The 130,592-nt window shown below is 44.9% G+C and overlaps 34 protein-coding genes across 47 annotated transcripts; 17 read left to right on the top strand and 17 right to left on the bottom strand.

Moving 5' to 3' along the window:
- The first annotated feature begins 11,205 nt into the window (after positions 1-11,205).
- ATG18_1 (autophagy protein) lies at positions 11,206-13,653 on the top strand. 4 transcript variants are annotated; one of them, XM_066118029.1, is made up of 3 exons: positions 11,206-11,812; positions 11,900-13,231; positions 13,348-13,653. In XM_066118029.1, the coding sequence occupies exons 2-3, from the start codon at positions 12,240-12,242 to the stop codon at positions 13,406-13,408; spliced, it is 1,053 nt and encodes a 350-aa protein (XP_065976627.1). In that variant the 5' UTR covers positions 11,206-11,812; positions 11,900-12,239; the 3' UTR covers positions 13,409-13,653. The 4 variants fall into 4 exon arrangements, with proteins under 4 accessions (XP_065976627.1, XP_007815469.2, XP_065976629.1 ...); XM_007817278.2 differs by having other exon boundaries at positions 11,206-12,054; positions 12,123-13,231; XM_066118031.1 differs by having other exon boundaries at positions 11,900-13,653.
- Positions 13,654-13,754: 101 nt separating this feature from the next.
- PPS1_1 (tyrosine/serine/threonine protein phosphatase pps1) lies at positions 13,755-17,170 on the bottom strand. Of its 2 annotated transcripts, XM_066118028.1 has the most exons (2): positions 14,627-16,856; positions 13,755-14,540 (listed from the first exon to the last, which is right to left on the bottom strand). In XM_066118028.1, the coding sequence occupies exons 1-2, from the start codon at positions 16,407-16,409 to the stop codon at positions 14,233-14,235; spliced, it is 2,091 nt and encodes a 696-aa protein (XP_065976626.1). In that variant the 5' UTR covers positions 16,410-16,856; the 3' UTR covers positions 13,755-14,232. The 2 variants fall into 2 exon arrangements, with proteins under 2 accessions (XP_065976626.1, XP_007815468.1); XM_007817277.2 differs by having other exon boundaries at positions 13,755-17,170.
- A 2,484-nt stretch (positions 17,171-19,654) lies between these two features.
- RAD3_2 (TFIIH/NER complex ATP-dependent 5'-3' DNA helicase subunit) lies at positions 19,655-19,954 on the top strand (the record flags this gene model as incomplete). Its single annotated transcript, XM_066118027.1, has 1 exon — positions 19,655-19,954. The coding sequence occupies one exon, from the start codon at positions 19,655-19,657 to the stop codon at positions 19,952-19,954; it is 300 nt and encodes a 99-aa protein (XP_065976625.1).
- Positions 19,955-20,164: 210 nt separating this feature from the next.
- Positions 20,165-22,066, top strand: RAD3_1 (TFIIH/NER complex ATP-dependent 5'-3' DNA helicase subunit; the record flags this gene model as incomplete). The annotated part of the gene is made up of 3 exons (XM_007817276.2): positions 20,165-20,504; positions 20,558-20,655; positions 20,711-22,066. 3 exons carry the CDS (start codon positions 20,165-20,167, stop codon positions 22,064-22,066), a joined length of 1,794 nt encoding a protein of 597 aa, XP_007815467.2.
- Positions 20,718-25,519, bottom strand: J3458_004134 (uncharacterized protein). Its single transcript, XM_066118026.1, has 3 exons — positions 24,394-25,519; positions 24,207-24,327; positions 20,718-24,157 (listed from the first exon to the last, which is right to left on the bottom strand). Exons 1-3 carry the CDS (start codon positions 25,322-25,324, stop codon positions 22,285-22,287), a joined length of 2,925 nt encoding a protein of 974 aa, XP_065976624.1. The 5' UTR covers positions 25,325-25,519; the 3' UTR covers positions 20,718-22,284.
- A 658-nt stretch (positions 25,520-26,177) lies between these two features.
- Positions 26,178-27,925, bottom strand: prp3_1 (U4/U5/U6 small nuclear ribonucleoprotein prp3). Its single transcript, XM_066118025.1, has 2 exons — positions 26,958-27,925; positions 26,178-26,904 (listed from the first exon to the last, which is right to left on the bottom strand). Exons 1-2 carry the CDS (start codon positions 27,820-27,822, stop codon positions 26,300-26,302), a joined length of 1,470 nt encoding a protein of 489 aa, XP_065976623.1. The 5' UTR covers positions 27,823-27,925; the 3' UTR covers positions 26,178-26,299.
- Positions 27,926-32,098: 4,173 nt separating this feature from the next.
- HHT1_1 (histone H3.1) lies at positions 32,099-33,788 on the bottom strand. The gene is made up of 3 exons (XM_066118024.1): positions 32,842-33,788; positions 32,519-32,752; positions 32,099-32,468 (listed from the first exon to the last, which is right to left on the bottom strand). Exons 2-3 carry the CDS (start codon positions 32,729-32,731, stop codon positions 32,271-32,273), a joined length of 411 nt encoding a protein of 136 aa, XP_065976622.1. The 5' UTR covers positions 32,732-32,752; positions 32,842-33,788; the 3' UTR covers positions 32,099-32,270.
- Positions 33,789-34,257: 469 nt separating this feature from the next.
- Positions 34,258-34,626, top strand: HHF1_1 (Histone H4; the record flags this gene model as incomplete). Its single annotated transcript, XM_007817272.1, has 2 exons — positions 34,258-34,267; positions 34,325-34,626. 2 exons carry the CDS (start codon positions 34,258-34,260, stop codon positions 34,624-34,626), a joined length of 312 nt encoding a protein of 103 aa, XP_007815463.1.
- A 3,620-nt stretch (positions 34,627-38,246) lies between these two features.
- J3458_004130 (uncharacterized protein) lies at positions 38,247-40,139 on the top strand (the record flags this gene model as incomplete). The annotated part of the gene is made up of 1 exon (XM_007817271.2): positions 38,247-40,139. One exon carries the CDS (start codon positions 38,247-38,249, stop codon positions 40,137-40,139), a length of 1,893 nt encoding a protein of 630 aa, XP_007815462.2.
- Positions 40,140-41,298: 1,159 nt separating this feature from the next.
- ARO1_1 (3-dehydroquinate dehydratase (3-dehydroquinase)) lies at positions 41,299-46,094 on the bottom strand (the record flags this gene model as incomplete). Its single annotated transcript, XM_007817270.2, has 2 exons — positions 41,299-41,370; positions 41,454-46,094. 2 exons carry the CDS (start codon positions 46,092-46,094, stop codon positions 41,299-41,301), a joined length of 4,713 nt encoding a protein of 1,570 aa, XP_007815461.2.
- Positions 46,095-46,291: 197 nt separating this feature from the next.
- IRA2_1 (Ras GTPase activating protein ira2) lies at positions 46,292-55,011 on the bottom strand. Its single transcript, XM_066118023.1, has 15 exons — positions 54,925-55,011; positions 53,421-54,860; positions 53,049-53,359; positions 52,857-52,971; positions 51,273-52,799; positions 51,043-51,202; positions 50,694-50,983; positions 50,349-50,636; positions 49,908-50,282; positions 49,767-49,853; positions 49,510-49,682; positions 48,778-49,451; positions 46,876-48,715; positions 46,570-46,822; positions 46,292-46,517 (listed from the first exon to the last, which is right to left on the bottom strand). Exons 1-15 carry the CDS (start codon positions 54,982-54,984, stop codon positions 46,503-46,505), a joined length of 7,608 nt encoding a protein of 2,535 aa, XP_065976621.1. The 5' UTR covers positions 54,985-55,011; the 3' UTR covers positions 46,292-46,502.
- Positions 55,012-55,840: 829 nt separating this feature from the next.
- Positions 55,841-56,845, top strand: J3458_004127 (uncharacterized protein; the record flags this gene model as incomplete). The annotated part of the gene is made up of 1 exon (XM_007817268.2): positions 55,841-56,845. One exon carries the CDS (start codon positions 55,841-55,843, stop codon positions 56,843-56,845), a length of 1,005 nt encoding a protein of 334 aa, XP_007815459.2.
- Positions 56,846-58,443: 1,598 nt separating this feature from the next.
- Positions 58,444-58,836, bottom strand: J3458_004126 (uncharacterized protein; the record flags this gene model as incomplete). Its single annotated transcript, XM_066118022.1, has 1 exon — positions 58,444-58,836. One exon carries the CDS (start codon positions 58,834-58,836, stop codon positions 58,444-58,446), a length of 393 nt encoding a protein of 130 aa, XP_065976620.1.
- Positions 58,837-59,405: 569 nt separating this feature from the next.
- Positions 59,406-60,306, top strand: J3458_004125 (uncharacterized protein; the record flags this gene model as incomplete). Its single annotated transcript, XM_066118021.1, has 2 exons — positions 59,406-59,997; positions 60,071-60,306. The coding sequence occupies 2 exons, from the start codon at positions 59,406-59,408 to the stop codon at positions 60,304-60,306; spliced, it is 828 nt and encodes a 275-aa protein (XP_065976619.1).
- Positions 60,307-61,663: 1,357 nt separating this feature from the next.
- EXO70_1 (exocyst complex component exo70) lies at positions 61,664-63,758 on the bottom strand (the record flags this gene model as incomplete). Its single annotated transcript, XM_007817266.2, has 2 exons — positions 63,410-63,758; positions 61,664-63,357 (listed from the first exon to the last, which is right to left on the bottom strand). The coding sequence occupies exons 1-2, from the start codon at positions 63,621-63,623 to the stop codon at positions 61,664-61,666; spliced, it is 1,908 nt and encodes a 635-aa protein (XP_007815457.2). The 5' UTR covers positions 63,624-63,758.
- A 237-nt stretch (positions 63,759-63,995) lies between these two features.
- Positions 63,996-66,762, top strand: ARG2_1 (Amino-acid acetyltransferase, mitochondrial). Its single transcript, XM_066118020.1, has 2 exons — positions 63,996-64,562; positions 64,623-66,762. Exons 1-2 carry the CDS (start codon positions 64,326-64,328, stop codon positions 66,369-66,371), a joined length of 1,986 nt encoding a protein of 661 aa, XP_065976618.1. The 5' UTR covers positions 63,996-64,325; the 3' UTR covers positions 66,372-66,762.
- Positions 66,763-67,205: 443 nt separating this feature from the next.
- Positions 67,206-70,374, top strand: MCM3_1 (MCM DNA helicase complex subunit). 2 transcript variants are annotated; one of them, XM_066118018.1, is made up of 3 exons: positions 67,206-67,376; positions 67,450-70,030; positions 70,171-70,374. In XM_066118018.1, the coding sequence occupies exons 1-3, from the start codon at positions 67,301-67,303 to the stop codon at positions 70,202-70,204; spliced, it is 2,691 nt and encodes an 896-aa protein (XP_065976616.1). In that variant the 5' UTR covers positions 67,206-67,300; the 3' UTR covers positions 70,205-70,374. The 2 variants fall into 2 exon arrangements, with proteins under 2 accessions (XP_065976616.1, XP_065976617.1); XM_066118019.1 differs by having other exon boundaries at positions 67,206-70,030.
- J3458_004121 (uncharacterized protein) lies at positions 70,042-72,658 on the bottom strand. Its single transcript, XM_066118017.1, has 2 exons — positions 71,709-72,658; positions 70,042-71,561 (listed from the first exon to the last, which is right to left on the bottom strand). Exons 1-2 carry the CDS (start codon positions 71,833-71,835, stop codon positions 70,423-70,425), a joined length of 1,266 nt encoding a protein of 421 aa, XP_065976615.1. The 5' UTR covers positions 71,836-72,658; the 3' UTR covers positions 70,042-70,422.
- Positions 72,659-72,829: 171 nt separating this feature from the next.
- Positions 72,830-75,234, top strand: SRV2_1 (suppressor of rasval19). 2 transcript variants are annotated; one of them, XM_007816038.2, is made up of 6 exons: positions 72,830-72,932; positions 73,034-73,248; positions 73,317-73,590; positions 73,665-73,972; positions 74,026-74,539; positions 74,590-75,234. In XM_007816038.2, the coding sequence occupies exons 2-6, from the start codon at positions 73,193-73,195 to the stop codon at positions 75,031-75,033; spliced, it is 1,596 nt and encodes a 531-aa protein (XP_007814229.2). In that variant the 5' UTR covers positions 72,830-72,932; positions 73,034-73,192; the 3' UTR covers positions 75,034-75,234. The 2 variants fall into 2 exon arrangements, with proteins under 2 accessions (XP_007814229.2, XP_065976614.1); XM_066118016.1 differs by having other exon boundaries at positions 73,317-73,972.
- Positions 75,235-77,833, bottom strand: CAT2_1 (Carnitine O-acetyltransferase mitochondrial). Its single transcript, XM_007816039.2, has 4 exons — positions 77,540-77,833; positions 77,424-77,472; positions 75,659-77,321; positions 75,235-75,608 (listed from the first exon to the last, which is right to left on the bottom strand). The coding sequence occupies exons 1-4, from the start codon at positions 77,609-77,611 to the stop codon at positions 75,482-75,484; spliced, it is 1,911 nt and encodes a 636-aa protein (XP_007814230.2). The 5' UTR covers positions 77,612-77,833; the 3' UTR covers positions 75,235-75,481.
- A 290-nt stretch (positions 77,834-78,123) lies between these two features.
- Positions 78,124-81,080, bottom strand: ssr2_1 (SWI/SNF and RSC complex subunit Ssr2). The gene is made up of 3 exons (XM_066118015.1): positions 80,753-81,080; positions 80,159-80,697; positions 78,124-80,093 (listed from the first exon to the last, which is right to left on the bottom strand). The coding sequence occupies exons 1-3, from the start codon at positions 80,862-80,864 to the stop codon at positions 78,651-78,653; spliced, it is 2,094 nt and encodes a 697-aa protein (XP_065976613.1). The 5' UTR covers positions 80,865-81,080; the 3' UTR covers positions 78,124-78,650.
- Positions 81,081-81,236: 156 nt separating this feature from the next.
- On the bottom strand, positions 81,237-84,413 carry ARH1_1 (NADPH-adrenodoxin reductase). The gene is made up of 3 exons (XM_066118013.1): positions 83,973-84,413; positions 83,452-83,910; positions 81,237-83,387 (listed from the first exon to the last, which is right to left on the bottom strand). The coding sequence occupies exons 1-3, from the start codon at positions 84,228-84,230 to the stop codon at positions 82,569-82,571; spliced, it is 1,536 nt and encodes a 511-aa protein (XP_065976611.1). The 5' UTR covers positions 84,231-84,413; the 3' UTR covers positions 81,237-82,568.
- ETF1_1 (Electron transfer flavoprotein alpha-subunit) lies at positions 81,402-82,505 on the top strand (the record flags this gene model as incomplete). Its single annotated transcript, XM_066118014.1, has 2 exons — positions 81,402-81,698; positions 81,759-82,505. 2 exons carry the CDS (start codon positions 81,402-81,404, stop codon positions 82,503-82,505), a joined length of 1,044 nt encoding a protein of 347 aa, XP_065976612.1.
- A 140-nt stretch (positions 84,414-84,553) lies between the features above and the next one.
- Positions 84,554-86,777, top strand: J3458_004115 (uncharacterized protein). Of its 2 annotated transcripts, XM_066118012.1 has the most exons (3): positions 84,554-84,836; positions 84,913-85,108; positions 85,165-86,777. In XM_066118012.1, the coding sequence occupies exons 1-3, from the start codon at positions 84,673-84,675 to the stop codon at positions 86,539-86,541; spliced, it is 1,737 nt and encodes a 578-aa protein (XP_065976610.1). In that variant the 5' UTR covers positions 84,554-84,672; the 3' UTR covers positions 86,542-86,777. The 2 variants fall into 2 exon arrangements, with proteins under 2 accessions (XP_065976610.1, XP_065976609.1); XM_066118011.1 differs by lacking the exon at positions 84,554-84,836 and having other exon boundaries at positions 84,873-85,108.
- PMS1_1 (ATP-binding mismatch repair protein) lies at positions 86,749-90,134 on the bottom strand (the record flags this gene model as incomplete). Its single annotated transcript, XM_007816043.2, has 3 exons — positions 86,749-89,706; positions 89,832-89,928; positions 90,099-90,134. The coding sequence occupies 3 exons, from the start codon at positions 90,132-90,134 to the stop codon at positions 86,786-86,788; spliced, it is 3,054 nt and encodes a 1,017-aa protein (XP_007814234.2). The 3' UTR covers positions 86,749-86,785.
- Positions 90,135-90,910: 776 nt separating this feature from the next.
- BST1_1 (GPI inositol deacylase) lies at positions 90,911-95,454 on the top strand. Its single transcript, XM_007816044.2, has 2 exons — positions 90,911-91,799; positions 91,887-95,454. Exons 1-2 carry the CDS (start codon positions 91,272-91,274, stop codon positions 94,704-94,706), a joined length of 3,348 nt encoding a protein of 1,115 aa, XP_007814235.2. The 5' UTR covers positions 90,911-91,271; the 3' UTR covers positions 94,707-95,454.
- J3458_004112 (uncharacterized protein) lies at positions 95,455-97,574 on the bottom strand. Of its 2 annotated transcripts, XM_007816045.2 has the most exons (3): positions 97,359-97,574; positions 96,270-97,189; positions 95,455-96,170 (listed from the first exon to the last, which is right to left on the bottom strand). In XM_007816045.2, exons 1-3 carry the CDS (start codon positions 97,443-97,445, stop codon positions 96,017-96,019), a joined length of 1,161 nt encoding a protein of 386 aa, XP_007814236.2. In that variant the 5' UTR covers positions 97,446-97,574; the 3' UTR covers positions 95,455-96,016. The 2 variants fall into 2 exon arrangements, with proteins under 2 accessions (XP_007814236.2, XP_065976608.1); XM_066118010.1 differs by having other exon boundaries at positions 96,270-97,574.
- Positions 97,575-97,988: 414 nt separating this feature from the next.
- On the top strand, positions 97,989-99,866 carry TMS1_1 (Membrane protein tms1). The gene is made up of 3 exons (XM_007816046.2): positions 97,989-98,052; positions 98,121-98,200; positions 98,303-99,866. Exons 1-3 carry the CDS (start codon positions 98,002-98,004, stop codon positions 99,603-99,605), a joined length of 1,434 nt encoding a protein of 477 aa, XP_007814237.2. The 5' UTR covers positions 97,989-98,001; the 3' UTR covers positions 99,606-99,866.
- On the bottom strand, positions 99,867-102,189 carry STR3_1 (cystathionine beta-lyase). 2 transcript variants are annotated; one of them, XM_007816047.2, is made up of 2 exons: positions 100,506-101,943; positions 99,867-100,438 (listed from the first exon to the last, which is right to left on the bottom strand). In XM_007816047.2, exons 1-2 carry the CDS (start codon positions 101,754-101,756, stop codon positions 100,343-100,345), a joined length of 1,347 nt encoding a protein of 448 aa, XP_007814238.2. In that variant the 5' UTR covers positions 101,757-101,943; the 3' UTR covers positions 99,867-100,342. The 2 variants fall into 2 exon arrangements, with proteins under 2 accessions (XP_007814238.2, XP_065976607.1); XM_066118009.1 differs by having other exon boundaries at positions 100,311-102,189.
- A 134-nt stretch (positions 102,190-102,323) lies between these two features.
- MSP1_1 (mitochondrial dynamin GTPase Msp1) lies at positions 102,324-104,509 on the bottom strand. 3 transcript variants are annotated; one of them, XM_066118007.1, is made up of 5 exons: positions 104,338-104,509; positions 104,186-104,271; positions 103,825-104,098; positions 103,366-103,738; positions 102,324-103,306 (listed from the first exon to the last, which is right to left on the bottom strand). In XM_066118007.1, exons 2-5 carry the CDS (start codon positions 104,243-104,245, stop codon positions 102,772-102,774), a joined length of 1,242 nt encoding a protein of 413 aa, XP_065976605.1. In that variant the 5' UTR covers positions 104,246-104,271; positions 104,338-104,509; the 3' UTR covers positions 102,324-102,771. The 3 variants fall into 3 exon arrangements, with proteins under 3 accessions (XP_065976605.1, XP_065976604.1, XP_065976606.1); XM_066118006.1 differs by having other exon boundaries at positions 104,186-104,509; XM_066118008.1 differs by having other exon boundaries at positions 103,825-104,091; positions 104,186-104,509.
- Positions 104,510-104,982: 473 nt separating this feature from the next.
- J3458_004108 (uncharacterized protein) lies at positions 104,983-106,430 on the top strand (the record flags this gene model as incomplete). Its single annotated transcript, XM_066118005.1, has 3 exons — positions 104,983-105,667; positions 105,752-106,159; positions 106,216-106,430. 3 exons carry the CDS (start codon positions 104,983-104,985, stop codon positions 106,428-106,430), a joined length of 1,308 nt encoding a protein of 435 aa, XP_065976603.1.
- A 220-nt stretch (positions 106,431-106,650) lies between these two features.
- J3458_004107 (uncharacterized protein) lies at positions 106,651-107,004 on the top strand (the record flags this gene model as incomplete). Its single annotated transcript, XM_066118004.1, has 1 exon — positions 106,651-107,004. One exon carries the CDS (start codon positions 106,651-106,653, stop codon positions 107,002-107,004), a length of 354 nt encoding a protein of 117 aa, XP_065976602.1.
- A 386-nt stretch (positions 107,005-107,390) lies between these two features.
- Positions 107,391-109,305, bottom strand: J3458_004106 (uncharacterized protein). Its single transcript, XM_007816050.2, has 2 exons — positions 108,987-109,305; positions 107,391-108,909 (listed from the first exon to the last, which is right to left on the bottom strand). The coding sequence occupies exons 1-2, from the start codon at positions 109,187-109,189 to the stop codon at positions 107,571-107,573; spliced, it is 1,542 nt and encodes a 513-aa protein (XP_007814241.2). The 5' UTR covers positions 109,190-109,305; the 3' UTR covers positions 107,391-107,570.
- Positions 109,306-109,879: 574 nt separating this feature from the next.
- On the top strand, positions 109,880-113,757 carry MCD4_1 (Glycosyl phosphatidyl inositol anchor synthesis). 3 transcript variants are annotated; one of them, XM_066118001.1, is made up of 6 exons: positions 109,922-110,319; positions 110,393-111,945; positions 112,035-112,222; positions 112,283-112,433; positions 112,527-112,635; positions 112,702-113,757. In XM_066118001.1, exons 1-6 carry the CDS (start codon positions 110,142-110,144, stop codon positions 113,511-113,513), a joined length of 2,991 nt encoding a protein of 996 aa, XP_065976599.1. In that variant the 5' UTR covers positions 109,922-110,141; the 3' UTR covers positions 113,514-113,757. The 3 variants fall into 3 exon arrangements, with proteins under 3 accessions (XP_065976601.1, XP_065976599.1, XP_065976600.1); XM_066118002.1 differs by having other exon boundaries at positions 109,922-111,945; XM_066118003.1 differs by having other exon boundaries at positions 109,880-111,945; positions 112,283-112,635.
- Positions 113,758-130,592: the final 16,835 nt, after the last annotated feature.

The following is a 130,592-nucleotide window of genomic DNA, read 5'->3' as shown; positions in this document are numbered from 1 at the left end:
AGTATAACTCTTAATAGTAAGACTATTACTTAGATTAATTAATAGAGAACTAGACTATCTACTATAGCGGAATACCCCCTCCTTAAGTACTTGTCTATCTCTCTATTGTAGACAGACCTCTAAATGTATTGTATTTTTTGTAGTTTTTACTATACTGTATTGTATTGTATTGTATTGTAATATATTACAATACATTACAGGATACGAATACCTATAAATGTATTATAAGGCTATAAAATATCTAATATTATAAATAAATGCTTATATAAGCATATTATATATTAAAATAAAGCTAAAAATCACGTGATTTTAGATCTTTAAAAATTAACCTTAAAATGTGGATATTAAGCGAGATATTAAGCTTTAAAGTTATGTCTTAAAATAAAAAGTAAGTAAAGCGGGGCGAATTTTCAATTGCTTATAACTTTTTGAGATAATAACTTATAGTAATAAAAAGTGGAGCATTTTAAAGAGCTAATTTAGCTCTTTTTAATGATATAAAATTTTCCCTTATAACCCTTATAATTAGCCTTATAATCTTTAGTTTAAGAAAACAGGGGTTTTTTTTACTTATAATACATTTATAGGTATTTTAGTTATGTAATGTAATGTATTTAAATACAATACACGAAAATACAATACAATACAAAATACAATACATAATACACTTGTATTTACTATATTTGTAAGAGCTCTGATTGTAGACTTATAATCACCCTAATCATTTATCTATCTATTAATCCCCAACTTATAGCGATCGATAAGTGATCCAACAATCACTTGGCTTATAGTGATCAATAGGTGATCCATCGATCACTTCATGATCACGTGACCTGGCACGTGACGTCTTGGTTCTCCCCTGTCATGGCTTTGCCTTCCCTGGTGCGGCCCAGTCCTTCCCGCGTTTGGTGACGTTCGTAACAACTATAAGAGAGACTAGAAGTTAGGTAGTTAAAGTAGGGGTAGCTATATTATAATAATTAAAGCTTATTCTATTTTCTAGTTATGTGAGATATAAGAGATATAATCCTAAAGCCCCCGTTTCACGTAACGTTATTAATCGCGTTACAGGTAGGCGGGGTTCCCTAACCACCTTACATTAACAGCTGATAATGCGTTATTTATTTACCTTAAATACTGCTAAATTAAGTAGCTTATACCGTTAATAATAGCGAATTATAACGATTTTATAGGTGCTATTAATATCAGTGATTAATTACGGGCCTTTAAGGGATTTAATCACTAGATTTATAAGGGAAGTTAGTGGGTAATTACGTGGACCTTTCTCCTTAAGGTGTAACGACTGTTGCACGGAAGGTCCAATAGGAGTCTTCGACGTGTAACGCTAGGTTCCCAAGGGATAAACTAGGTCGTAGTTTATGTTGGCAGAGCCACTAGGGCAGTCAATCTGAGCAGTTGGGTGTTACGTTGGTAATAGGTCGTAGACCGTAACCAAGTGATCAGAGTCAAAGAGTTGTAAGCGAAGCTTAGTCAATGTAATGATCTGTGTGTTGAAAGCTAAGGAGCTAGAGTCTATCTATGAAGCGAATTTGGGGGTCCCTATATACTACGGTGTTCACCCATTGTTCACTGAAGTCCTGGTGAACTATGGTTACATGCGTGCTACTGGTTCGTCTAGAGTTCACTGAACAGTCAGTGAACTCTTCCTCATTGGCGGCCCGTCCCGACCATTAATCCGTCACCCGCTGTGCCCTGAGCCACTGGGTGGCTCATGCAACCGGCCCATCCTGCGGCCTACGCTGCAGCCTGTGACTGGGTCGTAACACGATGTCCCCTCTCCCATGGTCTTGTCCTCAAGACCCAAGCCTGGTTTCATAAATAGTCCTGTCGCCCTTTCTTCCGTTGGTCGTAAGTTCTCTGCTTCCCGTAATGTCCTTCTTTCATCATGTCTAACCGTGTGGAAAAACCTAAGAAATCCCGTTCTACCACTAACCGCGCTGCCACCGCCGCCTTCATTCGTGAGCAGGGTTTTGAAGTGTCGCCCTGTAGTCGTTGCTTCGAAAAGAAGGGTCCTTGTTGGGTTGTGGGAAGCATCGGTCGTTGTGCGCTTTGTTATTCCCTGGGTCGTTCTTGTGACAGTTCTCGCGCTCCCATGGCGAATTGTACGTGCGGGGTTTGTCTGTCGTGACGTGTCTTTGGCTGACGTATTCCTAGTAAACCGTATCACCGAGGAGCTTCGTCGGCTTGAGAAGGAGGAGGAGTTAACGGAGGAGCTTTTAATCGAAAGGCGTCGTAAGGCTCAGTTGGAGATAGATGAGGCCTTGAATCGTCTGATGCGCCTTCGGCGTATGCGTCGTCATTTGCGTGAAAAGGGTCTGGAGATGGCCCGTCGTGATTTCGCTTCTCTGGAGGAAATGGAGGATGCGGATCGGAAGAAGGAGGAGGAGGAGGCTCGAAAGCGTGAGCTGGAGCAGGTTCAACAGCAAGAGTCTGAGGCTGTTCGTGATGCTCAAAACTGGGGTGCCTTTGATGTTGTAGACTGGGGCGCGTTGCTTAGCGCTGAGTCGCAAGCTGCTGGTGGTACTGTCTCAACAGTGCCTGGCAATTCTTCAAATTAGTCATAGGCTCCCATGTGTTTTCCTCGTTTCCGTAATTCTTCCATTTAATGAGATATTGGCGCGTTTTGTTCTTTGTTCTCATGTCTAGGATCCGTTCCACTTCGTACTCTGTTTCGTCCATGACTTCGATGTCTTCTTCTGCTGGTGCATTGTTTGGTGCTTCTTCAAGGAGTGAAATGTGTACTATAGGATGATTCCTCATAGTCTTTGGTAATGAAAGTTCGTAGTTGTTCGTCGATATTCGTTTTTTGATAGCGAATGGTCCTAGTTTCTTGTAATCCAATTTGTCGCTTGGTCGCGTTGTTTTGATGTTTCGTCGGAGTAGGTAGACCATGTCTCCCCCCCCAAAGATTGGTCCCTTCAATCTTTTCCGATTATGATATTGTGCCATTCTTTTTCGTACGAATTCCAATTCGCGTCGCATTTCTTCATGCAATTTTTTCAGTTCATCTGCTTGCAACATTGCTCGTTCTGCTTGCGGTCCTTCGCGCTGTGTTCGGAATACTTCGGGATTAAATCCGTAATTGGCGTAGGCTGGTGTCTGCTTTGTCGATTCCGATATCGAGCTATTGTAAGCCAATTGCGCTGTAGGTAACCATTTTACCCAATCATCCTGCTGATAATTGATGTAGCATCGCAGATACTGTTCAAGCGTCTGGTTCAACCTTTCTGTTTGTCCATCTGTCTGTGGATGATATGCAGTGCTTAACTTGTGGTTTGTCCCAAGTTGTGCCATAAGTGCTTGCCAAAACTTAGAGGTAAATGTACTTCCTCTATCCGATATGATTTCCTCTGGCAGCCCATGATTGCTTGCTATTGTTCGTAAGAACACATATGCAAGTTCTTCTGCATTGCTTGCTTCTCTGTACGGTAGAAAGTATCCGTACTTTGTGAGTCTGTCCGTGACCACGAATATGCTGTCATATTCCACATTGGTCATTGGTTCTCTTGACATTGGTAGCTTCGTGATATGATCGAAAGCTATCGATTCCCATGGTCGTGTTGGTACTGGTAATGGTTGTAATTCTCCGTATGGCTTATGTCGAGAAGCCTTACTCTTTCCGCATTGTATGCATTCGTTGACAACCTTTTCGACCATTTTCTTGATTCCTGAGAAATCGTATTGTCGTCGTATCTTGTCCAGTGTTTTGCGGATTCCTTGGTGTCCGTAAACTGGGTGTTCATGCATTTCTTTGATGCATTCTTCTTGTAGTTCTGGAGGTATCCAGGTCTTTCCATGGTACTTTGGGATAGTTCCGGGTTCTGTGAGACATTCTTCTGGCGTGTCTGCAAACCTGACCTTTCTCCTTGCCCATTGTTGGATTTTCTTGTATACTGGGTCTCCGTCTTGTACCTTTAGTATGGCATTCAGTTGTCTCTGCTGAAAATTGCCATTTTTATTGATCTCAAGGAGTTGTCCTGTTGCTGTAGGTACTCCTGTATCGTAGTCGCTTCTTCGACTTAGAGCGTCTGCTCGTCCGTTTTCGGATCCTTTTCGATGGATGATTTCATAGTCGAATTCTGAAAGATATTCGGCCCATCGGATTTGTCGTCCGTTCAACTGTTGCGTCGTCGCAAAATGAGAGATATTTTTATGATCGGTATACACCTTGACTTTGTGTTTGCTTCCCATAAGGTAGTGCCTAAATTCCTTAAAAGCATTGATGATTGCTAGGAATTCCTTGTCGTAGATGGGGTAGTTTAGTTCTGCTCCGTGAAGTTTCTTTGAGTAGAACGCAATAGGGTGCAGTTTTCCGTCATCGTCTCTTTGTCCAACTTGTGCTCCTAGAGCAAAGTCTGATGAATCGGTTTCTAATTCCGTTTCTCTTTCTGGGTCAAAGGTTTTCAAAACAGGTTCGGATGTGATGAGTTCTTTGATCTTGTCAAAGGCACATTGCGCCTCATCGTTCCAATTCCACTGCTTATCCTTCTTGGTGAGTTCATCCAAGGGTGCTGCGATTTCGCCGTAGCTTTTGATGAATCTTCTGTAATAATTCGCAAAGCCTCTAAAGCTTTGTATGTCCTTGACATTCTTCGGTGTTGGCCAGTTTCTTACTGCCTCGATTTTTGTTTTTTCCATTCGTATCTCGTTTGGTCGTATTGTGTGTCCTAGGAAGTCTACTTCCTGTGTATGGAACTTGCTTTTTGCTGGTTCAACTAATAGTTTTGCGTCTTGTAGCGCTTGCAGTACCTTGTGTACGTGCGTCTTGTGGTCTTCTAGGGTTTTCGAGAAGATGAGTATATCATCCAGATATACTACCACAAAGTTGTCCAAATATTCTCGTAGTACGCTGTTAATCATTCGTTGGAATGTTGCTGGTGCGTTGGTAAGCCCAAATGGCATTACCAAGTATTCGAATAGTCCAAACTTCGTTCTGAAGGCTGTTTTCCATTCATGGCCTTTCTTTATTCGAATCAAATTGTATGCTCCTTTTAGATCTAGAGCGGTGAACCAATTCATTCCGTGCAGTCGATCTCGTAATTCGGAGATAAGCGGCAACGGTGTTCGATCCTTCATGGTAATCGCGTTCAATCGTCGATAGTCCACTACTAACCGCAATTTCCCGTTTTTCTTTGGAACAAACATGACTGGGTATCCAGCTTCTGATGTGGATGCTCTGATGTAGCCTTTCGCTAACATCTCGTCGATGTATTCTCGTAGCGTTTCGAGTTCTTTTGCGTTCAAGTTGTAAATCTTATGAAATGTTGTCGACTTTCCATCTATCAATTCGATTTGATGGTCCCATTGACTGTGTTCTGGTAATCCGGTTTCCAATTCTTCTGCGAATAGCTTTTCGTATTTCCGGTATTCCTTAGGGATATTTTTGAGTCTTTCTTCTTTCGTTATTGAGCTTTTGTCGTTTTTATCGTTTTTGTTCTTTTCTCCTTCGAGCTTCTTATTTGTGTTTGCGAGGTCTTTCCGTAAGGCGGCAATAACCTTTCGGATCTTGGCTCTTGTCTTCTTATTATTTATTGTTGTTCGTATTCCGGTTTGTAGCGCCGTCGGGGTCGTTACGGTGGATCCAATCGTTCGTTTCTTTGTATTCGTTGTTTCTGTATTGTTCTTTTGTTGTCGTTGGTCCTTGGATAACTTGCTTGAAGGTTCTTTTTCTTCAGAACTCTGTTCGTGAGCTAAGTTATGACGAAATTTCGTTCTTTCTTCCGAAATCTGCTGATTCTGTTGGCCTGAAGTCTCGTTCCACTTCAGTTGGCCTGTCCTCCAGTTGATCAGTGGGTTACTCTCCCATAACCATGGGTACCCTAACACTAGGTCGTGTTCCGATACGTCCATAACATCGAGTTGAATCACTTCTGAATGATCTTGAATCTGTACTTTGAGATGATCAGTCTCTCTGTTAATGATCCCGTCATTATAATCAAAAGGTTTTCCTTCGATATCAGTTAACTCGTATGGTGCCTCTTTGTGTTTCCACGGTAGTTGGTAACGATTCACAACTCTGGGTGAGATATAGTTGCCCATCGCGCCACTGTCCACAAGTATGCGAACGCGATGTCCCATGACTTCGGCGTCTAATACCATCTTATCGCTTCGTCCGTTCTGGGTTGCGTTGAGGGTCATTAGCGTCTTTCTTTTCATGCCAGCCTGTAGCCCTTTTACAGATGGCGTGCCTCGTTTTTTGAGTTTTCCGGAATAGATTCTTCTGCAATCTGTCGTTTCATTTCCTGGTACCATTCCGTAGGTCCAGTTCCATTCTGTGGGTGTTTAAAGCAAAACCCATCGTTAAACATTTGACATAGGCGGTTGTAAATTTGATCTTTCATTTCTCCATGCTTCTCGCATCTTGGGTTGTCGCAGTTTACCGCATATTTCTTGTTGCATCTGGGGTTGAACTTCTGTTCGTTGTACCACTTATCCAGCCTTTGCTCATTGTGGTATGTTGATTCTGTGATTCCCCTGGGGTCTTTGTGTTCGAGTATGTCTAATGCTCGTTGTGCCCGTTTGTATGCTGCTGGTGTGCCACATTGCCACTTGTGCCATTCCCTGGCCTTATCTACCATATGTTCTGAACAATTGGGTAGTGGGCATACCATGTGGTCTTTCGTTTCACATCGAGGTGACTTGAGTAACAACTCTCTTCTGTGTGTTGGGATTTTTCCCTCATACACATACTGATGCCATTGTTTGTTCTTCGTATACACGTGCAGTTGGCATGTGTCTGATTCACATACATCCGTAGGGTCTGTATGAGCTCGGCATTTGATGGGTGTGTTTGAATCGGGTTCCAAGATCATAGTTTGGTCATCGTTGATTATCTTCACTCTCCATTCTAGGAGTTCCCATCGGAAGTATGGTGCTTTGATCGGATATCCTCTCATTCGGATCGGGAATGCATCCAGTCGTGCCTTGGTTGTAAAATGTGCCTGACACATCATAAATGTGCATGATGCCCATGCTAATCGTGTATGGTCCTTATGTCTTGGTGAGAGTCTGGGGTCGTCCCCTTCTGGGTACCATAGTGTCGGGTTTCTTAACATTGTGGTGGTGTCTACCGCAATGATAGGGATTGCGAAATGTTTTCCTGTTGGTGCGGGAAAATATCGTTGTACAGCTTGTTCTTGTGTGGCTGTTAGCCTTGCAGGCGTTTCTTCCTCGCTTTGTTCGTCTTCGGACGCTTCTGGAGTATCTAGGATTGCGCAGTTGTCGTCGACGCTCATTTCCTTTACTCTATCTTCTGGTTCATCGAGGGTGGTGAGGATTTGTGCGTCCTGTTCCTCCCTATATTGTTGTTCCCTTCGAATCTTCCTTGCTTCTGCTTGTTGTCGCACCCAATCGAGGATTTCTTGGTGCGAGTCTTCGTTCAAATATTCTGGCGATTTTGGTTCGAAAATCTCCTTTCGTCCTGTCATCGCAAGGGTTCTTTTTTCCACTGATTGTTCGTCCAGGTCTTCTTGTACCGCTTGTCGCGCTGCTTGAATTCCTGCGCGTATTTCCTCAAGCTCCGGCGTTGGTATCCTTTGTAGCTTTTCGTGTCCTGGTTTTCGTGGTGGTGGTGTCGTGATTCCCAATGCCCGGTTTATCTGTCTTTGCGTTTTCTTCGGCTTCTTGGGTTCTTTCGGAAACCATCCGGTTCCTTGTTTGCTACTGAGGTGGGTATAGCAGTTGTTATCGTAGCAGAAGGTCCAGCTTAGGTTTTTGTGCTCTACCTCTGGTTCGTAGATTTCGATCTTCTGTTGGTTAGTAGCATTGAGCTGTTTCTTACCTCCTTCTGGTACTGGCTTCCATTCTTTCTTGGGTTTCTTGCATTTGTTGGCGAAATGTCCTGGTTTTCCGCAATTATAACACTTCTTTTCCTTTTTGTCATCTTTTTTGGTAGCGTCAAGCTCCATTCGTCCAGGATTAAGAGTGTGACCATAGGCAATAGGTTCGTCCCGCTTCCTGCGTTGATTGGCTTGGTAACTCTTTCCTTTAGTAGGGTTCCAGGTTCCTTTACCCTGTTTTTTCTGTATGCGTCGCTGATACTGTCTGTCGTCGATCCGTACCGTCATAGCGATGTAGTCCGATAAATTGTCTGGCCTGTTCTCTCTATAGAGTTCATCTTTAACTTCTTCCTTGAGTCCCTTATAGAATGCTGACATAAGAGGTTCGTCCTCCCAGTCAAGCTGAGATGCGAGTTGTCTGAAGCGAGCGGCATAATCGGATGCCGATCCTTTCTGCTTGAGTCCGTCGATATGGTACTCGGCAGCTCTAGCTTCATCAACTGTTCCAAAGGCTTTCTTGATGGCTTTTTCGAACTCATCGTAACTTTCGAAAATGGTGTTGGTTTCGTTTTCGCGGTCGTCTTTTTCCTTGTTAAGGTAGTCCCTCATGATGGGTTCAAACCATGCTAGTGCTATTCCCGTCATACATCCTCCTGCGTGAAGTACCTTGGCAGAGGATTCTTCCATTTTGTTTGGGAATTGTCGGTGGTAAGCCCTGAGTTGAGTGAGGAATCCTTGAAGTGCACCCGGGGATCCGTCGTACGGTCCCGGCGCCCTGGGTCTGAGGATTTCTCCCAAGTCCTTTTTAATTGTGGCAGCAGCCGTGGCTTGTTCCTGTCGTTCTTCTTCCATCTGTTGAACCCGTTCGCGGAGGCGTATGATCTCAGCGAGCATCTCGTGAGCAGAGATGGTTGGTGGCCCCTCCCGAGTTTCGTTCGATCCAGATGCGGTAGTAGCCTCGCGTGGTGCCATGTTTGACAGTTATCAGATATTGCTCAGAGTGACGCAGTAGTAGTCTGAACAAGAGCTTTCAACGTGTAACGACTGTTGCACGGAAGGTCCAATAGGAGTCTTCGACGTGTAACGCTAGGTTCCCAAGGGATAAACTAGGTCGTAGTTTATGTTGGCAGAGCCACTAGGGCAGTCAATCTGAGCAGTTGGGTGTTACGTTGGTAATAGGTCGTAGACCGTAACCAAGTGATCAGAGTCAAAGAGTTGTAAGCGAAGCTTAGTCAATGTAATGATCTGTGTGTTGAAAGCTAAGGAGCTAGAGTCTATCTATGAAGCGAATTTGGGGGTCCCTATATACTACGGTGTTCACCCATTGTTCACTGAAGTCCTGGTGAACTATGGTTACATGCGTGCTACTGGTTCGTCTAGAGTTCACTGAACAGTCAGTGAACTCTTCCTCATTGGCGGCCCGTCCCGACCATTAATCCGTCACCCGCTGTGCCCTGAGCCACTGGGTGGCTCATGCAACCGGCCCATCCTGCGGCCTACGCTGCAGCCTGTGACTGGGTCGTAACAAGTAGCTTAGGTTTTAAGGTATAATAGGTTTATTTCTTAGAAAGTAAGTTAGGTTAAATGCTATAAAGTAGCTTTTTAAGTAGTATTATAATAAGGCTATTAAGAGTATAACTCTTAATAATAAGACTATTACTTAAATTAATTAATAGAGATCTAAACTATTTAATTATAGGAATACCTTCTTCTTAAGTATTCGTTTATCTCTCTATTATAAACCTAAATTATTTAGATTACCTAATAATCCTAATAATCCCGTCTCGTTAGATCATTTATATGATCTAATAAGCTATCACGTGACTTGATGTCCTTATTAGTTAGTAGCTGTGCCTACCCTTACTAGTACGGCCTAGCTTCCCGCGTCTCGTTGTTACGAACGACACTGCACAAGACACGGGACGGGACCGCACCGGCTAGGACAGGCACGACCCGTGGGCACAAGAAGAAGGCAGGGGCACGTGACCAGCCACGTGACCCAAGAGGCGATCGAAGAGGTCGATGTTCAAACACATCGACCAGGGAGGATCGAACCGACCGAACCTCGAGCCAGTCGATCAAGGCTCGAAGGGATCGATGGTCGAGCCAATCGATCCAGGACTACAATAGAGAGATAGACGAATACTTAAGGAGGAGGTATTCCCATAGTCAGATAGTCTAGATCTCTATTGATCAATCTAAGCAATAGTTTTACTATTGAGAGTTATACTCTTAACGGCCTTATTGTGATACTGCTCAAAAGCTACTCTGTAGCATTCAACCTGACTTACTTCCTAAGAAACAGACCTACTGTGCCTTAGAACCTAAGCCACCGTTACACTCGTGCAGTGACGTTCGTAACACTCTTATAAACAGCTACATTTTACAGGCTCGTAGCAGCTCGGCTTAAAAGCCCTATAAAAGTTAGTATAATTAGCGGCTTTAGCTTATAAAGAACCTTTTTAGGGCCTTTAAGGACGGCTCTAGCTAGGAGAGATTTTAGGCTAGTAATATTTTTACGCTTATATTATTATAAGATTATAAGAGGGACTGGAAGTCAGGTAGCCAAAGTAGAGGTAGCTGTATTGTAATAACTAAAGCTTATCCTATTTTCTAGTTGTGCGAGATGTAGGGGATATAGTCCTAAAGCCCCCGTTCCACGTGACGTTGTCAATCGCGTTGCAGGTGGGCGGGGTTCCCCAACCACCTTACAATTATAGTATGATCTTATTCGTTAAGGGAAATAGGCTAAATGCCTTACTTATTAAGGCTTTTAATATAGTTAAATTCGGTTATAAGGCTTAAAAAAGCCGCTTATAAAGGTCTCTAGGAATAGCCTTAAAAGGCGAGTCTCTTACTCGCGTTAGAGCTATAATAAATGTAATGTAGCTCTTTATAAACTTAAAAACTATTAATACTTATATTATTATATTAATTCTTAATAGGAAAATATACCTTTTAATTTAAGACTTTTTATTAGTTCACACTCTTATTCGGTACGCAAGTGGCACCTTAGCGCACTCAAAGGGATGCGACGTCCCAAGGGCCATTGCACCCGTTGACCTCACTCGGAGTCACACACCACGATGCCTACGGGTAGAGGTAGTACTAGAGTGAGCTCATATCCCTTTGAATGTGTTAAGGTCCATTTTTCGTACCGGGCAGGGGTTCTAGCCAATGAGAAAACCCGTGTTAAACGGTACAAATTCTCACTTAAGAAGTAATATAATAGTACAAGTACCAGTAATAATTAAATTTATAAAGAGCTACATCTTCCTATCGTAGCTGATACTGTCACTAAAGACGTACCTGTTAGGTATCGCAGAAAAGTGGGTCAGATACCTCACTTGGACCTTAACACCAAGTACCAGGGTAACTTACCCATTGCACGCAGAAACTGGCCGTCGTTGAACTTACAGGGTAGGCATGTGACAGCTTTCGACGATGACATTTGAAGATGCACTTGACTACGGAGTACTAGTTCCTCTAGACAGCCCCCCTGGCCACCGAGGAAACCCCACGCGTCCCAGCCCCAAATCAGACCTGCACCGCTCCTCATACCGGCCAGTCCTCGTTTCACAGGGCATCGAATTTACCTCCAATCTACATAAGTCCTGAAAGAGCCAGCATCGCGGCCAACCTAAGCCTTCCCCGCTTGCGAACGCAGCAGATCGGTTGTCCATCACCTGATCAGGTCTAACGAGCACATATGTGTTTGCTGGCCTGGCCTTGTCGAGACGGCCTTTTCTGACTTGACTATCGCTGCCGAGCTGTCTTGAACCCAGACTGTTTGTCCGTAAGCTCGACACAGTCGAAGCTCGTCTCCCCGACGTCCTTGATCACTCCACGCTGCCACAACCCAACTTATTAATCTCGACTCCACCGAGACACCGTCACAACAGCTGGGACGCAGTGGGCGCGTTTCCGTGCTTCTGCTGCCAGGACAGTAACAATGGCTAGCCCATCGCTCAATTTTATTACCTTCAACCAGGACCACAGCTGTCTTGCTGTTGGTGAGTATTGACGGGACAGGGATAGCCATGTTTACTCTACCGAAATCATATACTAACATCACATCTTCAACTCGTTTGTTTCACCAGGTACCTCCAAAGGGTTTCGTATATACCATACTGATCCCTTCTCCCGAATCTTCAGTAGCGACGATGGAAACATTGCTATTATCGAGATGCTATTTTCGACCTCACTTGTAGCACTCATACTATCTCCACGACACCTCATAATTCAGAATACAAAAGTAGGCTGCCTCGGATCGTACTCAAGGTTGTTATATTTTCGCTTACACTCGCAATTACACTGATACAGAGAGCATCTGTTATATGCGAGCTTACGTTTCCATCTGCTGTTCTCGCCGTCCGACTAAATCGAAAGCGTCTTGCCGTCATATTGGAGGAGGAGATATATCTGTACGACATTAGCAACATGAGCCTCCTCTATACCATAACAACGTCGCCGAACCCCTCTGCAATATGCGCACTGTCTCCCTCGTCGGAAAACTGCTTCATTGCGTATCCCCTCCCCAAACCCAGGGAAGATTCAGACAGTCGCCGCCCGGCTCATGCACCACCCCAATCTACATATGTCTCGCCAACGTCGGGCGAAGTGCTCGTATTTGACACATTAACACTCAAAGCAGTAAATGTTATCGAAGCCCATCGCTCACCCTTGTCCTGTATATGCTTGAACAGCGACGGCACACTCTTGGCCACGGCAAGTGAGACCGGGACAATCATTCGGGTCTTTTCCATCCCCAGAGGCCAGAAACTGTATCAATTTCGACGCGGAACCTATCCTTCAACCATTTACAGCATGTCTTTCAATCTCAGCTCAACCCTTCTATGCGTGTCTTCTACTTCTGATACTGTCCATATCTTTCGGTTAGGAACACCACCTGGACATACGACGCCTGGAGGCGCGCCAATCGAAACGCCAAGTCCTCCAAGACAGGATCGTTGGTCGCGAGCTAGGAGCTACGATGATGGCGACTCGCCAGGGAATAGCGCCACAGAGTCCCCGAGGAGCGACGCAGCAGAATCGGCAGCGGGAAACGCAATTCCCAGTGGAGGTAAACAGGGCCATCGAAGGCAGAGCGGGTCATTTAGTAACATGTTGCGTCGATCATCGCAAATCATGGGTCGTGGTGTTGCTGGCGTTGTTGGATCTTACCTGCCCCAGACTGTCACCGAAATGTGGGAGCCGCTACGAGATTTTGCGTACATCAAAATACCGAAATCCGGGGTCTCGGGACTGACTCCGCGCGCAACCGGCAGCTCCACTGTTGGACCGTTGCGAAGTGTAGTAGCGATGAGTAGTAGCAGCCCCCAAGTTATGGTTGTAACCAGCGATGGCGGCTTCTACGTTTATAATATCGACATGGAAAACGGTGGAGAAGGATATCTTGTGAAGCAATTTTCGTAAGACTTCCCCTGCTCCGCAAAAGCCTTGTTTGTTTTGGTGTTGAGAAACGTTTGTCTTTTGAATCTTGGGCCACAAATCTGAACTTACGATTGAGACTCACACTATCCCACAGGGTTCTTGAAGGTGACGAAAAAAATGATGTCCCAGCATACGGGACGTATCCTCCTTCTTAGCTCCTTGCTATTTTTATTTTGCACACGATGTTCTCTATGAGTCGACCTTCACCCTTGAAGGCAGTGAATACCATACACGCAACAGTCCCGGGTTGATACTCAAAGACATTGTTGCATCAAGCCGATAAGCAATTTTTTCAACGGGATCCGTGACCTGCAGACAAACAAATTATAACTAAATACCGGAGTTGGGCGAAGTCGGAATACGCTTCATCTTGCCATATCTTGAAGATTCAGGAAAGCCACATAGTATGCATTTCACATACACCTCAGAATAGGCGTTTATACCAGGTCGCAAACGTGTAAATAAGAGACCAACTCTATTCCAGAGATAAATTTTTGGTGACTTGTTTAAGACATTACGGTACCCAAAACGAGAAAGTCCATTTCATCATAAGTCGTCATATCCACGGATGCGAGAATCCAACGCTCCAAAAAGTTTGAATAACCAAATGGCCAATGATGTGCCTTGGATTAACCTACTTTAACAGCCCGCAAACAACAATAAAAGGGCAGAGTATATCTCCTGGAACAAATAAGGCTATGTTCGGCAGGTTGAAGTTCAATGTGGCGTAGGGACGACGCTCGTCAAGAAATAATAACAAACAAGCCAACAAAAGGATAACAAAACATGCAACAATGAAGGTCATTTTGTGTGCTAGAACAGTCTTGAGCTTACCCCTGGCGTGATGGTATGGCAATCGAGCTGCATTTGCGAGAGCTAGGTGTGGACCTTAAATATGTTGCCTCCCAGAGACGGGTGCATGTTTTCTAGTATGAATAGCGAACCATGGGCTTTCGTGTCACTCATGGTATTGGTATTATCACCTTGAGTAAGGGCGATTCATGAGGGCGATTTCTCGCGCGATGTCTTGCCACTCCAACTCACGCTTCAATGGCGCGGAGTCGTTGCCCCGTTGTTGCAACCATTCTTCCCAACGTAATAACTCATACGCAAATCGTAAATGAGGCTGAATGATAACGTTGAGACGCCTTGCCCGAACAAAACAATATGCGCGAGGAAATGACATCCCCATGGCTCTCATTACTTCAGCGATACAGATGGTGGCGCTACGCGATACCCCAACCCGACAATGCACCAGAGTTGCCGTCCCTCGTCGTCTTTCTTTGTCTATGAATTCACAGTGTTAGGAAACTCGGGGAAAGTAGTCTGATTAAGAAATAGGACTAGACCTTGGAAGATCAAAATTTTCTCACCTATAAACTCAAGACATCCCGGGAACTCATCGGTAAGTGGATCGATGCCATTATCTTGAACGCCTTGGACAACGTAAACGTTGTCTGAACCCCATTTCTCCAGATCACCATCTCTCCAAGATGCTGTCTCGCCGACACTTAAAATTTGGCCTATACCCAGTTCTGCCAGAAGATCCGGATTGTTTGCGTGACCAAGATTGCCCAAATACAGATAGTCCAGAATTCGGCTCGGGAAGGAGCCGTCGAGACCAGGCAGCCACTTAGGCTCATCTCGCAATAGGTTGGTAATTTGCTCAAGGCTATATCCAACACAAGCGGGGGATTCTTTTAACAATCGAGGAGCAATTGCCGTCAGCAGAGCGACGTCAGTAGGATAAGCAAAGAAGTTTCGGCCCTTGGAGGTGTGGAGCTGTAACCAGGCATTTGGAACCGGTTGTCCCGTGCTGTAGCTCAGGTATGCAATTCCCAGCATGGTAGATTCCGTGTATCCATCAGCGCAATGAATGAGAACTTTCCGTGGTTCGAAGGTCCCGGAGCTAAAGCCGGTTGTGCCACGAGGTGTATTCTCATCGTGAACACCACTGTTTGGTCGAATGCCATGCGATAGGTAGTAAATGAATTTGCACGTTTCGATAATCCCGTCGGCCTCATCGTGTGACCATGTTGGTGGCAGTATACTCCCCGACGACGGGAAGTCAAAATGCGAACGTCCAGCTGGTCCATCCGTTGATTCGACAAGGCGTTGCAAGGCACCAGGATTCAGGTGGCCTAGGTCGCTGCATTCAATCAATACATCAAAGATCTGCTCCTCTGGACTGCCTGCTTCAGGGGTGGGACCCATGAAAACGTTGAGAGATATCTCGGACGCCTGAGTCATGTCCCACATTTCGGTTCGCTCCTGCTGAACAAAATCAAGAACCTTCCCAGTGGCGCAACCGTCAGAGTCGATCGCAACAATGTCGCTATTAGCGTCTTCAAAATCTGAGAAGGGACTGGTGCAAACGAAGGTGTTGTATTCGGTAAAGTTTCCCGCTTGTGCCGTTTGCGATTGCCTTTGAAGTAACTGGGCCGCAGCAACTTCCCAGGCTACCTTCTTGCTTTCCTCAAGGTTTTCTCCATATACAATCACATCAGACACAAGAGCCGCCTTTGCCGTTTGAATTTGAAAGTTTCTCACTGAGAATCCTTCCTCGGGATCCGCCTCGATAAATCTGGGACGAGGGCCAGGCTGCAGGAATTCGTCAGGCGCAACAGCTCCTTTAAGTCGTGCCGTCGAAAGATCGCCATTTGCCTTTACCAACAAGATGCCTCTATTAGACGTAGGTGGATTTCTTGTAGACCTTTTTCGGCCCATGAAGAATGCCTGCTGAAGATGATTCTTTGGATGTAAGCCGTGAAGCCAAGGGAACACCACCTCTGGTGAAGGTAGTGGTTGTCTGGAACCGAAATCAATTGCCCTGCTGACCTGGGAGGCATCGAGTTCAAAAATACAAATGCTATCAATTTCCAATCTGACATAGCTATCAGGCGGAAAGAGTAAAGATTGCTGGCACAAAACTTCAACAGCACCTTTGGGAGATGCTGGCGGCGTGTCTGTATCGTCGACTTTTGGTGGCCCAGTGGGACAAGCCGGGATATGCTTATTTGGCAGTGGAGCAGGACAACGCTGACTTTGGACTTGGCGGTTTACATCTTCGAGCGAATGAGGTGGTGTGATCGGGCCGTCGATGTCGGAGCTGGCGCCGTGCGGAGGTATCGGCCTCGGTAAAGCAATGGTTGCCATGCTGGAGAACGGTGATGACCGAGACGTGCCAAGCGCTGTCGCTCGAGAGCGTACTGTGCATGTATGCAGAGAGTTGAGATATATGATGCAGAAGAACTGCAATCAACAGGAAGTGGTTTTTGGCCGTGTCCGCTCCAGCGTTGCTGACTACAAGATGACGAGCAAGATCGATTCGGCTCTGGTCTGAAGATCGTGAGTGTGTCAGTCAACCCCCGATTCATTAAGGGTCTAACCGCGACCGTTGAAGTGAATAGCATCCAACTCTCGCGTGGTGGGATTCAGGACCTCGCTGGCAGAAAAAAATTGGGGTTTGTAGAGATATGATAGATATGCCAGGGGCTCGCTGCTCAGATATCATGCCCTTCTAAGGCCGCCACGCAGCAGCAGCGCTGGTCAACAAGTCCAATGAGACAAGGGTTGACGACATAGGAAGTGTAAATCGACCAGCCTAAGACAGGTCAATCCCGAGGTAAGGGTATTGAGCAAAGGATTTTGAAATAGAACTTGGTCATGCGAGCGTACCTCTCCGAGGGACAATGGAAATACACACAGACAGTGCACGGTGCAAGTTTCTTCGTACAAAGGTTGATCAGGTGCTGAAACAGGTCTGATAGTTTGAATCAATGACTACTTAAGTAGATTACAAGGGAAGAAAGATTAGGCGTAAACAAGACTGCATCAAGAGAAGAGGGGGAGGAGGAGGATGCACCGAATGCACCGAGTAGCAGTCGGCGGTCGGTGGTGTTTCGACAATGCATTGCTGGACCGTGAGTGAGTGGGTGGGTGACGACTGGCAGTCACATCATGTGGTGTGAGCAACCAGTTGACATTTACCCAACACTGGCCAGTGTCGGTTAGACTACCTGCTTAGTAGGTACTTTAGGTAGCTACGTCTCAATATTTAGCTTTAGCTCACTAGCAGTATCTACTAAGCTGCTCACCTCTCTTCCTCACACTTCAATCCTACCAATAAAATAAGGCCTTATAGCAGGCAATGGTGCAATCAATGACAGTCTCGTCGCTTCTCAGGCAACGGCACGGGCTTGGCCAGACATTTAGGCACACATAATTTCACTGCCGAGTGGCAAAGACGCCCGGAATGCACTTTTGTTAGGCTTCCCACGAACTCGTCGCATTCTACTTTGTTCTTTCACTGAACTCTCTTCATGACGACGTTTGCAGCACAAGGGTCTTGATGCGAGGGTTACTAACTATTAAGTGCTGTAACAGGCCAGCAAGATGGCTGGTGACCAGGCTTCACTAGCGTGTCACCTATTGGATGATAAGAGCGTCATCCCCGTCTACCGGTCTGTTGAGGGCGGCAACATGGGTTCGACGGACCAATTGCAGCCGGATGGGCCTCACCAGGCCCAGTAGGGTGGAGAGACTGCTCCCATCCCCCGTCTCTAAAATGAACTAGTGAGCACCGTACAAGCTCTTCGACAGTATGCGGCGTGCAGAGGGCGGGGAAGGAACGATCGTCGAAAAGACTCCTGAGCCACCGCCACAAGATCATCGTTATGTTCATGTAAAACAGCAAGAGAAATAGAGAAGAATCTACTACTCTTCAATGAGGACGGAGAAGCAAGGATGGGGAAATAACCCCATCGTTCCCCAGGACACTTCAGCGATACAATGGGAGCAATTGTGGTTGCCATGGACAGCAACGTTTGGGCTTGTCGATTTACGTGCATACGGAGTACAAGGCGGTCGTTGGCAGGCAGCACGCTTTAAAAACCTCCTTCCCGAACAGTGCACATATGTGTTTTGGGTGTCTCATTCTTTTAAATCAGAGTCTAGTATCACGAGGTATCTTTGCTAGAATATTCTGAGCATGAAAGATCACCTTGGAGACACTTTAAGGCCAACAGAGTTTCTGAAGGCTTGTAGGATGTTTGTTAACCGCGTGGAGAGACCAAACTTGCTCATTTCCCCAGATTCCGCATTTCGGCCCACTACGCGTCTAGAAACGGAACCCACCTCTGTAGGTACGCATTTAGCGGATCAATTGACAACTCTTGGATTCTTCTTTTTAGCAGGCTTAAGCCTACTTCCATTCTTTCTCGTTACTGGTACCAGGAGATCAGAAAGTCACGAATCCATAGCGGGAGCCAATACATGATTCGATTCGATAGTCGAGCAGTTGTTGAGGGAACCAAACAAAATGTCTGCTTTGTTAATCGTAATGTGTCCCAAAAACCTGTGTTATTTATCGGTCCCGGCATACCATATTCTGTCATAGCCTTTCGTGAGTGACGAGTCCCAAACTAGGACCACGTCTGAGCAGTTATGAAAATCAGATGGCCTCAAATGACACAAGGCCAATGACGGTCTTCCCATAAACAAACCGACATCTATAACGCAACTACCTACCGAGGTACCCGGGCAGGTAGGTAAGCAGTGAAACAGTAAGCGGTTCAAGCAAAGCAACAATAAAGTTGAATAGGTTCAACATGGTGCCCTATGACGGGATGGATATGATTATGCGGAGGTTGTTTGCGATCACGTGATCACGCGCTTCAACAAGTTCCTTGGAGGCCCACATGACGATTCTCCTCCCTACGATCGTGAAATGTGAACCTACCAAGGTAAAGAGACAACGAATTATCAAGTTATTCCGTTTTGAGAGCTAGGCCAGCTCTCATCGAAGGGCAAGATGAAGTTCTACATTGAGTAAAATATCCCTCTTCATCACGTGTTACGTATATGGGTGCTAATTTGGCTTTAGTAAACTGCCTGTCCTTTTTCCGTATCCCAAGATATACCCAGGTATGCACCTTCAGAATGCAGAATGGAAGCGCTCAGAACTGACCAAGCAATTTTTAGAGCAATATGCGTAAGCTTCCATCTAAACTCACGGTTTTAATTTTGTCTCCATTTAACCGATATTTGAATAGGTATATGTGTGACTTGAAGAGTAACCGCGACGACCCTCAGTGTTTCTGGTAATGGTTTGGTCTTACCGACCTGGCTGACCCGTACCATCTATTCTTAGAAACACTTGATGCCGGCGGTCACTGCGTACTAGAAATGCCTTCAGGCACCGGCAAGACTGTATCCCTTCTATCGCTCATTGTAGCTTATCAGCAGTTCATGCCTGAAAAAAGAAAACTAATCTACTGCTCTCGTTTGTTGACCCCGTCAAAGTCCCTTCCCCAATATCTCCCCGTTTCTTCATCCTTTCCTCTTCTCGTTCCTCCTTGTCTCTCGGTCTAGTGGCTGATGAACTTGCGTGAAAAGGTACCATGTCAGAGATCGAGAAGGCTTTGGTGGAGCTGAAAGCTCTCATGAAGTATCGTACTGAGCAGCTCGGCTTCGAGGAAGATTTCCGCGGCTTGGGACTAACTAGTCGAAAGAACCTCTGCCTCCACCCCTCCGTCAAACGAGAAAAGAGTGGTTCTGTTGTGGACGCCCGCTGTAGGAGTCTCACTGCTGGCTTTGTGAAAGAGAAGAAGGACAGGGGTGAGAATGTAGACGTTTGCATCTACCATGATGTACGAATCCTTCAGCCCAACAGCAAAGTTCATTCGAGAAAGATTCTGTAGCATACTTGCGTAGTTTTTCTTCCTCTTGAGTCTACCTGCTAATTTAAGACTTAGAATCTCGACCTTCTCGAGCCCCACAACCTGATTCCGAATGGCGTCTGGACTTTTGATGGTATTCTGCGGCATGGAGAGGAACACAAACAGTGTCCGTATTTTACTGCAAGACGGATGGTATGCCTGTCACCACTACCCTGCTCTAGCATCGACTAAATGAATCAGATGCAATACTGCAACGTCGTCATTTTCTCTTATCACTATCTTTTGGATCCAAAAATTGCGGAGCGAGTGTCTCGAGACTTTTCTAAAGATTGCATTGTCGTGTTTGATGAAGCTCACAATATTGACAATGTATGTATTGAAGCTCTCAGCACTGACATTACCGAAGACTCGCTACGTAGGGCCAGCAGAGGTGCACAAAATCTCGAGCATAAAATCACTGAGATGCGGGATACGGATCAAGAGCAACTTCAGAATGAATACCAAAAGCTGGTCCAGGGCTTACGAGAGGCGGACGAAGCACGCCAGGAGGATGCATTCATGGCCAATCCTAGTAAGCCATTTAGGATACAGGGCCCTGTTTTGTTCTGGCCTGACATTTTATAGCATTGCCAGAAGATCTGCTCAGGGAAGCTGTCCCTGGAAACATTAGAAGAGCAGAGCATTTCGTTGCTTTCCTCAAAAGATTTATCGAATACCTCAAGGTGTGTACAAATAAAATGACCGTCTTCAGCGTTATAATTCCTAATATACTCCCAGACAAGGATGAAAGTGCGTCAGGTCATTTCAGAGACTCCCCCTTCATTCCTAGCTCATTTGAAGGAACACACTTTCATCGAAAAGAAACCCCTCAGGTTTTGCGCTGAGCGCTTGACGTCCCTTGTTCGGACACTTGAGCTTACCAATGTCGAGGATTATCAGCCGTTGCAGGAAGTGGCTACTTTTGCGACGTTGGTTGCAACCTACGAGAAAGGTTTTCTTCTTATTCTTGAGCCCTTTGAATCCGACACAGCAGAGGTGCCTAATCCTATTCTGCATTTTACGTGTCTGGACGCAGCAATAGCTATTCGTCCTGTTTTCGAGAGATTCTATTCTGTTATTATCACGTCTGGTACAATTTCTCCTTTGGAAATGTATCCCAAGATGTTGGACTTTTCGACTGTGATCCAAGAGTCATACAGCATGACACTTGCAAGACGGTCATTCTTACCTATGATTGTTACACGCGGAAGTGATCAAGCCTCCATTTCGACCAGTTTCCAAGTCCGCAACGAACCTAGTGTGGTGCGAAATTACGGGACACTTTTGATCGAGTTCGCTAAAATCACTCCTGACGGCCTAGTTGTCTTCTTTCCATCGTACCTTTACATGGAATCGATCATCAGCATGTGGCAAGGCATGGGTATTCTGGATGAAGTGTGGAAATATAAACTTATTTTGGTGGAAACTCCAGACGCTCAGGAAACGTCGTTAGCCCTCGAGACCTACCGCACCGCATGTTGCAATGGTAGAGGAGCGATTTTATTATGCGTTGCACGGGGCAAAGTCTCAGAAGGCATCGACTTTGATCACCAGTACGGCCGCACGGTACTCTGCATTGGGGTCCCTTTTCAATACACGGAGTCCCGAATTTTGAAAGCACGTCTAGAATTTTTACGCGAAACGTATCGTATCAAGGAAAATGACTTTCTTTCTTTCGACGCGATGCGCCACGCTGCTCAATGCCTCGGCCGTGTCCTGCGAGGGAAAGATGACTATGGAATCATGGTTCTTGCCGACCGCAGGTTCCAGAAAAAGAGAGCTCAACTGCCCAAATGGATTAATCAAGGCCTTCTGGATGTCGATACGAACCTTAGCACTGATATGGCAGTGAGCAGTGCAAGGAGGTTTCTGAGGACTATGGCGCAACCCTTTCACGCCAAAGATCAGGACGGTATTAGCACGTGGGGCTACGAAGATCTTCAGAAGTATAAAGAAAAAATGGACATGGAGAAGATCCGTGAACTCGAGGATGCGGCAAAGAATCTGGGTGACGAGGACACTGCTCCAAGTAATCCCTATGAATTCGATGACGAAGAGTTAGACCAAGAGATGATGAAGCTGGACGATTTCTAATAAAGCACTAGGATAGCATCAGTCAGCATGTTAATGGCGGCGTTGGTAATGGTTTCAGGAAAATTCAATTTTAAATGGCATTTGCGTTGAGAGACGAGCGTGTACATGAAAGAACCAAACCAATACAATTACGCGGTCCCAAAGGTAGTTGCTATGCAAATTGAACCAATGTAGTGTCACGAGAGATGCGGGTCGATTGCCTAACCAAACAAATGAATTCACCTCTCCAATGAAAATCGCTTGATCCCTTTCATGGCTCGCACGACTGGGATTGAAAAATTCTTCCCGGGCCGTCGCCCAATTTCCAGACACAACATACGAACGAAGTCTTGATTAACCCAATAACTTGTGTGAGCACTGAGCATATTAAGATACTGGATCTCTAATGGGCCGCCTCCAGATCTTAAAAACCAATCAATTTGGCCATTATCATTGAGTAGAAACATCCGTTTTTCGGCGATCTCTTCACGGGTGAAATCATGAACCTCCAACTCTAGTTGGGAAGGAAGCCGTATTATAGAGGGTCTCTCGGGATGCGTGACTAGTGGATCAGTTGGCAAAGATAATCCTGGCACAATATGTCGCATGACGTCGCCCACCGACTTGAAAATTGAAGTTGTTGTGCTTGGGACGTAGGCTGGTTTAAGTGCTGAGGCGTATGCAGGGTCTACTGCCCCATTTAACAAGTACGCAATGGGGTCCTCTTTAGCCAAGATGTTGTAGATGTTATCCACAGCCAGACAGCCGAATCTGCCAGCGTCACTTACGATGTTCTCATCCATTATATCTCTAGGATCTGCTCCTGGTTTTCGGCGTCCGCGCCTTGGTGTTAAAGCCCCGCGCTCAAGAAGCAAGAAGAAGCCAGCTGGACTTCCGAGAAGGAAGAGATTAGTTGTGTCAAACTCAAAGAATCGCGTTTCCGGCTCAATTCGTTTCAAATCCAAGCGTGGCACTTCCGTCGGCTGTCGAGAAAGTATGTCGACTGACATAACGCTGCCCAGGGAGTGCGCAATAAGATGAACTCTTCCTCTGTCTGCAAAACCTGGGTTATTTCGACACCAAAGCCGGTATATTCGGTTCGCTTCAAACACAAGAGCATTGATCATTTTGCTCTTGTGGTGTGACATATAAAATGGTATGTCAAACATAACATCAGAGATGATGCTTCTAATTGCAGGAATAGTGTTAGGCTCAATATCTTTCAAACCAAATGGTTCGTTCATTTGCTGTTCGCCAGTTTGATGGTTTGCTGGGCCACCGTCCTCAAATGAAAGCCCCATTCTCCAATTTAGTGGCAGTATCATAACGCCGTTCTGGTCTTGACGCATGACGTGTTGAATGATGGGATTGCGCATCTCGTCGTTAACGGCACGTCGAAAACCATTGATGGCGTGTGTGAAATGAAAACTCTCGACCCTTTCCGCAAACTTTTGACCGATGCCGTGTGCCACAAGAATCAAATCCGTCACCTGACCATTGTCTTTGTCGGCTTCACATGCGTCACAAGGTCTATCTTTGTTGTTTTCATGGGAACGCGATGTTGTTTCCGATGTCCGCCGTATTTCTTTGTTCCGGTTGGGAACATTGCATTGTCCATAAAGACGATCCCAGGCTTGCGAATCAAAGCCTCGAACAACAGGGATACCGACAGTGAAACCATTGACAATCTTTGACACTGGTCTTCTTCCGTAATAAGCAGAGGGTCGGAGGCTAGGCTTTAAGAGAAACGCACGCCTTTCATCCTTGTAAATAACATGGTAATTCGAAAACGCTCGAACTATCCCTTCTTTTTTTGAAGAACTCCCTTCAACAATAGGATCAATAGATCCTTGCGCAGCAGCATCCCCTCGATAACAGTGTGCAGAACAAAACACCTCGGCAGATATCCTGGGCTCTCCTTTTTGCATTTCACTGTTGAAATACTTTGAGTCTTGGGGCCAAAGGCAATACGAAATCTTCTCTTCACCTAGTGGACCAACCTCGACGGCGCAGTTTAATTCATCTCCCCACGTTTTAGTCCATGGCTTCAGCTCTTGATAACCAGCTTCCAGTTGATTTGCTACCAAGGGGCCCACGGGCATCATCGTATCTCTAGTACATCGTTAGTAACCAAACAGCGTCAATTAAAGAATAGCCTTACCTATAGAACCAAGTAGCTCGCATCACAACAGCCACATCATTTACAGGTGACCAATATATAGGTTTCATCAAAAGTGCTGGAAGTGACACCTGATGAAGTCTCGATATACCCACAACAACATCTAGAACAATCGCGTCACTCTCAGTCTCTTTCTTTGAGTCAGGTACATGGTGATGAAGTGCGATACGGTCATCAATCTGGTGTTTACCACTCAGCTGTTGGCGGCCATCCGAGGTTGAAATCCCTGGTTTTGTAAAAGTCGACTTGCTTCCAGCCTGAATAAAAGAGTCGCCAGCCATTCCCACGCTTGTTCCAGGTAAGCTTGGTCCAGGCACGTCCATAGCGGTTTGGCCCGATGAGCTCGGTGTGATCCTTGGTGATGATTCAGGTAGCCCCTCCCGTGCTACGAGCCTTCCAGCACTTGTGGCCGGCGCAGCTTGTACTTCGAGAGACGTGGGTTCCCTTCTCCTTGTGGACAAATCGCCGAGAACTGAATTCTGCTCAGAGTCAAGGGAGTCGACTTTTGTCTTGTTTATAGCCGTCATGGTGTCCATTATTTCCCGCTCCGTAGCTTCGATCGTGAGTTCTGGATAGGCTTTGCGGGCTAAAGCGCAAAAACGCTGTTGCAGCATTTCCGAGGCGTCGGCACGCAAGACTGGGCAACACGCTGGTAATTCACCCATTTCCGCACTTGTGCTCGCGGCTTTATTATTCGAAGGCGGGCCATACAAGGTGCCAGCGTGCAGTTCAAGGTGTTTCAAAGCGAGGGCTTCCACGAGTTTTTGTCGTAGTCGCAGAAGCCCCGGACTGGAGTTTATGCTTCCGTATCGGCCTGCTCTAATCGCTTCATGTTCAGTACGGTAGTGATCCGATGCAAGACTCATCCATGCCTTCTCCAGTGCATTGTTGTCACCACGATCAAATGGCCGAAGCTGTCGTCTCACCGACTTGTTGTCCGAAGTGCTAATATAGCGCTGGTTTGATAACAGCTCGTCTATCGGTATCAGTGACGAATAGAAAAACTGGGAGACAATTTGCGGCATCCCATTCTCACTCGGATGTTGTGGTATTGGCGCCAAGCGGCAATTAGAGCCATAGGTGTGCGGAATTGACGTCATGTTGGGCAGCCTCTGTGACTCGGAATAACGACCATATATTGTGGAAAACTCCAGATTTGTCGCCCCTGATCACCGACCAAGCTTACTGTTACAGGAATTCCACTGAAGCAATTCTTTGTGTCGGGTGTTCATCGTGACAGGAGGGAGGGACGAGGCTTTTGGACTTGCGAGCGTCATCCATGACAAGAGGCCCAGCCGAGTCTCAACTACTGAGGTATCTGGTTACACCACAACGCGAGGACGTGGAGCGTGCCGCGGTTACATGTAGTACCTCCTGTCGGACCTACAGTGGGGTCGTACCAGACCGGAAACTGAAGACGTTTGGCGCCACCTAAATTCATCGGCGCCAAGTTCGGGGGGTTTTCCTTCCATCAATCGCCTAACATGTCTGACATCAATGATGCTATTCCATTGGGTTGTTGCTAGTCAAAGGATCGTCCACCGCATGGCGCTTTTCACACTCACACATCCAAGACCAAGCAAACTGGTTGAAATCGCCAAGTGGTGAACAAGGAGTGACACATATGCCCAGAGACAGACACGACTAAACCAAAATATGTCCGTCATCATCCCGTCACGTAGTCGGCCATTTGCACAGATATTTCTTTTTGTGATGCACCACTAACTGCCGGTCAGCCAATTCGGTATTTCGGAGTTTTGTGTAGGTCTCCCTATTTTAATTTACCAATGGTACCAAAAGATCCCACTGCTCCTTATTGTGAAGAGCAAACCCTGGAAATTCCAGTATGTGAAATTCAGCTTTAGAAGCAAATCGCTGTGTAGGCTCAATTCGGGCTTTCGCCGCCACGGTTCACCACCATCTCGCCTCGGAGCACAAGATGATGGAAATACCCACTTATCAACCGATTACAAACATGGCCATATCATAAGGCAGAGCAGGTCCTTTTATGCAATGTCTACCTACCTCGTTCTACAAATATGACAGCGCTTCATCGAGATATGCCGAGCGTGGTGTTATGAGAGGCTCTTTGCCATGGACCAGAAAGTTTCTAGCTTTGCACGAGCGAGAGCCTCCCGGGCTTCAGCGTCAGTCTCGCATACTTTACTACTCCATCTTCGAAAAACCCGTGCTTTCTGTTCCCCTTCAAATACAAGCTTGCACTCGTTCAACGACATATCCTTAAGTGCCCCATCTTGATCTTCCGCTTGTAGCCAGTCCCTTCCCGAGTTGGGTCTGTCATCCCCAGTCCTTGAAGGTGAATTCTCCGTCCAGTCGATACGATTAAGCATCAATTTTTTGTACTTGTTGATGCTCCAAGCGCCTCCTTCAACAACAACCAAGTTGAACTTAGGGTGCATAATGCAAATGCCAGACAAGGCAAGCTGAGTAGCATTCATTCCAATTTTGTACCGATGCTGGCCATTTGCCAAGCTCGAAATCTTGAAAACCAAAAGATGGATTCCTTTGTCAGCATCCCTCTGCTGATTCTTAGAGAGCTTTTCCTTCTTCTGATCTTTTGATAATTTTCGATCTTCGTTGGATTGAACATGTTTCTGATGTCTTTCCGCAATTTCGCGGTTGACTCTTGCTTCTACGGCCGTGGGGTCCTTTACGGCAACTGACACAACAGGATTAGCACGACGTACAAACGGGGACAATCGGGCCACATACCATCGCCCAACACCCGCATCAAATTCCCCTTTTTCACCTTGGGAGGAGGCGCCGGTATCAACCCAAGGCGAATCTTTGCCTGCATTTCTTTCAGCTCCGCCATTCTGCGTTGGCGTCTGATTTTGGCTTGTTCTTTGGACGTTAGAAACATTGCTTTGTTTTCTAGAACGTGACGATCTTGGGGTGGTTCGAGCGCGACAGGATGCTGGATGTACTCTGTCACAATGCTATCGGGACTTATTATCTTAAGGCTGGCGGGATTTCCGATCTGCTCGTAGCTGTTGCCATCGATAAGCCCCTCATCCCACCACTCGACATCCGGTGGTTGCTCAACCACAAAGTTCTTCTCAACATCTAGGTCTTCGTTGATACCGGCTTTTCTGGTCTGTTCTGCAATACGTTTTTTCATTGCTTCAAGTGCTGCTTGTCGACGAAGTGCACTTGCTTGCTGGATATATTTCCCTTTTTGATTAAACACTAGGCGTCTTGGTTCTCGCTGTCGGGCACCGGAACTTTGGTGCGCCAAATTCTCGTCTAAATATGGGTTATCGACAGCATCGCTCTGCGTAGCCTGCCCAAACTTGCGGCTATTAGCAGCTAGTGTACGGTAAGGTGAATGGCCAGCATGCTGCTGGGCGCGAAGTTGTGCGGTTTTGATGGGCAGATCTCGAGTATTTGGGGCCGAGTTTCGTGACCTTGAGTCTTCAAGCCTAGAGGTAATGACTCCTTTTGCCTTACTAGCGCCTGTAGCTGCTGCTACTCGAGCTTTGAGAGCCGCCAGGCGATCAAGACTTGTATCTGGCTTCTGGATGCGAGCCGAAGCGTCACGGCGAGGGCCGAGGCTCGCCGTCTTGGATAGATCCATCGCGTGAGTGTTTCGAGGAGCACGACAAGAATTGCTTGACTCTCATTCGAGATATGTGTTTAGATGTAGGACGCGAAAAGGGCGTGATCAACCGATATGCGACGTTCTGTGGATGTTGATAGTAACAAGAGGACATGCATGTCGGCGGGGCCGACAGTAAGATTAGGATGGTCCCACTTTTAGCCCCCTGTGCTAAAAATTCTGCCCATCAAAACCGCCAGATTTTCTTCTTATTAAATTCGTTGAACACGTCAATTAAAAAACCATGGCATCACCGCGATATCCAAGACCTAGTCTGCCATTGACTTCGTAACCCCGACATCATTGCAGAATAGAGTTCACATTCCTTCCTGCTGAGGAAACAACCCGGCTTCATGACAATCTTCTCAAACCGATTCCTGGTGGCCTTTACGTTCCATCATCAGTGTCCTAGGACTATTCACTGTGGATACTGAAAAGTATGGCTCTCATGGCTCTTCGCTTACCACGTTCAGGTGCCCGACTTGTTTGAAACAATCTCACTGCCCAGGACATTTGCTTCCATCATGCTTTCATTCCCCGGTTGCTTTTCCTTCTTTTAAATAAGACGTGCTGCCGCCTCCGCGCAACTCATTAACTGCAAAGGCTGTCGGGCTCCTTCGAGAGATTTACACGAATATACTATGCGAGTCGCGATTACCCCGATGTGGAATTATTAACGAGGTCTGAAGGATGGCATGAAAAGAACGACTTGGACTTTCGACTAGACGGTTCGGCGGATATTGGTGGTAGCGAGGCAGAAAGAAATATCACGCACGACAATGTCACCAGAGTAGGATACGCTTTTTTTCTCACCGATGGCTTTCGTGAAAGGGAGTTAAAAGAGGGCGACATGACACTGTGAAATCATGAGAAGACCAACAAAATGCGCCGTGAAGTTACCTACGCCCCCGCCACCGAATCCTCAATAAGAGAGCATGACTTGGCTGTGATGGCATTTTCACCCTTCTATGGAAAGTGCTGTCTGTTGAAACTTTTTTCAGTCTCTATCTGGCAGAAGAAGGCCAGAATAGTGTTGAAGAATCTCAAATGAGCTGGTGCAATGGCGCGCATTTATCAAAAGCGCGCGACAAACAAGAAACATGAAGACCACAACTCTGATGAAGACATGCCAGACGTCGATGCACCTCTTGTGGGAAGGCGTCGATTCCAGTACTGATATAGGCTCGGAAGTCGAGAAACCAGGTGTTGATGGGATACCAATTTAACAGTTGTCGCAAAAGGAATAGCGGTCCAATGGAGATTTAAAGCGACTTTGATCGAACTATTCAATGAGGACGAAGTCTGGCTTTCGCTTTTGTTCAGCGCTAAGCCGCAACGCGAAGCTCCGGCGTGCTATTTAAGATTGTCCCCGCGAGTGCTCATTTCCCAAACTCCTATCAATCAGATACGAGAATATGAGTACCCGAAGTGTAGAAGCACGGTAGAATTGCTCTTTCAATCTAGACTACAATGCAACAACAAAATGCCTTACATATGTTACGAGCTGGACAGTAATGGGTCAAATATCACCCAGCTTCAACAGACTAAGAAACAGCTACACAAAGGCGTGATTTTACATGATTGGTATAAGAAGACTCTTGTTCAAGAAGCTGCTGCGAAATTCGCCCAAGATAATATGAAATAAAAACCAGAGCAAGAGCAAGAGCAAGGTGTAGGATGGGGTAGGCTGGGAAATGTATGGATTATACCACCCGCTGTGTCATTCTCTCAACTCGAATGTTGAAACTAAGCGAGTTGTCGTTCCCCTAACATGCAATTTTCCCGGAATGAGGTCGTCCAAGCAGAGGCTTTGCAAATCACTGACATGACTACTCATGTTTGTCAGAAGCCGCTACAAAATATCAGTGTGGCTTAATTCAAGATCACATGCTTGATATGCTAAAGGAGGCCTACTACCTGGTGTTCATTGCCTCACATTTAGCGGCGAACTCCCCAAGAAAGATGTACTACGCGCAGCCAATGAAGTTGGTCTAAAAGTCAAGCCTTGATATGCATGCTTGACGATAATACCGAGCGCCTCCGGACTGTCTTCTGCTAGAATGTTTCAAGGTTTTGCGAGATGATAGCAAGAAGATTGGGATCTTCTACCACTCAAGTCATTAGAGGCATGATGGATACTGTACATCGTGTGCACTTCCAAGTGGAATGAATAATGCATTACCCAAGGAATTATATACAAATCACGGCAACACCTGAAGCCGAAGAGACTGAAGTCATTTTCCGTTCATTTCTGGACACCTTGACCAGCAAGCCTTGGAAGAGCGACGAGTTCCTCGCATGGTTCGCGACAGTAGCTGATTGCACACCTGAGGCTCTTTTAAAACCCGTGTTAGGCTAGCCTGTACATTGCGAATCGATTGACTACAGGCGGTTTTATGCAATTGCTGCGTTGGCTGCGAGCGACACAAATTGTTCGCCACCAGCGTCTTACAGCTCGGCCACATTTCGGATCTCATATCGGTCAAAGAAAAAAGAAGGACATGGGGAGAATATACGGCCTTGCCATAATATACAACGTCCAGCTCGGGAACCCCCCTCCCACCGAAGGCTGTCGATGTCACGAATATTATCGAACAGGAAACTTCTGAGAACAATCCGTTCAATATGAAGGAGGAGCAACTAACAGGAGACAGGCACAGGTTACAGATGGAAGGCCTGGCATTGGGGTTCAGGAGCGGGTCGTGGAAATGGCAAGACTAGAGGATGAACCTGAGCCGCGAGACGAAGACTGTGATGACGACGACAATGCCGGAAACAATGATGCAATAACTGTCAGTAAGTGTGGCAACCGCTCTGATACCGTGTCCCCGAACCGAACGATGTTGAAAATGGCCCCAACTGAACAACGCATGGCCAAGACTGGATGACTGATGGTGAAGGAGCCGCACAGACTGCACATCAAGTTGAATTGCATCTTGACATCTCGCAACATATCATACAGTCTCGCAGGCTCAAGCAAATGCAAGCGTGTAAAACCCTTCAAGGGAAGTTTAGTACAGTATTAACAGAGCATATGCACTCTGATCTTTACTCTCTATAAGCCTTGTTACTTGGTCTCGCTTCGACATTCATGGAGTCTCTCCGTCCGTCCGTCCGACTGTGGTCACTTTGTGAAGAAACCGGCTTGCCATGCAACGGACTTATGAGAACCACATTTACTCCATTATCAATCCCTACCCTATAGGTAAGTGACATTATTAGTATCAGGGTCCGATCAGCGGCGCGGTCAAGCGTAAGCATTGGGATAGCGTCGTAGTCCAGCCTCGCAAAACTGCGCCTGTGCCGATTTCTGCGATGGTTGAGCGAAGAATTGTAGCGACGCAGCCCTCATCAGCAGCTCACTGCGAGTAAGTTGTCACGATTACTGCGTACAGAGTAAAACCCCTCGGCTCTAAGGCGGCCAAGTGCCAAAGAAACCACGACGAACAAGAATAGGTGAGTTGCCTGCAAATGACTTTTGTGGGCTGGAATCTGGAATCTCTGGTGCACAAGTAAAAAAACTCGGTGCCATATAGCCATTGCTGGCACTTGAAGGGTTTGCGTCCATGAATGAGTTCTTGCGGGGGGGCGTAGACGCCAGCATTGGCGCGTGGAGAGCGTATTGATCAACATGTCAGCTATTATTATATGGAGTACAGTATCTAAATCCTGCACAACGGACTTTGGTGACTGGTACTAAAGCAGTGCACGTTCTGCATGCCTGAAGCGCGATCGGTCCTACTAGATGGCTATTAGTGTTCAGTGTTGGGACTTATGCTGTTGTTGCTATTACCACCTACCTACTAGGTACCTTGGCACGCGGGTTGCAAAAAAGGCCGCACACCTGTGTGTGTGGTTGTGGGTGCGGGGTGTGCGGCCTTTTTTGCAACCCGCGTGCTTGGTAGACATGGTTCCCGCCAGCACCTCACGATTGTGCCAGGCTGAAAACGCAGAGTACTTGTGCGTGCGTGACAGACAATTGCGAAAAAAATTAATCTGGCATACAGGTGCTAGTGCTGCCTACTCCGGTATTCGTACCTAACTAGGAACCTCATGGTCATCACACCAGTCTGGTTGCACTTCGCCACTAATTCGTCCACACGTGAAGTTATCTGCACCCGCGTCACATGTGACTCATACGCAGCCGCGTGTCAGTCACAACAGAAGCTTTTGGGATAACGCGTGTTCAAAGTGTGTTGACATTGTCACAGGGGGGTCGTTTTGTTCATTCGATGTGTTGATGACCTTTACAGTCCTTCGCATTGAACAGCTTCTCCGAGCTGCGCTACCTGTCATAATATACATCCCAACTATAGAGCAAAGCAATTCTCATTCTAACGCCATGATTGTCCCCTAAACCATGATTTCCATCGTGTCAAAGCAAAAAAAGGTCGTAAACTTGTCCTACTCTGGAACATACCCCCGAATTAGTTGCGTTCGCCTCGAAGGCGACGGGCGAGCTGAATGTCCTTGGACTGGATGGTGACACGCTTGGCGTGGATTGCGCAGAGATTGGTGTCTTCGAACAGGGAGACGAGGTATGACTCGACGGACTCCTGCAGGGCGCCGATAGCAGAGGACTGGAAGCGGAGATCGCTCTTGAAGTCCTGTGCGATTTCACGGACCTGTGCCAGAGTTAGTTCTGATCGGTCCCGTGGCTTGCTGTTGTACTTACCAGTCGCTGGAATGGGAGCTTGCGGATCAAAAGCTCGGTGGATTTCTGGTATCGTCGAATCTCACGCAGAGCGACAGTACCAGGCTTGTAGCGGTGAGGCTTCTTGACACCACCGGTAGACGGTGCACTCTTGCGAGCGGCCTTTGAGGCAAGTTGCTTACGGGGAGCCTTGCCACCAGTGGACTTACGGGCGGTCTGCTTGGTGCGAGCCATTGTTGATGTTGTAGATGGTGACTGGGTAGGGGTGTGAGTGTGGAGATGTGGGTGTGTGATGCAGGAGGAAAAGTTCAGAGACGGAGGCGGCGGGGGGAGTGCTTTAATACCTGTGGCTTTGTCGCGTCAAGGCGGGCGGCTGATCTGGAAAAAAAGGATCCAACAGCGCGATGGGTGGGTCGTGTGCCAGCGTGTCAAGTGCACAGCCAAGGGAAAAAAAATAACACCGTTGCAGGTACCCAGAAAAAAAAATAACACAAAAATGCTACCAGTCCTATTTAGTCATGTGTGGGTTCAACAGATGCTAAAAGCTGGCCCGTGTGTGTGATTTGAATTCCCGCTGCCTAATCCGGAGTGTCACCCCACTGCCAATTGGCGCCAAGCAGACTTGCCTCGCAATGACGAGCATGGCGAGAAAGGAACGGTACCAAGTTCGAGTTACTGCCTGGTTACTGCGCAAGAGGGCTGAATATGATTGGCAAATGTGCTGCACATTTGTTGCTATATGCAGACGAGCTGGCCTTGCGACCACACTCGCGCCGTTTATTTTAAATATTTTGGAGTTGGACCCAAGTTTCAGCGACACTGTGATGTGCGGCTAAGTGGCCTCGTTCCACATGGTGGTGCTTCTACCTCGGCTCGAGCCTCACAATAGCTACCCTGTAGTATGTACGTTCTCACCCTGGCCAGATAGTTATATTGGCTACGTGTATGTTGAAGTTGTGGCAGTTTATAGTTTATGCGGTTTGTGTTTGCCAGGTGTGTGTGTCTTGCTTTTTTTTTCCCCCTCCTTAATGGGGTGGGTAGGGGGGGAAATATCCCAATGTTTTGGTCCCTCGCCTTTTTCACCCAGGTTGTGTCCTGTTGTACCACATACACTCACAATGACAATGCACGACTACATTGATCTATGCAACTCCTTGCCTGCTCGCATGGTAGCCTTCAGTACACTAGGAGAGAAGTTCGTGCTGCTTCAATGCTCAACAAGGCCCAGGATAATCGTCATGTCACACAAGAAGATGATGCCGCACACCCTGCAACAAGAACCATCTTCGTGCACACACCCAAGTATTGCTGAAAATTGTAGGGCTTACGACAATCAAATGCCTTGAATATGTTACATAGATCTTGCCCATGCAACAACCAGTGACGGGCAGCAGTAGTACGATTTCCCAGCACGGAATTCCAGGAGACCGCGCTAGACCCACAGTGGACATCAGGCACTACATATTTTCCTAGCATTTTGATTCGTTGGTAGACGTAGGTTTTGTGTTTTATTTGGGCATTATTTTGCTTGAGCACATGTCCTTACCCCTGGCTGCACCCATGTCCCAGTTCCAGAGTCGCGTCTTCCCACATCAGTTCCAACTGATCTGAGGATTGGCCCATCTGTACTTAAGCTCGCCTGCTGCCACCCTCATCCTCCTTCCACTCCAAATAACTCATAGCTACTACTCCGACACCAACTCCACATCCACCACACTACATAAGCCCTCGCTTAATTACAACACCCTTTTGCAACAGCAATGACTGGACGTATGTAAACTACACTCAACTGGCACACGCAGGCAGTCAACTGACCAAGTACAACAGGCGGCAAAGGCGGCAAGGGCCTCGGCAAGGGTGGTGCTAAGCGTCACCGCAAGATTCTCCGTGACAACATCCAGGGCATTACTAAGCCTGCTATCCGACGTCTTGCCCGCCGTGGTGGTGTCAAGCGTATCTCTGCCATGATATACGAGGAGACGCGCACTGTCCTTAAGACCTTCCTAGAAGGCGTCATCAGGGACGCCGTCACATACACCGAACACGCCAAGAGGAAGACGGTCACATCGCTGGATGTCGTGTACGCTCTGAAGAGACAGGGCCGTACTCTCTACGGTTTCGGCGGTTAAGCGAAGTTGTGTTTCATGTATGTCACGAATTGTTTTGATAGCCCTCGGTGCATAGGATCACTGCGCAGGGCCAGGCAGGATGTTTTATGATCATGGAATTCGGTGTTGTTTCTTTATGGGTGTTCTGTATCATACTAGGGATAGGGTAGCCTACACTGCGGGGTAATCGAATTTGCATATTTGGCGAATTTCCACATCAAGAACACATAGCCCGTGCCAATACCATACCGATTAACCCACTGAAGAGCGTGGCACTGTCATAAACAGTGAAGATGGAAGACGGCTATTTCGACGATGCACAGTGTTATATTGCACATTTGCGAGCAACGGGTCTCTGATCATCGCGACTGTCGCACGTTGGTGTCGTCGCAAAACGGTTGTCAACTTGGGAATTATTATGTCTGGTGCCGGTGACCATGACATTATTCACCACTTGGAGCACATAAATCTCTGGGTAGACGATTGTACAACGGTAATTGAACCTCGAATTCCCCAATGGCGAGGAATAGAGGTATGAATACCATCATGACATACTTTTCCAATTGAGTGGCTTTTCCTTTTTGACAGATTATCCCTGACTCTCACCTGGGCAGGTTATTCCAGACATTTGTCCTAGTATAACTTCACTTTCATGTTTTGGTCTAAAGCAGTCTTTTGCCAAGGAAACAACCCGCGGCGGAGGAGATGAAGTACTGTGAAGAATTTGGATCACTGGACCAATTATTCACCGGTCTGGACCTTTGCAATGTTGTCATCCTCGATTGAACCAGCGCATTACCTCAGGTGTACACATACAGTCCTCCATGCGGACTAAGCTAGAAGAGCGAGAAAACAAGTGCTGTTGTGATTACGGAGTCACAGACGAATTGATTATGATCGTACGGAGTACATGTACCGACTGGGTAGCCCGGTTGCAGCTTCAACAGACTAAATTTAGACATTAGCAATGTGGCTGAGCCGTTGGGCCGGCACTGCGTGCAGCAAGCCAGTGCTTCTAGTCGACATTGGTGGGGTAGTAGTCTAGGAGACCCCGGACCAGCACTTGAGATGAGAGTACAGTACGGAGTACAGCGCTGCTTGTGTCGCCCAGTTGTTAACTGGTCTGGTGTGTCAGTCTGATCCGACTCAGTCAGCTGTGATGCCTCGCAGGCCAACATAGCTGAGGGTCAAAGTGACCATCTCACCTGATGAAGGTGCAACGAACTTGTTGAAGGGGGTGCTGAGACCTGGTATTGGAGGACCTGGGCCCAGATCCATAGCTTTGATCTGCGACTACCAGGCGTGTGTGCTGGTGTGTTATTTCCCATAGCGTGGCCCGTTGTATGCCGATATCAACCTAGTAACACCGGCAATCCCGCGATAGCGGAAGAAGCATGCTTCTTTCATTATTAGATGCCCTCCTTGCCATGTGATATTCATGTGTCGCATCGAGCGGGAGATACGCGAAGGATGCAGGGAGTTACTGTGCTGCGACGTATAGAAAAACTTTGAAGATATTACATTTATCAGCATGAACGACATCCAGGCAATAAATCTTTTACCTGTTGAGTTCGGCGTAGGTTGTATAATTACGTTCATGACAGTGTGCAACTGTGCAGGGTGGCGCGCAGACACCTCACCGGTCTAGACTTAGCAGTAATGCGGTGTCGAGCACGAATTCAGATCATCCGGACGGCCTCCTCCGGCCGCGAACGATTGTGCCGAGGTGGTGAAGTCTTCCAGACCTTTATTGGAAGAGTAAGCCTGAAGAACTAGAAGCAGAAACGCCAAGTCCCTTGCAGCAGCTGGGGCTAGAATGCTGTAATACTGCATGAAGAGGGCTGGCTTTAGCTTTTTGGCACACGTGCAGCACCAAAAACCCGGCAGATGCCGGCACTGGGGGCAGCTGGGCGGGATTTGTGCCAAGGGGGTACAGGCAAAAACTAGCACCGACCGACACCTTCCGTCTCGGCCAGGCCGAAGCTTCGAGCACCAGTTTAGTTCAGTCGATAGTTATAGAGACATTGGGAAGCAGCAACAGCTGAGGAGAACAAAATTTCATATGCAGCAGAAAATTTCTGCCGGAGTTGTTCCTGCGTATTGTTTCTGCTAGCTCCCAACGGGGCCCCGACCACGCATTCTCGATATTTCCGTTATTCGGGCTATTCCGCTGCACTAACACTTTGCAGATGCAAAACTCGAGCAGCCGATAAGTCCGACTCACAACCACCGTGGATGGCTGCGGTGCTTGTTGACACCAATAAACGTGTTGTATGTCATTTGTCATGGAGAGAGCTTGGCATCGCTTTACGGCATGCTAGCGTGACTGATTACGAAGCGTGGAATGACCAAGCCTTTACATACCTACCTAGGTACCTAGGTTGGTCAGTGATAAAATTTGTGGCATAACGCGGATCGTGGCGGAACCAGTTAGAATCCGTGGCTGTGCAGTTAGGAAAAAATAAAAGAGCTTGGCATTGGTGAGAAGCAAAAGGTGCATGCATGTTGCGTCTTGTAAGGTTACGTCCTCTGTACGGAGTCTTCCACCCATTGCGCTGGGCAAGGATATTGTTTGGTTGATACGCTGGGCAATTCTCGGGTTCAGAAGCCCGTACTCCGTAGCGACCCTCCTTACCTAGGGATACTCCGTACCAGATCGAAGTACCTAGTGAGGTATATGTGGCTCTGGATCGACGCTGCCCAAGACCACACTGACTCTGGGGGCCTAGGAGACGTGGTTGCCAACGGTTCCCTCTTAAGGGTCAGAGAGTGTGAACTTGTCTATTACTGCCATTGTCAAAATGGTAATGTGTGGAGTATCACAGGGGGTGAATTTGTGTTTTCGGGAACCATCGTATTGTGTCAGTGAGTGGGCTGCCAAAGATCAGTTGGTCTTGTTACCTCTTCGCCCTCCGTCCGCACGGAGTACCTCGGTGTTGTTCAAGCCTCGGACGACCAGACACATCAAGCCTGTGAAATCCCAGTGATGGTTTGGAGGAAGGTTGTTGTCGTTGGCAAACGCCGAATCACGCGGAAGGCGGCCGAAGTTTCGAGGAGCATCCGGCATATTGATGGAGTGAACGCAAAGCAGGGCCACTGGAATTTTGTCTGACAAGGCAAGCTGAAGTGATAAAGATCAGTCTGTCCATAGCTTGTCGGTCGAGAAGACCCGGGACCACTGTCTCTGGGACACGAGGGAACTACTAGCCGTGATGACAGTAGGCCTCTTTTTCTTCTTCTTTCCCTTTCCGCGTTCGATTGGTAACTTCAAGGTAGGCAAGTGCCAGACCCTTCCTGCCGCTTCTTGGCCTGGTTTTAGGCTACCTCACTCCCACCATTCGCCCACTAATGACATATCCCCGATGCGCCAGCTTGTCCAGCCCACTCACCCTTGCGGTGGAGACGGCTTGTGGACATTGTGTTCCCGTCCTGCACAGTCAGTCCTCCCGGTACACTCGGGGGGCCCACACCCACACCCGCAATCAAGCCACGCACCCTGGTCGAGGGCCGCTGTGACGTTTCCGCATACTCGGTTCTCCCGGCCAGCCTGCCAGCTTATAAAGTGGCAGTCATCGCATTTTGCCACCGTCATAAGTCCATATACATAATTTTCTCTTCACCATACCCACATTGGTATCATAATGATATCTTTACCCATTTCCAGCACAGACGATTTTCACGCACAGAAACACAAGTGGCAGCAACCTTCCCACCTTCACAACTCAGACCAGTATCGAGACGAGGAAGACTCGCCCGACGATATACCAACTCTGGATTTCGATTTGGAAAGGCAACTGGTATTCAAGGGAAGCGCGGATTCTCTTCAATCCTTTCACGACTACTTGACGCATCCCATGCAGTCGGATAGTTGGGGCGGCCTCGCCCAGCTGACTCCCAAGGTAGGACGCTTTTCTCACCAAAGAGAGTCGTCTTTATCATCACTTGGGTCGACTGGCCCTGCGTCGCCGTACACTCAGAATACATCAAATCCTCAAATCGCCTTTACGGACTCGACCTTTGAGGGACTTCCTGAAATGAACTCTCAAGACTTTACAAACAACCAGCCCAGCTCTTACTACCAACTCGCCAAATCGATGGGACATACACCTTACCCAACATACCACGGTATGGATGGCACAATAGCTGAAATGGCATATCCAGTTACAGTGTCAGGACCAGGAAAGAGGCCGCGCATGGATAAGGGTCTTCTACCCGCTCCAGAGCTGGCTGGGGCATACAACAGGTCTCATCCAGCGTCCGTAGCTAGTTCAGTTGCAGGAGATTCTCCAGCAACCCCGGCCATGGGTGAACCGGACCAGAAATCATCCCGCAGAAAGAATGGTAAGACTCCGATGACCCCAGATCTGTCATATCCGGCGGCTTCTGACTTGGCCTTGAACTTTCTAGACTACGGTCACATTCCCAAGCTCGACCGAACCATGACAGATGTATACGGAGATGAACTTTACAACCCAAACTTCACAATCACGGCCACCTCTTCCCCTCAGCCACATTCTGTCACCTCAGCTGGGAGCGACGTATTCAGTCAGCGTATCAATGCAGCGAACCACCAACACTTGAGTGCTGCCCACTCGCCAGCATCTACAACTTCTCGCGCACGATCACCGTTTCGGACAGGATCGCCATTCGCGACTGCCTCTAGTCACCAATTTACCTGTTCTCAGCCTCCTTCTAGAGAACATGATCAACACATTCAGCAACCGCTTGCTCACCTGGAGAGTGCCGGCGAACCTGAGACGCCGAAGACCATTTCCCCCAAGGACGCCGTCTTGGAATTTAATGAATCAGAAGCAGATAGCTTGTTCCCCCTCTTTCCTCAAAATACTTCTGGCTTCGAAATTGATACACTGTCGAAGACAGCGCCCTCTTCAGAGCATAATGAATCATACATCGGGCAGAATATGGGAAGTCTTCATCAGAATGATCAATTTGGGTATCTACCGTTACAGATGCCTACTGGAATCCAGGTACCACAGCAATACCCATTTATAGCTCGTCCTGTAACAAGTCACGACACTCCACCTAGGCTGAGTTCATCTGGGGCCAGCTCCGTTGTGTCTGGGGGTAATACGCCTGCTCCTCGCACTAGGCCGACGAGTAGAGGGGCCGAAGGCGGAACGTATACCTGCACCTATCACGGTTGCACGCTGAGGTTTGAGACGCCAACATTACTCCAAAAACACAAACGGGAAGGCCATCGGCAGACTCAGAGTCTAGGGGCGCCTCGAGTTCAGGATATGGGTATGGCATCCGGCTTGCTCAATACACAAGCAGGACCTCACAGATGCGACCGAATCAACCCTAGCACGGGGAAGCCATGCAATACTGTGTTCTCCAGGCCCTATGATCTCACCAGACATGAAGACACCATCCATAATGCGCGCAAGCAAAAGGTGCGCTGCAATCTGTGCACTGAAGAAAAGACTTTCAGCAGGGCGGATGCATTAACAAGGCATTATCGCGTGTGTCATCCCGACATGGAATTGCCTGGAAAGAGTCGCCGTCGTGGATGAAGCTGAGCGACGCTGGGATCGCTCTAGGTTTCAAATGACGGTAATGTGCGGCCACAATGACACCGATGTTCTGCGGATGAGAAAAACCCGTAGTTGACGAATTTCTTCGGTGCCCAAGCTGGGAGGCCACTCAGACAAGCTGCAAAACAAGATACGACGTGGAATGGGAACTTGGCTATGCTATGACGTGGTAGGAGCCGATTTGGGACGTTTCGTGTGTAATCCAACAGATCGATCATGTCTACCGTTGCGCAAGTGGCCAATCCCAAAGCACCATGTGGGACTCCAGGGGTCCGAGATGGTGCTGCAGGGTCCTGTTCTTACCCTGCAATTATGTCTCACTGACGTCACTATGCAACGTCGCCACCCACCGAAGCTTGCTCGAGGTGGAACAAAGTTCAGCAACCAAGGGAAGTCGGAGATTTGAGGTTGTCCAGAAACGGTACTACAATATTTCGTGGAGCCCAGGCCGGGGCATTTTGATTTCGCCGGCGATGATGGATTAATAAAACGTCATCACGCTCACCAGATCCGGTCTCGGATGACTCACCAGCGAGATGACTGTGGCCGCCCTTGCAACTGCGGCCACGGCACTTCCTAGTTTATCGCTGTTCTATTTTGGTCGCGCCGGCATGAATGCATGACTGCTAAGCGAGACCTTTTCTTTCTTCTTAATTTTTGACAATGTGTCAATGAGATGTATTGATGATACTATTATATGGACGCAAGGCTGGTCCGAATGGAAAGCGTAATTCATTTTATTGTGCATCGTATAGCGCGTTGACTCTGGGCGTGGGAGTTCATGAGGAATATATGGGATAATCATGTACTTAGGATATTAAAAACAAAAGGCCTTTAGCCAGGTGGTCATTCATGTTCGGAGGACGGTATATACCCGGGAGCGGTGCACTCAAATTGTAATACTATCTTTCTATATACAATGCTAAAGGAGTGTATAGGTACCTAGGTATGGGACTTACACGCTACGCGAATATTTTACCAGCATCAGGTTCTATGTAACCACCACAAATCGAATATAAAGTGTATGCATCGCATTTGAAGGACCGAAACCAAATTATTACAAGTATTTTTTTCGTCTAGTTTAAATACTTGTTCTTTTCAAGGATCTTGCTAAACAAATAGCGCTCTTGCATGACATTTATAAGGTACTTGCAACAACGGCATCTCTTGCTTGACGATACAAGGGCTGAATGCCGGTCCATGCCTCAAACTATATGAGCACGTATTAGTATGAAGCCAAAAGAGCACAGCGGAATGCAAGAGTACAAGGTTGGGATATTCATATATACGTACCTGATACCAACCCTGCGATGCAAGAACTTCAAGCCCGGGGATAACGGTCCATGTGCTAGTACTCTCGGCCATTTGCACGATTTGGGTATGATGAGGCTTATAAGCCATTTCCAAAAGGACACGCTTCACTCTGGATACAGCGGAAAGTGACAGGAGGGTGAACACAGCGCCTTTGACTCCATCGTCAATTGGCTGATCAGCAGGAATGGTGCTGATAATAACTGAAGGAGAATGAGCCATATCAGCCGCCTGAGCCTGTTCTGTGATTGCATTGACGTTATAGTCCCTAGGAAATTCTGATGCCAGTGTGTTGACTTTATGTGCATCTCGCCCGACGACATAAATGGTGTCAAATCCCATAAAATGCAAAGCATAGATTGCTGCACGTGTTGTGCCTCCGGATCCTATGACAGCTGCTGACTCATTCTGTACAGGGCTGATAACACCTGCCTCCGATAATGTATAAACCATGCCCTTCCAGTCGGTGTTGTCACCCAAAAGACGACGTCTATTTGATGAGATGTCGTCATTGAGAGGAATGATAGTATTAACGGCTCCAATCGCCTGCGCTGCTGGTGTTAGTTCATCAACTAACGCCATGACGTCTCTCTTCAGGGGGATAGTGACAGAAGCGCCCCCAAAACTTTCGCTATGAAGGACTTCACCAAGGTTCTCAGCTGAACTGGTTTCATGGAGATGATATTCGTGTGGTAGTCCGGTGATGCCGAAGAGAGCATTGTGGAGTGCTGGTGACCTAGACTGAGAAATGGGACTCCCAAATAGATAGAATTCTCGCTTTCTGATCTGACCAAGAAGTGCACGGCCTTGACGAATCTCAGAGGCCGATAGTTGGCCTGGCGCTGCCTTGAAGGGCAAATTTGGGTGCGATACCGGTGTTAAGAATCCGTTGAGAATTCGACTTAATTGACCCGCAACGCCCATGTTGATGGCGATGATTGGTGTTTTGTGATCAGCCATCATTCTTGACTTAAAATTCGCTAAATCGAAATTATCCTCGATACTCTTGGCATTGCCAACTAGCTTTATCACATCCCCGTATTGCAGGGCTCGATTGTAAAACGGAACCCACGACGCATTTTTCCAGGACAAAGATCCAGAAGGGTCATGGTGAGAACTGACAATTAGAGTGTTTCTTCGGCTCTCTGTCAATTCCTGAAGAATTTCATCCGTGGATGTGACTTCAGCGTCAAGATATTCCACGCCAAGTCTCAACGCCAACCGATACAGGTCATATCGGTGATCATTGGCTGCATCTGGAAATCGTCCACCTTGTGAAACCGTTCTGACAGTAAATATGACGGGCAGTTTTGAAACAAATCGTAGCAATGAAAGCTGCTCTGTCACCGCTTCAAGAGACCAGTCGTCTAGGAGATCGACTCGAATCTCAACCGCATCTGACCCGACACTAGCACTGCTAATCGCGTGCAAGCTTTCGTTCAGTTTTGGAACAGTTAAGGAAACAAAAAAGCTTTCATCCTTCTTGGCAATATTTTTCACAGAACTATTCCCAACGGTAATAGATGTCACGAATCTTTTGAAGTCATCCGGTATGCTGTTATATCCAGTGTTGGGCGCCGAATGAGGACTGTAATAGATATGGTTGCAGCACACCTCGTACCAGGCTTTGCGGCGCTCATACACTTGACGTATTTCTGTTGTGTATGCTGGCCGAGTGGTGTCTCTCATCAGATATTCAATGACCTGATCTGTATTTCGATGAACGAGAACTACCATGCCGCCACTGTTACAATAGTTCTGTAGCAACTCTCTCGCCTTGGGCATCTCCACAATCCCGCCTCCACAGGATAAAACATGGCATTCGGGCATGTTCTCCGCTACGTCTTGTAGCAAATCTAATTCATCTTGGCGAAAGCCATCCCACCCTTTGGGACTGTTGATAATCTCAGGTATGGTCTTGCCCGAGCGACGTTCAAGCTCTTCATCCAGGTCGATAAACTTCCAGTCAAGTAATTTGGCCATCCATCGGCCGGCTGTGGTCTTCCCGGCACCCCTCATACCAATAACAAAAATGGAGCGCTTGGCGTGAAGCCTCTGAGGAGAGGCATGCTTGATATCGCTATCGCCGTCTGTAGTATCAGGGCCGTCCAACTTCACTTTGAAAGATTGTGCAAGCGTATCCCACCATCCGGGCCAGGTTTTGCCAACACATTCCCTTTCAGTGATAATAGTCGACCCAGGAGCCACGACGGAGAGCACACTAAGGCTCATGGCAACGCGATGATCGTCGTAGCAGTGAATGCCAACATTGGGGGTCCGTATATCAGATAACGACTTGCCCGAAATTTGAATCCCGTCGTCCAGTTCGGTGCACGTGACGCCGAATTTGGCCAATTGCTCCTTCATTGCCGCAATTCTGTCGCATTCTTTAACACGTTGGTTGGCAATTCCTGTGATCTGGGTTTCGCCATTTGCAACTGCAGCCAGGACTGAGGCAGTTAGGAATGCATCCGTCATTGGCTCCATATCCACATGTGGCAGTGGCTTCAGCTGTCCAGTAACCGGGCCAGTTACCGTTGTACTGTGCTCGTCTTGTTGGACGGAGCAGCCCATCGGTCGCAGGACATCTATTGCAAACCTGGCATCCCCTTGGAGGGAAGCTGATCCAATGTTTGGAATCGTACAAGTAGTTCCCGTGATGGCTGCGACAGCTAGTGGGTACGTGGCAGAACTGGCGTCACTCTCAATAACGTACTCCGAAGGGTTTTTATACGCACCCAACGGGATGTGATACGTGTCCATGTCTGTTGTAGACTTCGTAACAGATATTCCAAAACTGCTCATCATCGAGATGGTCATATCGATGTATGGCTGTGAAATAGGTTTTCCGCCAATAAGGCGAAGAGTAACAGGTGTTTTGGCATAAGGAGCTGCCATGAGGATGGATGAAACATACTGAGAGGATACTGTTGCAGCCAATTCGATCATGCCGCCTTGGAATCCTCCTGTGGAGTGAACCCGAATAGGCAAGCTTTTCTCCTGCTCTAGGTATTCGATCTGAGCGCCATTTTGGCGCAAGGCATCTACTAGCGGTCCAATTGGCCGCACCTTCATTCTGGTGTTGCCCGTTAAGACAGTCGAATTCGACTCCTGTGTTGAAGAACACAATGTCAGGACAGTCGTAAGGAATCGAGACGCGGTACCGGCATTGCCGATGTAAAGGTCCTCTCTGCTGGCACTCAGCTTGCCGCCATTTCCTGTCACCTCAAGAATTTCTCCAGCATCATACCAGGAATAAGACGCCCCGCCAAGTTGCTGAATGGCCGACAACATAAACTCGGTGTCATCAGAGTGTAGAAGATTTTTGATTTTGCAAGGACCGGAACCTAAAGCAGCAAGAATAAGCGCCCGGTTAGAAATACTCTTAGATCCAGGAGGTGTCACGGTAACCTTCAGGCCGTTAGGTATGCCAGGCGTAACGCTGATTGAAGCGGAAAGAATTGTTCTGATGTCTGAATCAGCCACAAAACTGGCTTTAGACTCAAATGTCTGTCCGATCCGTGACAGCAAGACAATCTTCTTTCGATCACCGTCGTTTTTCTTGTCTACTGACATCTTTTCCAGAAGTGTATCGATGCCGCACTTTTTCCCCGCTGTGAGTTTTATCACTCTCTTGTCCTTGAGCGATGTAGGCAGCCCATATGAAGCAATGCATTTAGATAATCTCGACACTGCGTGGGGTCGTAAGATACCAAGAAAGCGGGCTAGTTCAGCTTCTTTGACCATGCCAATTGCAACGGCCTCGCCGTGGAGAAGCTGAGGTGTCAAAATAGCTTCGATTGCGTGGCCAATGGAATGCCCAAAATTAAGCAAGTTTCTCAGGCCTCCTTCTCGCTCGTCAGCGGATACAACCTCCGCCTTCACCCGTGCAGATCCAACCACGATACGCGTGAGAGTGTCTTTGATGGGAAGCAGGCGGTCCAAGCCCTTAGACCGGACGCATGCCAGAATATCCGCAGCAGATTGTTCCAATATGGTGAAATCATCCTCGTTCCAAATGGCTGCCGTCTTGATCACCTCAGCCATTCCATTGATGAATTCACGAACGGGGAGAGTCTTCATAAAGGCCAGATCGATGTATATCCTTTTTGGCTGCCAGAATGCACCAACCAGATTCTTCCCCATTGGAGTATCGATTGCGGTTTTACCGCCAATTGACGAATCTACCATGGCCAATAGGGTCGTTGGGACTTGGACACATCGGACTCCTCTCATAAATGTAGCGGCTACGTAGCCGATCATGTCGCCTATGACGCCGCCTCCTAGAGCAATTATGACAGTGTCTCTGGTACATTTTTGGGACAACATCCAATCTTCGATCTCGGCTTTCGTCTCTCGACTTTTCGATGCTTCACCGGGCGGGATGGCGTACGTGAGCAACCTGGCGTTGTCGGCTAGTTGTTGGGATTTGAACCAGGCTTGGAAAGGCGGCACATATATGTCGTGAAGGTTTGTGTCGGTGATGAGAACATATGTAGACGATTGCACATGATTGACTAGGTCAGTGGCTACGAATTCCGGCCACAGGCCATAATCCGCGATAATGCTATCCTCGCCGAGGATAGATATCTTTTGGGGAGAGCCCATATCGACAGTCGACATGTTGATGAGACGACAAGCGCAGCTGTTTGAACAACTGCTGCCGGTCCAAGTACTGTCGTAGAGCGATGGTTAGGGGATAGGGACGAGTAGGAGAGAGTCAATGATGGATTCGAGGGTATTTCGGTGGTGATTTACGACAGCGTGGGCACAACTCAATCGGACCTATCAACTACCCAGTGGGCGGGAGCCCCATTTTTAAATTGTCAAGTGTGATTGATTGATTAAAACTGGTATGTGGGAGCCGATGTCGGCTAGCGTGATTCACTTCAAACATCCCGGCAAATCAAATGAAGATATCTGGGTTCGAAAGTCGGTGGTTAGGGCCAATACCTACTACTACCGTTCGCGGCTTCAGTAGCTAGATTCTTTGTGAAGATTTTATGACCGTCGCTAATGCATACACTTCGATCACATAACGATGAGCTACGATGAGGTTAGCTTTGCTGTAGAAGGTTGCGGCCTGTCTGCATCCTACCTCGATCAGCTTTTCCGTAAGCTCAAAACATTCTCCCTTTGCGTCCTCTGCCGTACTCTGTTTGGGTGTTTTCCACAACCCGCCAAATCCCATATCAGTAAGCTGGCTATTTAATGAGTGCATGGAGCCCATTGCTTGGGCATATTTCTGATCGGACGCAAGCGTTCGCAGTAGTACATGAGCGGCTTCCAATGCCGCCGATTCCTGGCTGTGCAGCAGCACATCGTCCAAAACGGATGTTAAAGCCCCACATCTAGATGAATGTCAGCGTAATTATGATAACAAATTCTACCGTGGTGGGCTTACAAGCTCGTGAAGACGACTGGTCTGGCTTCGGCCAGGGAGTTGAGCCAGCGAAGGCTGCGGGCTTGTGCAGCACCCTCCAGGCAATGGAAATCGACAAGCTCCATGGCTGAAATTAGAAGGAGGTCCTTATCTTTCATGTTGTCGACACCCTGCACGCCACGGCTGTCCAGAATATCAGAAATGGCTTCCGTCTTAAGGTCACACCACCACAAGCTGTCCATGAAATCTTCCTGCATGCCACGGGCTAGCAGGAGAGCCAGGTAAGGGGACCCATGCATGGCACGATTAGGACTCCCTGGGACGGGGTCCTCAGATCGAGATGTCATCTCTAAGAATGAAGATAGAACCTGAATTGCGGTTGGCCTGGTCGCTGTGTCTGTGAGACCTCGAACAAGACAAGCACAAACCGCAAAGTGGAAGGTATCTTCTTCAAACCGGATGCCGTAAGCATCGTCCAATGGCAAAGCGGCGTCCTCTAACTGGCTTCGACACTGAAGGAGGAGAGGGACCATTTTATCTCCTCTCACATTGCCAATTGTGCCAATGTTCGTCAGGATGGCCCCCAGAAATTGCGCTGCGCAGTTGAAAATGGCAGCCGGTACGAGACGCACAAGTGACATAGCCAACCAGAATAATTGAAGCCCATATCTCGAACTGGATGGTAATTTGGCCATCATCTTGGACAAGGATGTAATAATGGAAACTAGCATTTCACTATTTCCATCCTCGCCAAACTGGCTAACGCTATTTCGGAGGGCTACCAGGACTTGGTATAGCAGATCATCGTCCACTTCTTCCCTTGCCAGATATCCCATTACTGCAAATGCCCTTGGCTGAACTGCAGGGTTATTTTGAAAGGCTGTACTGGCCACGAGACTCATCCATCGAGCACGCCAGGCGTTGGCAATATCCATTGACGGAGCAGCTATCAAGCAGACCTCAAACAATACAGATGTAAGATTCTCAGTTAAGGCCAGAGCTGGGCCCGAGTCAAGTGACGTTGATACTGAGGCCCCGTCCCTTGCCAACGACGTTGGAGCAGTGAAAATGTCTCCTCTGGTGTCGCCAAAGATGTCCAAAATTGACCGCAGCCGGACCAATTTTGCGTCATCTATACTGAATGAAGCGCATATTGCATGAATCGAGTTGATTAGCAATTTGTAAACAAGCAATCGTACCTCGCTTCCCCCGGTGTTAGCCAACATTGTGACGATATGGAAAATTTCTGGAAGAAACATCTGGGATTGCACTCGACTGTCAAAAGACAAGCCCAGGCAAAACTGAAGCAGGATGCAGATTTCTTCCCAGACAGAATTGTCCTGGAGTAAGCGAGTCGGGCGTAGCGATGACCTGTTAAGAGCCTTGCGAAGGCGAGAAATGATTCTAGCCCGCAAGGTAACAGTGCCAAGTCCAACCATGACCGAAGACAGTATCTCTAAAGTGTCTGCCCTGCTTCCGTAACTAAGCGCGGCCTTGATAAGCTCATCCATAAAAATTTCAAGGAGCAGCTCATCTTGTGCAATACATGGCCAGATGTACTGTGCCAGACAGTATGTCAAGTTTTGGTCCAACACAGCTATGTCTATCAGCTTTCGTAGAAGCGATGCAACTTTGTCTCGTGCTTTGTCCCCGTCTGCCTCAACAACTAGAACTGTTGTGCGAAGGCCGGGGAGCCAAGGCGCCACGTATTCCAAGCTAAGGGGTTTCTGTTCTTCAGGAATACTATCCCAGCTTACAAAAAACTCGGTCAGAAAGTCCGCTGTGAGTTGGGGTTCGGCTTGAGCTAATTCTTGACTGATATTCACGGTAAATCGTGTCGGCTCAAGAGGAACAGCTAAATCTATCAGGCACGTAAGTATGCATATGGAAGAAGACAAGCGAAAGATGGCTAGCTCGTGTTACCTCGATTGCAAACCAGTCGTCCAGAAACACCGAAGTCGAAAGATCGGCACAATGCCCCGAGGAGGTTATAAGAGGCTAACCGAAGGACATGATATGGGCTTGACAGGTTGGTAAGTGCCAAGTTGAGCATGGTCCCTGGGACGTCTTGTGGTCGGACGAGCCTTTCAACGGGTTTTACCATTCTGCTGTCCTTGCCTTGTTTTGTCTTGGCTCCACGGATAGTCTGAAGAATGTCCGCCCCATTGGAGCTGGTAAAGAACATGACAATCTTACCCCCATCAGCTCTTAGTCCAAAGTTAGAATCGTCCTCCGCTTGTGGGGTTGAGGCTTCTTCTATGTCACTTAGACGGAAAATGTCATTGATGACACTGCTAAGGCGGAGACCAGATAATACTTCTTGCTTCTTAACGGTAGTTATTTGAAGAAATTGGCTGCCAACTTTGATCACGACCTCAACTTTCCCTTTGGACTTTGATAATCTTGTGATGGTTTGAAACACGAATCGAGTTTCTCTAACCACGCTTATAGTTTCTTTGGGAAGACGGAGTTTACCCAAATGGAAATGGACCTGCAGATCCTGTAAACTTCCAAACAAGTAGTATTCTACATTATCAGGATGAAAGACACTCGAATCGTCGCGAGTAGAGTTGCGAAGGAGTCGCCGGAGACACCTCCTACAATGGATAAGATTTGGAAACTGACTGTAAAGTGGATTGGTAAAGGCATACTTACTTGAAAGCGCTATTCATGTTGTATATATATATCCGGGAAAAGTTTCGAGACAGCTCGGAAGGTGTTAGAAGACCTAGCTTTGAAAAAAACTCATCGGAAGGCTCGCTCCGTCCATTATAACACGTTGCATCAATGAACAGCCCAAATGGTTCGTGCCAGAGCCGGCTGGCTATCTAGGATTGATATTAGCATAGTGATGCCCGTGGCGTAACATGCATGATGAGCTTCTCTGATATGAAGCAATAGAAAAGACTTACTTTTAGAAAACAGTACAAAAGTGTATCATAATCGATGCTTTCGTTTTCGATATGCCGTAGTATAACGCACACTGTGGAAAGACCGTCCTAAACCACTGATGAGCAGAAGAAGCTCTAGGAATTGGAGAGGACAGTGAATACCTTGCTTTCACCGCCGTCATACACGGCACGAGCAGTCAAAAAAGACTCCGCACTTCTAAAGGCATTTCGTAACATGAAGTTTTGAAACCTTGAGTACAAAGGCGGCGTATTGCAGGATATCTGAGGCCTGTTCCAAGAGATTGCAAGGGGCGGCGGCCCGAGATTGCTGATGAGACCCCGAAGTGGCTCAAAGACTGACGGTGGTGTCCGGGCAATCTCTTCCGGAGTTCGCAGATGTTCTTTTCTTTCTCTTGCAACAAGTGTCTGACGCAAATGATCCCAGTGATCATACAGAAATCGGTGCAGTGACACGCATGAGCCGAAGTCAAATACGTCAATCGTGGGGCGAGCTGCATCAACCTGCCTCGAGGGCACCTACAAAAATGTTAGCAAAATTGACACATAGGGTATTTATCGCAAGACAAGCTATAATTCTCTTACGGAGATGTCCCGCAGGAACCCAGTGACCAAATGTATGTTCTGGACAAGGAAGGGGTTTAAGGGGAACATGTAAGGTTCTTTAGTTCCGAAAAGAACGTTATTGGCTAGGTTTTGGATTATTTTTGCGATTAGCAACAGTCCCCGTCTCATTTCCTTCGTCGGTGCCACTGAAACGAGGCCTTCAGCTTCGGGTGCCACAATGGCAGGACAGAAAAAGCGGAGGAATACAAAAGCTCCCACGGCAGTATACTTTGCATTGGGAAAGCGAGGAAGAACAGCATCAGATATCTACAAGCCGGCATGAGTCATTGTTGTGTTACTAGCCTTCAAGAGGTCATTACTCACGATGCTGCATATCCTTCGAAATGAGCTTGGAACATTTGATGTTGAAGCGCATATGTCGTCCATAAACACCTTGGCCACGATCTGAAGTTGCGCAGCATTCTTTTGCAACTCGCCGGGAGTGCTCACCCTGGCTGGGTCTAGTTCCAAGTCTAGGTCGTTCGACGTCAGCATGAGCCTCTCGAGAACCTTTTGCAACGTCGTTCTTAAATATGATGCTCCTTTCCATTTCGCATATACAGATAGCATCTTTGTAGCGACGCAAGTTCTCCGCAAAATTTCGGTTTCGTTTTCTGTGTCGGGGTCAGCTGAAGTTGGGCCCGTTTGCTGCAACTCGAGGGGTGAAATGAACCTGTTTGCTCTACTTCTTGGCGAATCAGAGCCTCGAATAATTCGAAAGTAAGCCCGCGTTGTTCAAAGACGGTAAGGAGGCATATTGTGAGTTCGTCAACTTCCGAGGCTGGGCAAATAGCACTCATTGATACCGAAAGCGACAGATCGGTTGTTAGCAACTTATGATAAAATGTGAGCTTGCATACTGTGAAAAGGCCTGATAGGGTAACCATTGATCATTGGACCTACATTTAATAGTTCAACATATTTATCACTGACAGCTGCATCAGTCAACGAGCTGAATTCCGTTCCTTGCGTAAGAATGTTACATAGCACACGGACAAATGCAGCGCGTATATCAACGTTTTCATGATAGCCGATATTTAGAGAGTGCTTCAAGCCAACATCAATGTTCGCACTGAGCAAATTGGAAAGAATAGTGATAACCAAATCAGCATTCGAGAGGCCTTCATCGCGATTACCCATGAGGGGCAGTTCTTGTCTGCTCATTTCCTGCGTCTCGTAGTTGAGAAGCGACAAGAAACGGTTGAAATAAGTATGAAACATTTGCGACTTGAGTTCACTCATCCCAGCATCCGATTGGCTATCAGCTGGCTGCAGCGGAAGGCGAAATGTGAGATCACCGAGAGTCCTGAGGCAAGCCTTGTCGAGGTCCTTTTGTACACGCCGAAATTCATCCTGTCTAGGGCCATTGCCCAATTGTTCTTGTTTCAGAGAATGCGGCCGAGCTATCCAACCAAATATATATTCTAGCAGCTGGTTTCTAATGCGAATGTCGTCTCGCAAGTTGAGGTGTTCCTTGCGTTTTGTGACTGCTTCGCACAAATGACAAATCTTGACTTTGACACGCAGCGTTGCCACTCCATCCAATGCACCATCCAAGAATTTTGCAAAACTCAACGTAAGAACTCCGAGGTGGACTGATGAAATAGAACCCAAGTCAGATGGACTTTCGAGCTTCTCAACCATGATCTTGAGCAAAGACGCAGCTTGTTCGGCAAATATCACTTCATTCTCCTGGCCTTGATCAGGGGATGCGAGAACTCCGGCTAGCAAAACTTCCAGTTCTGATTCCAGAGCCTTAAACAGCGGCGCGTAGAGAATCGAAGAAACCTCGGTGGATAAGACCTCTCGCATTGCCTCACGCACTTTGATGTTGTTGCAACCCAGAAGCTGGATGCTGAGTCTCAGAAACCTTGACAAGAGAGGCTCTTCATGATGTTCGAAGGATACCCGATCAATCCAATTCAAGTCTCCGATTGCCTCATCCAATTTGCTGGCGTATCCATAGGTGCATATGCCGCCCAAGGATGCCAAAAAGCCCGATAGATTTCGCCACTCTGATAGCATTCTATCGTCTACACCGTCTGCCGTAGCCAGAGAAACCTCTTTGGACAGGTGAATCCAGTGGTCGAAGGCAGTTTCCCAAGCGTCCATGATGCCTTGCGTTGGCAGTCGAATTTGTCTTAGAAATCCCCGCATTCTCTTCTGAAAGGCGACAAGACCGGTAAAATGGAAAGCTGGTGAGGAAAGTTCCTGATAAACGAGTTGGTTGCGATAAGTTGAAGAAAGCAGCTTTGCAGAGTCAGTATATTCACCGACATGCGTACATTCGTCCACCAAGAGGCCGATACAGACAGTAGCCAGTTGACACACGGCAATATTTGGAGAACATATGGATATCAACAAAGTTGTTTCCAGTTTCGACGCCGCCAGATGAATGTCCGGCACGTTCATGGGAAGATGGGATAAAATCTAAGAGAAATGTCAACTTCATTCTGTTGTGGAAAGCAGGGAGGTGCGGTGACGAACTGGCATGCCTTTAAGAAGCGCCGACCTTGCGCCTAAAAACTCCCGAAGTTGCGTTATGGTGGAAAGGCTAATGTCCTTTTCGATTTCTCCGCATAGCTCAAGAAGGATTGACGAACTGCGTCACTATTCAGCATCATCGAACAATAGTTACGGCTCCCCCAGGGCTGTGGATGATTTCAGTGCTCTGCTCACCTTCGAATCCAGAGGTTTTCTCCCAGTTCTTCAGTTGCATCACGATGTCCAAGTTGAGAGGTGCCCACCGAGTCTTTGTTCATAATGAAGAGCTTATTCGCAACCTTTGTGGCTAGCTGACGAATGGATTGGTCCCGAGAAAGGACGCAAAATAAGAATGGCTTGAGGAATGCCATATCTGCAGTCTCACCAGACAAATCCCGAAGTAGAGGGCCAGGGGAGGCATAGAGATACCGAAGGATTTCCAAAACCTTACGGTTGCCATCCTGTGACAGCTCACGTCTTGCTTTGAAGGAGTTCATATACTCGGACTGCAATTCTTGATTAGTACTTTTTGTTATTCAAATATTGAACCACCTGTTTTTATCATACCTCGAACTCAGATTGGATAAGAGCAAGAACACGTGTCTGGAGTGCTGAATACTTGGTCGTTTCAGACTGTCGCGCAAAATATGAACATGCTTGAATGACGGCGATCTTGAAAGAGTCCGGCGCAGATGAAGAAATACATGCTTTCGTCAGCGTCTCAACGCTACCGTCCAATCCAAGATGAGCGAGACTAACAAAAGCTCCTGTGATCATATCTTGGTCAAACTGTGGTATTGCAATGTTGGTCTGGGAAAGGCTGAACACGGATTCTCGGATTTCATCTTGCACATCCATGGCGTAACTGACCAAGGCAGAATCGCTCTCAGCCTCAAAATGTCTAGCTGCTCGAAGAAGGCTTACTAGGCAGTACGCTGCTCGTTCATTCCCATTCCGAAGGGCCTTTCTGAGGCTGTCCAAAAAGGACACCTTCTTGATCAGGTTATTACTTTTCGCTTCCCTCAAGTTGCTTGCTACCTCAAAAACGTCAGGAAGCAACAATAGGAGGGTCATCTGCAGCGGGTATAAGACTGCTCTTCGACGACCTTGGTCTATTCCTGTCTGTGTCATGTCGAACAGAGTGTCGCCACCACCATCTAATCTCCTTTGCCGTGAGTGTAATCGAACGAATTCATCAGGGCTTCTATCAATCCAACGAGTGACGAGGAGCGGCAGAACAACAGCTATTGTACACTGACAGGATTTGCGAAAGTGCAAGTAGCTGGAGCATATTTCTTGAACGATGTGCCCCAACTTAGCGCTGTCAATCCAGAAGAAGGATAGCAGCCTCAACGTCACAAGAGCTGGAGCATCAACATCTTGAGTATGGCCCTGATTCGCTAAACTACCTTCGGGGAATACTGTTGTTCGGACATTGTATATAGTATTCCTGACATAATCAAGCGCAACAGGCCAGCTCGACGCCGACACATATTCGACGATCACTTTGATGTGAGCATCGAATTCTACCAGACATTCGGGTAGACAGTCAGCCTCTATTATCTGCTTGCTGGCGTTCTGTGCAGTGTTTCCATCAGATCGAGGCACACAAAAGTTACGCTCCGACACTTGATCCAGGAGTGTTTGAGCAGGTAATATATAATCGTCCGGGATAGGCTCCAGAAGTTGTGTCAATGCATCGAATATTCGGCTAACTAGATTCTTCTCAAGGCGACTATTCGGATCGGTCGAACTTTTCTTCCCATCCCAGTTTGCAGTACAGCTGTCAGCAGCAAGTGACAGAATATAAAGCTCTGATTGTAGAATATGTGATGGGTGAGCAGCCACACATGGAAATGGCCGCGCCAGATCTTCAAGGAGCCCTAGGAGTGATTCAATGACGACATTGATTGCATTCCTACTCAAATCTACCAAAGTGGCTCTCGATATCTTAAGTATATCATCTTCACAGATCGTATGGACGGTCGAGCCAGTATGATGTGGCAACTAGAAGCAGGTGCCACCAGGTCAGCGCTTTTCTCGGTTGCATCGTGATACTACTGTTTCTTACCCGCGACGCAATTCTGTCAACCAGGCACCCGACTAGTATATTCGTAGTCATAGTTGCCATAATACAGCGCCTGTGCACGAAGAAGACATGACGATTTGAAGAACCATGAGAGGTATGCAACTAGCTTAAGCTTCTTGGGTGGGGGGTTGACCGCCCTCACAAACCCAAACATAAAACAACAACACACGGAACGCATTTCAGCCTATCTCTGGGTTTGCAACTTCAGCGGGTTTTTATTATTATTATTATTTATTTTCTTCTTTGAGATTTTTTAAAAAGCAGGATGTTAATATGACGCATCGCGATGGTCTTCTGTGCTAGCACGATTTTTTTTTTTTTGTGTGTGTGTGTGTGTGTGTTTCTCTATTAATTTCTGAATACGTGAAAAAGCAAAAAAAAAAAATAATAAGGATAAAAAGGATAAAAAAAGTCTCTAATGAAAGATTTTAATTAATCTGAGGTTAACTAACTGAATCAACGATTAATACTATTTTTTTATTTAGCTGGGCATGTTTATATTTAATTATTCATTTTTTAGAAGACATCGTTTTTTTTTACCAGTTAAAAAAGCGGCCTGGAGGTTTTTTTTTTTTTTTTTTTTTGCACTGGTAAAAAGCATCACAACCACTAAAAAAAAAAAGATTATCGCCCTAAAAAAAAGCAATCACTTTTATTTATAAGAGATGCTAGAAAAAATGCCAAGCAGTAAAATGATTCTACGCAAGGAAAAAGCTTTTAAGGCAGACGCAAGAGGGGGGTGGAGGTCTGTACGTATTTTTGCGGATCAACGCAACATGCGCACACGTCGCCCGTCACGCAGCTTTGCTTACACCTTCGCCGAGGCTTCACGTATTGTGAAGTGTGATCGCGTCTCCAAATCCAAATCCAGATCTAACATCTCCTTTTTTAAAGGACCATGGAGAAACGCACTCCTCCAGCCGACGTTGGATCACCTGATGCGGCAAACGATGAGGCCCCTTCTCAGACACTAACGCCGCCTCCGTACTCAGGTCCGTCGTCTTCTGGAACTGTGCTCGACGACAGGATTCCGACGGAGCCTTTGAAAGGTATACCTCGATACCCAGGCCTGCCTAAACTGGACTATAAGCTTTATTCGCCTCCCTTATTTAAGCTTTCAAGTGACTCGATCACCTTGTCCTCAAAGGCGGAATATTTGTCTTCAAACGCTGCGGCACTTGTGTCATTGATTCGTGCACAATCAACGGTACCCCCCAAGCCTCAGATTCATGTTCGGGGCAGTCGTGGTCGCCGGATTGATTTTGACATTAAGCTCAACCTCATGACCCTGTTAGTACCTGATGACGAGAGGCTGCGCATGGACTATATTCGCTGCGTTGGGCAAGGCGAATTGGCACATCGTGGAGGAGTTCGACCGGATGTGCTTCCAGAAGTTGGTGAAGGTGAGCTGGAAGAATGGTGTCGACGATTTGTCCAGGACACAGCTACAGTGAAAACATTTTCTCTGGATCGTGTTATTGCAAATCTTGATGTGGGCTGGATAGAAGGTCAGCTACGGAGTCTCATTGCAACTCTCAAATACCGAGGTGCTGTTGACGTGACTTTCCTCGTCACTCACAGCCGCGTGTTGGTACAAAATCCCGACAGGGTGAACCAGTTCTTCACCAACGTCACAAGTCTGTTTTCAGGTAAGAATAAATATGAGGTGATCAAGTCAGTGTGGCCATTTGCGACGACGAAGAATGGTGAACCTGGGCGAAGGTGCATCGTTCAGAGCGAGGAAGTGTGGTGGAAAGAATGGAAAGACCCTATTCGATATGCCATCTCACAAAAGCGGCAGGGCTGGGTCACGGTTGAAGACAAGCTAGAAGCAGTCATGGAAGGCAAAGGCAACCAGACCGAGTCTGTTGATTGGGGTCCTGATCAGTACGGGACATCTTGAGAGAGAGAGAGAGATGGCAAGAGAGCTGTATGTATTGGAGGGCATACATGGCGCATGTATGGCATTACTATTCTAATGAGGTGGTGCGCAATGCAGCAGGCAGGCAATACATAGGTTTGCGTAATGTATAGAGAGAGAGTTTCTTGTTATCTTGGTTATACCTGACTCTTGCTTGGGTCGGGGGGGGACAACTGAGTCAGCGGAGAGGTCACGGTTGGTGGGGCAAGGATCATTCACACTGTTAACTCCGCCTCATTCAGGCAGGTACCTACCTACCTGGCCGGTGACTCAACAACAATCATTTTGTTAATAACTCGGCGATGGAAGCGTGCCTAGTCAGATGACTCATGTAGCGAGCAATGCGGCTTTCGTGGGCGGTAGCGAGAAGTCCTAATAATGCAGACGTTGAGTTTACGACAAAGCATATGAAACATGGCCGCCACACGTCAATTTGGGTCTATCCGTTCGTCGGGCCAGAGGTCCTTCCCGATGCCGTCGACCAGATAAATTTGGCAGCTTTGGCACCATTACTTTACACACCGAAATGACAACACACTCATACTCAGGCCAGCCCAACATGAACTATCAACTTTCGCCTATAAATTGTGAATGGCCTTCGCCAACAAATCGGGTGGTCAGTTCTAGACAACTATCAGCCGCACGTGACTGTCGGGCAGACTGAGGATGCCGAGTCTGACTCGCACAACTTCCTACTTAATAAGGCGCGCCTCTTAACTCCAGTAAATTCATCGCGGTCCATGCGTCTTTGGGGCTATATAGACATTCAAAGTCAACAACGCCAGCACTTCCCATCCCTGCCGGGCTTTCAACTCGATTCAAGCCGCCAGGACACACAAAGTCAGACGACATTTGAGTTTAGCTCGTCGACTAGAGAGCTCTCCTGGCAGACTGCTCTTCCCTCAACGCCACCGCCAGATTCGGTCAGGCAATTGATTGTTGCATCTTATAACGTTCTCGCCGAGTTCGAATGGCCACCCGTTACAAGCAGATACCAGGAGCTAATATCTACCATATTGTCCGAATATGCTGCAGCTGATGTATTAGTCCTTCAGGAGGTCACGGACCATTTCCTTCCGTATCTGCCTTCAGCATCAGGGTATATGTGCTAGATACCGATTTGCCACACATGGGCCGCCTGGTCAGCCTGGTCAGCCTGGTCAGCCTGGTCACGGGCCACTACCAAACTTGCTTAGTACTGTGGTGTTGAGCAAGTTAGCTTTCAGTTGGAGTTGCGTACCATTTGCCAGAAAACACAAAGGTGCCGCCGTTGTCGAACTTGCGGTCTCTCACGAAGACCCGCAGATAATTTCCAATCCACGGTCTATATAATACTTGCAGCCTGCCACCTTACTCAAGGGTTGGCAGACGGCGCGGTAGTTGCCAAGAAGAATGAACTGTACAAATTGATACTCCGTACATCATTTATCTACGGAGTTTCCCTGTCACACCCGTGGATTATTGCCGGGGATTTTAACCTAACGACAACGGTTTTTACCATTGATCAGGCACGGAAGAAGGGGCAATTTGTCCTCTCGCGGATACCAATCTCTTTGTGAGATAGATGGCATGTTCGCCAATTACGGCCTGCAAGACGCATGGCTTCTCACAAGGCTGCGCTCCGGGGTTTCACGAGACACGGTCGGAAGCTCGCAATCTCTGGAAGAACTATTCGAAGGCGACCAGGGAGCTACCTTTGGCCCTAAAAGAAACCCCTTGGCGGCAAAGGCAGTGGCAGGAGGTCTCAACAACGGGCCGCACAATATGACAGGATTTTGTTCAACGGTGCCCTTTCTTTGACAGCCTGCGGGTTCAACACATTCGGGTGGCCAGTATGCGATACTGGGGCTGGACAATTCGTAGCCAGCGACCACTGGGGCATCCGGTGTCTCTTCAAGTACTTGGAAAGGAATGAGAATTTTGCCTCCCAAAATGCTAGGAATTTGGTACCGACAAGCTTCGCAAAGCTCCATCGTCCCTAGGCAATATCGGAAGCTTGAAAGACTCTTTGATAAGTCTTGGCTGCTTGCCAACTCAAGCAAACGAGGAGGATCGAAGCAGAGCGTTCCAGCTCGTACAAAGTGTCTTGTGCGAGACTGACAAAAATCATACCAGCCATCAGCTGCGAAATGGCCCTGATATGTCTCCAGAGTCTGATGTGGACTGTTTGTGTGTAGGGAACGTAAGCTCAAAGATATTTTTCGCCCTTGCTATATCAAGACTCAGAAAATCTAGAAGCAGGGTAATCAGCATCCTCCGAATAGTCCGTGCCAAGAGAGGCACTATGCTTGAACTTAGTGTCTTGGCGATAAATTTGATCTTCAGTATTGTGCTGCCGTTCTGGTTGCTGAAAAGTGAGCATAGTTTGCTTGCAGAAACTCCCACTCATAGCCCGGGCACGATCTGCTAACATGTGATAGGTATCCTGATATCATGAACCACCCATCCGCTGAGCCGGCGTTCAACTTACCTACTCAAACATTATCTAAGCTGAAACCAGCGAGGGGATCTCGCCTATTTGAAGAGAACCACCATTCCTGACATGGCAAAATATGGCATTGCTCACCTACTTCTCAAGGCATGGGCCGAGTCCCGAGGGTTATATTCCTCAAAACTTGGTCTTCTTGGGGGTCTTAACATATCTGTGATGCTCGTGCCCATCTGCAAACTACTGGCATATGATGGGCCAAGCGCAGGAACCACCGACATCTTGACCACATTTTTCCATCACTACCGAAATTTTGACTGGAAGACGAACATGGTCTTCGATCCGTTGTTCCACGGTACTGTCAAATACCACCGCACACAGCGAGAATCCATGTGTCTACTGGGCTGGCACACGCCCTCTCGAAATACAGCGCTCAATGCTACAGCTTCTACTATTCACATACTTTCTGCAGAAATAATGCGAGCCAGTGATCTCTTGTCGCAGGAAGGGGTCAACTGGGATACGTTCCTGCGCGGAACGCAATCGCTGTTGCCATTCCCTGAGCTTACAGCTTGTAATGCAGCGGGCTTTTTGGACTCACACAAGTGCTATATCAAGATGAATGCGAGCTATTGGGGCTGCTCTCCTAGCAAAGGCAAGAGGTTTGTTGGCTGGTTAGAATCTCGGTGTCTCATGGTCCTAGTTGGTGAGTTGTTCTGCCTAGGCTGCTGCCAGCTACTCTATCCTCTTCAGATGCTAACTATTCCATCACGGAACAGACATGAGCAGGAAGCTTCCAGATCTCTTGGCTCGCATTTGGCCCGCAAGATTCACTCTGAAGGCCTCACATAGCACTGCTGATATTAGAAATGAAGAGTTCAACTATAGCTATCTGATCGGCTTGTCATGGCAGCATGGCGACACTGAGAACAAAACCAAGGAGGACAATCAACACGCAGAGCAGTCACTCAGTTATATTCTCAGGTGCTTTGAGAATCGCCTACGTTGCGATTAGAAATACTTCGATCCTTGCTCTTGCTGGATAATGACATCTTTGGTTGATGCCCACGGCGTACGGCAGTTCCAGCTAGACCTCCAACCGTGGAAGGACGACAATGCGGGATACGCAGACTCTGGAGAGGATTCGGAACTTGACGATAACGAGTCTGATGATGGTAAAGAAGAGCCGGAGGCTGGAACTACAATATCCCTAGCACCGCCGAGTTCGGACCCCGCATGGCGCAACGTATCACCGTCGGTTCTCAAAGCAGGTGGATCAGGCAAGCTTCGGACTGCAGCAGATGTTATGAATCGCCTACGCTAGGACCCTGCAATGGACGCCAGTAACTATTTGGTTGGCTATGAGGGCAGATTCACGGGAGCTAAGGAGAAGGCCTTGGAACAATGGAAAAGCGAGCAAACCGACGAGGAATTCATCCCTCAGATCGCATTCTATATTCTAAAAGAAAGACGGACGGCTTTCTTATCTGGGAAAGAAGGACGAGGATTGATCACATATTTGGCAGTGGTGTGTAATGTAAGAGGCTGTCTTTAGCTCAGTTGGAGCCAGTAGAGATACTGATATCCGGTGCCAAGTTTAGTGGCATTTGACGAACTGAAGAAGACATCACCTTTGTCAGTCTTTGGGAGGCTGACCAAATGAAACGCCACATGAACCCTTATGATTGTGTAAAACATTCATACAGATACTGATGTTAGGCAGGAAGGGACAGAGCGTTATCAAGGTCCCACCAATGTGTCAAATCGCGTTCCCTTATCGACCAGTTTATACACTTGTGCAGATGTGAGGCTTTAGGGTTTGGGTATCTACTAAGACCAGTCAGCCTATTGTTTGATCGCTTTCTATTTATTGTCCTGCAGTCACGCACAAAGAACACACGCCTTGCTTACCCTGCGTATCAGAGACAGCTCGAAAGTTCTGTCATTGATTGTAAAGTCTTCCCAGCGGATTTGTCCGACGAATAAGCACGACACTATTTTTTGTCCAAGAGATATTATAGGAATTCAAGTCCGCGACTATGCCTGCTACCGAAGGAATAGAACTTGACTTATCCGAGACTCATGCACTTGAGCAGATAACAGTAAATGCTGCAAAACTACAACTACAGAATCGCAACGCGAAATGGGTGAGAGAAGGTACCGCTACAAGAAATACGCAATGTGATTCCAAGATGACCGTTTTCCCTGTCAGCCAAGAGAGTCGCCTTCACCGCCCTTGGGAATCTATTCGTCACCTTGACAAGGGTTGTGCTGTCTGGGCATACAAGCGAGCATGCACACTTTCCCCTTTTCAAGCCGTACAACCAAGAGATGAGAACCAAAATTAATTTCCATATCTCATCAGGCACTTGTCAAGAGGCAAGACTAAGAAAAACGGATGCAATGGATGACTTGTCGTACTTTACATACTTCCCTTTGCCCTTGTCAATATCATGATATCGGTCCCAAAACCTGTCATACAGTGGTTGCAGCTTCTGACGGATATCCTTGCCGAACATGGACCGCACGTCAGGATCCATGTTGTAAGATTTGTGCTTGGCAACCATTTCGTCGAATGCAGCATTAAACTGAGAGAACTTCTCCTTGATTTTGTCCTTATCTTTGCTACTGAGGCTTTTGATAACCGAGGCTGAATCTGCTGCCTGGCCAGACGTGGGTCGCTGGGTGCGATTGGTGTGAATTGTGTCGAAGAGATAGACAGACAAATCTCTGCAAACATCCGTATATGCCGCCGTTGCCTTTTTGCGCCACTGGTCCAGCACTTCGAGCCGTGACTGTAAAAGAGGCCCGAGATCTGAATCTCGTATCATCCGCTCAACTGTTACAACGCTGTTGGCCAGGAACACCCCCGCGACAGATTTACCACGAAGCAAAATTTTTGCTTTCTGGTCTAACGTAGACAAAAGCGTATCGATTGTGTCCAGACAATAATGCCCAAAAATCTCCCTTCCATCCGCACCGATATCAAAGGATGCGAGGCTCGGGATGACATCTGCGGATCGGCCAGCAGACACAGAACTCGACTTCCAGCCCCCATCGCCAATAGAGATCATGATACTAGAGATTGGACGAAGAAACTCCACCATGGCCTGCAGCCGCTGCATCGTATCTGCCACGAGGGGTATGGAAGAGCCATCAGAAGGCAGTGTCTGCAAGCCGCCAGCCTTTCTTTTGGTATCCTCCAACAGCTCGGAAAGCGACGCCTTGGCGGTTTCCCGTACGGGTTTTAGCGCAGCAGCCAGAGAAGCCTTGAGTTCCCCCGTCCTTGTCTCTAAATTCCCTAGAAGGCCCGAGAGAATTTCAGTTATTTCGTATGCCAAATAGCAGTCAGTGCCGAGGTGGCCTTTGATGTGAGCATTGAGTTCTCGGACAGTACGCGCAAGCTCGGACAATGCTGCCTGGCAAGTGCCTTGGAATACCGGTCCCCAGTCTTCGCGCTTGAATATACTACAAATATTGTCATACTCCGATAGGAAAATGGCTTCCATAGCCTGGGCATACGTCCCAATGCCATTGGTTCCCACCCTATATATTGCGCCGGGATTCTTTTTCTTGGCGGTATTCACACTCGCAGCGGCCAGGTTGGCAAGAGATGACGATAAATACGGGCCACGAACCTCGGCATATATCTTCGACGCTGGAGAGTCGTGACCGACAGGCCTCTGGCCGCCAGCCAAGTAGGCATAGATGAGGCCCAGTCGAGCAATCTTGTCTTGGGGTAAAACTGGGAATGGTTTATCTTTTGTAATGTAATGTAGAGGTTCGATGGATCTAGGCGTTTCACCTCGTAGAAGCTTGTCAAAGTAGCTCTCCAGTTGTGAGTTGCCTGACTTTATGAGCCGCGTAAGATCAGTCATTGTGTGCTGGTTCGCTCTTAAGTTGGATGCTTGCATATCTCTGTGCGACTTATTGAGCCTCTTCAACGAGGCAAGGTAACTTGATAACCCGGCCTTATCTGGCCCGGCGCGGATAATCTGCTCTTCGTTGTCTTTACTATCGGCAGGTTGGCGCAGTCGATCGATGGCGGAGAGAACAGAGTCAACATCTGCTTCAACTTAGTGCATGATGCAACAGAATATCAATAAGTCGGACCATACTGTTTCCAAGTAGCTGTAAACGTCTGGTTTCGTTACTAAGCGGACCAGCAACATCGCGGACACTCTGGCCAGATACCTCCAGGCGGCTGAGGCTGGCTTGAATCTTCTTGGTGAGCTGCGTGGTCTTTTCCAGGCGAGAGTTTAGGACATCGACCTCAGCTCTCGCCTCTTCATCGAGTGTGTGATGGGCCATGGTCAAGAGACCCACCGCCATAGTCAGTGTTGATAACGCACAACTGAAGAAAAAGGTAGAACAAGGCCGGAGTAAGAATCGAGAGCTTCTGCGATATACGATGCAAGGGAAGGGGACCGGCCACGCGCGCTAGTTCACTAACGCCGGCCGTGCTTGCTTGTTGGTGCTGGTTGACCAAATTGATCATTAGTGCTAGTTACGTACGGAGTGAAAATGGCGGGAGCTTAACAGTTGACGAGTGACACGATGACGGGTCAGTGTACCCCGCCCCACAGACGCTCTGGTCAAATGTACCTAGGTAGGTACCTGGGGCTCCTCATTCCGCACGTCCCACCAGATCCCTAGCAACCGGCCAACCCTCCTGAAGTCAGCTCAAACACCTTCAAATGTTGAGTCACTTACACTCAGCCACTGCCCACAGTCTACAGCTATTCGTGTACTCCGTTCTCTGTACACCACGTACTGCCCACTCGCTGGTATTATTGGCTTCTCCCAACTATGGGCCATGACGGCGGTGTGAAAAGCTGAGGGAATAAAGAGACCTCGCCGCTTCTGCAAAGAGTGCAACACACCTTAGACGTGACTAGTTGACCTTCTCCGCCCGCCTCTTGCGGACCTCCCCCAAATCCTCCTTAGCAGACCCTGCCAGACAACAACTACCCACGAGACTCTGTGTCCTGCTAGTGCTCTATCTTGCGATGCGAGTAACTCTTTTTTCGCGTCATGACTTGGGGTTGTCTTGGAAACAGCATCTCTACCAGTAGCCGTGGGGTCCCTACGGTACTGAAGATGTATTCATTTAATCAACTCCGCGTCTGGCAGCATCAACGATGCCGATGCGGTGCTGCGACTCTTCTAAGCATGATGCCAAGCACCACTTATAGATGCCGGCAAAGTGACTCTATTCGTCAGCTATCAAGTCCGTCTGCGTCCCGAGCAAAGAAACAAACTCTAGACAGAGTGAGGGCTCCTCCCTTTGTGATAGAGACATCTGGTCCCGTGCTAACAAGTTCGTATCAGGATGTTATTGTCTCCGTGCTCGAGGCTTCAGCAACGCGGCGAGATGCAAAAGGCTACCTTCAGAAATATGCCTCAAAGCAGCCTATTTCTTCAGAACTTTACAGGGCCAGTGCGAAGGACAGTGAGGCGGTCACGGCGAAAGGAGATGGCCTTGAGCCTGTCAATGTTGCTATTGTCAAACTGCGATTACCCCAAGAACTATCATCAGCCGCTCTCTATGGCATTGCAAGAACTTTGTCACAACTTCGAGTGCTTGGCTTGCTGGCTCTTGTGGTTGTGGACTGTGGCATTGCAGCTGATCGCAAAACATTTGACGACGAAGCTTTACGGCTTTGTGAGGCGATTGACTCGTTTGGCAGTCCAGGTGCTAAATTAGCCGACCATGTGTTTTTGAGACGACAAACAAACGACAACCCATCCGTAGTGACTAAATTCTGCTGTGGGATGCGTGTTGAGGACCTGGGTTTGCTTAATCGAGCGCTACAACGCGGCATGATTGTTGTGGTTCCATCTTTAAGTAGACAAGATGAGATATCTTCACCGACACCTGCAGAGGCGAACGAAACAACGATTGCTTTAGCCAAATTTCTAACGGGGCTACAGCTAGATGGTATGAACGGCGAGTCAATAGACGAAGCAACAGAGTATTTACGGCCAAAAAGGATTGCGTCTGTTGAGCGAATAATTCTCCTGGACCCTGTCGGTGGAACTCCCATGGCTCTCCGGCCCGACGTTTCACATAGGTTCATAAACCTTGAGCAAGAGTATGGAGACTTGATTGGTAGTCTGAAGACCGGCGAACGCACAACGCGCATTGCGAATGTTCAAAGTCACATCGCAAATTTGAGCCTGGCAAAAGACGCTCTTTCATTGCTACCGCCGACTTCATCAGCCCTTATTACTTCGCCTCATGCGGCTGCCAATACTAGGGCCGGTATCACATTAAAACTGCCCATCCGCGCGCTGGGGCACCCACCTTTTGGTTTTGATAATATGGTCACAACCCGAAACCAAAAGAACCCATTACTGCACAACTTGCTGACAGACCGTCCCGCTTTCTCTCCGTCGCTTCCTCTACAGCGAATTCAAGATGAGACGCGTAGATATCTACAAAATACGGAATCAGGGTCTGCAACATTGGTCAAGCGGGGAATGCCAGTAACAGTATATCCGGACCCAAAGGTTCATCAATGGCAACCCCCAAACCCCGGGTTGCCTCGTCTCCGCCTCACGGACAACTGCATAGACCTCCCTAGACTTTTTCACCTGATCGAAGACTCCTTTAACCGAAAACTTGACGCACAACACTACTTGAAACGCGTGAATGAGAACCTGGCCGGCATTATCATTGCGGGCGAGTATGAGGGCTGCGCCATTCTGACTTGGGAATACCCCGAGACTCTTGACGAGCAAACTGCGTATGATTCTGGTCGATTTGTCCCATACTTGGACAAGTTTGCGGTTTTGAAAAACCGGCAAGGTAGCAGTGGAGTTGCTGACATTGTCTTCAATTCCATGGTGCAGGATTGCTTTCCGAGTGGTGTTTGTTGGAGAAGTCGAAAAAATAACCCTGTCAATAAATGGTATTTTGAACGGTCTACAGGGACATGTAAGCTTTCGGATTCGCACTGGACAATGTTCTGGACGACAATTGGCCTTGGAAACCGGCACCCAGCCCTGCAGGACTACGAGTCTGTATGTCGAGGAGTTCGGCCATCTTGGGCCGAAAATACGCATAGCCCGGATTGATAGAAGGTTGTCTTCACGAAACAGAAGGATAGCATGATTGGCATTGAATGTTGCCTGCTTAAATAATAAAGTGTCCCAGTCAACGGCACAACAACTTGCTTCTCGCTCTGATATCCTGCAATGCGAATAATCCTTGAAATTGACTCCACAGCTAGATACCATGCCTCCCCATGAGTACCAGTTGACCTGTAATGGATATCTGCTACGAGAGTGTGCAGCGGGAGGTTGTGGAGGGTATTCTTCAAAATCGACTCAATTCACCGTATCACGATCGCTTGATGTCGTGTTGGTACCATCCGGCGAGTATACAGAGTAATATAACAAGGTGTACTCAACTGAGTCTCGTGTTTCGTCTGATCCTCCACCAAAGAATCCAATCCAAACTATGATTGCCACGATGTTAGTGCCACAGCTTCATCCCACCTGTTAGCCAACGGCAAGACCTGGAGGTACGCACGTTCTCATATTAGTCACGTGCTAAATGTCACCTACCAGTACCTACCTATACGCGCGCGGCCCCTAGTTCTAGTAGCAGTACAGCTATAAATAAGACAGGTCCTAAATTATCACAAGCTGCTAAAAGTCTGCAAAATATAAAAATTCTAATAGTATCCTAATAAGCTGTCTTGTCATACCTAGTAGATAACGAGGTTGGTGATAGTCACTAAACACCCCTATGCGCCTCCTAGTAGTTAGTAGGACCTAGTACTAAGTACCCAGGGTAGGTTAGTTTGGCAAGCACCCATTTATTTGGGTTAGTGTCGTCCTAACACGCGACCACTTAACGCCCTTGGCGCGCGTCACGCGTCGACGTCTGTCCCACTTCCTGTCAGCCTCATCTATGTACACCTCTCTATTCCAGTGTTTCAAATGACCCCTAAACTCATATATCGACGTCCTATATTTGTTACTGGAACTGGTAACATTTCATGATGGACTCCTTTATGCTCGACGACGAAGGTGTTCGCGATCGCATTCGCCAGGCGGAGGACTTTCTAGATCCCAGTATGTCCTGATTTGACAGTCCTGCCCTAATTCCAGAAGCCTTCTTCTACGCCGCTGACCTGATGCCGCCCAGGTGATCCTCATGCACGGAGCTACAGATCGGACATCATTTTGATGCTCCAGAAGAACCAGCGTCGCCTAACTGTGAACCTCGATCATGTTCGCGACCACAACAACAAGCTTGCTCAAAGCATACTCGATCAACCTTTCGACTACCTCTTGGCCTTCAACTATGCCCTGAAGAAGATCGTAGAGACCATACCTCAAGCGCGCCCAGACCAGTCCGCTAGAGATACAGTGTACTACTGCGCCTGGGCTGGGAGCTTTGGTCTCAACTCGTGCAATCCCCGAACCCTCTCCTCGCAGCATCTTAATCACATGGTATCCCTGGAAGGCATTGTCACTAGGTGCTCCTTAATCCGGCCAAAGGTTGTCCGCAGTGTCCACTACAACGAGAAAGCGCGCAAATTTCATTTTAGGGAGTACCAGGATCAAACAATGACGAACGGAGTGACTACCTCAAGTGTATACCCTCGAGAGGATGATGAAGGCAACCCGCTCGTAACTGAGTACGGTTTTTGCACGTACCGGGACCATCAGACAATTTCCGTTCAGGAGATGCCAGAGCGTGCCCCGGCTGGACAGCTGCCCCGTGGAGTTGATGTCATTCTAGATGACGATTTAGTCGATCGAGTTAAGCCAGGTGACCGGGTTCAAATTGTTGGCATCTTTCGCACTCTAGGCAATCGAAATACCAACCACAATAGTGCGCTTTTCAAGACAATGATTCTTGCCAACAACGTTGTGCTCTTGTCCTCCAAATCAGGTGGCGGCATTGCGACAGCCGCCATAACGGACACTGACATTCGAAACATCAATAAGGTGGCTAAGAAGAGAAATCTCTTGGAACTCCTCTCTCAGTCTCTCGCTCCAAGTATATATGGACATGACCATATAAAAAAAGCAATCCTTCTCATGCTTTTGGGTGGCATGGAAAAGAATCTTGAAAACGGCACCCATCTTCGAGGTGACATCAACATTCTTATGATAGGCGACCCTTCAACAGCCAAATCTCAACTACTGCGGTTTGTCCTTAATACTGCCCCGCTCGCAATTGCTACTACTGGCCGAGGGTCTTCTGGCGTCGGTCTCACTGCAGCCGTCACAACAGACAAGGAAACAGGGGAACGAAGACTCGAAGCCGGCGCGATGGTCATGGCTGACCGCGGCGTTGTTTGTATTGACGAATTTGACAAGATGTCTGATGTTGATCGAGTCGCCATTCATGAGGTCATGGAACAGCAAACGGTGACTATTGCGAAGGCAGGAATTCACACTTCACTAAACGCTCGTTGCTCGGTTGTCGCTGCTGCAAATCCCATATTCGGTCAGTATGATCCCCATAAGGATCCACACAAGAATATAGCACTCCCTGACTCGTTGTTATCGCGATTTGATCTTCTTTTTGTGGTAACAGATGACATTGAGGATACAAGAGACCGTCAAGTGTCGGAACATGTGCTACGGATGCATAGGTATCGACAAGCAGGCACTGAGGAAGGAGCTCCCGTTCGGGAGCAAACGTCACAAAACCTGGGAGTCTCGGCCGATGGCCAGGCAGGACCGCAGCAGCCGACAGAGGTGTATGAAAAATATGACGCCATGCTTCACGCTGGAGTGACCCGCACGTCTGGTCGCGGTTCAGCCAAAAAGCCGGAAATCCTGAGCATCTCGTTCATGAAGAAGTATATACAATATGCGAAGACTCGAATCAAGCCTATCTTAACGCAGGACGCTTCAGACCGTATAACGGAAATATACGTTGGTCTACGAAACGACGAGATGGAGGGAAACCAGAGGAGAACAAGTCCGCTGACAGTTCGAACTCTGGAAACAATTATCCGCCTTGCCACTGCCCATGCTAAAGCCCGATTGTCAAGCAGGGTCGAAGACCAAGATGCTGCGGCTGCGGATGCTATTCTCAGATTCGCCCTCTTCAAAGAGGTTGTCGTAGATGAATCGAGGAAGAAAAGGAGACGGACGCAAGCTGTTGAATTTGCATCTTCAAGTGAAGACAGCTCCGATGATGGGGATGAGAGCGAGGGTGAAGCAGCCAACTCTAGGGGAGCTCGCGCAACAAGGAGCGCAACAAGGGCTATACATCCAACAACTCGATCCAGGACAGAAGTTTCCAGAGCTGTTGATGGTGATGGTCACAGATCTGTGTCAAATAATGGTAAGGCCGCAGTCGCAGACAGTCTATCAACACAGCACACAACTCCGCGCCGCTCTGGACGCAATGGTGGGTCAGCGCTTGATACATCCCAGTCACAGACATCATTTGCATCGTCGGCGTCGGCGTCGGCATTGCTGTCACGGACGCAGGAAGACAGTCAGATTGAGCAAGATCTCGCCACTGAGGCTGCAGGGCTAGCGATCGATGATGCCGCACCAATCGATGCCCGCCGTGTGGCAGTTTTCAGAACGGCGCTGGGTCAGCTTCTGAATTCCGATTTGTTCGAGGACGATTCTGCGGCTCTGGATGCTGTTGTTTCCGCTGTAAATCGTAAGGTTTCGAACGGCGATGGTGGTGCGTTTGAACGGGCTGAAGCCGTAAAAGCTCTCAAGAAATTGGAGGAGGCGAATCATATCATGTTTGTGGTCCCATTTCTAGAATTTGTGTTCTTTCACCAAACACCTTCTTTGGGCGACAGCCGTGGCTCTCTTGCCTTGCAGATTTCTGGACATTGTACGTCATATATTTTGATCTGGACTAACGAATTCTTTCGCTTAGGTTTGCGGATGGTGAACTGGTTTACAAGATTTAAATTTCAGGATATGGTGGGAACATGGAAGATTGGCACGCTGGTTCACGTGGGCGTCAGGGTGTTTCACCCTTGGCTGGATCTTGCAATAAGAGGTTTACAAAACGGGCAGCCTTAGACAAGAATGCTAGCTAGTACACACTGGGTCACCATTTTTCTGGTGTAATAAGCATGTAGTCCCCAAGTGAGGAGTCGGTACATCTATTTTCTGTACGAATATTTTAGAGTCGTCGGTGGAATTCCCGGAGTCGTTGCTGTACCTCCTCCCCGTTCCATGTCTCTACACCATCATCATTCCTAACTAGTGATGGCATACCAACCTGCTCAATTGCGAAACTCGCGCTGACTGAACCCCAGGCCACTGCGTTTTCCAGCTTTTCTCCGCGAGCCAGAGCCACTGATAATCCCCCAAGGAAGGCATTGCCGCCTCCCGTGGGGTCAACAACCTTGCGGCCATCTTGGTGGTAGGCGGGAATCCATCTTTCCAATCCTGGGTCAACTTCAATCTCTTCACGTGCGATAAATCCATCGTCATCTTGCAAGAGTCCAGCAAACAATGCTTCCATGTCTGTGTCGGGCTGCAATGCACCGTGTATCAGTGCCTTTTGTGATTTAAAGGTCTTGCCAGGCCCTGATCTCCGCTTTCTGCCACCATTTTTGGCGATGTAGCAGCCTTTGTCTCCGGCTCGGACAACAAGGGCATATGACTGCAGCGGCATACTGGCTAGTAACTGTTCACAGGCACGTTCCACGCTTAGCGTCGACACTTCACCAGTCTCGGGGTCAAGTCCGTCATCACCCATAAAGCCTGCCAACTCAGCATGGTTGGGGCTACATATATCTACAAGACGTAGTGTATTTGTGCAGTTGAGTAGTTCGTCTGGCGTACAGAGATCAGGGACAGGTTCCCAGACAAATATGGGTTTGGTGTACGAGTCTTCCGGCGCGGCAAGCGCTTTGCGACATGACATGATGTCGGTTATGAGCTCCTGGCAGCGAGTTGGGGAGCAAATCAGATGAAATGACTTGGAAAATAAAAGATTGGGTGTGAGATCTTTCGAAGTAATGCGCTTCTTGGGTGTGGTATACTTAAAGGCTCGCCTGTCCGCTGGGCCGACATAGCCATTCCATCCTCTGGTTGTGAGACGGTCGTAATCCTCGCGTATGACTGCACCAGTGTCCCAGTTATCAATCAATGTTGAGAGTTTGTTGGGAAAGTCAGAGCCTTTGTCTACAACCCAGCCAACAGAGCGGGACAACGGCGGAGGGGAAAACAGACGTGCTCCCAGCGCTGAGTATGTACCTGCTCCGCCAAGTACATCACGGACGGGGGGAGTTGGGGGTTGAAAATCTATGTCGTCTGGTCCAGCTGGTCAGTTGCTGCATTACATTTTGCGTCCAGTTTCGGTGTCTGCTGCTTGATTCACAAGTCATATAGCTCGACATTGCAACGCGAAGCTTTCGTGATAGCGTTCACGACATGGTCAGGAAGCTTTGTGTGACTCACCGATTATGAACATTCCAAGAGTGACAAAGTCTATTTGAGTTATGGTGTTGTTTTCATCGGTCTTTTGCGGGCAGCAGTAGGTATCTTCATCTCGGGTTGCCATCTCTCCGCGCCACGCTCTATACATGAACTTTGAAGTAATCAGCCCTTTCCCTCGACCAGCTCACACGCAGGAGACGTCTGCTCTGTGTGGTCTGTCTGTTGGATGAAGATATGGTACGTCGCTGCTTCGCACCGTTTCGTTCCTGCGGCCTGGCGAGGAACAAGTTGCACCTGTGCTTGCTGCCAATGAATTTGTCCTCGAGCCTTCGCCTCACACCGCCCGTTGTTCACACGGCTCTCCTGGGCGGCAGGGGAATGCACGTGTATTGGTGTGCGCTGCGAGGGCTTGGTATAAGTCTGGCGTCTATACACAACTGTCCTTGTTATCGCGCCGAGACTCCACTCGCTCAGTGTTATTATTGCTTTCTTCTTTTTTGTCGCTTCCTTTTCTTTCTTTCTCTTTTTTTTTTTTTTCGCCCGGCAAATGTCTGGTAAGCCCAAGACTGTGGGGACAAGGAAACAGGTCCCCTATGAGTGGTATTTTAGGGTAGTGCCACCCTGTCAATTAATACGATGAGACTGTTTACCACAGATGGTGGGAAAAACGACCTAGGTAGCCAACCACCTTTTTTGTATGATAAACGATGCAAGTGAACAGGCTCAGGTGAGGAACTGCTTAAAAGTTGGAGGCAGAGACGGTGGCTGCCTGAACCGTATTTGATGTCTACCCGCCATTCATGTACGTTGCTAAAGCCCACACTACTGTGCTTGATCCTGTGCGTGCATTTTGTTCCCCCATATAAAATGAACGGTAGAGCTGGACTCCATCGAATGTGCTCATGATGGAATAGAATATTCACCAAACCCATCGGAAACAATGAACTTCTGCTATACAACGGGCTTCTGAAAGGCCAATGAGGTTAGTCACATACCTGGGTACGCTGGTCTTCAACTTAGGCACCTAATGTAGCGGGCCAATGAAACACGTGGTGTGGCAGCTGAGCCGGGAGCCCTGGACGGTTGCCTGACGAGGCCAGGTCCATCCGACCGGACTGTCTGTCAGTCACCTCCTGGATAATCCAAAGTTCTACATACGACAGGTCGTCCCTAACCACAATATACGGATGAGCACGGCTCTGCACGATCAATTGTGCCCCCATCCCCTTTTCTACACACAAAAAGGTAATATTCCCGTATGCCTGCGGATTTTTCGGTTCTATAAACCCCACCAGTTTTTGTGCATTCCTTTCGCAGCTACTAACAGCCCAACCTTCCATGAACAGGCAAGGACACGACACCGTTCCCGGAGTATCAGAAGCAAATCGAGCATTATTCGTACTGGACGCTCCTTTCGTAGCTCAAACCACACCCACGCTGTTATTTTCCAAGTTACAGTTCAAGCACTACTCGACTAGAGTATTGATGAACGTGCTGGAGAATACATGACGAAGATGGCGGCCGCAAATAACATGCACAATCTCACTACACTCATTAAGAGGTAAAACTAGCCCATGTGTAGTCTTGCATCCACGGTAGCATCATGTTGGATTGCTGAAACATTGGCAGACTCGAAGCTGCGACCTCGCGCCTCGAAGACATTGCGACTTCAACCGAACTTCCCAAAGATGTTCCCGCCCTGAAGCAGGCCATTGCCTCCCCGGCAGTCGAGTCGCAGGCGCCTACACCCCCCCAGACGGCTGCAGCTTCCGCCAAGACTACCTCAAAACAATCTGAGGACCCTGTCCCGGAATCAATAGAAGAGTTCGAACAATTCATAAGCTCGTCCGTGGGCAAATATGTCAAGATCAGCAATGAACTGGGTGGTGTAGTTGCTAAGCAGGTCCGAGCCATTATTGAATGGGCAAAGCTAACGGCTGTTGTTGATCAGATGCTAATGTCAATACCTTTGTACAGGCTGTCGAGGTGCTTAAGGGATTCCAAGAACAGAGAAAGTTTTTGCTGATTACGACCAAAGCCACAAAACCCGACGCATCGACATACCAGGTCATTCTCAAACCAATAAATGATGCGTTAATGGCCGTAACCGAGCTGAAAGAGTCGAACCGACCCGATCCCATGTATACTAACCTGAGTGCTGTCGCTGATGGCATCATGATGCTTGCTTGGATTACACTGGATAGCCGCCCCCACAAGCATGTGGAGGAGAGTTTGAGCTCAGCCCAGTTTTTTGGAAATCGGGTGCTTAAAGAACAGAAAGACAAGTAAGCGAAGACCTTCGTATCCTTGTTATTTGCACTGGCTGAGCAGAATCCAGAGATCCAAAACAGGTCGAATGGGTACAGTCATTTTACCAAATCTTCAGCGACCTCGCCGAATATGTTAAGCAAAATTTCCCGTCGGGAGTCACTTGGAATGCCAAAGGCGAACCAGCCGGGGACGTAGCCAAGTCGTTCCTGCAGACGGCCACGGCACTAGGCACATCAGATGCTGGAGGCGCATCGGCGCCGCCTCCTCCGCCACCGCCTCCTGGACCAGCTCCTGTGCTTGATATCAAAGCTGAACCCGTCCCTGCGGCGCCTGCATCTTCTGGTGGGTTCGACGCTGTATTCTCTGAGCTGAACAAAGGCTCGGATGTTACAAAGGGACTCCGGAAGGTAGACAAATCGGAAATGACACACAAAAATCCTTCCCTGCGCGCCAGCAGTGCTGCAGACCGAAATGGCTCGTCTCGAGGCAAGAGTCCAGCCCCCGGCAAAAAGCCAAAGCCAGAAAGCATGCGCGTGAAGAAGCCTGCTAGGAAGGACTTGGAAGGAAATAAATGGACAATCGTAAGCGCTGTTCGATCCTTACGGAATATGCTTTATCTGACAATTACTAGGAAAACTACGACAAAGAGACCCAACCAATTGAAATTGAAACTAGCTTGACCCAGTCTGTATTGATCAGCAGGTGTAATAACACAACTGTAATGCTGAAGGGTAAAGCTAACCAAGTTACTGTGGAGAACTCAACCCGCCTTTCCCTCGTTGTTGACACCCTAGTTTCTACGGTGGATGTAGTAAAAGCTCAAAATTTTGCATTGCAGGTTGTTGGGACTCTCCCAACCGTTATGCTGGATCAAGTCGATGGCGGCCAGGTTTACTTGAGTAAAGAGAGTATTGGCACCAAGGTATTTACCAGCAAGTCGTCCGGAATTAATCTCAACATCCTGTCTGGCCCAGATGACGAATACAAAGAGGTGCCTCTCCCGTCTCAAATTTGTTCTTACTACAACGAAAATAAAGGTGACCTCATGAACGAGATTGTGGCCCATGCTGGTTAGACACACTTCACAGCCTATGAGTCATCAATGTCGGGGTTTATTTTAGACTATGTACTTGGGGAGAAGGCGCAAATTTTGCTGTGGTTGACAAAACTACTCACAAACGGGGAAACACTGGCAGGAGATGCAGAATCATTTGTATGTAAGCTTCATACCTAACAAGCCGCGCTAGTAGCCTCCTAGGTTTAAATTCACAAGTTTGCTACTCGTTCCCTAATGCCGATGCTCTTTACCAATTCTAGTGCAAATAGACAATGTATAGATGGGAACTACAATTCAAAACTCAGCAAATATTTCGGGGATCACCTTTGGCGGTCAGAGATGGGACCCCAGTTTTCTCCGTGATTGATTTTGACAGTGAGCCATTCCTACCTGCCTCTCCGTGTCTCAACCCAAGCAGCAAGCGTGATCATATCGCGAAAAGCCCCTCGTTGATATCGCTCATATCTTACAATTTGGCCTTCGGCGAGGCTACCGTTGGCATCAATAGGTCACGCATTTCCCCAGCGGCCTCGTTTAGATAGTAACTCATGCGGTCGCTTCCAAGGCTCTTTGATACGACATTGAAATTAATGCTAGACAGGGATCAGCAAGAGACACTCTCATAGATGAAAATCACACTCACCTGTTCTCATTGATCATGTAGGCAATGCCAAATCCTTCGTCGATGACTTGACTCCAACCATAGCCGTTGAAGAATTCTGAGCTGAGTTGGGATGTTGACAGGTACCAAGAACTGGAGTAGCTGAAGGCGGGGTCTTTGTAGATGGCGGGAACCTCCTCATCCGGTGCCAAAAGTTTCTTTAGACCAAACAGATGTCTGTCCACGCCTTTGCCATCAGATGCGGCCGTGATATACTCAATGTGAGCGTCGATAGCCCTGCGAAACAAGTTTATTCGTGTTTGCTCATCTTGTGACGGGTCAGACATAGACTTGCACCACGCCACGGATTCATCTGAAACTGTCCGACAGGTTTCTGTTCGGCCAAGTTGGAAGCGACGGGTTGCTGCAGATTCATACGTTGGACGATTCTTGCCATACATCTTGAAGTAGGCCAATTGAATAATCATTTGGACATACGCATCAGGGGAGCATTTGAACTTCTTGATTAGACCTTTGCCGTAACCCTGGTATGCTTGTACGGCTAGTTGATGCTGATTGATGACGGTGTGGAAATCAGTGACGGCACGGTCAATTTCGGCTTGGATTGGTGCGGTAATGTCAAATTGGATAAGCTGCGGTTCAGGAAGATCGGAGCGGATAGAAGGGTCTGAGAAATCGATCTTGTTGCCGAAGATGAGATCATTGATGTAGTCATTAAGGCGGTGCGTTGGCGTGCCATCCATCATGGAGTGCTCACCCATGAACCCTGACGTTCCATTGTCGTTGACAATGAACTGCAAAGGCTTGTCATACCAGCGGTTTTCTCCATCACCATGCCAGTATTGATGGGCTCGCTCTTCCAGGGTAACGGGAGAAGCATCGTCCAGGCAAACAACGAATGAAGCCGAGTCAATGGAGCGGAGAGCTTCCTTGTTCTTGGCGCTTGTTTGCACCAGTAGGTCGCGAGCGTCGGCCCAAACGTCTCGATTCTCGGAGGTCAAGGCGCCAACAGCAGGTACTCGCTGCGCTGCTTGGTAGACTTTATGGAATTGCCTTTCTAGTTCTGCAGTATTGAGTTGTTTGCCACCAATTTCGTGGGAGATTAAGAAAAACTGATTCTTGCGAATGGCAATAATGTGCTTATTCTCGCTAGAAGAGAACTTGGCAGGATAGTCAGTAGGACGTGCAGCAATGCGGGTGGCATTGAACATCCATTTGTAACTATCCATACAAATTGGGAGTTTTTTCATATACTCTGGCTCAAGGGAGCCATTGTCAACAAGCTTCTTAAACTCCAAGACGGCCGAAGTGATGGCCGCCGCCCGCTTGGCTGGGTCTCGGCGCATGCGATCATCACGGTGAGAGTAGAAGTAGCTGACGTAGGGTACAACAGGATCGCGGTATGCTAGATAAGCAGCATCGTTCCACCACTCGTAGATCCAATTCTTAGTCGCTGGATCTTCACGCTTCGCAACGAGCTTGTCCTGGAGCTTATTGCCAATACCTCCAGGCTTGATGAAGTCCTCGACGGCAGCCTTACTATTCGAATACTCAGTGGCAGACAGTAGAGGGTGGAGGGATTTCAAGTATCGTTTCGCTGTCTCCTCAAGCGTGGGGACAGGCAACCGAGGCAAAGAGGCCTGAAAGCGCAACATTGCACCTTTGGACTTATCCTCCGAATAGCCTAGCAAGTTTCGCAGCTGTCAGTGTCAAAGTATCTCCTTTTGTACGTTTGGACATGGAATCTTGAAGGAAGTAAACTTGAGACAGAGAGGATATTAATTACCGGGAGGAAGAGAGCTGTTACTGCGTTTAGCTGAAGCCATGACGGGGATCTGCCGGAAAATGAAGTTAGCCTTTTGTCACCGGAACCAATTGCAGATTGCACCGGTGATGACGGACCGTTTGCAATGACAAGCGAGTTTGTCGGAAGCTGTTTCTCAGTGCGTGAGAGCGAGCGGCAGATGTCAACATGGCCGGCTACAAGCGGTCTGATGTCCACGCGACGAGGAAGGGTGGTTGTATTTAGGAAGGAAAGACGGGGTGGGATGGGGGCGGCGTTGACTTTCAGCAGCAACCGCGGCGCTTGAAAGACCAGTCGACCTCTCTTTGGCCTGCTAGGGTGACTTAAGTATTCTTTCTGTCCGGCCGCAACGGCTGGTTCTTGGTTTGCTGGTGCCGGAGACGAGAAGCTACGAGGGACTGGTGTGAGTGGATTGGCTTTCGAGCATGTGGTTCCCCGTTCAAATGCTCGCACAGGAGTTTGCTTGGTGTCATTTGGCCCGCCCGACCCCGGCCGGCTTCCATGTTGCCCCAGGATGGCGGCGTCGCCGCCCAATAGCGGGGCTTGTAGCAGCATAGCCGAGGTAAAACACCAGTTGACCTGCTGCGAATACCGCCGGGGACCGACGTTGGAGCCTTTTGAGAGGATACTTGAGAACGGTGCCCATAAAGTAGGAATCTAGTAGTTAACTACTCGGCAGCCGGCTGAACGGCAACCACAAGTGAACGCCACTCATATAAATTCTTATCCTCCGCCTCAGTGATAGAAGACATACTACATGTAGTCCATGCTACTTCCAACGGTGGACAGAACGACGCATATCCTCCGTCAAATTTCAAGAAACCTGTACTTACTACTTAGTATGTTTGACTTGGAAACACTGCCTTCTCTTGAGTGAGCAAGCGACAACTGTCTCAATATGGCTCCTGCACCAGCCTCCGTGTTCTTTTAGCGGAAAAAGAGAACGGAATTAAAGGGACAAAAACATATTATTATTTTTAGACTGGGAAACACGTCCAATTCAAAAACAAAAACAGTGGCGTCTCTTCCGACACCAAACTCCGTAACTAGTAGTACACCTCTGTTACATTAAAACGACGGCCAGATAACGCGCATGAAGTTCTGCGAGCCTGGACACAACACCTTGATTTATTCGAGAATTCCATTAAACCAGACGCCCGTACCGCATTCCATCCCCGTGCACCCGTAGTGGCGCATCATGTTCATCATTTATGCTTCGTAGCTTTTCATTTGTCCATTGCTACTCGGTGCTTGGACAGATGGCTCTCCAGTTACGGGTTGGAAACCCAACCTTTCTCCATCAGGTAGAAGAGCTTCTTGTGCCATGCGAATGCCTTGGTCGCCACCTATGCTAGTTGCTGTCTTCAAACTCTCCATGGCTCTGCCTACCCGGCGCTTGAAAGCCAACCTGTCCAAGAGCAATTGCTGTCGACCCCGTTCCAAATCACGCCTTTCTGCTCGAAGAATACCTTCAATCTCATTAAAGTATTTCAATTTTAGCTCCAGCTTTTGCAATGTTACGTTTGTAGCAGCGGAGACAAGTCGTGTCATCTCTCGTTCCTCATGGGAAGCAAATCCCGCTGCGCGAGCTCCAATGGACGCCAAAGGTATGGATGCAAGTGATCGGTTCTTCGTGGTGGTCGTGGTCACCTCATGACGCATATCCACATCCATCGACTCGCCTCCATGTTGTGCTTGGTCTTGTTCTTTGGACACACTAGATGCCTTCTCGCCACCATTGCTTGCACCATTGGACTCTTGATTGCGTTTACTGCCGTTCAATTGTTTTTGCAAACCTTTCTTCAACTCATCGGCTGACTTATTGGCAGCCGCGGCGGTGCTTGCAGGGTCCGCTAGACTTGCCAGAAATCCAATAACAGACATCACTGGATTGTCTACTTGGCTGAAGGGCAGATGACCGTGTTGTGCCCCGAGCATAGACAAGCCGGTAGGTGCACTGATAGGTAGCTCCGAATCTAAATACTTCTCTTCAATATCCAATTGTAAGAATTGGAGCACACATTCCTCCCGTGTCCTCGTACCAACGTGATCAGCAATCTCTCCCCAGTCGTCATCAAATCGTTCCAAGCCTTCGAGTAGACGAAGAATTTCGGCATCAGTCCAAGGCGCATCCCGATCCACGATAGATGTGTAAGTCGGATTCTCCGTCTTTGAATACATACTTGACGTATGATTCGCTGGTAGACGACCCTCTGTGAAGCAGTTGGGACAGAGGTCGTACTTGGCTTTAGAACTGGCGTCGGTTTGGTTGCTGTGATAATAAACCCGGGTGCAGTCGTTGCCACATTGGTGGCAGTTGACCTTGGTGATCGCAGACGCGGTTGCATCCTCTGTACCAGACACGCCGTTTGTAGTTGGTGTCTCTCCGTTTGCTTTGGTCTCAGTCTTGTTCACCGACAATCCCTTCGAATTAGCTTCATAGATATTGCGACCAATCTCAAGGTTGAGATCGCTTTTAGCCCCAGCATTCGAGGCTGACTTTTTATCAGTATCGACGTTCTTTTTCCCTTCCAGGACGATGGGATCGGCAGATGGCTGCCACGGTTGAAGACCGCGTGGTGTATCACATATAATCTTGAAATGACCTGTGAAGGGGGGACCAACATGCGATGGCCGTTGTTCGGCATCCACCTGTATCTCATTAGTCATCTTGTAGATCGGTCAAAGGAGAACTAAGACAACAATTGTTTTTGTACCTGATAATTAATCAAACCCCACTGTTCCAAAAAAGCATGAACCCTCATTATGGCGCAGACGTCACCAGCCAAGTTTCTGCGACAAGCTGTGACGGTTAGGTATTCTACTGGGTTCAGGCGGTACGTATTGATCATGAAATCGCGATAATCTTTGTAAACAGCGGGGGTTTTGCTTCTGTTTCGATTGTTGAAAAATTCGGCCATCGCCTTCCGTTCGATATCATGAACGCTGTTCATGTCGAACCATGTACTGTAGCTAGGCAGGACAATCGCATGAGCTTGAGAGACGAGGTGCTCGCGGGCCGCTGACTCGACGTTCTCTTTCGATTTGGTTTCTTGGTTATCAGTGGCACCGTCGCTCTCAGCACCAATTCCCTTGGAACCAGGAGCTGGCATGTCACCCATTTCCGTATCAGCGTTGGCCGCTGCGTCTGGTTGTAGCGCCTCAGTGCCTTCGGAAGCGGTGGCACCTGGCCCAGGAGTCGCGCTATCCTGCTTTATGTTTGCCTCGCTAGTCACGCCTTCCGACATTGGGACATCTTGAAGTCGCGTAATTAGCTTGGTGAACGTGAGAAGGTCGACGTGGTATCTCACCTTGACTATCACCTGGTATCGCTTCAGCTTGTAGCGGGGGTTGTGCCAATATTGGGTTGCCATCTGGGGATGCACCATTGGCTGGTGACCCATATGTTGTAGAATCTTCCATGATATTTACACAGTGGAAGACGGCTTGCGCGATGCGAAATGCTAAGCGGGTAAGGAGCAGCGAGGTGCAAAGAACGCGTCGCGCCACTCGCAAGTGCCTACTTAGCGCGGGATAATTGTCTAACCAACGATATAATATTCAGCAAGCAACGCGGTGCAGAAGATATCAGAATACGTAATATCTCTGTGATGACACGCCGCGTTCTGAGGAAAATTTGGCGCGACGACAAACAGGAGCATCCAACAACCTCTCGGAGGACACTTACCAAAGAGAATTTCGGCTAACCGTATTTGGACAACACATCACGTGATCAGAAATCATGTGATTTTGCGCACCCACTAGAGGGGAGCCCCTGTTGGCTCGGCGGGGAAGCTCGGGTGAAGGTCACGTGCTTGTGGCTTTCTCGGTCATGGCTCAGGCGGGCGTTAAGCCGATGCTCGGGCCGCGTTCACCCGGCTGCCTCAACTTGGACTTCTGGACATGACTACGAGCTTGCATCGCAGTTGACAAGCAGTGTAGTCTTCTTTCATTACTAAAATGTACGCCCTCGCGAGATGCTCTTTGCCTCGAAGAGCTGTCGGCCTCTTGTCCCCGGTGAATGCGGTTCACGGAACATTTACTAGAAGCCGGCTGTTGTCCACATTGGCGATTCTTGAACAACGCGATGGACAACTCAATCAAGGATCTCTGAATGCATTTGCTGCAGCCAAACAATTGGGAGGAACAGTCCATGGATTAGTTGCTGGTAGCAATGTGTCTGCTGCTGCCCAGGAGGCTGCCAAAGTTGAGGGAGTGGAGCAAATTATCAAGGTTGACAGCAGTGCGTACGAGAAGGCAAGTAAAGGCTCCAGTCTTCATTCAGTAACATAAATATCCATATTGACGGTTGAACAGGGCCTTCCCGAGACTTACGCTCCCTTGCTTGTGGAAAATATTAAAAAGGGAAAATACACCCACGTCGTTGCTGGACATACTGCCTTTGGGAAGAACCTCTTGCCGAGGGTGGCAGCTCTATTAGATTGCCAGCAAATCTCCGATATCACTGCCATAGAAAACGACAAGACCTTTGTGCGGCCGATATACGCTGGAAATGCTATCGCCACTGTTGAGTCTTCAGATTCTGTGAAGGTCATTACCATTCGAAGTACTGCCTTCGCGGCTGTGACTCCCGGCTCGGGGTCGGCTGCTGTTGTAGATGGCGTTGATCCCAAAGCTGATCCTTCGGCAGAATGGGTGTCGGAAGATTTGGCGAAGTCAGACAGACCAGATTTGGGCACGGCTTCAAAGGTGGTCTCCGGTGGTCGTGGCCTTAAGTCGAAGGACGATTTTGACAAAGTCATGTTACCTCTCGCTGATGCACTTGGTGCTGCGGTTGGTGCATCTCGTGCGGCCGTTGACAGTGGGTATGCGGACAACAGTCTTCAGGTCGGCCAGACGGGTAAGGTTGTAGCTCCGGAGCTGTACATGGCTGTTGGAATCTCTGGCGCAATTCAGCACTTGGCTGGTATGAAGGACAGCAAGGTAATTGCTGCAATTAACAAAGACGCCGACGCCCCCATATTTCAGGTTGCAGATGTTGGCCTGGTTGGTGATCTGTTTGAGAAAGTGCCGGAACTGACAGAGAAGTTGAAGAGTAGCTGAAAAAGTAAAGTGAGGTATAGTCACGAAACACTATTGTTACAAGTTTATATACCAGTGCGCTTGTCACTGAATGACAGCGAGCATATCTCGGGTGTTTGTAAACTTTTTTCGTTCCTTTCCAAGCTCCTTGCCGCCCTGTTTTTCGGCTCTGTCTATTTGCAACCATTGGTCCCACGACACTGAGCGTTCTGTATGTGAATCCTTGTCTTGCCGTACGCCATTCCAGCCCTGTGCAGCTGTATCCCCTTTTGGTCTTAAAAACTCTGCACCGGAAAGCCAATCCTGTATTATCGCCTCTCCAGTGATAAAGGCATCCTGCATGGTTGAAGCAATAACCCCCGTGGGACCCCTTTTGACCCACCCTGCACAATACACACCAGGAACTTGTCGGCAAGTGGAAGTCTGCTGGTCAATAGCCAACACCTGTGTTGCCCGACCGAGACCGTCGTTATTGACTACACCTCGAGACTCATCGAACTGAATTCCCATGGCAGTAAACTCAGGGAGGGCAACAGACTTGTATCCCACCGACCGAAAGACAACGTCAGAAGGCAGTTGCAATGTTTGGCCTGTTGCCATTGTCTTAGACAAAGGGTTAAACGCGTCAGTTAATTTCATGACGTTGAACTCGGTGCCTGCTACATCCTTTGGAGATTGGATGCCTCCCAAAAAACGATTAGGAGCCAGGCAGTTGTCAAGAGACCATGACTTAGGTGCACTCTCCACAAGAGCTTCTGATCCTTTCAAGATGACCTCCATCAAACGCTTGGATGCTCGTGGCAGCGATTTCAGATCAGCCGGGATCAAAGATCGATCGACAGGGTGAAATGCCACGCTAGGCAGTTTCATGAGCTCACGAACTTCTTTAATGGTAAAGGCGGCCTAGCGGGAGCCGTAGTCTATTAGCAATCTTGTCGTGAATGGGAAAAATATGATTCAAACCAACCTGCACTGGGCCCCTCCTACCAACAACATGCACTCTTTTTATCCTACTTTGAGACAGGATTGCAAGGGCATGTTCGGTGATATCGGTGTTTCTAAGGACATCTATATCTTCCAATAGAATCCTAGCCACATCGAGAGCAACATTGCCCTGGCCAATGATGACAGCCTCTTGCGCATTTACAAGTGCAGGATCGAGACTCGAACATTCAGGCAAGCCATTGTACCAGCCCACAAACTGACGTGCTGAATGAATGCCATTCAGAGTCGACTCCCCTGGAATTCCAAGTCTTTTATCTTGTGACGCTCCATATGCCAATAGTACGGCGTCATAGTGCTGCATCAACGATTTTAATTTCACAACTCCTTGCTCTTTAGCGCGGCTGCAAAGACCCACAGAGACATTCCCTATGAACCTGAACCTGGGGGATGATGCAACATCCTCAAACTTTTCTTGACAGTTCTACGTACGAGTTACTTATGTGGCTAGAAGAAAGACAAATCTGCCCAGAGACGCAGCCATACCTTTACCTCAGGATGATCAGGAGCAACACCATGGCGAACCAGACCAAATGGAACCGGCAGCGCCTCGTACATATCAACATGGGCATTTGGGAGTTTTGTCATGACCCTGTAAGCCGTATAGAAGCCAGCGGGACCAGATCCTACGACAGCCATGCGAAAAGGTGCTTCAGACGATCGGCTCGATCTTGCGGCTGCTGTGGAAAAAGTCCTCGGTGGCAAAGAGCCTAGCAACGGCCGGCATGTCGAGCGACAAAACATTGTCCTCGTAGAAGATCGATCAAATTGACAGAGTCAGAGGACAGAATAAAGAATAGAACAGAAAAGACGGAATTAGGGGGGAAAAAGGGGGAGAGGGTAGCAAAAGAGCGAACGATCATCGAAAGCCAACCAAGTAAGTGCTATTTTGAAGAGGTTCTGAGTCTCTACACCAAATGATGGCCGGTGGCCCAAGCGGTCTGGTAGGTAGGTTGCTGGTGGGTCGGAGGTCGTCGGCGATTGAGACGAGCCCGATGTTGCTGTGCCAACCAAGCTGGCCTTGCAGGAGTTCCAATCACAACCAGACATACCGTTTTGGAAGGATAATGCTACAGGTCGCCACAACGAAAGACATCTCCCATTGTCCTTGTGCTCCCGCATTCCAACTGTAGAGATTTGGTTTTGGGTTCGTTACTACTTTCGTTGGTAAATCGGGCTCGACACTATGGGTGGCTCACAGCCATTCATGTATAACGCTGACTGGCGAAATGACGCGCGGTTTCCCGCAACCACTTTCGATCCCAAGGCTGTGACGCGGGCCAGCTGGGAGCCAAGGCCTAGGAAACTGCCTCCAACAGGCCCTCTCATCTCATTCGACCGACACCCTGAGTATGTACTGATCAATCTCATGCAAAATGATGAACAGACGGGATAAGTCTCTTGCCACCCTGCTAATACATGCCAGTGCCCACATGGTCATTTCACACCGAAATAATCCATACTTGCCTCTTGGGCAGCGAATGAAGAAATGGATCAAGGGATTACGGAATGTTCAGCTTTCGATTCGTGTTTTGGAAATTAATGCAGCCATTGGTTCCCTCGTCCTACTCATTCTCATTATAAACATTGACGAGGCCACAGGGTGGATTATGAGAATTTCGGTACGTCGTATGCATCAGGACATTGAAGATAGAACGGAATTTGACAGGTCTTTTAGCCCGGTGTCGCCATCGCTCACTGTTCGTACGCAATATATCATCTATCTCGGAACGCCTCTGGTCGTACCCCAGGCTCTTCAGCTGCCTATCACGTCTTTGCTGCTACCTCTGATCTGGTCTTCATATCTTTGTATGCGTTCGGGGCGTTTTCTACCCACAAAAACGCGCAAACTTGGGCCACTAGGCTCAGTAGCCAAGAGATCATGAAGTACTTTGTGCCCGCAGTATACTATATGACGATTGGGGCAGGAGGCTTGCATTTCATATCACTCTCCATCTCTTTGTGGCTGGGAGTGATGTTCCGCAGAATTAGCCTAATGCCACCGGATATGAACCCGCTCGAGGATCATCTGACCGCGAGGCCATTCCATAAAAGGAGCAAGTCTTCCATTACGACCGGAAGCAGCTTAGACGGAGGAAACAGGCTTTCTATCACAGTAAGCTCGGACGGGGCGGCTTCAGAGCCGCGTGGGAATCAACGGCCAGCTGCTGTGCCATTTCTTCATACAAGGACGGGATCCAGCCACTCTATCTCGAATAGGGGCTCACAGGCCGATCTTCCAAACAGGATGTATCAACTTGCTCCCGGCAACCCTCCGCGAAATTCGCTTTATTCATCTTCTGAAAAACAATGTCCAGCGCCACGACCATCTCAGCTTGGCCGCTATTCCTTCATTCCTGCTTCAGATGCCCAGTCATTAAGAATGGGTTCGGCAAGTAGTAATCAAAACAATGGCCGACTTGGAAAGTGTACTGAGAGTTGGATGCCGACTGATTTTTTGATTTCGAGAACCGACCAACGCAATTGCAGTGTCACTGCCGTGCCAACTTCTAGTCGCGCAGTTCGGGATGGCAAATCATATGCTGCATTGGTTCAGGCATTTCATGAAGCCGATTCAGCAGAATCAGACCATGACGATGAAAACGACGCAACACATAAAAGTCCAGAATCGTTGGGCTGTCCTGAAACACACCCAAACCCTCTTGCGTCACATCCAATGTCTCTACATAAGAGCAATAATTTCATGGCCATAAGATCAAATCAAGACCGACAGAACTATCCACGTGAAGACCTAATATCGCTGTCAGAATTAAGAAGCAATTTGAGGAAGGTAAGCAATAGCAAAGACATTGCGGACCGAGAACCCGGAGTGGGAAGGCCATGGAAACGCCAACGAGACAGCTCCATTCAGCTAGATGACGGATTTTACTCCAAGCCGTATGGCCAGTTAAGAAGTTCAACTCCCCCAGTCACTATCGGAAGTGACCGAAAGTTGTCTTCTGGGGTTGATTACGGGTTAAGGTACAGCGGTGGGATGTCAGGAAGGCGTAATGTGAGCGGCAAAGTTGCCGAAGAAGGTCGAGGGTTGAGGTAAGCTGGAGGCACAGGACTGGAAAGCTCCACAGAGGTCAAAAGGAGTAATAAGAGCTCATTGCAGCACGATCCCTCATCCTGGGAATTATATGGCGTACGTACACAAGAACTTTACACTGCAAGGCTGGGTTAATGCTTGGGGGATGGGATGTGGCGTAGGCTGGAAATTACGCATTCAATTCTTTGGAACACAATTCGTTCTTTTATTACTGAGGAGAACACTGAATGGAGACCGCTGCTACCAGTCAATAATCCATACTGTATGCGAGCCATGATTCTGCTGTAGAATTACCATGCAAATCGGCCACCCACTTTGCCTTGTCCCAGGCCAGCAGAGAGCAAAGATGACGCATTGTTGGCCGCCCATGCGGGCAATTCCACGGCTTATCTAGTTCACCCATATGCCTTAACAGCAGGTACATTTGGTTTGCAGTTAAGGGTTTACCGATCATGATACTGCTCCGACATGCCCTCATTGCGAACATTTTACGCACTCTGGATGGCCTGGGGATGTGCCGTGAACCAGATGACTCCTCAGCAAGCAACGCGATCAGTTCCTCCAAATCGTTAAGTGTAAAGGTCACTTCACGACTCAAGGGTAATGCCAAGAGCTGGCAACGCGCCCCAACTGGCGAGCCTCCTGTGGAATCCACCTGGATTTTGAAACCATTGGCTTCTAAGGCTGGTAGGTTCCCAAGAACAATTTCTTCCTCCAGGGCCGTTAGCTGGAGTGATTTGGGGTAGACAAGTCGCTGTGACTGAATCACAGTATTCGCTTGTAGTCGTTCAAAATTAAATTTTTCGTCTGAAGCATGTTGATCTATTATAAAGAGCTCATCCACGTCATCGGCCTCACGACATGTATGCCGGTGTGATTTGGGACGCACTGCGATGATGAACCCTAAATTAAATTGACCGACCACTCTCATCTTCGAAAAGTCATCTTTTGCTATAATAAGGGGGAGCTTTGATTCGGCGTCAGATGCAGTGATGTCTGCTACCCCCTCCTCAACTGGACCTGCAATGTTTTGGACCGAGTATGCCAACCATGAGCTGGAAAGGGACGCTAGTGTGGCTTCAGTTGCTCGTATTATCTGTGAATATTGAGCTGTTCCAAACTTCTTGCGTAGACCATCTCCCAGAGCTCTGTTTCTACGACTCGCCGAACTATTCGCATGAGGTCTTCCGTTAGTATCTCCTTGCGCAACATTATCTAGATCGTTCGAGTCAGAAACGGATCGGCGAATGTGCTTGTCTTCCTCAATTTGCGGTTCGTTAGGACGCGGCGTCACCAATCTAGTCCCGCCTAAGTTCTCCGTATTATGTTTTGCCATTCCCTTGGGATGAAGCGTCAATGCTTCCGACAGCTGGGTCTTCGTATAAGAGGAAGAAAACCGGTCGTCGAGGATAGTATCTTCAGGATTTTCGGGGTCAGATGAACAACTCGAACAGCTACACTGAGCGGTTCTACCTTTAAATTCGCCGAAACCGCAAACTTTTCCAGTGTGTCCTGAATTGGGGAGGTGAGAATAATGCGAGTCTCCTAATGTTTGCGGTACAGCTCCCTTGTGTGGCTGCTTCTTCTGGCTAAGAAGTACAGTATCGCCATGTCCAATTGTTTGAACGAAAGACGTTGATGGTACACTAGAGATGGCATTCCAAGATAGCGCTGTTGGACTTCTCGAATCTGATAAGGCTTCAACAGGCTTGTGGGAATTGGTTCCGTGGTCCACAACTGTTGCATTCCTTGGTGCCGTATCAGCAATAGGATCCACGCCCCTCAACGATTCGCTTTGTGAGGTCTGTTCTGTATCTGAGTCGGTTAATGCTGTCGTCCGACTTGAGGCAAATAAACTCAAGCTAGGCCGGCGCCGTTTGACATGTGTATTTTGGCTAGTACAGTTTGAATTCGGTGGTCGGTTTGCATCACACCCAAACCACTTGGTGAGCGATTCTGGTGCGATTCTGGCCCCTTCTCTTCCTCCTGAGGCGATCTTGTCTTCCTGCCTTGTCATTTTCGATGAATTCCCCTTTACAAAGCCAGTGTTAAATGGAGACTCACCATCTGATTCACTATGTGAAGCAGCGGAGAGCTCGGATTCGGAAGCATGAGGAGAGTTTTCTCTAATCAGAGATATTGACCGCCTATTAGCATCGACGGAAGCTGGACAGCCTGGGGTCTCTGTAGTGAGGACCTGAGTTGTAGGCAATTGATAGTCATGGCTGTCGAACAATCTGACCAAAGATGAACGAAGACGATCGAGCAACAAGCTTTGGTCATGAAGAAGAATGCTCCGTTTGTCAGGACTGACGTTCACATCATACATATTTGTGTCGAGTTGAACATTGGCGAATATGAATGGCGATTGAGAGATGTTGTAAGCCTTATAAACTTCGTTGAATGTCTTAGCAAATTGTGGCAGCCCACATGGTCTTCCATTAACGAAAAACATCTGCCGATCTGGGGCTTGCCTGCCATCTCCCTGAACCGGACGCGAAACATGGCCAAGGACGCGCACCTGCTTAGACTCTCGATCAGTCCGAAGGACCCCTTGTAAGCCCGGGCCGGCATTTGTTGGATGCATTTCTAGCAGAAGATCGAGGGAAACCAGGGTAGACATTGCTTTGGAGCCGAATATATTAATAATATTCTCGCGAGTGGTGGGGTTACTCTTGGTGGAAAATAGGACGATGCGCTTCCCCTTTGTTGGCTGCTGTGATACAGTAAATTTGAGATTGGTCTGGATGCAAGCATATTGGTTAAGCAAGGCAATGACCTTATGCCATTCTCTTTTTATATTGCGCTCTAGCTCCCGGCGACGCACTGGCAAATTATGGAACAACTTTTCAACCGATACTGTAGTTCCTCTCTGGGATGCCACCATTGTTGTGCTTGCGAGTTTGCCCGATATTTCGAAGCCAAGTTTGCAGCCCCTGGGAACCTCAGATTCAAGGCAAGTGATGATGGTTACAGAAGATAGAGCACATAAAGATGCTAGAGCTTCCCCTCGGAATCCAAAAGTCCTCAAGGAGGCGATATCGGAGTATGACGACAGTTTCGAAGTATGGTGCTTCAAGGCAATGGAAGGATAGTTGGCAGGGCATATGCCCGAGCCATTGTCTTGAACTTCAACCAAGTCCAGACCTTGATTTTTGAAGCGCACATCTGAAGTTTTGAAATCTCTAGGTCAGCATAGCGCCGCTGTATATTTACCTATTGTATTGGGGTTACATGACGAAGGATGGATTCGTTTAGAAGTGCGGGTGGCCGCCATATAGCAACATGCATACCTATAATGTTGGCACCGGCGTCAATGCTGTTCTCTACTAGCTCCTTTACGACAGAACATAGGTCTACAATGACCTGACCAGACTGTATCAAATGGATCTAAAGAGGTGGCGATGAGGAAAAGTCAGTCTCTCGTCGTTGGACCTCCCAAAAGGAAGAAGAAGAGAAGAGAAGAAAAGAGGGAGGAAAAGAAAAGAAAAAGAGGGAGGAAAAGAAAAGAAAAAGAGGGAGGAAAATAGATCCCTCGGCATGGGTTCCGAGCTGCTTACACTTCGTCCTTCGATAGGTTTGATTGTAGCTGCCATTGCTCACAAGCTTTCCGAGCCTGACAGGATCTTGGTTGAATGTGAAAATGAAAGCGCCATAGAGCTTCGAGCTTCTGCACTTTCGTAGAACTGAATTAAACACAGGAAAATAATGAAAATGAAAATGAGAAGGCCTGGTGTTGTTCGTGATGCCGAAAATGCATGAAGCATTGACGAAGGCGGTTGTGTTGCACTGGTGGCACCCAGGCACGGAGGCGACGTCAGGATTGATGGTCGTTGTTGACGTGTCTGGCTTGAGCACGCGTTGGCTCTCAATAGGCGGGATATGCATTTGCTGACACCTCGGCGCTCCACAAAATCCAAACCAAGCGGTGCGTAGCATGTTTGGCAGGCTCCTTGAGAGAATCAATGGCGTCTACGGAGTATGCTCCATCACAACTTGCCTACTTAGTACTTAAGTACCTACCTACCTAGGAGGCGCAAGGGTGTCTTGGCGACTGCTACTAACCTCATAAGCCATAACAAACAGCTCGTTAAATATTTTATTTAATATTTTACACCAGACTTTCACTTGTGATACTTTGAGACCTGTCTTATGAAAGCTGTACTGTCACCAGAACCAGAGGCCGCGCACGTGGGTACCTAACCTAGTAGTGGTCTTGTAAGGAGAACACACCCACCAGACCTTAGTGCCCAGGTCCATGTCTGGTCGAGTCCGAGACTGGTCTGTTCTGGCTCAGGATCAACTAGGTCTGATCCACCAAACTCTGCGCAGCCCGCCCTGTAATATTACTCCGTACGTGACTGCACTTTCAGCTTGCTCTTCGCCCTCCATCCGCCGTGTGCAGCTCTCCCGTCACTAATTCACCCAGAGTCCATCCAACCCACACACGTTACGAGGCTTGGCTCAAGGACGGCATGCCTCGCCATCCCTTTCACTACCGCGACGACGACCACAGTAACAATACTCCTCTGTATACTCGTCGTTCGCTTTTGTAATATTACAGCTCGCACTACTCTCGTTATCAGTCTCCGGCACCATTAGCTCTGTCTGCTCTGCCGCTAAGTTGGGCATTTTGCCCAAGCTGCCGTTCATTTCGTGCAACCCTCGCGCACCCTTTCCCGATTGCCGCTCGTTCTTCTCTCAGCGCCCGCGCCTCATCAGAGATCACCTCCATGACCAACCGCTCTCCCGATCCGACCGACGATGGTGACGGACAGTTTTGCAATCCCGATGTAGCCGATACCGAAGCCATGGCCTGCCGCCAGCAATCAAGATCACGTTCAGCCAGCAGGACAGGCAATGACCCAAGTGAGTTATATTGGAAGCGCAGCAGTACCCGTAACGGACATGCGAAGATGCCCTCACCAGTCACGCCGCCAAGCCTGTCACGCCCGTTTACGCCGGCTGGTACGACCATGGCTCTACGGAAGTCATCGCCTGGGCTGTCGGGACCTAAAGGAAGTCGACGCAACGGCACTGTCTCCATTCTTGTTCTTTTTACGGCTGGTATTGGCATCATACTCCTGGCCGCTATATTGAAGTCTCTCATTAGCTATCAAATTGAGCCCAAGGGATGCCGCATGTCCTATATGCGACCTTCTTATATTCATTTTACCGATTTCGATACGGAACATACTCGTTTTGCGACTAAATACTCCTTGTTTCTTTACCGCGAACAAGGCGTAGACGATGAAGCCAAGGTAAGGGATACAAAGAAATTTGCAGTTGATGGAGTCAAATGCCCATGGTACCGATAGGGCTTGATGTGTTAACCGTTCATAATGTAGCTACGCGGCATACCGGTACTCTTTATACCCGGCAATGCCGGTAGTTACAAACAGGTTCGGCCAATTGCAGCAGAAGCAGCTACGTACTTCTATGATACCCTACAACACGACGGAGGCTCGGTAGATTCGGGAGTGCGAAATTTGGACTTCTTCACCGTCGATTTCAATGAAGATATTACCGCCTTCCATGGCCAGACCTTACTTGACCAGGCGGAGTATCTCAATGAAGCAATCCGATACATTCTGTCTCTCTATTCAGATCCTCAGCGAGCCACGCGTGACTCCCACCTACCCGATCCAACTTCAGTCGTGATTCTCGGTCACTCGATGGGTGGTGTGGTTGCTCGTGCAATGCTCGTGCAGTCAAACTACCAAGCTCATTCCATCAACACAATAATCACCATGTCTGCTCCTCATTCCCGGCCACCAGTTACCTTCGATGGTCAAATTGTGCAAATTTACGATGAGATCAATGCCTACTGGAGAAACGCATACGCACAGAAATGGGCCAATAATAATCCGTTGTGGCATGTCACCCTTATTTCTATTGCAGGCGGAACTTTGGACACTGTTGTACCTTCGGACTATGCAAGCGTGGAGCCTCTGGTTCCGGAAACTCACGGGTTCACTGTCTTTACCACTGGAATCCCGACTGTCTGGACGAGTATGGATCATCAAGCCATTCTTTGGTGCGACCAATTCCGCAAAGTTGTAGCCAAAGCGTTATATGATGTTGTCGATTCAAATCGCGCCTCACAGACCAAACCCCGAGCCCAGAGAATGCGACTTTTCAGACGACGATTCTTATCCGGCCTAGAAGCGGCTACAGAAAAAACGATAGCCTGGAAGGATGAAATCGTCCAGCTTACCCTAAACGATGAGTCAAGTCGCATTGTCCCGGTGGGCGATCGTTTGATTCTGGACCGCCTAGGAAACCAACGTGACCCAGTAGTTCATCTCCTGCCTATTCCTCCCCAGGAGACGTCCGTTTCTAAACGCTTTTCGCTATTAACAGACTCTTCACTAGTGGATGCAAAGGAGAACGGGCCGCTTGAAGTGCTTGTCTGTACTGTTTCTGCCGGGGAGGTTGACTCAGCTACTATACACAACTCATATCCAGCGACTATACCGGGAGGTAGCCAGGCAAGACTGGCTTGCAAGAGCACATCCTCCGATGTCATTCTCCTACCAGCTTCCACAGCATCGACTCAGCATCCATTCTATCTCGAAGGGGAAAACCCAATCCGCCCGTTTTCGTACCTTCAGTACGATTTAGAGGACTTGTCGGAATATAATTTTATCGCTGTCGTGGATAGAGCCACCTCACAAACAGCAGGTTTTGTCATCAGTGAATTCAGCGACCGGGACGGTATCCAGAGAGGATTTCCAACCAGCTTTTCGCACATCGCATTGTTTGGCCTGTCATTCTCCTTATCACCGGATCGACCAGTGGCAGCTGAAGTCCAATTTCCGGCCTTGACCTCAAGTCTCCTCGCATTCCACTTGGACCTGTCCCAGCAGCAATGCCAGAGTACGCGCCACCTCTTCGCGCCAATGGTCAGGCAGTATTTGGACAAGCCTTATGAATCAAAGTACTTCGTGAATGCAAAACGTGCACATATTAGTTTGCATGGAATTGCGCCCTTTGTACCTCCACCGCTGGAACCCAAAAGTACTAACAGCGGTCTGGGGTTTCAAATCTGGGCAGACCCGTCATGCAGTATACTAGAGGCCAAGCTGCGGATTGATCTGCCAGGAAGTCTGGGGAAACTGTATATGCGTTACAGGACAGTTTTTGCAGCATTTCCGCTGCTCATTGTGACCCTGGTTCTGAGGAAGCAATTTCGTGTCTATGATCAAACAGGTATCTTCATTCCATTTTCGGAAGCATTGGATCTCTCTCTCCGACGATCAGTCCCTCTGCTTCTCGTCTCTTTGACTCTTCTTGCAGTCTCACCGGAAGGCACTTCGAGGGCCATTCCCAACCTGATATGGAGCAAGCGACACTTGAATGCATTTCATAGGAACGAGCTTCTCATAGGCACCGAAAATCCTTCTTTTTGCCTGCTTGTCCCCCTCATCGGACTTGTCTGCATCGGGGTATGTGCTGTATTACACTACGTCGTGCTCGCTCTCACACGGTCACTTGGCATCTTATACGCCTTGTTCAGCAATGCTCCTTCGACAGAAACAGCCAGCCACAAAAGAATTGCCTCGCAGGCCCTGGTGCCCTCAACACCGAGACGGCGAATGGTTTCTACGGTTGTTCTCCTATTCCTTGTCTCAACTTTCATCCCTTACCAGTTTGCATATCTTGTTGCGTGCCTTGTTCAGTTGTTCACAACTGTTCGCGCCCATCAGATTTCAAACATAGCTGATTCAACGTCGAATGCGAATTACTACCGCTATGTACACTCCATACTGCTCCTGATGATGTGGGTCTTGCCAATCAACCTACCAATTCTCGCCGTTTGGATACGAAATCTTGCGGTGCATTGGCTCACGCCCTTCTCCTCACACCACAATGTCCTGTCCATCATGCCTTTCATTTTGCTGGTAGAAAACTTGACCACTGGAAGAATGGTACCGCAGGTTACAAGCCGGTTGCGGCATGTAACGAGTGTACTTCTGTTCGGCACCGCATTTTGCGCTGCAGTGTATGGAGTTTCTCACGCGTACATGCTACACTACTTGGTTAATATCATTGCTGCATGGTTGGTTATTTTGCACTCTACAGCAGATTCTTGGTCTATTGCCGGATTTGGCGCAATGTTTGAAGGGAGCACGGACGAAAGCCAAAATCGAAGGAAGACCCCGTAAGCGTCAAGTTACGAATGCATCAGTTAGAGAGATTCGTTGCACTATCACAGTTTCTCGGCACTTTTGTTCGGCGAAATCGAGTGTAGAGTTGAACCCGAACTTGGATATCTAGTCCTTCATGCATCTTACCCAATTCTTCATTGACAGCTAGGGCTTCGACGAGTTCTGCAACACCACGACACATTGAAGCAACCATTTGGCCTTAATTACTAATTTAGTTACCCGATGTTCCGACCTCTTACTGCTCTTCCTGCTTTCCTTCTGCAAACTATCAGCATATTCTCGGAAGAGTAACTACGGGCGGGCACTGGAGAAACTTTCCCTTTGCTGCTACGACTACACACAAAGGTCTCTGTTTTTATCTACATTACGCATTGCTAGGCGTTTTCCCCGGGTACATTGGAGCAATGAATTCATATTTCTGTCGCCTGTAAGGTTATCGGGTTGGATACCAGGTGATAACTTTTGTCGGTAATTGTCTCTAGGTAGCTGGCAGTAGAGACATAAATAATGAATTGTATAAATCCTTGAAGCATGTATCATCAAATTGTACCAAATTTTCAGTTCCCACATGCAGACATCCTCTCTAAAGAGAAATCAAAGTACTAACTTCAATCCTCTGTGTTGGTTTTTCTTTTTATACTAGCTAATTCGATGCGTTCATGTTGCACCGTCCGAAGAGTGAAGACAATCCCAAGGAGACAAGCAACCAGAGTCATCCAATATGCCGCACGATAGCATTCCAGGCCATCGTGACAAGAACGCTCTCCGCTGGGGTCGAAAACACTATGAGAATCCAACACTAAGCCGTAGAAAAGATTGAATATGTTTGAAGAAATGACCGGCGCCAGAGTCATGAAGCCCCAATTCTGGCTTAGACCACGAATCCCAAAAGCTTCGGTGACGAGAGACGGAAATACTCCAAAGAGGAATCCGTATCCAAGTCCAGACAGTCCTGACACGAAGCCTAGCAGGCGGGGATTTTCGATGTTCAATGCGCAAACTTGAGCCACGAGAAACACGATGGATGCCACAAAGAGACACCAGAGGCGGCTGGCATGAAGGGATTTAACCAAAAAATCTGACCCAACACCTGAAGCGAAATGAATCAGCAAATACTTCTTTACACAGAATTTTGTTCTCGACGAACTCGGGTGGAATAAGTGACCAGGGACGTGGCAGGAGGTTAGGGATGTGTAAGTGCTAGGTTAGGCAGTCGCTGAAAAAGGAGCAAAATAAGAGAGTACTTGAAGATTCCAGATTGATCACCAGCAGCATGGTTGGTTGGACAATGAGAATGACCCGCGCAATCATTTACGGGGACACTCACCACTAAGAAGCCGGCCCACAAAACTGCAGACGGACAATATAGACACATGCATTTGTTGGCGATGGACAAGGAAGTCTTCTGTCACTGATCCGTCGTACCGCTTCCATAACGCATTTACATCATTCCCGATATTGCTAGGAATAATCAGCCCAGAACAAGCATGTTGAAGGCCAAACCAAAACCCAAAGAAGGAGTGAGAAGACAGTGCAAGAAGGCAGAACAGTGAAACTTACTTAATGGTCATAAGGCCAACGCCTGACAGAATAGCCATGATGGTGAACAGGAGCCAAAAAGACTGATTGCGAAGGAGATTGAAGCCGCGTATATCTATTCGATGAGATCGATCCGTATCAACACTACTCGTCACTACATTTTCTACTAGCTCTGGGGTTGCCGACGACATCAAAGACGAGGTTTCGTCGACAGCATCTTCTTCAATATCATTATTGACAGGTTTGCTGCTCGAGCTAGGATTATTGGAAGGGGGAATTGGGCCAGCGAGCATGGGCGATGAGGCCAGGTTCGTGTTTGTGGAGTCTGTATCAGACGTACCAGGTTCTTCAGAATGGCGAATACCACGAGGAGGCCGAAGATGAGCGGACGAAGAGGACGAACGACGTCCCTCTTCATGGCAGATAACACGGTGGTTCGAGTGCGGATACACCTTCAAAAAGAAGAAGCCTATGAAAGTCAAGCCAACTGTTCCGAAAGAAAGAAGCTTAAGGAAGGCGCTGGGATCGCCAGGGAACAGAACGGATCCGAGAAATGAGAAGAAGAAGGCACTGAGGCCGAACGCCGCCAGCGGAAATGCTGTTGCCGTACCTCGGTGACCTGGCCAGTTGAGTGCCGACGTCTTGACAGCAGCGGCAAATGCCATACAACTACCAAGGCCAGTTAGGAAGGAGAAGAAGCAAAGAGCTGTGACGGATCCAGATGCTCTGTCGTAGGCCATGTGCAAGGGAAAGTATCCCGCAACAAGGAGAAAGGCACCAACGAGAACAAAAGGTCGAGGGCCACGTCTGTCGACAAGCATGCCTACGGGCACACCCAGCGAGTACATGCCTAGGTTCCCGAACTGGCCGATGAGATTGCTCTGAGTAGCTGATAACTTGAGCTTCTCGGCAAACTGCGGGGCCCATGCCGAATAGACGTACTATCAAGATGAGAGATAAGACGTGTCAGATCACGGTAGAATGAGAGAACAGAACATCAACCATTTTTCGCGGCGCGCTCGGTCGGCGTGACTACAACAGTAGCGAACATGCAGAAATGTCACTTGCGTTGGGAGAATATTCCAAAGATAAGGCAGATGCAGCACTTACGTTTGTTCCACAAGCCAGGGAGATGATTGTGGCAGCCACACTCGCAACCAAGCGAGCTCGCCGCATTTGTTGATTTTGTTGACCCATGGCTGGTAAGCAGCGGCGTGAGGGATCGCGAGCCGCGGTTCAGCCAGCTGAAATGAGAGGATCCAGACAGTGGTGTCGATATTTTCGAGGCAAGAACCTCTTAAATGCTAATAGGTAGATAACTAATTGGGCTATTATATGATTCCGTTCAGTTTGGATTATCCCCTAGACTGCAAGTCTGCGATAAGGCTCCAACGAAGTCACGGAACCCTCAGCAGCTAGGTGACTTCGGGCGACTTTGGTAATAGCCGGGCAGCCCGTCAATCGCTTAGGGACTGCGATGTATATAATGTAGCTCTTTGTAACTTTAAAGGCTTACTTGGACTTTTATTATAGTATAATTTAAGTGTGAAATAAAGTACCTTTTATTTCTAGTTTTTAATTGGCTTAAAACCCCTGCAAATACATGGCTGGAGCCTTATCGCAGTCTTAAGGGATAAGGAGTGTTAAAACGGGGCCTTACGTAATCCTGCCATCCGTCTGCACGTCATGTTCTGAGAGCTGTCGCGGCCGCCAGCGAAGACCTGGACTTCCAAGCCATAGCGACGACGACAAAATGGGCGCAATACTCTCCCTCCCTCTGCTCGCCGTCCCGAGCATGAGCACTGTACGATACCCGGCTTTATCCTCCACTATTGATATCAGCCGAAAAGCTTACGCACTTTTCTCTGTTAGATGCTTTCTTTCGCTGCAAGTTGCTGTGGTGCCGCCACCTGCTCCATGGTTTGCAGTGCCTGCGGGAAGTGCGGCAACAGGTACGATAAACTCGGTTTTTAATTTTCACCACTCTTTTTGCTTGCTTTGGCTCAGGGTTCTTGTCTCTGGGGAGACATAAGCTGATGAGAGACGCGCCTTAGTGTTGCTACTCGTATCGCCTACGCCGTCCTCCTTCTGGTCAATTCAATTCTAGCTTGGATAATGCTAACACCTTGGGCCATCGAAAAATTACAACACCTGGCACTCGACTACGTTAAAATTAATTGTCCAAATGGAGAATGCTACGGCTGGCTTGCTGTCCACCGAATCAATTTTGCTCTCGGTCTCTTTCACATTGTCCTCGCCGGCATGCTTTTCGGAGTAACATCTTCTAAACACCCTCGCGCAGCCATTCAGAACGGTTATTGGGGACCCAAGGTCATTGTGTGGCTGTCTCTCGTTGTTATCGCCTTCCTTATACCAAATGGCTTCTTTATGTTCTGGGGAAACTATGTTTCTCTGGTTTGTGCCATGTTATTTTTGATTCTTGGTCTAGTTCTCCTTGTCGACTTAGCACACACCTGGGCCGAATACTGTTTGGGACAGATCGAGGATACCGATTCCAGATTTTGGAGATTTGTACTTATTGGGTCCACCCTTGGTATGTATCTTGGGTCTGTCGCGATGACGGTGGTTCAGTACATTTTCTTTGCTCAGGGAGACTGCCATATGAACCAAGCCGTCATCACAATAAACCTACTCTTCTGGTTGGCCGTCTCTTTCATTTCCATCAATCCAAAGGTGCAGGAGTTCAATCCGAAAGCTGGCCTGGCGCAGGCTGCCATGGTTTCAGTGTACTGCACCTACCTGACGATGTCCGCCGTATCAATGGAACCCGACGACAAGCACTGCAACCCACTTATCCGAGCACAGGGTACCAGGACAACTTCTGTTGTGATCGGCGCCATCGTGACAATGCTAACAGTGGCCTATACAACGACTCGTGCAGCTACACAGAGTTTGGGTCTCGGAGGCAATGTGGGTGGAATACATTTGCCTGAGGACGATGAACACGGCCTGGTCACCCAGCAACCAAGTTCCCGACGAGAGATGAGGGCTGAGGCGTTGCGCCGGGCTGTTGAAGAAGGCAGTTTGCCGGCAGACGCCCTCCAATCAGATGATGAAAGTGTTTCTGAGGAGAGCACACCGCATGACGACGAGCGTTCTCGGACCCAGTATAGTTATACTGTCTTCCATATCATTTTCTTTCTTGCTACGGCCTGGGTCGCAACGTTGTTAACTATGCAGTACGAGGAGAGCACCAGGGATCGCGACTTCGCCACTGTGGGCCGTACTTATGCAGCGAGCTGGATCAAGATAGGTAGCGCCTGGGTGTGTTATGGGCTGTACATCTGGAGCTTGGTTGCGCCAATCATTCTTCCTGATCGATTCGAATTCTCCTAAGTTTTGAACGGGGTTTGAAGGTTGTTGATGTCTCGTGCTGGGCATTACTTTTATCAGTAGGGAGTCTTGGCGTCGGCTTGCAGATCCAACTTGTGCTGCGGTTGCCTCATTGAATTGAAATTGTCACTTTTTCTCTATATTAGTCTATATAATGCACACCGAGAGTGCATGTTACTTCTGTACTCTCTTCATTGCTGTCATCTATAAGTACAAGCCTCACCACTTTATTCTATCGCTTGCTCAAGGGCGCCGGCGTGAGGACAAATTCTTGCATAACTCTACTCCAGAGGCTGAGCGTCAATCTAAAACCACTACGGATTCAAAGCGTGTCTGCCTTTGGTCGTCGTAGCTATGGTGGCGACACCGTATGTTATTCTGTTCATTCAGAACGCCTCTTGATTCTACTACCCTACCGGCTCGATTTGACCTCCTTGTGCTAGCCTGCTCATGAAATCATGGGAGTTCGCTCCCACTTCTATAATACACTTCAGGATGTCGTTTGTTTTTAAAAAGCACAATGTCAATTTAGGTTCCTAGGATACCCTAATTAGTAGCCTAGCCCAAACTCCGTTAAGCATCTAGTAAAGTATCTAGGCGAAGGGCCCTGAAGGGGATTTGTTGCTGATAGATTCAAAAACACGCAAGTTGTGTACTAGTTGAAAGAATGCACATGGTATGCGTCCAATATTTAAAGGGAGGCTCGTTTCACAGCTTCATATTCATGTCTTGATCTACATTTACTCTTTGGTGAGTGGTGTCTTGCCTAGCTCTGCTGCAGCACCCGTTGCATGAAACCCGTCCAATGTTACAGTCACTGCTCCAGCTTGAACGAGCTACGACAACTTCCAATCAGTATCTCAACAAACAATGTCGTAACTGGCTTGTGAATGGGGTACTTACCGCACGAGACAAATCCTCAATCAGATCATTCACGTCTTCTATCCCTACACAGAGACGAATGATGTCCTCGGGCATTTGCCTCTCTCGACGTGTCTTCGCATCAATACTTGCATGACTCATTTGACACGGCATACTGATGAGACTATTCACGCAGCCAAAACTAACACTGATTGCCCATAGCCTTGCTGCCTCCACGATTCGCTCCGACATGGCTGCATCTCCAGTCTCAAAAGACAAAACGGCACCAGCTCCTCGCGCAATAGACCAATGCAAATCATATTGCGGATGCGACTGAAGGCCTGGATACCGAACACGAAACCCATGAGACTCAAGAAACTCAGCAATCGCCTGTGCGCTGGCTTGTTGCTTCTCCATGCGAATGGCAAGAGTCTTGACACCACGCATAAGGAGAAACGAGTCGTTAGGAGACAGACCGCAACCAGTCGAGTTGATTGTGAAGAATAATTTGTCTCCAATGGATGCTTCGTTGCAAGCAATGACACCGGCCATGATGTCGTGGTGCCCAGATAGATACTTGGTGCCGGATTCGTAGACAATGTCTGCCCCTAGATCCAACGGATTGCACAGCATCGGAGAGAGCATGGTGTTGTCAACTACAACCAGAGCCTTGGAATTGGCGTCATGAGCCATTTGAGCAATAGACGCCAGATCTACTATCTTAATCAGAGGGTTCGTTGGAGTCTCTAGTAAGACCATGGCTGTTTTGTCGGATATTCTCGCTTGGAGGGCATCGACTTTTGTTGTGTCAACATGGTGTACAATAATGCCCTGATTCGTGGCCATATATGTGAGCAAGCGATGGGTACCACCATACAAGTCGTCTCCGGTGATAACCTCGTCACCGGGGCGCAACAAACGAGTGATGACATCCAAAGCACCCATACCGGAGCTCACAGCAAGTGCGCGATTTGCATTCATAATCTTGGCGAGATGTCTCTCGAGATGCGTTCGAGTCGGGTTGCCGGATCGTGTGTAGTCATAGTCTTGCTGACCGCCAGCAGCCGAAGTCTGCTTAAATGTTGCAGATTGGTAGATAGGGATGCTTGAGGCACCATACTGGTCCTTACCTTCGGTGTAGACCAATTCAGTTGCCAAAGCATAGCGTCGGCGGCCATTTCGAGGGCTTGACGGGGCTGGTGATGGAGGAAGATCGTGTCCATCAAGATCGGTCTTAGCAGGACCTGTGACGCTCTTGGTAGCACTCGGGTTGATAGGCTTCGAGGAAGCCATATTGCTAGGATTGTCGGAGAGGGCCCTTAAATTGCTAGTACCAGAAGGCCACGAGTAACAAGTGTGAGAAGCCAAAGGGATGGGCAATCACTTGGCCGAAACCGCAGGATCTGGGTAGGGAGAGTTGAGTTGGAGTAAGGAGGAAATTCGGAAAGAAAAGTTGAGCTCCCCGCCACCGGAGACGAGTTACTGAAGTTTGTGGAGGGCAGTCAACGTTGATCCATATGCTGCGTGTCCGATTCTGGGGTTCGAGTGGGCCTGGCATAGCACTGGATCGCATTTCCTGGACTGCGTCATGTCGCAATTGTATCTACAATGCGGCGTACCTGCCGGAATCATTACTGCATAACGCCCTACGCTCAACTGCAATCAGCACCAGATTCGGGTCCGCATCCGTATCCTATCAGTAATTTGCATCGATGTTTGCGCGGCATTTCACTGCCTCGAAACAAAGCGATGATGCCGACGCCGATGAACGGAGGAAATAATCATTCTGGCTTATCAGCACAAGTCTGATGTCCTGTCACAACGCTCGGTGGGGCAACCCCCAATGGCGTGATCTCAGGGGTGGCTACTTGTACCGTGTCGGTGCCCCTTTAGAGTACGTAAAAGGACCAGACATCAATTGGCCAGATTTTCCAGCGATGCCAAGTTAACCTCAAAATGTTTTGAAGACACTTCCAATTCACGGAGCATCAAACGCCTCGAGTTCCAATATTTCAATGCGTTATAATCTGTGAAAATCCTTGCACGGTATCAAAGTCCAACAGGTAACTAGCCCTCTCAATATCTGCATGTGCAGTTACTGCACAATTTGATGGCTCAGGCTCTCTACCTACATACTAGGCAGGAGGCTAGACATAGCTGGCGGAAAGGCATGGTGCGTCACATCAAACTGCATGCTATCATCGAGGACATATTACAGCACAGCAACAGAAATTTGATGCTTCATGTCGTTGTCAGTGACGGCCACTATCTCACAGAGGTTTCGTCACGATGCCGATCCCAGTACTGCCTAATCCTGGCTTTCGACCAGGAGTTCATCCACGTTCTCATACTCGCCACCAGATCCTCGGCTCTTGTTTTTCCTCTTGCCAGCCGCGTCTTTGGTGCTCTTGCCATCCGTCTTGTCCATATGGCTGCCTCGATTGCTAAGAAAGTCATCCGTCCTAATACCGCGGAATTGACTAGAATCAACCGAAGCCATTCGCCGCCCCTCACCTCTGTATTGTCGCATGTACTCCCTAACAGGTGCCATGGCGGCATCACGGCAAGCTTCTTTGATGTCACTACCTGACATTCCTGCAGTGATCTTCGATACGTAGTCCAAATCAAAATGCTCAGCGTCTGTCTTTGTATCCTGTAGAATGAGCTGCAATATTTTGCGTCGCTGTTCAAGGCCAGGGAGAGGCACAGGAAATTTTTTGGGCATACGGCGCAAGATTGCCTCATCAATGTCATGTATGCGGTTTGTAGCCCCTAAAACGACGATTTGAGCTGGCATTCCCGATGCATTGGCCGATGTTAGGCCATCCCATAGTGTCATAAACCTGGCCTCCATGTTAAAATCCGGACCACTTATGGAAGACTGCGAAGAAGGAAACCTTACTCAGCTTTGACCATACCGCTGGCCTCGTGCTCCCCGCTCCTCCTTGTTCCTAGAACCGCGTCTATTTCGTCGATGAATATGATAGCTGGCTGCATCTTACGTGCCAAGGAAAAGACAGCACGAACTATTTTGTTAGAATCACCGTACCACTTCTCTGTCATGGTGGAGATGTGAAGGTTGATGAACGAAGCTCCGCTTTCAAGGGCTAACGCCTTTGCCAGCATGGTCTTTCCACAACCTGGGGGTCCAAACAGAAGCACTCCGGACGGTGCTGACAGTAAAGGCGCAGCATGGGAATACAGATGCGGCATCGTAAGCGGGTATATCACGGATTCTTTCAGCTCGTCAATGATCGAATCAAGCCCACCAATATCTGTGAACGAGAAATCGTCGGTCAGTTCGCTTCAGAGATACTACATGACCATTTATTCGCACAGTCAAAGCAGGGCATGCGCTCACCATTAAATCCAACGTGTATGTCCTCTGGGGCGACCATTTCCAGCGCGACCAAGTTCTCGTACTCGTTCAAAACCAGATCCTCAACTCTTTGAATCATCCTGGCATCTCCGCTCTCATCGTCTCCATCTCGGTCTATATTCTGCTGACGATTCAATCGCTCGAGGTGTGCCTTGGCCTGCCGTCTGGCTTGTTCGTGTTTTTCTTTGTCGGGGTCAGCCAGATTGCTCAGCATCGGTGTGAGAAGATTTCTGGCGACATAGAGTCCAGCTGTCATCTATGAAATAAGCTCTATGGTCAATAAACATATAATTTTCTCAGGGGGAAGTTGGGACGCGGGCCGATTCAGTTAGGTATGACATACCATGCCGGCAAATAATAAAAGGTCAAGGGCGACATCGCCGAGTTTCCGTCGTTCACCCATACCGAGAATCGAACGCAGCCACCGGACTGGTTTCCCGGGCATCAGGGTATGGCTTAGTTAATAGAGAGAGCGCAAAGCCGGGACGTTCTTACGTATTATGCGGACTTGCCCTGTTTGGACCTCTCACAACTGATAAGAAGTTGTCGCAGACGGTTGATCAAAACGTACATACAGAGAAACAAAGGATTTTCCCAGTCGTCTTACATGCTTTTAAAAGTTATTGTACAATATGTTCAAACGACTAGATTGGGATTTCGTCATGAGTGTGGTAAGTCGAATCTCCTTACTCCGTACGCGAGTATGGAGTATCGTCTTCGCATTCATGTGCTACGTATCCACTTGTGCTAGGACCTATTCCCTTTTTGGCACAGTGTTTGCCACTTGCCTCTGCTACGGAGCACCCTCGGCGTCAGATGAGACATATACGTGCTTACGTAACTTGGACGAAGGCAGGCCATCTTATGAATGACGAGTTGTTTACATTCTACCCAAAATGGAAATACCACCGGCCTGTTTACCTGTTTAGCAGAACCCGCAACATAATACTCTTCCACACCATAATACTGTTGAAGATTTCCTGATTCTCGACTGGATGAAGCGACAGAGGATAATTTATGCCTCAAGCCGCATTACAAGAAGCCATCTATTTTCGAATATACGACTACTCGTCACTCTCAATTTACTGCTCCACATGACGGATGGCTCCTCGTTCGCATGTGGTGGGCAACCTTGCTTCCATGGTCCTCTCCGATTCTGAACCAGATTTCGACGATGTCGAAGCGATTGGTATGCCGCCTTCCCAGGAGCTTGCTGGGAAGGCTCTAGCATCTAAGCGAAGTCGTGACCGAACAACGAACTCTACAACACGAGTAACGAAGCCGTCCCAAAGATCAACGCGGAGTGTCAAGAGCGGCACGAGTCATTTAGTACTACCGGCGGTGGCGAGGCAAATATTAATGGAGAAGAGCAAAAGCAATACTATTCTACAAGCTGGAGCCGACGGAAAAGATATGGACGAACCAGACAAGGTCGCCTTGGGAAAACCATATCCAAATCTTTCTTCATCTCATGAACAGGGGCGACTAGCCGGCTTGTCGCGGAACACAGGATCTTCGGGCACATTATACACTCAGAATATTGACAGGGAGCATGAATCAACGTTTGTGAGTGGTGATGAGGAGCCGAAATGTGTGGAGAAGCTAGGACAGCAAGAGACAAAGCCTGCAATCGACGCAGAGGAGCAATGCCCAGCGGATTATACCAATAATATGGACGAGGTTGCAACTCGGAGGCGATTAGGAGAATTGACAAAGAAGTACGACTCGCTAAAGGCACGATACAACGATCTGCGCGAAGTGGGAATGATTGCCGCAGAACGCAATTTTGAAAGGCTGAAAAAGCAGTCAGAGGAAAATACGGCAGGTAAGGCTTTGGCCCTGCAGTCAATGGGAGAATATCCATTGTTATATTGGGACCTTTAATTCGGAATACCTGACATGTTGGCAGCGTCAAACAAACTTATTCAGTCGCTCAAGGAGGAATTGAATGCGCAATCGGCACTGGTGAAGCAAGGCGAGCAGGTACGCCAGCATTTAGAGCGTAGCGAAACTAACGTTTGTGACTTGGAAAGCAAAATATGTGGCCTGGAAGCATCATTATCGAATGCTCGGTCTGAGATAAAATCACTCTCTGCTAAACTCTCGGCGAGCAGAGCTGCGGAAGCTAGTGCAAAAATCCCGGGAGGCGCATTAAAGCCTGGGGCCATGGGCCACAAATCAGCCTCATCGGAAGTTGTTCTAGCGGCACAAGCAAAGGAAGACCTCTATGGCGACTTAACAGGTCTTATTGTCCGAGGGATGAAACGCGGTGATGGTGGAAGCGTTTTTGACTGCATTCAAACTGGGAGAAACGGGAGTAAGCTTCCCAAGAGACACCCAACACTAACAAAGCACAATGCTAACTTGTTGAAGCTCTGCACTTCAAGCTTTCCCTGGATGCTGGAGATGCTTCCGATAGTTACGACGACGTCCAATTTACGTACCGCCCTCAGCTTGATACAGACCGCGATGGTGATTTGATTCGGATGCTACCGGACTACTTGGTCGAAGAAATCACCTTCCCACGGACTCAAGCATCCAAATTTTACAGCAGAGTGATTAAGTCACTTACTGAGCGACTGAATTAAGATTTGAATGGCTAGGATGGACGGACTATACTACCTACTAACCCTCGGACTCATCAGTAAAGATGTCCGTATGTTCAATTGAGGGCATTTATTTAGTCGCAAGCCATGGGGCGAGAAAAGACAGTCAATACGCTCGAGTGCTTGATCCATTCGCAAATTGCCTAGTTTCTTGAATTCTCGCACGATGGGCTAAGACCTGAAAGTTTTTCTCCGAGAAGTCATGATTCAGCTTCAGCAAAAAGAAAAAAAAACCGATAAGCATGATAGGATGCCAGTAGTAGGGGTGAACCCGAGGCCTGATTATTTAGATGGGTGGCAAGAACCAACTTTAGAGCATTGTGTTTACAACCCAAGGACAGTTGAGCAAACGGCTGTAACCAAGTTGCAAGCTTCCACTTCCACTTGGAGACCTACACTTGTGGATCGTGTTTCTGCTCAAGAAGTCGAGAGAAGGACCTACAATGTCTCATGGAACCAGTCTTATTGTTTCATTAGACATATGCTCTCTGGGGAGCAGGTGAGCGACCCTAATGGTAGGGAGTCTATTCGCGCAGTAGGACATCAGGGTATCTAAGTGCAGTCCATGGCAGGATGCATCTGCTTTTCGATACGTGTATGTCCATGAACATACTACAGTATAAACACAGTACACATATGATAATTATATAACCTTAAGGTTATAGCAAGGTAAAGATAACCTAAAATAAAAGCGAGAGGATTTTTCTTCCTATAAAAAGGGTTTTCCCACTTAAGCTGCATGTAAAAGTACTAGAAAAGCTTATAATAGCTCTAGGGTACCTAAAATAAATAAATAAATCTTATAATATATTATAATATAATATAGTGAAATATACAAAAATACAATACTTTTAAAGCTCTGTTTACGAATTTACCGGGAGCATATATACCTACCTAGGTACCTAGGTACCTAGCAGGGACTACAGTATATATCCAACATATATTTGTTTGTTTGTTTGTTTATTTGTTTATTTACTTCTCGCTTACACTCTACGAGGCGTAAGTAGGGCCAACACTTGAGTCATGCATTACATAGATTATCAAATAGCTAAAGTCTAGACGTCCTAGAGGGGAAAGCAAAACAAGCTCAAGTCGCTAAATCAATACATCTCATGGTATCATCTATCCCCTGGTATGCTCTCCCTCGGTTCGACACTGGTCCCAGAGACCACCCTTTTTGGCAAAGTCCAACCCCTTGAGGAAGTCACCAACTTCACAGCGTCCGAGCTTGTCTGCCTTGCAGCCCTTGGGAGGGATTACTCTATCATTGACGAGAACTCGGACCATTTCGTAGTCGTCTTGGCCGCAGTGCATCTTTTCGACATACATGCGTGCTCCAAACGGCACGGCTTGTGAAGCAGAGTATCCGTCGGCTTTCTTGGAGGATACCCTGTGATCGGTGGGAATTTCAGTAGCGTTGGTATATATACCGAGTGCGGCGTAGACTGTCATCATTGTGTTGTCATGGCTGAAGTCGGCATATAGCAGCCGGTTGAGAGGGAACGTCGACGGGTTAGAGTCGAGCGTTTCATTTGTTGATGTGCGGTCTTGAACTGGAGAGTGTGAAAGTCGAGCAATGAGTTCATTAACATATCCAACTCCCTGAGTCGGTCCTAGCGGATTTGCTGGTCCATAGCCATACCACTTCTCCAACGACTCGTAGTACTCATACCCATGCCACTCCTCCTTGGAAAACAAGCGACAAAAGTCGGAAACTGTCGATTTTTCCGAGGCAACAGTGTTGAAGGGGCAAAGATCCATAAAGTAAACCGTTTCCTCAAGGGTAATCTTGGCGCCAGGAAGCTTCGCGTTAAGACGTTCCATTATGGGAGTGGCCCAGACATTTTTCCAGGGGGCTTGTTTGTCGCGTGCAAGCTCCGCGTTAGGTCCATTTTCAAACGCACCACAGGTTCCATGGTCCAAGGTATTGTTGGAGCCGTTGCCTTCTGGAATGACGAGAATATCCTCCAGGTATTTACTGCCATTCTTGGCCTTGGCTTTGTAGAAGCCATGAACAAAATTTTGTGCCGACATGACGACTCTTTCAGAGCCCGAGGCTCGAACAAAAGGATGGGTCGAATCCTCGGCTAACTTCTGATAGCGCTTGAAGAACTTCTTTCCAGACTTGACCATTTCCTGCTCGCCAAAGGGGGTGAGGTCGTCAGAACCTAGAGTATACTTGTAGTCCTTGAGAAACTCGAAGCCCTTCCCATAGTCCTTGACGTCTTTTTGAATCCGCTCAATCAGGTCCTTGTAGGCCTTGGACTTGCCGGCCGTCGGGTTGCGGGACCCATGTCGAGACAAGATTGAAGCAAAGGTGACGTCGCACCCCGACGGGATGTCTGGCTTAATAGATCCCTTGTGTGCTGAGAAGTACGGCGAGTACTGGCCCCAGTGCTTGCGAAAATCGTGGGTGCAAGAGCCGTTGTTAACGCATGACTTAGAGGCTGATCGGTCTCGCCTGTAAGGAGTCTCTTGTTGAGCAAACTTGCGGAATGGGATGCTGCGTGGTGATGTGCGGGAGCAAGTTCCACTTACGCGAAGGCAAAGCCCAGAAAAACAAGGACAGCGAGCAACATGACGCTCATTGATAGTTTAAACAACCTTGAGCGAGGAGGCCGCTCATCAAAGACTTGCTGTGCGTGATTTCGTCCCGTCACAGGCGCCGGGATGGCCCTATATTTGTTGTTTGGCCTGGCGAGCGCCTTCAGCGAGGCGACGGTATCTGATATTACACTCATTATTGTGTTGTCGCACGGCACAACAAGCTCACTACTTTAATGTTCGTACGGAGGAGCTGTCGGGTTTGTTGGGCCACGTAATATGCAGGTAATGCGCACAGTAAAGCGTAGTCGAGCGCCCCCTTTTACTAGGCGCACACAATTCTCTCTTTTATCTCTTTGGCTGCGATATGACTCCTGGGGGGCCCCCTCCCTCATAATATACCTACCTACCTACCTAGGTAGGTATGTACGGAGTAGCTCGCACGCGCTTTGTTTTAATTCGACTCTCAACATACAATGCTCCTTACAATGCCTGTGCAATTGAATAGCCTAGCATCCAGCTATGACTTGTTTCACGCATTCATTGTTTCAAACCTCTCCTTTTGTTCGTCCGTGCTAATGCCAATGCCCAGCACCCCTTCGCCCTTCGCCTAGCGGATTCAACCTTGCCCTCCAAACACAGTTAAGATACAAATGTGACAAGTGGGACCATGGGACTGCCAATAGAGGGCGTCTTAGACCCCACGGGACGTGGAACCACGAGGTGGTGTCGCCCGCAAGCACGCCCCCAAGAAAAAGGACACTAGTACTACTACCTCAGGGGGTAGCCAATAATATTTGAATTGGGCTGGTTCCATTGAAAAAATGGTTTAACCAGACGGCCCAAATCTCCCTTGGTTATTTTAGCAGTGCGGACTACATACCAGACGGAGCGTCTAACAAATGCCTATTCCCCCGACTAGCCACGTCCGCACTGCGAGGCGCACTTCAAGATTTGGTCTCGTTCACTACTCAACGCGTCGAGACCATCACTGTCACAGTGTCTGGTGCATTAGGCTGCCCCTCTTTTGTAACCAGTCTATGCCCGAGAGCCTTGCAAAGTCGTCGCGATCGTTTGGCATCAGACTCAATGGGCTGCTGCTAACGGAAACCTGACACAAACAGCGACATCGCAACTTCCGTCGCCAGCATGGCGGCAGCCACTCGTTTTGCCTTCCTGGCCACGGCCGTAATATTCCATCTCGTTTATATATATTCTATCTTCGATATATATTTCGTGAGCCCCATTGTGTCTGGCATGCAGCTCTTCGGAGTTGAACGTCCCCCGTTATCAAAGCCTCCAGCTGACAGGCTAGTTTTGTTTGTTGGCAAGTACACTCAGTTTGGGCCAAATTTTGCTCCCAATCTTACCACAAACATGCTGACAAACTGCTGTTGCAGGTGATGGACTAAGAGCAGACAAAGCCTTTCAATCATTTCCCGAGCCGTATCCTCAAAACGAAAAGGATCTCATCCCCAGGCCTCTCGCACCTTTCCTGCGATCCCGCGTCCTTCAAGAAGGCACCTTCGGCGTCTCCCATACCCGTGTGCCTACAGAGTCCCGCCCGGGGCATGTAGCTTTGATCGCCGGGTTATACGAAGATGTTTCCGCCGTCGCCACCGGCTGGAAACTCAACCCTGTCAATTTCGATAGTGTCTTTAACCGAAGTCGTCATACTTGGAGCTGGGGTAGCCCAGATATCTTGCCCATGTTCGAACAAGGAGCTGTTCCCGGCCGGGTTGATACATATATGTACGAACCAGAGTTCGAAGATTTTACTCAGGATGCTCTTCGCCTCGACTACTGGGTGTTTGACCATGTTAAGCACTTTTTTGCAGAGGCCGCAATAAACCAGACTCTTAATAAAGCCCTTCGCCAGGATAAGATTATTTTCTTCCTACATCTGCTTGGGCTTGATACAACTGGGCACTCCTATCGACCGTACTCAAAGGAATATTTAAATAATATCAAAGTGGTGGACCAAGGCGTTAAGGAGATAACAGAACTTGTCCAGAAATTTTACGCAGATGACAGAACAGCCTTTGTATTCACCGCAGATCATGGCATGAGTGACTGGGGCAGTCACGGTGATGGTCATCCAGATAATACCCGCACGCCTTTCATTACGTGGGGTTCCGGTGTGGCCGCTCCTGAGGTGCATCCTGGTACTATTGCCCCAGGACATGATGCGTACTCATTAGATTGGGGGCTCGATCACATTCGTCGACACGATATTAACCAGGCGGACATCGCCGCCTTAATGTCCTACTTGATCGGTGCCGAGTTCCCAGCTAATTCGGTCGGAGAGCTTCCCTTATCATATCTGGCCGCAGACAATAGCGAGAAGGCTTATGCATCGCTTGTCAATGCCAAAGGTATTTTGGAGATGTATCGTGTCAAGGAAAATAAAAAGAAGACGAATGAACTGCGATTCAAGGCATACCACGCGTTTGACGGAGAGGGTTCTCCTGAAAACCGCATTGCTGCGATTGTAGATCTCATTGCAAATGGGCAGTATGAAGAGGCTATTGAGGAGTCAAATACCCTCATTCAAGCAACGCTGCAGGGCCTGCGCTATCTCCAAACGTATGACTGGCTGTTTCTTCGGGCTCTTATTACCATGGGATATCTTGGCTGGATGGCATATGCCACAACCATAGTGGTAAACATGTTTGTCGTCCACGAGGAAATAGCAGCGCAAAGGACTCTTTTCAGTGCCGCCACCTTTTTGGGAATTCTGTTTGCTCTTTATGCGTCGTTCATTATTTCCAAATCACCCCTCACATACTATTTATATGCCTTCTTTCCTGTTGTATTCTGGGAAGAAGTTTATGCCCATAGACAGAGTCTTTATCACGGAAGATTGGTATTATTTGGCCACATTCAGTCCGCAGGAGGTGTGGCGACGCTGTTTCTTCATACCATTTTTTACATTGCTGTCATACAATCTCTGGTGAGTGAGCCGGTTACTCAAGATATGCAGTCGCCATGACTCATTACCCTTCTCTGCGCCCTTTGCCAACCCACACTGACCCTCATTAGGCTGTCGGATATATTTATCGAGAGGTACTGACCGGATTGTTTGTCCTGGCAGCGGCTTGGCCTGTCACGTATGGCCTGTCTTTCTTACAAAACCATGCATTGCTCATCATGACATGGGCAGCTTCATGCCTGACAATGAGCACATTCACGTTGCTTCCAGCCATGAAAGTTGAAAGCATTGGTCTAATGTAAGCAGACTCAACGCATGGTTATTATAAGGGTAAATTCATGAGACTGATGATTTCTAGCCTTGCTGGTGGCTTTGTCATGTTTCTCGTTGGCTTTCTTTACCTGATTCTCGAAGACATCGTTCTCGCCGATTTTTCGTGGGCTGCCAGCTCAGATCCTTCACTTAAGAAGTCAAACAAGAATATTCAGCGAACATTAACTGGCATCCAGGTATGACAAATGGCTACTATCACCTTCTCTGTTGCCATTGTATTCTCTGCTTATTCTTCGAAATGAGTAACTGACGCAGTATCATATCAACAGGTGGGACTTATTCTCTTGTCCATGCTTGTAACGCGGTCTAGCGCCTTGTCCCTTCAGGCTAAGCGAGGTCTCCCAGTCGGCAATCAAGTTCTTGGATGGGCTATCCTCAGTATGTAATTTGTGGCACGCAGTTGACTTTCCATGCGGTTCATGTCCTGGCCTCTAACTTTCTCAGTCGTGTCTCTCCTAATGCCCCTCTTTTATCGCCTTCAGCCTAATACACATTACCTGCATAGACTTGTAGTCATTTTTTTGACATGCGCACCTACATTTGTCATTCTTACAATCTCATATGAAGGCCTTTTTTACGTCGCTTTCTCAGTGACCCTACTTGTTTGGGTGCGCCTGGAGTACGCAGCCGAAATTTTCTGCCGCAAGCATCAGCAAAACAACGGGAGCTTGGTGCAACCTAATACATATAACCAAGACTTGATACAACATCGAGAACTCAGGCTCTCGGATGCACGGGTGGCGCTTTTCTTCCTGGTACTACTGCAATCGGCCTTTTTCAGTACAGGCAACGTTGCGTCCGTTTCTTCATTTAGTCTTGACAGCGTTTACCGCCTGATACCAGTATTTGATCCTTTTTCTCAGGGAGCGTTGCTAATTTTAAAGTTGATGATCCCATTTGCTCTTATTTCTGCCAATTTGGGAGTATTAAATAAAAGGTTAGGAGTCGCCCCATCAGCTCTCTTCATGGTGGTCATGGCAATTAGCGATATTCTGACGCTCTATTTCTTTTGGGTTGTCAAAGACGAGGGCTCATGGTTGGAGATAGGCTCCACAATCAGCCACTTCGCCATTGCAAGTCTGCTTTGTGTGTTTGTTGCTGGCCTTGAGGGCGTCAGCACCTTGTTTATATCAGGCATTAACGTGGGGGATGGGCAAAGCGAACTTGATCCTACGACTAGCCAGTCAGGGTCTACAATGAAAAACAAAGGAGCCCCAAATGGCAACAGTTATTCAAATGAAGCCAAAAGACAATAGAGAAAATATAAATGGATTGCAATGACGGATTTCAGATTTCCTTGATGAGAATCAGGTTCGTACCCCACACCGAGGGGCGAGATGATGGCTCTTGTACACGAGGGGCCCATGCTTCGTCAAATTTATGCAGCTACATATGCACGGGCGTCAGGCAATCTATAATCAAAATTAGAGCTTTATGTTGTAATGCTGTGCTATCCAGCTGGGCGACAGCTGTCAATCGTGATGTCTGGAGGATGCGAAGGACCATATATGTTACTATTTCGGCACGAATGGGATGTGCTGTGGTAGCAGCGAAATATCTGACCAGATAACTGTATGATGGACAGAGAGAGTATTTGTGCCACTTGTTTAGATTTATAATAATCTACCTACTTTAGGTACCTGGTAGACTTTGATGGACTTCCCAAGATGCACAGAGAAAGAGAGTATTTGAGCCAGACACCTTGCCGAGTACTTGACTAGTTGATAAGACGCCTAACGAAGTTTGTACTGGCAGCTGAAAGACCGGGATAGTCTCCATGTCACTCGGGACTTTTCAGTCCACAACAACAAAAGCTCAGGCATCTGAGATCTTAGATGTCAGAAGCACTGGCAGCACATGTGAAACTCACCACCTGCTTGCCCTCCTTCATCAAGGCCCAGACACCACGAACAGGGGGTTACTCAGGTCAAGTGCTTGGGTACATGTAGGCATGTGCCTGATGATCTGACTTGTTACTTTTGAGTAGGTGCCGGAGTGAACCCTTGAGAGTATAATATTGACAAGACGGCGCGTTCTCTGCAAAGAAACTTGGTGTGGTGGCTCCATATCGTCATCAGTACGAAGTACGTCCGGCACAACCCCCGCGACCTTGGCACCAAAAACTCACCTGTGACCCCGGTTCCCCAGACTTGACTCTTTGCTTCGATGTCGTTGTCTGCTTGGATGTTCCGGGCAAGTACGGGGGTGGCTGCCAGGTTCCCCAACAATTGGACACCTCGGAGGCGGGCCTCAGCCACTAGCCTCCGATCTATTCCATCTCCATGTGAATTGCCCGGCAGGCTCACTCTTTTTGCTAGGTGCGCTCACGCTCTACGAGGTACCTAGCTATAAGGCTTTATATTATAATATGTTATTATATGTTATTATATGTTAAAGTAAACTTTATAGCAAGTAAATATAATATATTCAGCTTAAATATAGCTAAAATATAGTTTTATTAAATACCCTTTATTTACCTTTTTTCATATAATTTAATTTAATAATAAGTAAATTTATTTCATTATAAAATTTTTACTTACCTAATTCAGTATTTTAAAAGAGTTTAAATACAGTAAATAGCGGGGGGATAAGCGCACCTAGCAAAGAGTGAGTCCGCCGAGCAATTCACATCTCCAGGCTCATAGTTTGAGCTTGCGTCTAGCGAGCTTGCGCAGGCAGGCCAAGGGATTAACTCACCTCCAGACCCGAGCACTTCAATTTGACGGCTCTATATATCAGAGTTGCAGCCGGCCACGATTGAAAGTCTCGTTTTGAAAGTCTCAAGTGCAACGTTCAACGGGGCCCCGGCCCCGGCCCCACTATTACTGTTACGGGGGACCACAATGTCAGAGCATTGACAAGAAAACTACATTTTCAATTTTCAAAAAAGCTTAAATAATTAATAATAAATCTAATAAAATACTTGAATTATAATAATAAATACATAAATTAGCTAATATTATAACTAATTAGCTTATATAAAAAAGTGGGTTTTAATAGCTTATTATAAGCTTAAAAACTAGATTATGTAATTTTCTAAAAACACACTATACTATTATAACGGTAGCTTAGGTTCTAAGGTATAGTAGGTCTGTTTCTTAGGAAGTAAGTTAGGTTAAATACTATAAAGTAGCTTTTAAGTAGTATTATAATAAGGCTATTAAGAGTATAACTCTTAATAGTAAAACTATTACTTAAATTAATTAATAGAGATCTAAACTATTTAATTATAGGAATACCTTCTCCTTAAGTACTCGTTTATCTCTTTATTATAGTCTTAAATTAAATAAATTCCATTTAATCCCTTATATTAGATTAGGTTAATTCTCTTTAATCTATTAAGTTAAATTAAATTAATTCCATTTAATCCCCTTACGTAACCTGCGATTCTATTAAGCCTTATTCTTATTTATATACTAGTAGCTTATAATGCTAGCTAATTACTTTAAGTACTCTTAGTTTATAATATAATACTTCTCCCTTATTAGTCTTATTCTTAAGGCTATTTCGTTTATTTAGTAAGTATTCTCTTTCTTTCTCTCTTTTCCCTTTTTTCTTTCTTTATTATTCTTTTTATAATGTCTTTTAATCGTATTTTAAAATAATAATCTTACCTTAATTAAAAGATTAATTATAAACGTCTTTTTAAGTTTATATTTACCTTTAACTTTATTATATTTTCCTATAATTTATATTAAAAAAACAATTAAAAGTATATTATTATTAAAGGGAAAGATAAGTATAGCGAATATACTTTACGTGGTTATACTAGCTGTAATTTAAGCAAAACGTCTTTAAATACTTATAATTATATTCTTTATAAAAAGAATCGTTTTAATAGAGAATATGCTTTAGTTAAAAAGAATTTAAAGTAGGTAATAGCTCGTTTATAAAGGATTTATTATTAAGAGAAATTTTTATAATAAAAGGCTATAAAGATAATTACTTATAATATAAAGAGTTTAAATAAGTTAAAGGCCTAAAAGCGTTTAAAGTTAAAGTTTAATATACTTAATTAAACACTTAAGTTTTTAGTAGACTTAGATTTTCTTATTCTTAATAAGTTTTTATTCTTTAATAGAACTATTTAAGTAATATTAAGTAATTCATAAGATTCTTAGCTAGCTTTTAGGTGTTTTTAAAGTTTAAATATCCCTTTTATTTAACGAGATAATAATAATTCTTTATATCTCCTTATACTTTAAGTATTCGTTTAACTTTATATTTATTAGTATCTTCTATTATAATATTAATAGTAATTATAAATTTATTTAATACTTTCTTTAATAGTAATATATAAAATATAAGATAGATTCTTATTTTATTTAGTAATAATAGTTTATAGTTAATATTTAAGATTTTTTATTTAATAAGAAATAATTTAATCTTCTTTTAGTTAAGTTTATTATTAGGTTACTTAGTTTTAATATTTTTACGAATAAGGTATACTTTATATCTCTTCTTTAAGATTAATACTAGTAATCTCTTTTTATTCGCGTAATATTTTATTTAATTCTATAAAAATATTTATTTTTATTATAAGTGTTTTTATATTTCTATTATAGTTATTATATACGTTATAGCTACTAGCGCGTTTACATTCTATGTTATTATTACGAACTAAGGGTACCTAAAGCAGTTAGCCGGTATTATAGGCTGCTAGTATATAAATAAGAATAAGGCCTAACGGGATCGCAGGTCACGTGAGGGGATTAAATGGGATTAGTTTAATTTAACTTAATAGATTAAAAGGGATTAACCTAATCTAGTATAAGGGATTAAATAAGATTTATTTAATCTAAGACTATAATAAAGAGATAAACGGGTACTTAAAGAGAAGGTATTCCTATAGCTAAATAGTTTAAATCTCTATTAATTAATTTAAGTAATAGTTTTACTATTAAAAGTTATACTCTTAATAGCCTTATTATAATATTACTTAAAAAGCTACTTTATAGCATTTAACCTAACTTACTTTTTAAGAGATAAACCTACTATACCTTAAAACCTAAGCTATTATTACATTTTAATTAATTTTATTTAATAAGTTACCTTAAAACTTTAAGTAGTAATAACTTTTAAGATATTTACTTTAAGTGAAAAGACTATTAACCTTAAGAAGATATTAAAGTACCTTTATAATAAGATTACTAAGCTTAAGAAGTAGAATTAATAGCTTCTTAATTAATAGAATAATCTTTATAAAAAACTTAAGGTATAAGAAGAGAAACTTATAGTAGTTTAAAATCTTATACCTATATCCTTTATTAATAATAATAATATATTAAAATTCCTTAAGCCTAAATTATATAATAATTATAAGGGTAATATAAGAAACTTTCTTATATAAGCTTAAGCTTATTTATAAGTTAACGAAAAAATCTATATAATACCTAAGTTATAGATTCTTTATATTAATAACCTCTTAACTAGGAAAGTAATAGAATAGTAAAAGCTAACCCTTTACATATATTTTAAGTATAGCGTTAAAGTTAAAGTAAAAGTTATTTATATCTTCTTTAATTATAAAACCTTTGAAGAATAACTTCTTATTATATTTAAAAACCCTAATAAGTATAAAAAAGCTATATAATAGCTCACTTAACTTAAGTAAATTAAATTTATAGCTTATTACGCTAGGGAATTTAAACGTATTATAATAAAACTTAACTAAAATACTAAACCTAAAATAAAAGTTTTCTATTAAGAACTTAAAGAAAAAGTAAAGAATAATATTTATTAAAAAGATTATTTTAAGCTATTTAACGACTTTATTAAAATAGTTATTAAGGTAAATAACCGTTTATATAAGTAATATTACGAAAAAAGTTATAGGAAATTCGAATTATATACTAGGTTTAATAAACCTAATAATAGTAAGCTATACTAAATATTAATAGTATACGGGTATTACGCTAAACCTATAAAACTTAACGTTATAAATAAGGAAAGGGGGAAAACTTATTATAATTATAATAAGACTAGACACTTTATAAATAAATATAAAGCCTTAAAGAAGCTATAAAAGCTAATTTCTAAAGATAAAAAGCTTTATATCGTAAACTAAAAAGACTTACCTACGCGAAATCTTAGTATAATAAGTAATAAAGGAAACTATACGTTAATAAATAATACTAGTTTAAATAAAGATTAGAAATTTAAAACCTAACTAATATCTAATAACTTTTAGAAATACTAAACACCCTTATTAAAAAGTAAATCTTTACTAGAATAAATCTAAGAAGAAGAGAATTATTTAATTAAAAAAGATAAACTTAAAGTTAAATATAAACTCCTTAATTAAATCTTTTATTATAATAATAATTACTATACGCACCTTAATAGCAAGTAAAATAGTAGATAGTTTCTACGAGAATAAAAGGGAAGGAGAATAACCCTTATAATACAACTAAAATTATAATAAACTAATTTAAAGATATTAAACGAGAAGTTATACTATACTAAGAATCAGAGCTCTTACAAATATAGTAAATACAAGTGTATTGTGTATTGTATTTTGTATTGTATTGTATTTTCGTGTATTGTATTTAAATACATTACATTACATAACTAAAATACCTATAAATGTATTATAAGTAAAAAAAACCCCTATTTTCTTAAACTAAAGATTATAAGGCTAATTATAAGGGTTATAAGGGAAAATTTTATATCATTAAAAAGAGCTAAATTAGCTCTTTAAAATGCCCCACTTTTTATTACTATAAGTTATTATCTCAAAAAGTTATAAGCAATTGAAAATTCGCCCCGCTTTACTTACTTTTTATTTTAAGACATAACTTTAAAGCTTAATATCTCGCTTAATATCCACATTTTAAGGTTAATTTTTAAAGATCTAAAATCACGTGATTTTTAGCTTTATTTTAATATATAATATGCTTATATAAGCATTTATTTATAATATTAGATATTTTATAGCCTTATAATACATTTATAGGTATTCGTATCCTGTAATGTATTGTAATATATTACAATACAATACAATACAATACAGTATAGTAAAAACTACAAAAAATACAATACATTTAGAGGTCTGCTAAGAATAACGTATATACTACTTAAGCTATAACCTTATAATATAAGAAGAAAGGGAACTATATAATTATAAGTAACTCACTTAACTTAAGTTTAATTAATATAAATAGTAAATTAAGTAATTTTTAAGAAAGCTTTAATAATACGTTAAAGAATAATCGTTAATAATAGCGCTTAAAATAACACGCTAAAGAATAATATAAGAATAAAATTAATAAATTAGGAAATAACAGCTATTATTATAATTAAAACTAATTTCTTAACGAAGATTTAATAAGTCTTTATATACTATAAATATTAATAGTATAATATACCTTATAATTAATATAATTATAATAGAACGAAAGATTTAGGTAATAATTAATAGTAAAGTATAAGGAAATTTTATCTCGCTAAATCTCGTTAATAAATTACAATTACCTTAAACACTTAAAGATAAGCCCTATTAACTTATAACTATAAAAGAAACTACAATAAAGTATAATTAAGGAGTAATTAATATAAAAGTAGCGTAACTTCTCGTTAATATATAAGGTATAAAACACTAAGTTACATTAAATATTATAGTAATTTTAAAACATAATATTATATTAGGGATACCCTAATTATAAGCAAGTAATTTATAAGTTAATTAAAGAACCGGCTAACTTTAATAGAATTTACTAGAATACGATTATAAAGTAAAGAGTAGCCTATAAAGAGCACCTTATTTAAACTATAATAGGCCTTTAGAAATATATGTAATTATTAAAGAGCTAAAAGCTAAAATAACGGAGATTTTTAAGGAATACTTATAGTATAATAAGCTATTTAATAGAGAGCTAAAAATAAAACTATTAAAGTATTTATACTAGAACTATAAGATTAAACTCTAGCCTAGTATTAAATTAACGTTTAATAAAATTTATTCTTAAAATCTTAAGTAAGATAAAGTGCTTAAGAAGTATTTAAAGAATATACTATAAAAGGGATATATAAGACTATTAAAGTCCTTAATAAAATACCTAATCTTATAGGTATTAAAGAAGAACGGGAAACTATAATTATATATTAATTACTAACACTTAAATAAGATTATAATTAAGAATTAATACCTATTACCGCTTATAATAGAAATTAAAGATAAGATTAAAAAAGCTAAATAGTTTATTATACTTAACCTAAAAGAAGCTTATAACCTTATATAAATAAAAGAAGGTTATAAGTAAATAATAGTATTTTAAACTAGTAAAGAACACTATAAATATTTAATAATACCTTTTAAGCTTATTAATATACTAGTAACCTTTTAAAGAATAATTAATATAATCTTATAAAAATAACTAAGAGTATTTATAGTTATATACCTTAATAATATTCTTATTTATTTAAATACTCTTAAGAAACATAAATAATATATATATAAGGTACTATAAACTCTATAAAATAATAAACTCTTAATTAAAGCCTTAAAATACTAGTTCTATTAAAATACTATACACTTTTTAAGGTATATACTTATATACGAAGAAATATAAATAAGCTTAAATAAAATTAAAACTATTAAGAAATAGCCTATATTAAAGAATCTAAAAGAAGTTAAAGGATTTATAGTATTTATAAACTTTTATTATAAGTTTTTAAGCGAATATAAAGATATTTTATAACCTCTTATAAATTTAATAAAGAAAAAAGTTAGCTTTTAATAGAATAAACTAAAAGCTATAATATTCTAAAAGATAAAAGATTTAATTACGTTAAAACTTATATTAAAAGCACTTAATTAGGATAAACCTTATAAGCTTAAAATAAACGCCTTAGATTTTATACTAGGTAAATAGCTTAAATAATAAGATAATTAGGGAAGATTACACCTAGTTATATTCTTCTTAAAGAAACTCTACGAACTTAAACTTAATTATAGGATTTATAATAAAGAACTTATAGCTATTATTAAGTACTTTAAAGAATAAAGATACTATCTTATAAGAGTAAAGTATTAAATTAAGGTTTATATTAATTATAAGAATCTTATATTATTCTTAACTATAAAGAATTTAAATAAATAATAGATTAAATAGTATAAAACCCTTATAAATTATAACTTTAAAATTATATACTATAAAGAATCTAAAAATAAAAGAGTAAACGCGCTTAGCTAAAGAGAGAACTTAAAATTAAATAAGTAAGTAAGTAATACACCCTTATCACGCGTTACTAAGAATAAAAACCTTATACTAAGCACCTAAGAAATTAATATAATATAATAAGTTAAGCTAAATAAAATATAAATATAACGAATCGCATTATATATTAAGAATAATAACTACCTAAATAATTAGAAAACAAAAACGCATTTATTTAAGAAAGGTAAGACCTTCTTATATAATAAATAATAGTATATTCCTAGTATACTTTAAGAGTAGCTTATTAAGGAAATATATAAGCACTTATTACACGAATATTAAGGTATAAGGAAAACAATTAGTAGATTAAAAAGATTATATAACTTTCTAGAAAGCAGAAAAATAGTATAAGAAGTTATTAAAAAATATAACACGTGTAATAAAGTAAAATTAGCGCGACACGTACTATACAAAGAATTACAACTAATATTACTACCTAAAAGAGTATAATAAACTATTATAATAGACTTTATTATTAAACTACTAAAGTTAAAAGAACCTATAATAAGAGTAGCTTATAATAGCATTCTAATTATTATAAATAAACTTATAAAATACGCCTATTACATTTTATATAAGGAATTAAATAACACTAAGAACTTAACGTATATATTCTTTAAAATAATTATTATATAATATAAATTACTAATAAAGCTTATATTAAATCGCGATAAATTATTTACCTTAAACTTTTAAAAATACCTTATAAAAACTATAAAGATTAAATAAAGCTTATTAATAGTATTCCACTTATAATTAAATGAATAAACAGAAATCTTAAACTAAATACTCAAATAATATCTACGAAGCTATATTAACTACTAATAAAACAATTAGGTAAAATAGCTACTACTAGTATAATAGGCTTATAATAGCTCCGAAATTAATAATATAAAGATATTACTATTTAAGGTAAATTACGAATTTAACCCTATTATTAAGACACATGTAACATAAAATATAAACGCGCTAATAGCTATAACGCATATAGTAATAATAATAAAAATATAAAAACACTTATAATAGGAATAAATATTTTTATAGAATCAAATAAAATACTACGTAAATAAAAAGAGATTACTAGCGCTAATCCTAAAGAAGAGATATAAAGTATACCTTATTCGTAAAAATATTAAAATAAAATAACCTAGTAATAAACTCAATTAAAAGAAGATTAAACTATTCCTTATTAAACGGAAAATCTTAAATACTAACTATAAACTATTATTACTAAATAGAATAAGAATTCATCCTATATTTTATATATTACTATTAAAGAAAGCATTAAATAAATTTATAATTACTATAAATATTATAATAAAAGATACTAATAAATATAAAGTTAAATAAATACTTAAAGCACGAGGAGATATAAAGAATTATTATTATCTTATTAAATAAAAGGGATATTTAAACTCTAAAAACACCTAAAAACCAGCTAAAAATCTTACGAACTACTTAACGTTACTTAAATAGTTCTATTAAGGAATAAAAACTTATTAAAAATAAGAAAACCTAAGTCTACTAAAAACTTAAGTGTTTAATTAAGTATATTAGACTTTAACTTTAAACGCTCTTAAGCCTTTAACTCGTTTAAACTCTTTATACTATAAGCAATTATTTTCATAGCCTTTTATCGTAAAAATTTCTTCTAATAATAAATCCTTTATAAATAAGCTATTACCCGCTTTAAATTCTTCTTAGCTAAAGCACGTTCTCTATTAAGACGATTCTTTTTATAAAGAATACAATTATAAGCATTTAAAAACGTTTCGCCCGAATTACAGCTAGTATAACTACGTAAAGCGTATTTATTATACCTATCTTTCCCTTTAGTAATAATACACTCTTAATTATTTTTTTAATACGAATTATAGAAAGGTATAATAAAGTTAAAGGTAAATATAAACTTAAAAAGACGTTTATAATTAATCTTCTAGTTAAAGTAAGATCGCTATTTTAAAATATAGTTAAAAGATATTATAAAAAGAATAATAAAGAAAGAAAAAAGGGAAAAGAGAGAAAGGAAAAGAATACTTATTAAACGAAATAAAATAGCCTTAAGAATAAGACTAATAAGGGAGAAGTATTATATTATAAACTAAGAGTACTTAAAGTAATTAGCTAGTATTATAAGCTATTAGTATATAAATAAGAATAAGGCCTAATAGGATTATAGGTTACGTAAGGGAATTAAATAGAATTAGTTTAATTTAACTTAATAGATTAAAAGAGATTAACCTAATCTAGCATAGAGAATTAAATAGGATTTATTTAATCTAGGATTATAATAAAGAGATAAACAGGTACTTAAAAAGGAGGTATTCTTATAGCTAAATAATTTAAATCTCTATTAATTAATTTAAGTAATAGTCTTACTATTAAGAGTTATACTCTTAATAGCCTTATTATAATATTACTTAAAAAGCTACTTTATAGCATTTAACCTAACTTACTTCCTAAGAGATAGACCTACTATGCCTTAGAACCTAAGCTACCGTTACAGTTATATATATTTTAATAATAGGGTTAAATTCGTAATTTACCTTAAATGGTAATATCTTTATATTATTAATCTTAAAGCTATTATAAGCCTATTATACTAGTAATAGCTATTTTACCTAATTATTTTATTAGTAGTTAATATAGCTTTACAAATATTATTTAAGTATTTAGTTTAAGATTTCTATTTATTTATTTAATTATAGGTAAAATACTATTAATAAGCTTTATTTAATCTTTATAGTTTTTATAAGGTATTTTTAAAAGTTTAAGGTAAATAATTTATTACGATTTAATATAAGCTTTATTAGTAATTTATATTATATAATAACTATTTTAAAGAATATATACGCTAAGTTCTTAGTATTACTTAATTTCTTATATAGAATATAATAGGTGTATTTTATAAGTTTATTTATAATAACTAGAATGCTATTATAAGCTACTTTTATTATAGGTTCTTTTAACTTTAATAGTTTAATAATAAAGTCTATTATAATAGTTTACTATACTCTTTTAAGTAGTAATATTAGTTATAATTCTTCATATAATGCGTATTATATTAATTTCGCTTTATTATATACGTTATATTTTCTAATAACTTCTTATACTATTTTTCTACTTTCTAGAAAGTTATATAATTTTCTTAGCCTATTAATCGTTTTCCTTACACCTTAATATTCGTGTAGTAGGTACTCATGTATTTTCTTAATAAGCTATTCTTAAAGTATACTAGGAATATACTATTATTTATTATATAAGAAGGTTTTACCTTTCTTAAATAAATGCGTTTTCATTTCTTAATTATTTAAATAGCTTTTATTATTAATATATAATATAATTTAATATATTTATATTTTATTTAGCTTAACTTACTATATTATATTAATTTCTTAGGTACTTAATATAAGGTTTTTATTCTTAATAGCGCGTAATAAGGGTATATTACTTACTTACTTATTTAATTTTAAGTTCTCTCTTTAACTAAGCGTATTTACTCTTTTATTTTCAAATTCTTTATAATATATAATTTTAAAGTTATAATTTGTAAGGGTTTTATATTATTTAATCTATTATTTATTTAAATTCTTTATAGTTAAAAATAATATAAGATTCTTATAATTAGTATAAACCTTAATTTAATACTTTACTCTTATAAGATAATATCTTTATTCTTTAAAGCACTTAATAATAGCTATAAGTTCTTTATTATAAATCCTATAATTAAGTTTAAGTTCGTAGAGTTTCTTTAAGAAAAATATAATTAAATGTAATCTTTCTTAATTATCTTATTATTTAAGCTATTCATTTAGTATAAAGTTTAAGGCGTTTATTTTAAGCTTATAAGATTTATTTTAATTAAGTGCTTTTAATATAAGTTTTAACGTAATTAAATCTTTTATCTTTTAAAATACTATAGCTTTTAGTTTATTCTATTAAAAGCTAACTTCTTTCTTTATTAGGTTTATAAGAGGTTATAAAATATCTTTATATTCGCTTAAAAACTTATAGTAAAAGTTTATAAATACTATAAATCCTTTAACTTCTTTTAAATTCTTTAATATAAGCTATTTCTTAATAGTTTTAATTTTATTTAAGCTTATTTATATTTCTTTATATATAAGCACGTACCTTAAAAAGTATATAGTATTCTAGTAAAACTAGCATTTTAAGGCTTTAATTAAGAGTTTATTATTCTATAAAGTTTATAATACCTTATATATATATTATTTATATTTCTTAAGGGTATTTAAATAAATAAGAATATTATTAAGGTATATAACTATAAATACTCTTAGTTATTTTCGTAAGATTATATTAATTATTCTTTAAAAGGTTACTAATATATTAATAAGCCTAAAAGGTATTATTAAATATTTATAGTATTCTCTATTAGTTTAAAATACTATTATTTACTTATAGCCTTCTTTTATTTATATAAGGTTATAAGCTTCTTTTAGGTTAAGTATAATAAACTATTTAGCTTTTTTAACCTTATCTTTAATTTCTATTATAAGTAGTAATAGGTATTAATTCTTAATTATAATCTTATTTAAGTATTAGTAATTAATATATAGTTATAATTTCTTATTCTTCTTTAATACTTATAAAATTAAGTATTCTATTAAAGACTTTAATAATTATATATATCTCTTTTATAGTATATTCTTTAAATACTTTTTAAGCGCTTTATCTTACTTAAGGTTTTAAGAATAAATTTTATTAAATATTAGTTTAATACTAGGCTAGAGTTTAATCTTATAATTCTAGCGTAAATACTCTAGTAATTCTATTTTTAGCTCTCTATTAAATAGCTTATTATACTTTAAGTATTTCTTAAAAATCTTTATTATCTTAGCTTTTAACTCTCTAGTAATTACATATATTTTTAAAGGCCTATTATAGTTTAATTAAGATACCCTTTATAGGCTACTCTTAGCTTTATAATTATATTCTAATAAATTCTATTAAAGTTAATTAGTTCTTTAATTAACTCGTAAATTACTTACTTATAATTAGGGTATTCTTAATATAATATTATGTTTTAAGATTATTATAATATTTAATGTAACTTAGTGTTTTATACCTTATATATTAATAAGAAGCTACGTAACTTTTATATTAATTACCTTTTAGCTATACTTTATTATAGTTTCTTTTATAATTATAAGTTAATAGAGCTTATCTTTAAATATTTAAGGTAATTATAATCTATTAACGAGATTTAATAAGATAAAATTTCCTTATACTTTACTATTAATTATTACTTAAATTCTTTATTCTATTATAGTTATATTAATTATAAGGTATACTATACTACTAATATTTATAATATATAAAGACCTATTAGATCTCTATTAAGAAATTAATTTTAATTATAATAATAGCTATTATTTCCTAATTTATTAATTCTATTCTTATATTATTCTTTAACGCGTTATTTTAAGCGCTATTATTAATAGTTATCTTTTAACGTATTATTAAAGCTTTCTTAATAATCGCTTAACCTATTATTTATATTAATTAAACTTAAGCTAAGTAAGTTACTTATAGTTATATAATTCTCTTTCTTCTTATATTATAAGGTTATAGCTTAAATAATATATACGTTATTCTTAGTATAGTATAACTTTTCATTTAATATCTTAGAATTAATTTATTATAATTTTAATTATATTATAAGAGTTATTTTTCTTCCCTTTTATTCTTATAAAAACTATTTATTATCTTACTTACTATTAAGGTATATATAGTAATTATTATTATAATAGAAGATTTAATTAAGAAGTTTATATTTAATTTTAAATTTATCTTTCTTAATTAAATAATTCTCTTTTTCTTAAATCTATTCTAATAAAGGTTTACTTTTTAATAAGGGTATTTAATATTCTTAAAAGTTATTAGGTATTAATTAGGTTTTAAATTCCTAATCTTTATTTAAATTAATATTATTTATTAACGAAAAGCTTTTTTTATTACTTATTACACTAAGATTTCACGTAAGTAAGTCTTTTTAGTTTATAATATAAAGCTTTTTACCTTTAAGAATTAGCTTTTATAGCTTCTTTAAGGCTTTACATTTATTTATAAAGTATTTAGTCTTACTATAATTATAATAAGTCTTCTCTCTTTTCTTATTTATAGCGTTAAGTTCTATAAGTCTAGTATAATATTTATATACTATTAATATTTAATGTAGCTTATTATTATTAGGTTTATTAAACCTAGCATATAATTTAAATTTCCTATAACCTTTTTCGTAATATTACTCGTATAAACGGTTATTTACCTTAATAACTATTTTAATAAAGTTATTAAATAACTTAAAATAATCTTCTTAATAAATATTATTCTTTACTTCTTCTTTAAGTTCTTAATAAAAGACTTTTATTTTAGGTTTAATATTCTAGTTAAGTTTTACTATAATACGTTTAAACTCTCTAATATAATAAGCTATAAATTCGGTTTACTTAAGTTAAGTAAGTTATTATATAGCTTTCTTATACTTATTAGGATTTTTAAATATAATAAGAAGTTATTCTTTAAAGGTTTTATAATTAAAGAAAATATAAATAACTTTTACTTTAGCTTTAATATTATATTTAAGATATACGCGAAGAGTTAACTTCTATTATTTTATTACTTTTCTAATTAAAAGGTTATTAATATAAAGAATTTATAACTTAAGTGTTATATAGATTTTTTTATTAACTTATAAATAAGCTTAAGCTTATATAAGAAAGTTTCTTATATTACTCTTATAACTATTATATAATTTAAGCTTAAGAAATTTTAGTATATTATTATTATTAATAAAGAATATAAGTGTAAGATTTTAAACTACTATAAGTTTCTCTTCTTATACCTTAAGTTTTTCGTAGAGATTATTCTATTAGTTAAGAAGCTATTAATTTTACTTTTTAAGCTTAATAATCTTATTATAAAGGTACTTTATTATCTTCTTAAGGTTAATAGTCTTTTCGCTTAAAGTAAATATCTTAAAAGTTATTACTACTTAAAGTTTTAAGGTAACTTATTAAGTAAAATTAATTAAAATATAATAATAGCTTAGGTTTTAAGATATAATAGGTTTATTTCTTAAAAAGTAAATTAAATTAAATACTATAAAGTAGCTTTTAAGTAGTATTATAATAAGGCTATTAAAAGTATAACTCTTAATAGTAAAACTATTACTTAAATTAATTAATAAAGATTTAAACTATTTAACTATAAAAATACCTTCTTCTTAAGTACTTATTTATCTCTTTATTATAATTCTAGATTAAATAGATTCTATTTAATCCCTTATACTAGATTAGGTTAATTCCCTTTAATCTATTAAGTTAAATTAAACTAATCCCATTTAATCCCCTCACGTAACCTACGATCCCGTTAGGCCCTATTCTTGTCTGCATGCTAGCGGCCTATAACGCCGGCTAACTGCTTTAGGTACCCTTGGTTCGTAACAACTATACTATACTATAAAAACTATAAAATGTAGTTTTCTAGGTTTTAAGCTTATAATACTATATAAGGACCACTTTTTTTAATATTAGCTTATAATATAGAATTTATACTAGTTATTCGTAAAACTTATAATTCTATAAGTATTTTATTAGATTTAATATAATTTTTTATATTTAAAACTATAAAAACTATAAAACTACAAAACTACACTACAGTTAATGCTCTGGAGTCTGGACCACATGCACTTAGTGTATCCACTAGACTGCGATAAGGCTCCAGCTAGAGTATTAAGAAGAAAACTATATTTTTAAATTTTAAAAAAGCTTAAATATTTAATAATAAATCTAATAAAATACTTAAACTATAATAATAAATACATAAATTAGCTAATATTACAACCAATTAGCTTATGTAAAAAAGTGGGCCCTTTTAGCTTATTATAAGCTTAAAAACTAGATTATGTCATTTTCTAAAAACTTACTATAAAAACTATAAAATGTAGTTTTTAAAGTTTTAAGCTTATAAGAGTATATAAGAACCCACTTTTAATATTAGCTTATAATTTCACATTAATACTAGTTATTCGTAAAACTTATAATTCTATAAGTATTTTATTAGATTTAATATTATTTATTATATTAGAAACTATAAAAACTACAAAACTATAAAACTACACTACAGTTAATGCTCTGGCTCCAGCCATGTATTTGCAGGGATTTTAAGCCAATTAAAAACTAGAAAATGAAAGGTACTTTATTTCACACTTAAATTATACTATAATAAAAGTCCCAATAAGCCTTTAAGTTACAAAGAGCTACATCACACACATCGCAGCCCCAACGCGATTGACGGGCTGCCCGGCGGCGATTGAGGGCATCGCGATATGAAGGTTAAAAGGGTTAAAATCTCTGCCTACGAGCCTTAATAGGTGGGTTATTAGGCCGGCAGGTGTTATCAGCTGCCTGCTCACGTGTGCTATTTTCGTCATCTATTAGAAATTCACCCTCGAACACCTTTAACACGGCTTGTTGCGAACTTGCGAGCCTTGTAAGGCTGTTGGTGTGTTGGGATTCATTAGTAGCTTCGTGAAACGCGTTGTAGGGCATTTTAGTGTGGCCGGATTTGGGCTACTACCAAAGTCACCCAAAGTCACCCAGCTGTTGTGGGTCCCGTGACTTCGTTGGAGCCTTATCGCAGTCTAGGGGATGTGGTTTGTAGCATCCAATATTGATTTCGGTAAGTACTAGGTACCTAAGCTTCATCCTTCATAAACAGATCAAAGAATCTCGAAACTCACTCGTTCTTCATGATAGGACTATTCTTTATAAACACACGGCCAAAGTCTCATCATTTATCTTAAAGTACAGAGGCACCTAGGTACTCTTATTACCAGTAGTATTTTGGTGCAGCCCTATCATCTAACGCCAGCACCCCGAGTACATTTCCTCCTGATTACTCCATACGTATGTATAGGATACTAAAGATACCTGTTAACTAATGAACATTCGTGCACATAGCACCAGCTACAGCGAATACGACAACACTGGCCTGTGATAGTCTTAGCATTCAGACAACCGACAACGTGCTGGTCTCGTTAAGGGCCTTTGGCCAGGCCTGTCCAGCAGCCGCTTCTTAATCGACCCACCT

This window comes from Metarhizium acridum (genome assembly GCF_019434415.1).
Source record: "Metarhizium acridum strain ARSEF 324 chromosome Unknown scaffold_29, whole genome shotgun sequence".
Lineage (NCBI taxonomy): Eukaryota > Fungi > Ascomycota > Sordariomycetes > Hypocreales > Clavicipitaceae > Metarhizium > Metarhizium acridum.
This window is presented reverse-complemented; position numbering and strand designations above follow the sequence as displayed.

What these genes read in the sequence shown, in the direction of transcription:
- ATG18_1 (XM_007817278.2), top strand. Translation starts at nt 11,986, where the DNA reads ATGCTATTTTCGACCTCACTTGTAGCACTCATACTATCTCCACGACAC. An exon ending in TCATAATTCAGAATACAAAA is followed by an intron (nt 12,055 to 12,122) that starts GTAGGCTGCCTC and finishes ACACTGATACAG; the next exon opens with AGAGCATCTGTTATATGCGA. An exon ending in TATCTTGTGAAGCAATTTTC is followed by an intron (nt 13,232 to 13,347) that starts GTAAGACTTCCC and finishes ACTATCCCACAG; the next exon opens with GGTTCTTGAAGGTGACGAAA.
- PPS1_1 (XM_066118028.1), bottom strand. Translation starts at nt 16,409, where the DNA reads ATGGCAACCATTGCTTTACCGAGGCCGATACCTCCGCACGGCGCCAGC. An exon ending in GGGATGTCTTGAGTTTATAG is followed by an intron (nt 14,541 to 14,626) that starts GTGAGAAAATTT and finishes GTGAATTCATAG; the next exon opens with ACAAAGAAAGACGACGAGGG.
- J3458_004134 (XM_066118026.1), bottom strand. Translation starts at nt 25,324, where the DNA reads ATGACGTCAATTCCGCACACCTATGGCTCTAATTGCCGCTTGGCGCCA. An exon ending in TAAACACCAGATTGATGACC is followed by an intron (nt 24,328 to 24,393) that starts GTATCGCACTTC and finishes CGATTGTTCTAG; the next exon opens with ATGTTGTTGTGGGTATATCG. An exon ending in CGAGCTACTTGGTTCTATAG is followed by an intron (nt 24,158 to 24,206) that starts GTAAGGCTATTC and finishes ACGATGTACTAG; the next exon opens with AGATACGATGATGCCCGTGG.
- prp3_1 (XM_066118025.1), bottom strand. Translation starts at nt 27,822, where the DNA reads ATGGATCTATCCAAGACGGCGAGCCTCGGCCCTCGCCGTGACGCTTCG. An exon ending in GATGCGGGTGTTGGGCGATG is followed by an intron (nt 26,905 to 26,957) that starts GTATGTGGCCCG and finishes CTGTTGTGTCAG; the next exon opens with TTGCCGTAAAGGACCCCACG.
- HHT1_1 (XM_066118024.1), bottom strand. Translation starts at nt 32,731, where the DNA reads ATGGCTCGCACCAAGCAGACCGCCCGTAAGTCCACTGGTGGCAAGGCT. An exon ending in AGCTCCCATTCCAGCGACTG is followed by an intron (nt 32,469 to 32,518) that starts GTAAGTACAACA and finishes ACTCTGGCACAG; the next exon opens with GTCCGTGAAATCGCACAGGA.
- IRA2_1 (XM_066118023.1), bottom strand. Translation starts at nt 54,984, where the DNA reads ATGGCAACTATGACTACGAATATACTAGTCGGGTGCCTGGTTGACAGA. An exon ending in TTGACAGAATTGCGTCGCGG is followed by an intron (nt 54,861 to 54,924) that starts GTAAGAAACAGT and finishes ACCTGCTTCTAG; the next exon opens with TTGCCACATCATACTGGCTC. An exon ending in CCAGTCGTCTTCACGAGCTT is followed by an intron (nt 46,823 to 46,875) that starts GTAAGCCCACCA and finishes ACATTCATCTAG; the next exon opens with ATGTGGGGCTTTAACATCCG.
- ARG2_1 (XM_066118020.1), top strand. Translation starts at nt 64,326, where the DNA reads ATGACTTGGGGTTGTCTTGGAAACAGCATCTCTACCAGTAGCCGTGGG. An exon ending in AGAAACAAACTCTAGACAGA is followed by an intron (nt 64,563 to 64,622) that starts GTGAGGGCTCCT and finishes AGTTCGTATCAG; the next exon opens with GATGTTATTGTCTCCGTGCT.
- MCM3_1 (XM_066118018.1), top strand. Translation starts at nt 67,301, where the DNA reads ATGATGGACTCCTTTATGCTCGACGACGAAGGTGTTCGCGATCGCATT. An exon ending in GGAGGACTTTCTAGATCCCA is followed by an intron (nt 67,377 to 67,449) that starts GTATGTCCTGAT and finishes GATGCCGCCCAG; the next exon opens with GTGATCCTCATGCACGGAGC. An exon ending in GAGGAGGCGAATCATATCAT is followed by an intron (nt 70,031 to 70,170) that starts GTTTGTGGTCCC and finishes TCTTTCGCTTAG; the next exon opens with GTTTGCGGATGGTGAACTGG.
- J3458_004121 (XM_066118017.1), bottom strand. Translation starts at nt 71,835, where the DNA reads ATGTATAGAGCGTGGCGCGGAGAGATGGCAACCCGAGATGAAGATACC. An exon ending in TCTTGGAATGTTCATAATCG is followed by an intron (nt 71,562 to 71,708) that starts GTGAGTCACACA and finishes CAGCTGGACCAG; the next exon opens with ACGACATAGATTTTCAACCC.
- SRV2_1 (XM_007816038.2), top strand. Translation starts at nt 73,193, where the DNA reads ATGACGAAGATGGCGGCCGCAAATAACATGCACAATCTCACTACACTC. An exon ending in CTCACTACACTCATTAAGAG is followed by an intron (nt 73,249 to 73,316) that starts GTAAAACTAGCC and finishes AAACATTGGCAG; the next exon opens with ACTCGAAGCTGCGACCTCGC. An exon ending in CTTAAAGAACAGAAAGACAA is followed by an intron (nt 73,973 to 74,025) that starts GTAAGCGAAGAC and finishes AGCAGAATCCAG; the next exon opens with AGATCCAAAACAGGTCGAAT.
- CAT2_1 (XM_007816039.2), bottom strand. Translation starts at nt 77,611, where the DNA reads ATGTTGACATCTGCCGCTCGCTCTCACGCACTGAGAAACAGCTTCCGA. An exon ending in TAACAGCTCTCTTCCTCCCG is followed by an intron (nt 77,322 to 77,423) that starts GTAATTAATATC and finishes GAAACTTGCTAG; the next exon opens with GCTATTCGGAGGATAAGTCC. An exon ending in TACATGATCAATGAGAACAG is followed by an intron (nt 75,609 to 75,658) that starts GTGAGTGTGATT and finishes ATCCCTGTCTAG; the next exon opens with CATTAATTTCAATGTCGTAT.
- ssr2_1 (XM_066118015.1), bottom strand. Translation starts at nt 80,864, where the DNA reads ATGGAAGATTCTACAACATATGGGTCACCAGCCAATGGTGCATCCCCA. An exon ending in GATACCAGGTGATAGTCAAG is followed by an intron (nt 80,698 to 80,752) that starts GTGAGATACCAC and finishes CGCGACTTCAAG; the next exon opens with ATGTCCCAATGTCGGAAGGC. An exon ending in GGGGTTTGATTAATTATCAG is followed by an intron (nt 80,094 to 80,158) that starts GTACAAAAACAA and finishes AATGAGATACAG; the next exon opens with GTGGATGCCGAACAACGGCC.
- ARH1_1 (XM_066118013.1), bottom strand. Translation starts at nt 84,230, where the DNA reads ATGTTTTGTCGCTCGACATGCCGGCCGTTGCTAGGCTCTTTGCCACCG. An exon ending in CTGATCATCCTGAGGTAAAG is followed by an intron (nt 83,911 to 83,972) that starts GTATGGCTGCGT and finishes ACTCGTACGTAG; the next exon opens with AACTGTCAAGAAAAGTTTGA. An exon ending in GTAGGAGGGGCCCAGTGCAG is followed by an intron (nt 83,388 to 83,451) that starts GTTGGTTTGAAT and finishes GGCTCCCGCTAG; the next exon opens with GCCGCCTTTACCATTAAAGA.
- J3458_004115 (XM_066118012.1), top strand. Translation starts at nt 84,673, where the DNA reads ATGGGTGGCTCACAGCCATTCATGTATAACGCTGACTGGCGAAATGAC. An exon ending in TCATTCGACCGACACCCTGA is followed by an intron (nt 84,837 to 84,912) that starts GTATGTACTGAT and finishes AATACATGCCAG; the next exon opens with TGCCCACATGGTCATTTCAC. An exon ending in GGTGGATTATGAGAATTTCG is followed by an intron (nt 85,109 to 85,164) that starts GTACGTCGTATG and finishes CAGGTCTTTTAG; the next exon opens with CCCGGTGTCGCCATCGCTCA.
- BST1_1 (XM_007816044.2), top strand. Translation starts at nt 91,272, where the DNA reads ATGACCAACCGCTCTCCCGATCCGACCGACGATGGTGACGGACAGTTT. An exon ending in GCGTAGACGATGAAGCCAAG is followed by an intron (nt 91,800 to 91,886) that starts GTAAGGGATACA and finishes TTCATAATGTAG; the next exon opens with CTACGCGGCATACCGGTACT.
- J3458_004112 (XM_007816045.2), bottom strand. Translation starts at nt 97,445, where the DNA reads ATGGGTCAACAAAATCAACAAATGCGGCGAGCTCGCTTGGTTGCGAGT. An exon ending in CCCTGGCTTGTGGAACAAAC is followed by an intron (nt 97,190 to 97,358) that starts GTAAGTGCTGCA and finishes TCATCTTGATAG; the next exon opens with TACGTCTATTCGGCATGGGC. An exon ending in GTTGGCCTTATGACCATTAA is followed by an intron (nt 96,171 to 96,269) that starts GTAAGTTTCACT and finishes GATTATTCCTAG; the next exon opens with CAATATCGGGAATGATGTAA.
- TMS1_1 (XM_007816046.2), top strand. Translation starts at nt 98,002, where the DNA reads ATGGGCGCAATACTCTCCCTCCCTCTGCTCGCCGTCCCGAGCATGAGC. An exon ending in CCGTCCCGAGCATGAGCACT is followed by an intron (nt 98,053 to 98,120) that starts GTACGATACCCG and finishes TTTCTCTGTTAG; the next exon opens with ATGCTTTCTTTCGCTGCAAG. An exon ending in TGCGGGAAGTGCGGCAACAG is followed by an intron (nt 98,201 to 98,302) that starts GTACGATAAACT and finishes GACGCGCCTTAG; the next exon opens with TGTTGCTACTCGTATCGCCT.
- STR3_1 (XM_007816047.2), bottom strand. Translation starts at nt 101,756, where the DNA reads ATGGCTTCCTCGAAGCCTATCAACCCGAGTGCTACCAAGAGCGTCACA. An exon ending in TTGAGGATTTGTCTCGTGCG is followed by an intron (nt 100,439 to 100,505) that starts GTAAGTACCCCA and finishes AAGTTGTCGTAG; the next exon opens with CTCGTTCAAGCTGGAGCAGT.
- MSP1_1 (XM_066118006.1), bottom strand. Translation starts at nt 104,287, where the DNA reads ATGCCCGGGAAACCAGTCCGGTGGCTGCGTTCGATTCTCGGTATGGGT. An exon ending in TTTTATTATTTGCCGGCATG is followed by an intron (nt 104,099 to 104,185) that starts GTATGTCATACC and finishes CTTATTTCATAG; the next exon opens with ATGACAGCTGGACTCTATGT. An exon ending in CATACACGTTGGATTTAATG is followed by an intron (nt 103,739 to 103,824) that starts GTGAGCGCATGC and finishes TCTCGTTCACAG; the next exon opens with ATATTGGTGGGCTTGATTCG.
- J3458_004106 (XM_007816050.2), bottom strand. Translation starts at nt 109,189, where the DNA reads ATGAGTGTAATATCAGATACCGTCGCCTCGCTGAAGGCGCTCGCCAGG. An exon ending in TTTCTGGGCTTTGCCTTCGC is followed by an intron (nt 108,910 to 108,986) that starts GTAAGTGGAACT and finishes GACTCCTTACAG; the next exon opens with GCGAGACCGATCAGCCTCTA.
- MCD4_1 (XM_066118001.1), top strand. Translation starts at nt 110,142, where the DNA reads ATGGCGGCAGCCACTCGTTTTGCCTTCCTGGCCACGGCCGTAATATTC. An exon ending in TTGCTGTCATACAATCTCTG is followed by an intron (nt 111,946 to 112,034) that starts GTGAGTGAGCCG and finishes GACCCTCATTAG; the next exon opens with GCTGTCGGATATATTTATCG. An exon ending in GAACATTAACTGGCATCCAG is followed by an intron (nt 112,434 to 112,526) that starts GTATGACAAATG and finishes TCATATCAACAG; the next exon opens with GTGGGACTTATTCTCTTGTC.